This window comes from Eriocheir sinensis, chromosome 36, assembly GCF_024679095.1.
Source record: "Eriocheir sinensis breed Jianghai 21 chromosome 36, ASM2467909v1, whole genome shotgun sequence".
Lineage (NCBI taxonomy): Eukaryota > Metazoa > Arthropoda > Malacostraca > Decapoda > Varunidae > Eriocheir > Eriocheir sinensis.
The window spans coordinates 8,039,990-8,152,489 of NC_066544.1; the positions used below are offsets into that span (position 1 = coordinate 8,039,990).

General features: G+C 42.3%; 4 protein-coding genes and 3 long non-coding RNA genes across 28 annotated transcripts; 4 read left to right on the forward strand and 3 right to left on the reverse strand.

Annotated features, from left to right (window-relative positions):
- Positions 1-15,983: 15,983 nt before the first annotated feature.
- Positions 15,984-28,793, forward strand: LOC127007689 (vacuolar protein sorting-associated protein 33A-like). Of its 4 annotated transcripts, none has more exons than XR_007760384.1 (12): positions 15,984-16,148; positions 17,206-17,399; positions 18,095-18,284; positions 18,609-18,782; positions 19,283-19,400; positions 19,648-19,938; positions 20,240-20,394; positions 21,648-21,901; positions 22,405-22,541; positions 22,962-23,084; positions 23,659-23,804; positions 25,402-28,793. XR_007760384.1 is itself a non-coding variant. In XM_050878907.1 (11 exons), exons 1-11 carry the CDS (start codon positions 16,059-16,061, stop codon positions 23,742-23,744), a joined length of 1,812 nt encoding a protein of 603 aa, XP_050734864.1. In that variant the 5' UTR covers positions 15,984-16,058; the 3' UTR covers positions 23,745-24,246. The 4 variants fall into 4 exon arrangements, 1 of the variants encoding a protein (XP_050734864.1); XR_007760386.1 differs by lacking the exon at positions 25,402-28,793 and adding an exon at positions 24,923-25,346; XR_007760385.1 differs by lacking the exon at positions 25,402-28,793 and adding an exon at positions 23,934-24,246.
- A 4,135-nt stretch (positions 28,794-32,928) lies between these two features.
- Positions 32,929-70,300, reverse strand: LOC127007976 (nuclear pore complex protein Nup153-like). The gene is made up of 8 exons (XM_050879521.1): positions 70,061-70,300; positions 65,999-66,183; positions 58,034-58,771; positions 54,414-54,752; positions 45,241-45,599; positions 42,920-44,960; positions 41,831-41,913; positions 32,929-34,240 (listed from the first exon to the last, which is right to left on the reverse strand). The coding sequence occupies exons 2-8, from the start codon at positions 66,017-66,019 to the stop codon at positions 34,162-34,164; spliced, it is 3,660 nt and encodes a 1,219-aa protein (XP_050735478.1). The 5' UTR covers positions 66,020-66,183; positions 70,061-70,300; the 3' UTR covers positions 32,929-34,161.
- Positions 70,301-73,661: 3,361 nt separating this feature from the next.
- Positions 73,662-85,867, forward strand: LOC127007691 (uncharacterized). 14 transcript variants are annotated; one of them, XM_050878912.1, is made up of 9 exons: positions 73,715-73,744; positions 76,961-77,033; positions 78,080-78,127; positions 80,888-80,935; positions 82,050-82,097; positions 83,853-83,900; positions 84,458-84,503; positions 84,899-84,962; positions 85,641-85,867. In XM_050878912.1, exons 2-8 carry the CDS (start codon positions 76,971-76,973, stop codon positions 84,919-84,921), a joined length of 324 nt encoding a protein of 107 aa, XP_050734869.1. In that variant the 5' UTR covers positions 73,715-73,744; positions 76,961-76,970; the 3' UTR covers positions 84,922-84,962; positions 85,641-85,867. The 14 variants fall into 14 exon arrangements, with proteins under 14 accessions (XP_050734880.1, XP_050734867.1, XP_050734870.1 ...); XM_050878921.1 differs by lacking the exon at positions 83,853-83,900; XM_050878920.1 differs by lacking the exon at positions 82,050-82,097.
- LOC127007693 (uncharacterized) lies at positions 73,751-76,954 on the forward strand. Of its 6 annotated transcripts, none has more exons than XR_007760389.1 (3): positions 73,751-74,212; positions 74,341-74,500; positions 74,565-76,954. It is a non-coding gene; the product is annotated as an uncharacterized LOC127007693 (long non-coding RNA). The 6 variants fall into 6 exon arrangements; XR_007760390.1 differs by having other exon boundaries at positions 74,341-74,436; XR_007760387.1 differs by having other exon boundaries at positions 74,341-74,404; positions 74,501-76,954.
- A 4,252-nt stretch (positions 85,868-90,119) lies between the features above and the next one.
- On the reverse strand, positions 90,120-97,990 carry LOC127007690 (G patch domain-containing protein 4-like). The gene is made up of 6 exons (XM_050878908.1): positions 97,857-97,990; positions 95,086-95,239; positions 93,392-93,558; positions 92,507-92,608; positions 91,300-91,430; positions 90,120-90,573 (listed from the first exon to the last, which is right to left on the reverse strand). Exons 2-6 carry the CDS (start codon positions 95,144-95,146, stop codon positions 90,150-90,152), a joined length of 885 nt encoding a protein of 294 aa, XP_050734865.1. The 5' UTR covers positions 95,147-95,239; positions 97,857-97,990; the 3' UTR covers positions 90,120-90,149.
- An 11,839-nt stretch (positions 97,991-109,829) lies between these two features.
- Positions 109,830-111,546, reverse strand: LOC127007694 (uncharacterized). The gene is made up of 3 exons (XR_007760393.1): positions 111,406-111,546; positions 110,859-111,271; positions 109,830-110,542 (listed from the first exon to the last, which is right to left on the reverse strand). It is a non-coding gene; the product is annotated as an uncharacterized LOC127007694 (long non-coding RNA).
- On the forward strand, positions 110,541-111,652 carry LOC127007695 (uncharacterized). Its single transcript, XR_007760394.1, has 3 exons — positions 110,541-110,772; positions 110,837-111,440; positions 111,508-111,652. It is a non-coding gene; the product is annotated as an uncharacterized LOC127007695 (long non-coding RNA).
- The last annotated feature ends 848 nt before the right edge of the window (positions 111,653-112,500 follow it).

Below are 112,500 nucleotides of genomic sequence, written 5' to 3' on the forward strand. Positions count from 1 at the left end.
TTTGGGCTACGAGTGTTGGTTTTCAGAATCGAGGAGTAGGAAGTGGAGGAAGGGGAAGGAAGGAAGGGGAGGAAGGGGTAGACTGGAATGGGAGATAGGGGAAGGTTGGAAGAGGAGAGGATGGGGAAGGTTGGAAGGGGGGAGGAAGGGGAAGGAAGGAAGGGGAGGAAGGGGTAGAATGGAAGGGAAGGAAGGGGAAAGTTGGAAGGGGAGAAAGGGGAAGGTTGGAAGGGAGGAGGAAGGGGAAGGAAGGAAGAGGAGGAAGGGGTAGATTGGGATAGGAGAAAGGTAAGGTTGAAAGAGGAGAGGAAGGGAAAGGAAGGAAGGGGAAGTAGGGGTAGAATGGAAGAGGAGGAAGGGGAAAGTTGGAAGGGAGGAAGGGGTAGAATGGAAGGGAAGGAAGGGGAAAGTTGGAAGGGGAGAAGAAGGGGAAGGAAGGAAGAGGAGGGAGAGGTAGATTGGAATGGGAGAAAGGGGAAGATTGGAAGAGGAGAGGAAGGAGAATGTTGGAAGGGGAGGAAGGGGAAGGTTGGAAGGGGGGGAGGAAGGGGAAGGCTGAGAAGGCAGGAAGGGGAAGACCATGAAAGGAGAGGAAGAGGAGGGTTGGATGGAAAAGAAGGGGAAAATTGGAAGGGAAGACCATGGAAGGAGAGGAAGGGGAAGGGTGGGAAAGGAGAGGAAGGGGAGATAAACAAACGGAAGGGAGGAAGATATAGTAATGGGATAAAGAGGGGAGGAGAGGGACAGGGAAGAGAAAAAGTAAAGAGGAGGTGAAGTAGGAGGAAGAGGAGGAGGAGATACGAAGTGAAATGAGGAGAGGAAGGAAAGGGAAAGACAGGGAATGAAGTCAGGAGGGAAGAAAAGGGAAAGGAGAGGAAAGAAGGGAGATATGAGGTGGGATGGGCAGGGGAAGGAAATAGTGGAGATTGAAGGAGGAGGAGGAGGAGAAGGGGGTTTAGGAACAAGAAGAAGAACAAGAACAAGAAAAAAAGTAGAAGGGAAAGAACAAGAGAAACAAGAAGAGCAAGGAAAAAACCAAAATAACGAGAAAAAGAAAAAAAAGAAAAGGAAGAAGAGGAAAGACTTGTGGGAAGGAAGGAAGGAGAAGGAGGAGGAATAGGAAAGTAGAAAAGAAAAAGAGGAGGAGAATGAACAGGAAACATAGAAGAGGAGGAGGAGGAGGAGGAGGAGGAGGAGGAGGAGGAGGAGGAGAAGGAGGAGGAGAAGGAACAGGAAAAGTAGAAAGGAGAAAGAGAAGAAGAATGAATAGGAGAAGCAGAAAGGAAACATGGAAACATGGAAACATGGACTAGCAGGCAGCAGAAAGCCTGTTGGCTCATTACTAGGCTGCCTGCGTTCAGTGATTTAATCAATCCGTTTGCCACAGGAGTGGCTTGCAGGGAAGGATTAAAGCACTTGTGTACCTACTCTTGGGAACGTTCAGTTCACTCCTGTTGCAGCAAAGTGGCGATCAATGCGTTTCTTGAAGGAGTTGATGGTCTCTGCGCTAACCACTTCTGCAGGAAGGCTGTTCCAGTGGCGAACAACTCTATTCGAGAAATAACTCCTGCCGATGTCGGTATTGCATCGCTTTGCTTGAATTGTTTTTCCGTTGTTTCTTGTTCTCAGGTTAGTTTGTAGCGTGAAGAGTTTGGAGTGATCAACGTTGCTGAGCTTGTTCAGGTACTTAAAGACTTGTATCATGTCTCCCCGCAGTCGTCTCTTTTCCAACGTGAAGAGGTTGAGTCGCTCGAGTCGTTCTTCATAGGGTTTCGTCCTCAGTGATGGTATCATCTTCGTGGCGCGGCGCTGTACTCTCTCAAGTAATTCAATGTCTTTCCTGTAATTAGGAGACCAGAATTGCACGGCGTATTCCAGGTGGGGCCTTACCAGCGAATTATACAAGGATAACATAACTCCCGGCGTCTTGTATTCGAAGTTCCTCGATATGAACCCAAGCATTGTATTGGCTTTCTTACAGGCGGACTTGCAGTGTTTTGTGTGTTTCAAGGGAGGAGGAGGAGGAGGAGGAGGCGGAAAAGTACAGAGGAGGAGACGAGAGGAAGAAGATGAAGAAGAGGAGGAGGAGGAGGTCTAAGGCGGGCAGGAAGCAACATCCATAACAAGGACAAACTGTAGGACTTTCACGGTCGCTATTTCTGCCCCGCTGCAAACCCTGGCTGCCTTCAAAATAGATTACACGAAGGGCGGGAAAAACGGTAACGCTCGCTCCATCACAGCCAATAGATTTACCGGGGGAAGGGGGAGAGGGAGGGGAAGGGGGAGAGGGGAGAAGGAGGAGGAGAGAAGGTAAGGAGAGGAGAGGAAAGGGATTGGAAAAATGTAACTCTCCCTCCATCACAGCCAATGAATTTACAGGGGGAGAGGGAGGGGGAAGGGGAGAGGGAGGGGGAGAGAGGGGAGGAGGAGGGGAGGGGAAGGGGAGGAGGGGAGAGGTAAAGGAGTGAAAAACTGTAACTCTTACCCCATAACACTCGATGGATCTTGGAGTTGAAGGGGAGTGGAAGGGGAATGGAAAAGGGAGGGGAGGGGAGGGAGGAAAGGAAATGGAGAAGTACTATACATGCTTATTGGGGGGGGGGGAGTCCTTTTTTGTGATGTTCTTTTTTTCGTTTTTTTTATCTTCTTATTTTCTCTTTTTTGTGTGTATAAAATTAAGTCAAATAGTCAGCAGTCGAGTTAACATAGTCACCCTTTTTGTAACGTTCTTTTTTTTCTTTTTCTTTTTTCTTTTTTTTTTTAGCTTTTTACTTTATCGTTTTGTGTCATTCTCCTTTTCTTATCTTCCATGTCCATCATTTTCCTTTCCCCTCTTCCTTCATTCTTCATATCCTTTGTTTCTTTTTCCTTTCCTTCTTTCCCTTTCATCTCCTGTTCTTCTCCTCCTTTCCCTTCATTGCCCTTTCCTTCTTTCTGTTTCCTTCCCTACTCTCCACATCTCCCTCTCTTCTCTCCCCTTTCCATTCCTTCCATTTCTTTCATTCCTTTCCCTTTCCTTCTCATTCCTTGCCTTGCCTTACATTCCCTTCCTTTCTCTTTTTTCAGGTTCTTTCCCTTCCCTTTCATTTCATTTCGGTTTTCTTTCCCTTCATTTCACTTTCCTTTTCTTTCCTTCCCCTTCATCTCCATTCCCCACTTTATTCCCTTTTCCTAACTTCCCTTTCTTTCCCTTCCCTTACTTCATCCCCTATTGTTTCCTTTCCTTTCCTTCCTTCCTTTCTTATTTATCCTTTTTCTTTATTTTCCTCGTCTTCCCTTCCCTTTCATTGCCTTTCCTTCACTTTCCTTTTTTTTCTTTCCTTCCCTCTACTTTTCGTTCCCTACCGTTCCCTTCCCCTTTCCTTCTTCTCCTCTTTTATCTATTCCCTTCCCATTCATTCCTCTCCTTTCCCTTCCCTCCGTACCCTGTCGTTCCTTTCCCTTCCTCTCATTTTTATTCCTTTTTCTTTCCCTACCTTTCCCTTCCCTTCCCTTCTCCTCCTCCCTCGTTTATTCATTTTCCCTATCTTCCCTTAATTTCTCTTCCCTTTCCCTCCTCTCTTGTCTATTCCTTTTCCCTTATTTCCCCTCCTTCCCTTCCCTTTCTCTCTTGTCTATTTCTTTTCCTTTCCCTTCCCTTCCCTTCCTTTACCTTCCCTTTCTCTCTTTTCTATTCCTTTTCCCTTATTTCCCTTCCTTCCCTTCCTTTCCCTTCCCTTTCTCTCTTGTCTATTCCTTTTCCTTTCCCTTCCCTTCCCTTCCTTTCCCTTCCCTTTCTCTCTTGTCTATTCCTTTTCCTTTCCCTTCCCTTCCCTTCCTTTCCCTTTCCTTTCTCTCTTGTGTATTCCTTTTCCTTTATTTCCCTTCCCTTCCCTTCCCCTCCTCTCTTGTTCATTCATTTTCCCTTCCTTCCCTTCATTTCTCTTCCCTTTCCCTCCTCTCTTGTCTATCCCTTTTCCCTTATTTCCCTTCCCTTCCCTTCCTGTCCCTTCCCCTTCCTCTCTTGCTTATCCTTTTCCTTTCCCTTCATTCCCTTCCTTTCCCTTCCCTCCCTCTCTTGCTTATTCCTTTTCCTTCCCTTCCCTTCCTTTCCCTTCCCTTCCCTTCCCTTCCCTTTTATGGTCGGATAGATGGGAGATGCCCTTTAACGTAGACAAGTGCCAGGTCCTTCAAGTTGGAACGAGGAATAAGAAGTTCGAATACGAAATGCGCGGCGTTAAACTCAAAAGCGTTCAATGCGTCAAAGACTTGGGGGTCAAAATCGCGTCAAACCTCAAATTCTCACAGCAATGCATCGATGCAGCAAATAAAGCGAACAGAATGTTGGAATTAAAAGAAACTTTGCATTCAAGAATAAAGATGTAATACTCCCGCTCTACAACAGTTTAGTCAGACCCCACTTGGAATATGCGGTACAGTTTTGGTCCCCCCACCATGCAAAGGATATTGCTAAATTAGAAGGTGTTCAGCGTCGGGCAACGAAAATGATCCCTTCCTTGCGCAAAAATCAAACGACGAAGAAAGCTTTCTATCCTTAACATGTTCTCTCTTGAGAAACGTCGCCTCCGAGGAAAATTGATCGAATGTTTTAAAATACTTAATGGTTTCACGAATGTAGACAGATCAACATTGTTTATGATCGATGACAGTCTGCGCACGAGGAACAATGGCGTAAAACTCAGATGTAGACAAGTAAATTCAGATTGCACCAAATTTTTCTTCACCAACGTTGTAGTGCGAGAATGGAATAAGCTCCCACCATCAGTGGTCCGGTGTAACACGATTGACTCCTTCAAAAATAAGCTCGACCGTCACTTCCTTCAACTTAATATCAACTAGAGCAGAAATGCAACGTTTTGGAGTCTTCTGATTAATGTAAAATCACTTAGGTTTAAGGACAGACCACCAAGTCTGGACCATGGGGTCTGTGTGGTCTGATTTTCTATGTAAATCTATGTAAATCTCTTGTTTATTCCTTTTCCTTTCCCTTCCTTTCCTCCCTGTCCCTTTCCCTCCTCTCTTGTTTATCTCTTTTCCCTTCCCTTCCTTTCTCTCCCTTTCCCTCCCTTCCCTTCCCTTCCCTTCCCTTCCCGCCCCCCGTCAGGCCACGCACGCACCGCCGTCATTCTCAATTCAGACATTATTTTCTTCCTCATTTTTTCCTTCAATAACAAGATATATTCAGCCCCTTCTCTCTCTCTCTCTCTCTCTCTCTCTCTCTCTCTCTCTCTCTCTCTCTCTCTCTCTCTCTCTCTCTCTCTCTCTCTCTCTCTCTCTCTCTCTCTCTCTCTCTCTCTCTCTCTCTCTCTCTCTTTGAGTTTAATGACACCTACTACAGCCTCGCCGTGATTAAAGTGCGCAGGTGTGTGTGTGTGTGTGTGTGTGTGTGTGTGTGTGTGTTGCAGTATATACATCACCCTAATTAAAGTTGCCAGGTATACACGGGTCACTTTGTACATCTGTCTAGCTATGGATTCACTATTTCATTATTTTTTTTTGGGGGGGGGGGTATATGAAATTTGAAGATGGGTAAGACAAGAGGGAGAAAAAAAAATGCTCGTAGACAATGAAGAAAAGGGAAGGAGAGGAAGAAGGAAGAAAGGAGAAGAAAATGCAAGTAGACAAGAATCGAAGCAGAGAAAGGAAGAGAAAGGAAGGAGAGGAGGAAGGAAGAAAGAGAAGAAAAAATGCACGTAGACAAGGATCGAGGCAGAGGAAGGAAGAAAGGGGAAGGAGGAAGGAAAAAGGAAGATAGAGAAGAAAAAAAATCCACGTAGACAAGGATCGAGGCAGAGGAAGGAAGAAAAAGGAAGGAGGAAGGAAGAAAAGGGAAGGAGGAAGGAAGAAAAAGGAGAGGAAGAAGGAAGAAGGAGGAGGAAAAAAATAACGTATACAAGGATCGAGGCAGAGAAAGGAAGAAAAATTGAAGGAGGAAGGAAGAAGGAAGGAGGAGGAGGAAAAAAATAACGTAGACAAGGATCGAGGCAGAGAAAGGAAGAAAAGGGATGGAAAAGAAGAAGGAAGGAAGAAAAAAGGAAGGAAAAGAAGAAGGAAGGAAGAAAAAAGGAAGGAGAGGAAGAAGGAAGGAAGAAAAAAGGAAGGAAAGGAAGAAGGAAGGAAGAAAAAAGGAAGGAGAGGAAGAAGGAAGGAAGAAAAAAGGAAGGAGAGGAAGAAGGAAGAAAGAGAAAAAAATGCAAGTAGACAAGGATCGAGGCAGAGGAAGGAAGAAAAAGGAAGGAAAGGAAGAAGGAAGAAAGAGAAAAAATGCAAGTAGACAAGGATCGAGGCAGAGGAAGGAAGAAAAAAGGAAGGAAAGGAAGAAGGAAGGAAGAAAAAAGGAAGGAGAGGAAGAAGGAAGAAAGAGAAAAAAATGCAAGTAGACAAGGATCGAGGCAGAGGATGGAAGAAAAAGGGAAGGAAAGGAAGAAGGAAGGAAGAAAAAAGGAAGGAGAGGAAGAAGGAAGGAAGAAAAACGAAGAAGAGGAAGAAAGAAGACAGAAGGAAGTCGAAAATTTTGGATTGAATTTTTACTGATTACTTTTTGTTTTTTTTTTGTTTTTACCGTACACAAACACCATCATCATCATCACCATCATCACCATCTTTCATTTCAGTCGTGTACCTCAAGACCTGCACACCTTATCACTATCATCATCATCATCACCATCATCATCTTTCATTTCAGCCGTGTACCTCAAGACCTGCACACCTTATCACTATCATCATCATCATCACCATCACCATCATCATCTTTCGTTTCAGTTGTGTACCTCAAGACCTGCACACCTTATCACTATCATCATCATCATCACCATCATCATCTTTCGTTTCAGTCGTGTACCTCAAGACCTGCACACCTTATCTCACTATCATCATCATCATCACCATCATCATCTTTCGTTTCAGTTGTGTACCTCAAGACCTGCACACCTTATCTCACTATCATCATCATCATCATCATCTTTCGTTTCAGTCGTGTACCTCAAGACCTACACACCTTATCACTATCATCATCATCATCATCATCTTTCGTTTCAGTCGTGTATCTCAAGACCTACACACCTTATCACTATCATCATCATCATTACCATCATCATCTTTCGTTTCAGTCGTGTACTTCAAGAACTGCACACCTTATCTCGGTAGCATCATCATCATCACCATCATCATCTTTCGTTTCAGTCGTGTATCTCAAGACCTGCACACCTTATCTCACTATCATCATCACCATCATCATCTTTCGTTTCAGTTGTGTACCTCAAGACCTGCACACCTTATCACTATCATCATCATCATCACCATCATCATCTTTCGTTTCAGTCGTGTACCTCAAGACCTGCACACCTTATCTCACTATCATCATCATCATCACCATCATCATCTTTCGTTTCAGTTGTGTACCTCAAGACCTGCACACCTTATCTCACTATCATCATCATCATCATCATCTTTCGTTTCAGTCGTGTATCTCAAGACCTGCACACCTTATCTCACTATCATCATCATCATCACCATCATCATCTTTCGTTTCAGTCGTGTACCTCAAGACCTACAAACCTTATCTCACTATCATCATCATCATCATCATCATCATCTTTCGTTTCAGTCGTGTACCTCAAGACCTGCACACCTTATCTCACTATCATCATCATCATCATCATCACCTCAAGTTTCTTTTTCCAGTGTCTCGATGTAAGTCTTCCATTTCCTTATTAGCTTCATCTCACTAAGGGTATCCAAGGAACGGCTCTTTCTTCCTCTTTTCTTTTTTTTAATCCGATATTTTCCAGTCTTGTCATTTTTTTTTTTTTTTTTTTTTTTTTTTTACTTCCACTCCCTCCTTCCATCTCTTTGTTCTCTCGTCTATGCCCTGGCTATGTTATCCCATTAGTAATATCTAGTGAACCGTCTTCCCTTGAGTCTTCTTTTTGTATTGTCAGTTATTTCCTAGACTGTCACTCTTCTTTTTTTCCATCCACTTCCTCCTTCCATCTCCACCGCCTCTCTTCTGTATCTGTGCCCTAACCATTTCATCCCACTAGTAATATTTGGTAAACTGCCTTCCCTTGGGTCGTTTTCTTTATCAGTTATTTCCTAGACTGTCACTTCTTTTTTTTTTCCATCCACCTCCTCCTTCCTTCTCCACCTCCTCTCTTCTGTATCTGTTCCTTGATCATTTCTCTAGTAATATTTGGTGAACAGTCTTCCCTTTTGTCTATTTTCTATTATTATTTATTTTCTAGACTGTCACCTTTTTTTTCCTCACAATCCTTCCATCCCCATTTCCTCTCTTCTGTATCTGTGCCCTAACCATTTCATCCCACTAGTAATATTTGGTGAACTGCCTTCCCTAGACTGTCATTTTTTTTTCCTCCCATTCCTTCCATCCCCATGTCCTATCTCCTGTATCTGTGCCCTAACCATTTCATCCCACTAGTAATATTTGGTGAACTGCCTTCCCTAGACTGTCATTTTTTTTTTCTCCCACTCTTTCCATCTCCATGTCCTATATCCTAAATCTGTGCCCTAACCATTTCATCCCACTAGTCATCCATCCCACAAGAGTCATACATCACGGCAGCCACTATAAACAAAATCCGCCTGCACCACTACCGGGCTGGGTCGTCCAAGTGGGCCCTCAAACCAGAGTACCGGCGCTAACTGCAGCACGTAAAAAAAAAATAATAATAAAAGTAATAAAGTAGAAAGTAAAAGTAATAGTAAAAAGTAATGAAAGAGTAATATTTGGTGAACTGCCTTCGCTTGGATCTTTTTATATTCAATTATTTCTTAAGGGGCTATTACACCGGGCAAATTTTCCGTGGATCTTCAGTCAAACCACGATTTCTGCTAGCGTGGTTCTCATTTGTTTTTGTTATTGCTGATGATGATGATGGTGAGTAATACCGTCGTCCTTCGGTGAAATTTACCGTAGCCTTGGAAGATCGTGGACTCGTCAGAAAACCACGGAAATATAAGAACCACGCCAGCGGAAATCGTGGTTTGACTGAAGATCCACGGAAAATTTCCCCCGTGTAATAATCCCTTTAGTCTGTTACTTTTTTTTTTTTCCCTCTGTTGCCCTCTCTCCTCCATCTGTGCAGCGTGCCAGATTGTCGTACTCAGCCGCTTATATTTCCCGACGTCCTACCCCAAAACTGTCTTCTGGGCTCCAATAACGAAACTCATTTATCGTTATCGTTAAGAGAGTTAGAGCCTGATGTTTCTTGGCAATAGTTAAGCGTCAGAAACCGATAAATACTATGCTCTGAGTACGATGATCTGGCAACGGTGCATCTGTGTCCTGACCGCTTCATCCCAATAGTAGTAACAGGAAAACGGCCTTCCCTTTGATTTCTTTTATACTCAATTAATTCTTAGTCTGTTACTCTTAACCCTTTGACTGCGAATTTCCTACCAGAAGACCTCACCAAGTTACAGGAACGGAACAAAAAGTGGCTGCTACAATTCAATGAAGAAAAAATGTAAAGTCCTGCACCTTGTGAGGGGATATCCAGTATACCACTACCACATGGGAAACACTCCACTATCCACCACAGAGGCAGAGAAAGACCTGGGACTGTATGTGTTACCAGGCTACCAGAGAAGGCGAAATCCGTGCCAATCGCAGCGGAAGGGTTAAGGGGCTATTGCACTGGGCAAATTTTCCGTGGATCTTCAGTCAAACCATGATTTCCGCTGGCGTGGTTCTCCTTTTTCCGCGGTTTTCTGACGAGTCCACGATCTTCCAAGGCTACGGTAGATTTCACCAAAGGACGGTATTACTCACCATCATCAGCAGCAGCAATAACAAGAAACAAATGAAAACCACGCCAGCGGAAATCGTGGTTTGACTGAAGATCCACGGAAAATTTGCCCAGTGTAATAGCCCCTTTATTTTCTTCTCCCCTCTGCTGCCCTCTCTCCTACATCTACGTCCTGAGCAGTGCCGATTATTCACTTCAGTTGCCTTTACTATCGCCTCATTTTTCAAGCGTCGCATTTTCAGTCTTCATCAACAAGAATGTGGCTGACTTGTTTTGTCTTGTTTTTACCCGTTGTTCTTTTTTAAGGCGTGATTGGTTCCTTTCCCTTCTTGGTTTTGTCTTCCTTACCTGTCTTCGTCTTGTCTTCCTTTTGTCTTTCTCTTATCTGTCTTTTATGGCTTTCTAATCTGTCTTCATTTTTCTTCCTTATCTGCCTTTTGTTTTGTTTTTCCCTTATTTGTTTTATTTTTGTCTTCCTTATTTGTCTTCGTTTTGTCTTCCTCTTATCTGTCTTCTATGGCTTTCTAATCTGTCTTCGTTTTTCCTCCTTATTTGCCTTTTTTTTCCCTTATTTGTTTTATTATTGTCTTCCTTATTTGTCTTCCTTTTGTCTTCCTCTTATCTGTCTTTTATGACTTTCTAATCTGTCTTCATTTTTCCTCTTATCTGCCTTTGTTTTTGTCTCCCTTATTTGTTCTATTTTTGTCTTCCTTGTTTGTCTTCGTCTTGTCTTTCTCTTATCTGTCTTTTCTGGCTTTCTAATCTGTCTTCATTTTTCCTCGTTGTCTGTCTTTGTTTTTGTCTCCCTTATTTGTTTTATTTTTGTCTTCCTTATTTTTACATCACTTTCTTACGACTAAGTTTCTAATACGTCGACTTCACTGTGAAAATGCAACACTAATAACTAACTAAATCCGCCCCGAAAGTGGAATTGAAAAGCCAATCTATCCACATAACTTAATAAATACTACAATCCGACGTTAAAAATATCTGGCGTTAGTAACAGTGTTAGTATTGGTAACGGAATTAGTATTATCCTCCTCAGTGTTTGGGAGAGAAGGAATAAATAGATGATGATGATGATGATGATGAGAGAGAGAGAGAGAGAGAGAGAGAGAGAGAGAGAGAGAGAGAGAGAGAGAGAGAGAGAGAGAAACTAGAATAAAAAAGAAAGATGGCGTATATAATTATGTCCTTCACTTTCGCCTAATTTCCACTTCTATGCATTAGTTTAATCTAGTTTCCGAAGACTGTTTACGGCACTTTTGTTTTTTGTTATGTTTTGTTTCACTTTTGTTTTAATTGCAACTTTTTTTCGAATTTTTTGTGTTTTTTTTTCTTTCCTTAATTTCGAGATCATCTTCCTTAACCTCCCTTTCCTTACTCTCCCTTCCCTTCCCTACCTCACTTGTTTATCCTTTTTACCTTCCTACCCCTGCCTTCCCTTCCCTTTTCTTTCCTTCTTCTCGTGTTTGTTTATTTTCTCTTCCTTCCCTTCCCTTCCCTTCCATTCTCTTTCCTTCCTCTCTAATTTATTTCTTCTTCCTTCCCTTCCCTTCCCCTCCTCTCTTGTTTATTCCTTTTCCTTTCCTTCCCTTCCCTTATCTTCCCTTCCTCTCTAATTTATTCCCTTTCCCTTCCTTCCCTTCCCTTCCCCTTCTCTTTTGTTTACTCCTTCTTCCTTCTCTTCCCTTCCCTTCCCCAACTTTTATCTATTCCTTCTCCCTTCTTCCCTTCCCTTCACCTTCTCTTCTGTTTTCTCCTTCCCTCTTCCTTTCCATCCCTTTCCTTCCCTAACTCCTATTTATTCCTTCTCCCTTCTTCCCTTCCCTTCCCCTTTCCTTCTCATCCCTTTCCTTTCCTAACTCCTATTTATTCCTTCTTCCCTTCCCTTCCCCTCCTTTCTTCTTTTCTCCTTCCCCCTTCCTTCTCATCCCTTTCCTTTCCTAACTCCTATTTATTCCAACTCCTATTTATTCCTTCTTCCATTATTTCTTTTCTTTTTTAATTCTTTCTTCAGATTGACTTCAGGTTGTTGATATAGCAAAATTACCCTTCCTACCCCTGCCTTCCCTCCCCTTCTCTTCCCTTCTTCTCTTGTTCATTTATTTTATCTTCCCTTCCCTTCTCTTCCCTTTTCTTTCCTTCTTCTCTTGTTTATTTATTTTCCCTTCCCTTCCCTTTTCTTCCCTTGTTTATTTATTTTATCTTCCCTTCCCTTCTCTTCTCTTTCCTTCCTCTCTAATTTATTCCTTCTTCCTTCCCTTCCCTTCCCCTCCTCTGTTATTTATTTCTTTTCCTTTCCTCCCTTCCCTTCCCTTGCTTGCCTTCCCTCCCCTTTTCTTCCCTTCTTCTCTTGTTTATTTATTTTCTCTTCCCTTCCGTTTTCTTTCCTTCCTCTCTAATTTATTCCTTCTTCCTTCCCTTCCCTTCCCTTGCTTGCCTTCCCTTCCCCTCCTCTGTTATTTATTCCTTTTCCTTTCCTTCCTTCCTTTCCGTTCCTTTCCCTACACTTTACTCTTAACCTTTCCTTTCCTTTCCCTTACATTACCTTCCCTTCCCTTCCCTTCATTTCCCTTTCCTTTCATTCATCCCCCTTCACTATTTCCGTTTCTTTCCCTACACTTTACTCATAATCTTTCCTTTCCTTTCTACTCCCTTACGTTGCCTTCGCTTCCCTTCCCTTCTTTTCCCTTACCTTTCATTCATCTCCCTTCACTTCCCTTTCCATTTCTGCCCCTTTTCTTTTCTACGGCGCTGCTTTTCACAACACTACACTTTACCCAACTATTTATTTCCCTTCTCCACTACTCCCTTACACTGCTTTTGCTTCCCTTCCCTTCTTACCTTTACATTCGTCTCCTTTCACTTGCCTTTCCGTTCGTCCTTTTTCTTTTCTACTGCGCCGCTCTTCACAACACTACACTTTACCCTAATATTTATTTCTTTTCCTCACTATTCCCTTACATTATCTTCCCCTCCCTTCCCTTCTTTTCCCTTTCCTTTCATTCATCTCCCTTAACTTTCCATTCCCTTCCAGTCCCTATACACTTTATCCTACTACTCTTTTGCCATCCTCACTGTTCCTCTACATTACCTTCGCTTCCCTTCCCTTCTCCCTTTCCTTTCATTCATCTCCCTTAACTTTCCATTCCCTTCCAGTCCCTATACACTTTACCCTACTACTCTTTTCCCATCCTCACTGTTCCCCTACATTACCTTCACTTCCCTTCCCTTCTTTTCCTTCCATTCGTCTCCTTTCACTTGCCTTTCCGTTCCTGTCTCTTTTCTCCGGCGTTGTCCCACACCATAACCCACTACGTAAAAGTCCATGAAGCTACACATCGCTATATGATCACACCATTATTAATTACTTCCGCAGCCTTCCGATTCGTCAAAAGAGGCGTTCGGAGGAAATGGAGCGTAAAGGACAAAGACACTTTTTATCCTCTATTAGGGTAGGCGGTGGCTGAGTGGTTAGCGTGCGGGCCCCGCATTCACCGCGCCATGGACGACGTCGGTTCGAATCCGCCCGCTAACACCTGGGATTTTTCAGTCACCGCCGAGTGGCCTAAAAGACTACCCACATGCTGCCCTAAAGACCACCCATCAACCCGGACTCTACAAGAAACCGTCCAAGTGAATCAAAAATTATTTCCAAAGGGCAGCATGAGCCTAGCATAAATGGCGCCACTATAAAAATTGCCTGCGCCATGACGGGCTTGGGCCGACCACCAGGTCCCCGAAGAAAGCCTACCGGCGCTACAGGTGAAGACGTAAAAAAAAAAAAAAAAAAAAAAAAAGTTACCGTTAAGAAAGTCAGGCTACACATCCCAGGAAAACATGATATAAGTTTCAAGGGAAAAGCGACCCTCTGTCCACCAAATACAAGGTCGATTTTCCCTTGCATCTTGTTTCTTGCTCTACCTGCGATGTGTAGTCTACCTTCCTCAGTACTAACTAGAAAAAATGGCTCTGCCCCTTACGCCCCTTCTCCTCCGGACGGCTAATAAGTCAAATTATATGTGACGGAACTATGTATCATTGTACCTTGCAACACCGTCATCACTCTTACAGATCTTCCGTTCACCATAAATCATGAGAGCTGGTATTTCCGCGCACCATAATACCAGCACCACACGGCAATACATGCATGAATACATATGCATGCATACATATTCATGCGTACATACATACACACATAAGTACACACACATATATACATACATACATACATGCGTGCATAAATACTATCATCCTTATCCGCCTACATACGTCTATATCCCCCCTGTCCTGGAATGAATTTCCCCCTTAATAATGCATACACACACAAACAAATAAACAAACAAACAAACATAAACAGTGTATCCTCTCGCTATGACTGCTTATAGTACGTATCCTTAATAATATATACACATACAAATAAACAAGCATAAACATAAAGCATAAATAAACAATATATCTTCTCGCTATGATTGTTTATATTACGTATACTTAACACACACACACACACACACACACACACACACACACACGTATAATGAAACCAGGAGTAAAGACGCCGTAGAGAAACATTCATCAGCGTGAAATTAAATATTATCTCTTCATTAACGAGCTTCATTCACTCGTTTGCCTCTTCATTACGGAGTCTAGTCATATGAATACTCTCTCTCTCTCTCTCTCTCCCTCTCTCTCTCTCTCTCAATACACACACACACACACACACACACACACACATTTATATACATTACACGCTCTTATCAGTAATCCCTGTGATAAGCGTTACATGGCTGGTGCAGCTGTGAACGCTACGGTTATCTCGCGTCACAACATAACGACCAGTCCCGAGGTGTTACGTTACGGTGTACAGCCAGTGCAACCCCTGTGGCTTATCTACTCTCTCTCTCTCTCTCTCGCTCTCTCCCCCCCGTCAGGCACACGCACACCGCCACCCATATGTCTGCCCCCCGCGGCCCCTCGTCCCACTCACCTCCTTCTTCATGTTCCCGATGAGCTTCGCCTTGAACTCCTCCTCTGAAACAAATAATGAATGGCTGAATCAAGAGAATGGCTGCACGTGGAACACCATTAATTATTCACCGTTAACTTCCCGGCCAGCCAGGCACTGCAAGTTCCCCCGAGCACCCCAGCTACTCACCGTCGATGATGATGGACATGGTGGCGGCACTACACACGGCGTTCGCACCTCGAGTTCCTTAAGTTTAGCTCAAAAATATAGCTCTATGTTAGTTTACGCGTCAGTGGAGAAGGGCGGCACAGCTGTCTCCCTGCCACGGCCCGCTCATCACTACTGGAGGGTGGCCTGCCATATTTCACGGCTGGCCCGGCTCGCGCGCCTGCCCCAGCTGACTGCGCGGCGAGGCTGCCTCCGCCACACGGCTATCGATCGCAAGGACGACGAGAAACACTCCGTACGCGCTCACTCCATGGCAATGAATTTCAGCCTGACGGAGTGACGGGCGGCGGGGACAGGAGGACAGGCGGGCCGGGTGCTGTGCCCCCCGCTGTGCCTGTCAACACACTAAGCAATGAAGGAAAAGAGTAGCGTCTGGAAGCACTACATGATTTAGATGACGGGAGAAATACAACCAAAAGAAACATATATAGGACCAATTCTCTTAAAAGTGCCCATACAAGTTAATTTAATTTAACAACAGTAAAATCCGCGTGACCATAATCTGACAGTGACAGAAATATCGTACAACTTTAGCCAAAATTGTTGTATTTTGGCCATACTTAACTATATCACCTATATTTGCGATACATACATGTCAGTACAATTAACTGTGGCTATTTTCACATTTTTTATTACCTCTAAACTCTTTCCTGTGGTTTCTCAGAGGTTTGAAGGTAAGTAGAAGACATACAATAGCCTATGTGTTGGCATGTAAGTCTTACTTCGAAAGGCAGGAAGCGAGATATGAGCGCGATAATAAAATCAACCTTAACTGTCAAATACTTGTTTTAATGCTGTCAAGAAAGTATTATACATCGAATGTACGCTCTCGTAATCATACCAGGGACTATATATATTGTTATTCTATTCAAGAACTACCATCCCAAAACTTAAACCAGCACCGGGGCAGCTGAGTAACTTGTTGTATAGAAGGGTGGAAAATGTCCGGAGGGGAATGTGCCAAGGGGGAATATGTCCGGGGGTCTGGGGGAGGGCCGGATGGGAAGATGTTCTACAGTTAGTTATCGTACATCTGCCCACGCTTCCTCCCCGCCACGCCCCCTCCCCGCCACACTGTAAACAAACCCCCGGTGATGACGGGCGGCAAGGTGGATTTCGCCCTCATCAGGGAGGCCACACGGCTGGAGCTGGTGAAGCTGCTCGACACTGTCCACGGAACCAAGGTGCGCAGGTGTCTGTCTGCTTGGTGTGGTTATATTGTGTCGCTTTGACATTTGAGTGTCCATGGAACCGAGGTGCAGTGACGCCTGTCCCTTTGGTGTGGTTATATTGTCTCTGGTTACCAAGGGTGGTGTTGAGGGGTTATTTTCCACTTACTTATATTACTCACAGTAACTGTTCCAGGTGTTTATCAACAATAACACCCACCTCTGCAGAGGTTAACATTATTGTTCAGAATTACACCCGTCTTGCTGCTAACACCTTTTGTACTGTGAATTTCTCTGTTCCCTCACAGCACACTGCTATATTGCTTTGCCATCTCAAAGCACTCATTTGTGAGATACTGGTCTGGGGGAGGGATATATATTGTGGTATTTATTTTTGTTTATTGCATTTTAGCAGCAGAATACATGTCAGGTTAGATTAGGTTAGTTTTAGTTTATTTAGATTCAATTGCTTATGATCAATATGTGATACATTTTGCACTGCGGTTGGCTGTTATCACTGGCAGCCAATAGCCTGGTAGGTGTACTTCTGGAATTTTACTTTAATTTTCTCAGAAATTTTTTACATGCCATTTATCACATTGATAAGAGTTTCTGCAACAAACACTCATTTGAGATTTGGACAACTGATTAAATGATGATAGATTACTTTCTTATATAGGTGATTTCCAGTGCAGGGTCTCATGGAGGCTCCTCTCTACTGGACTTTTCAACTCTTGGTGTATTTATGGTGTCACAGAAGATTTTGGAAGTGAAGTCTTCATATACATAATACTTTTCAGCCTTCCCAAAATTTATCCAATCTTTTCTTGAAAATACTTATATTCTTGGATGAAATAATACCCTTTGTCAAACTATTCCATACATCTACAATTCTCAATTCAAACAATTTCTGTCTTATTGTGTTAGCCAACTTGGGTATAGTTTCTGGCTGTGTCCTGTTGGTTCAGTGTGTGTAGCAGCATCCTTCCACACTTGTACCAGATTAAAGGCCTCCAAATCAGTCTCCATTTACCATCTTGTTTATTTCAATCACTGTACTTATCCTGGACAGGCCATTGTGTGGGATGAAAAGCTTGCAGGCCCCTTCAGCCAGGTGGCAGACTATGCCTTCCTGCGCTCCCATGACGTGTGCAAAATGTACTACATCAACAAGAGCAAACTGCCGACCAACAATGTGGCCCACATAATCTTCCTCTCCAGGGCACACACGCAACTCATGGACCTTATCAACCAGCAGCTGAGAATGTGAGTCTCACCTGAGTATTCACTGTTGGGCCTCACAGATTAAAACAGCCAGGCAAGGAGCTCTATAGGCAGGGGAGAGGCATAAACTGGTTGTCGCATCAGCTGTTAATATAATATTCATGGTGGTAAAGAGGATAACAGTTAGAAGCTTTGTCATGTGCCACAGAGAGAAGTGTTTGCTTTATTTGTGATATTCAGAAAGTCTTGTACCAATATACTGTGTTAAGGCTGCTTTGAATGTTCAGCGAGAAAGGGCATCCATAGCTTCTGTGGGGAGGGGATTCCAGTCATTTATCACCCAAGGCTTGAAACGATGTTAAGCTTGGTGGTCACAATGCTGCTTATAGATATCTTCTTGCCCTTTTCCTTGACATTGTATTTCTAATGCAAACTTCTACTCATTCTGTGAAACATGGAAAATCACCTAAGCCAGGGGGAGGGGGGGGAGAATATACTTTTTCATTTCCAAAAGTCAAACCCACAACCAACGAGATGTGAAGCCTCTGCTCCAACAATCCAACCAATAAGGGAACCCCACAGCCAAGTGGGAAGTTGGTGGCTTTCTGCATCAGGCAGGTCACTACATATTATCTTAGTTGAAATTGAAGTCCTTTTCTGCTCTGATTATATTTTATTAATTTGTAATTCAAACCTTTACACCTCTTTGTGTCTTGTAACCTTGCAATACTCTACAGGGAGGAGGCCCTTGGATCAGGGAGGAAAGACTACCACCTGTGGCTGGTGCCCCGAGTCTCCCTTCTGTGTGAGCAGCGGCTGGAGGAGCATGGAGTCCATGGCTCCTTCGCCTCCATCAGGGAATTGCCACTTCTGCTGTACCGCCTCGACAGTGACCTTGCCTCCATGGAGCTGCCAATGTGCTACCGGGTGAGTCCTGTCAAGAAGGAGGAGAATTATAATTTTGCTTTGCATAACCAAAATCATTCTGCAATCTTTAGGCACTTGGCAGTGGTTATAAATAGTCATTTGGTAGCAGCACTTGAAATCAGGGCCTCCACATTTGCTCTTTCTGTGCTCTAACCACTCAGCCACCACTCTTTAAAATCCATTATACTCCAACACAGAGGCTCAGATTATTGAATACCTTGAGTTAACTTACTCTGACTGAAGGCAACACTGACCCATGAATCTTTCTAATAAATGTTGACCTGACGCAGCTCAGTGAATGTTGATTTGACTTGTTTCCAACAGGACCTTCAGCTGTATGGTGACCCGACTTGCCTCTTCTTGGTGGCCCAGGCACTCATGACCATCCAGGGCGTGTTTGGTCTTATCCCCAATATCTACGGCAAGGGGGCAGCAGCCAAGCAGGTGTACGAGCTGATGGTGAGGATGAGACGGGAGATGGGCGGCAATGAACCCCAGGTGAGCAACATCTGGGCTGAGGTGTGCAGTAGTTTATTAATTATTTTGCCTAATATATGCTGTTGATGATAGACTGGGCCTGCTAAAATGAGGACTGGTTCATCATTAGTTCATGCAAAGTGGAAGATGGCTGCCACTATGAATTTGTGACATTATAATCAAGACTCATCTATGCAGCTAGTTAATTGGTTTCTTGACCTCATAGGAAGTACATTACACAATATATTACAAAATAGATATGATAGAAGTTGGTCCAATACAAAGCAACATTTAAAACAGCAAAGTCAGTAAAAATCAATAGATCCTGCCAGGAGGTACTCAGGATGGGAAAGGGACCTGCATGGAGACTTGCTCGGAGGGACCCCGGACTTGGCAACGCACCCCCCAGCGTATGCCCCCATTGATCGACTGATTTAAAGTCAGTAACAGCACTTGAATTACAGAGCCGCTAGAGTTACAGTCACCTGCTGTGTATAAATGATTGCATCCTTGGCCAATAGGTGACGCCACAGATTGACCAGCTGATCCTCATCGACCGCTCAGTGGACCTCATCACACCTCTGGCAACACAGCTCACCTATGATGGGCTCATTGACCAGTTTTTTACCATAAATAGCTGTGAGTTCCATGATGCTTTCCTCATACTCAGTACTGATGGTAATGAGTGTAATGGCTGTAGTTACAATCAAAAGAATTACAAGGGAGTCAGTTATTGAGGGTAGGGGTGGGAGACTTATGACAAGGTTGAATAGCATTTGTTGTGAACAGAGAGGCTGCTAAAAACTGAGCAAGGGCAAGACCAGCAGATGTAAGCAAGTACTGAGCCTTCAAAACAAGTTAAATTTTATCATTATCACCCTCACAGGCACAGTCAAGCTGCCAGGTGAGAAGTTTGCGGCACAGTCCGGCTCTGACTCCACCCCAATGGACAGCTCCTTCTCCGAGATCAAGACAATACAGCTCAACCCCTCCGAGGAACTGTACGCCGAGATCAGGGACTGCAACTTCTCCGCCGTGGGTCCGAGGCTCTCCCACCACGCCAAGTCGGTGGTGACCCAGTACGAGGAGAGGCACGCTGCCAAGACCGTCGGGGAGCTGAAGGAGTTTGTGCAGAAGATCCCACAGATTGGAGTGTACAAGCAGAGTGTGGCAACCCGTAAGTGTGAACGAGTGTGTGTGAGTATGGTATGTGTTTGTGTGTTGTGGTTTTCTTGTGTTTTTGTATTTGGGTGTATGTTTTTTTTTTTTTTGTGTGTGTGTGTGTGTGTGTGTGTGTATGTGTGTTTTGATAGCTGATCTGTCATACACATTAGTGCTAAATGAAATGTTAGTGTTTATGTGTGTTTATTAATATTAGTTTATGTGTTTGTGAATGGGAGTTGTGGGTATGAATGTGTGTTTATGAATGTTTGTGTGTGTATGAAAAAATAACATTAATCCCTGACCTCGCTCGGCAGACACGGCCATCGCAGAGTTAATCCAGGAGAGGATCACCAAGGGGATCTTCTGGCCTGCTCTCCAGATGGAACAGGAATTCTTAAAAGGATTAGATACTGATAAAGTTAATCCCTTTGTGGAGCAGTGTATTGCGCAGAAGGAATCCCTTAATACCGTGAGTCTGGCTTTGTGCTCCCTGGTGATGAATGAATATGTGTCTGTGTGTGTGAATTTACAATGAGGAAAATAAACAGATGATTGTATTAGCTGTGTGAGGAGACTGAAGCTCATGACACATCACATTTTGCTCCTTCTACCTTGCGGCGGACAGCTTGCTCCTTTGCGGTGTGGATGTGAACATTTATACACCCTCCTTCCCTCGTCCTCCATCATCTGCTGTATACTCGCTAATCTCTTGGCACTAGAACTCTTATTTTTCTCTCCATCCATCCATTACTCACTAATCTCTTGGCACTAGAACTCATTTTTCTCTCAGTCCATTCACTTGTTTTTTTCTTCAGCTTAAACTAGCATTCCTTTTTTGCTTCCATCCATCCACTCGTCACTAAACTTTTGGCACTACCACTCATAATTTTTCTCTTAACCCCTTCACTACGGCCGGGCCAAAACAGCACCCCGCGCCATATCCGGGATCGCGCACCAAATTTCAAATGTCGCTATTGAATATAACAAGTTTTCAGCCATAAACTCAACATAATCATCATGCATTATATATGAAAACATGCAGAATTAAATGGTGCACATAAAGCTACATAAATCAATTGATAATTTTGAGGTGTAAGCATAAATATAGATAAAATAACTCGTATATTGGCTAAAGCGAGCCAGGACGCAGTATGCGTGTCCTCGGATATGGTACAGGGCACACAAGGACGCAGTATACGCGTCCTCATGTTGAAGGGGTTAATCCATCCACTTTCCTTTTTACTGTTGTACCACCTGTGATTTTTGTGTTATTGATGTGGTTATTTATTGTAATTTCTCTTGTACCAAAATGTCCAATATGTATAATATGGCCATTTTTCACTTGTACTGTTCCTGTGGGTCAGAACTAGATTGAGAGTAATAATCAATTGCTATGTTAACACTTTTTTTATTATTGTATTAGGCAGCAATGCCGCAGCATGCTACACTCCTCCCGATCACATGCTTAGTCATCATGTCACGAGTTCACCATTCCCCTTGAGGCTTGCAAATGTGTATTTAATAAGGAGCCATAAATACTGATTGTGAAAAAACTAGTGTCTTAAATCCAACCCCAGTGACATTATACATTTTACCCAATTGTATGAGATATTATTACCAGCTGAATTTCCTGAACTCATCCTTACAATTATTAGCACCATCAACATTAAGCTCCCTGTTTTGTGCCTCCTCTCTGTGCCTGGCCTGGGTGGTGGTGCTCAGGTGCTGCGGCTCATCTGCCTGCAGTGCACGGTCAACAACGGCCTCAAGCCCCGGGTGCTGGAGGCCTACAAGCGTGACATTATCCACACGTACGGCTACCAGCACTTCATCACCCTGGAGAACCTGGAGAAGGCCGGCCTGCTGTACGCCCACCAGGGACGTAGCACCTACGCCGTCGTGCGCAAGACCCTGCAGCTCACTGTGGACGACGTCAGTGAGCACAACCCCACCGACATCGCATACGTCCACTCGGGGTATGTCTGTAAGGCTGGCTGGCAGGCGGTGCTGTGCTGTGACCCTCCATGGTTGTGTGGTGTGGCAGGGAAGGACTTGTGGATTTTTTTACAGACTAATTTCCCACCTTCAACATTTTTGGACTCCAGTTTTCTAGAATTCATATTTTCTAGACAAATATCCTGGATAATCAAAATCCCACCATACACACACACACCATATTTTTTTTCATACCAGTTGCTGAAAGTGAATCACAGGAAGTCCATCAAGCAGCACACACAGCAGCTGTATTGTTTGTGGTGCATCTGGCCATGAGTGTGTGGGTTGTGCACTTTGTATTATTTATTCATTGTCATGCTAATCCCATATAATTTTTGTATGTACATTCAGCAAATGGCAGCCGTAATTCATGAATGTCTGCCTGTTAATATGGATGACAACCTTTTTTATGAGTTGGAAAGGTCCAAATCTCACTCTCAAATATTTACTGTAATATTGTCTTTCCTCCTTCCCCTGGCACCAGGTACGCACCCCTGAGTGCCCGGCTAGTGGAGTTCCTGCAGGTGCCGGGGTGGCGCGCCATCACGGGGGTGCTGCAGGTGTTGTCTGGCCCCACCCTCACCGAGACGCAGCAGCTGCCCAGCGCTCTCAGGCAGAGGAGTAAGCAGTGTTGAGTTTCATAATCAGGAGCTCCTCCTTCTTATGACTTAAATGCTTATAAAAGAGAAGCACCAGAACACCGCATACTGAATTTGAACAAAAAATTTTGGCTTTTCTCTCTGTTTCCTTTTTTTATGGAGTAACTTGTGGGCATTTTTTTTATTACTTTATTTTGTCCCTTGGGCTTCCTTTACCATAAAAAAATCTTACTGTAAAGCTTTCATAGGAGTTACAAAACTTTAGAGCCTTGATAACAAACTTTAGGCATCACACTGAAAACATAAAAGCATTGTCTCAGCCTTAGATGATAGACACTAGAATTGATTATTTCTGAAATTTAGCGAAAGGGCATGACAGTTATGATTAAATGAGCATCTCTAATTATGTACGATTTTTAAATCATGTCCCCCCGACACACAGGAGGGTCTGGGGGCTCGATGCACAGTGGGCTGGAGGGAGGCACGGCGCTGGTCTTCTTCATCGGCGGCTGCACCTACTCTGAGATTGCCGCCCTTCGCTTCCTCTCCTCCCGGGTGGACCAAGGTGGGCTGACAGGCAGGCTGGGCGGTGGTCTTTTATCATTACCAAGATAATCAAGACACCTCTCCACCTGAAATTCACCTCTCTTTTGGCCACTCATCTATACTTTCTTATATAGAATCCTTGATTTCTCATTTAATTTTGTCCTTAAGCTGTTCTTTGTATGGTTAGGTCTCTGTATTGTTCTTCATTAAATTCACAGTGCTGTTTTTTTCTCATATATTCATCATTAGCTCGCAGTACAGTTTAAGTTCATTGCCCACTCTATTTGTTCAGCATTGCCACTACATTGTTCTTTGTATGTTTGGTCTACTATATTTACTGTCCTTTTTCTTTGTCTTCTCGTTTAACGTTCTTACTATCTAAAGGCCACAGAGAAGATTAACCGGGTTTTCACAGGCGATCTTTCACATTCATGGTGCAGATATCCCATAAACCTATCATTAGAATCACAAACGGTCCATGAAAATCCCAGCAACTTCTACAAGAGGCTTTACAAACAGACGAACTGGGGTGCCCGGTAGGATTAAGAATGTAGGCTTCAGTGTTACTTCTCTCAATGTTACCTCTCTCTCAGGTGGGCCGGAATATATCATCGCCACCACCAAGATAATCAACGGCAACACCTTCCTCGAGTCCATCGCCGAGCCGCTGCCCACCTAGGCTTCCCTCGGGTGAATACAGGCGAGGTGCTGGCTGGATGGAAGCCTCAGGAAGACAATGGTAGGCCGATAGCATCTTGAAAATGTTGTATGTACTATGTATGTAATGTAAGCTTGGTCAGTCAACTCCTTATTCCATATCGTCACCTTCATAAACAAAGCGCCTAAGTCAATATTTTCTACTTTGCAGGAAATAGGAAAAGAAGTCATTTTCTCATTTGGCTTAATATTTAGGCAGAAATGAAAAGGCCAATTCTAGAACACTCAAACCCTGAATGACAAAGGCAACTATACAAAAACGGGCGTCACATGTTAAAAAAATTGATGTAGACAAAAACCTGGAAATCGCTGAAAAATGACTCACGTAATTATTTTGTGAGGGTGACGCTATAGTACGTATTGACCAATCTGTATGTCCTTGTGCGGATAAAACACATCACTTGAAAACTAATTTGAAGTTTGAAGATTAAAAATATGGTCAAAGTAAAGATGGATAAACTTTATATTTGTTTTGATCATAGTTCTTTCAACATACCTTAGCTCAATAATCCATTTTTTCTCTTTTTTTATATAATTTTCAAGTGTTAATGAACTCTAGTAAAGAATTAACGGTTTGCAAAAAATAAGTAACTTGATTATTATTGATACTTTTATTATTATTATTATTATTATTATTATTATTATTATTATTATTATTATTATTACTGGTTGAGAATCCTTTATCCGATATTTCAAAATCCAAAAAAATCCAAAATCTGCAACACTTTTGATCCCAGGAATATCAGATAAGGGATTCTCAACCTGTATTATTATTATTATCATTATTATTATTATTATTATTATTATTATTATTATTATTATTATTATTATTATTATTATTATTATGACTTTGCAAACATACCCTATCCTCTCTTTTATATGATGTTCCATTCCTCATTAAGATTTCACACAAAGGCCTGGCTACAGCATTAACCCAGTAGCAGCGACGGGCCAAATTTGTACCATGACTCTAAGACTCTAACCCGCTGTTACTGGGTTAGAGTCTTTGGCTGGATTTTTTGTACATTATGAGAGTCCTTTATCTGACATTTCTCAGTTTTCTAATCTTGGTTACTGAAGTTTTATTTATTTATTTATTTTATTTATTTTTTTTTTTTATTTATTTTTTTTTTTTTACAGTTGTGTGAGACAGGAGTGGAGGACGTGAACTGTGATACTCTTTCCTCTTGACTCTCCTCTAAGGGCTGCTCTTAACTACTGACTGGGTTCCATATTATAAGTTCTCCCTTCCCTTGGCATCAGTTCCAGTAGTATCATTAAGCCTGACCTGTTCTGTTCAAGATTTCAATGATCCTTTATTTTTTCAGGCTAATGGCTACACCTAACAATTTTATTTTATTTTTTGATTTACTTTTTATTTGTTTATTTTTTTATTTTTTTATTTATTTATTTATTTATTTTTTTTTTTTTTCGTGTTCGCCTATAGCACCAGTAGGCTTTCTTCAGGGGCCTGGTGGTCAGCCCAAGCTCGTCATGATGCAGGCCATTTTAATAGTGGCGCCATTTATTCTTGGCTCATTCTGCCTCATCCCCCCCCACCCACCCCACCCCCACTCCCCCGGAACTCATTCTTGATTCACTTGGACGGTTTCTTCTAGTGTCCGGGTTGATGGGTGGCCTTCAGGACAGCATGTGGGTAGTCTTAGGCCACTCGGCGGTGACTGAAAAATCCCAGGTCGCAGCGTGCAGATTTGAACCCGCGTCATCCAGCACGTAGTGAATGCGGGGCCTGCACGCTAACCACTCAGCCACCGCCTACCGTTGGAAGCTACCATTGATTTTTTGAGTCAGCAATAACCAATATCATTTCCAATAGTCCAATAGCCTGACCCTGTTCTGTACAAGATTTCAACTAACCACTCTTACGGGTTATTGGCTATACTATCTAATAATAGTTCATGGTTTAGAAGCTGTCATTGGGTTTTTGGGTTGTTAATAACTGGCATCTCTTAGTAATGGAGAGCTTGGCAAGGCATGATAGTGGAGGTACAGTGCATGGATGATCTAGACTTAAGATTTGTTACTGCATGTCTGTTGAAGGAAAGTTTAATAGACTAAGTAAATCGTAAATGATTAGAAGAGTAACCAAGAGTTGCCTGCTCTGTACATGTATGCAAGTAAGGCTTCAGATGTATATTCTTGTTAATAATTATCTATACGACTTAATATATTTTGTAATTTTATATACTCGGACACATGTATTACCTCCTTTCATACATCAATAATGCTTGCTGGCTTCTCTTAACCCGGTAGCAGCGAGGATCACATTTCTTAATGGTCCCTCTAAGCGAGAAAAATGAGAAAAAATCATCTCTCACACAAACCATTTCATAATATATATCAAAGCATTTGTGATCAGTTTATGCATCATCTATTTTGGGGGGGTTATATCATGGCACAAATTTGGTCCGTCGCTGCTACACGGTAAAGCCACAAATTTGGCCCGTCGCTGCTACCAGGTTAATTATGGTGAATCAAGCAATCAGGTGAAGGAGATTATATTGTGTAGGATCTGAGGGGGGTGGGGATGCCAGACTAAGGTATGTTTGCCAGCTTGAACACACCACTCCATTTAGTACTCACTAGCTTAGATTTCTGATGCTCTGTCCCCTTCACCACACAATTCAGGAAGATTTCTGATGCTCTGTCCCCTTCACCACACAATTCAGGAAGATTTCTGATGCTCTGTCCCCTTCACCACACAATTCAGGAAGATTTCTGATGCTCTGTCCCCTGCACCACACAATTCAGGAAGATTTCTGATGCTCTGTCCCCTGCACCACACAATTCAGGAAGATTTCTGATGCTCTGTCCCCTTCACCACACAATTCAGGAAGACTTTACACTAAGGTTGGTATTATAAGACACTTTCGGTTCTCACAACTATTTCGAAAGGTCAAAGAGGGGATCAACTGGGTTCTAATGAGTGTTTTTTGAGGTTCACGGTACAGAAGACGGGTCACTCTACCACCAAGATCATAAAACTACTCCTGAAAATTACCCAAACTCGTACGAAAGCCTTGTCAAATATGTGAACTTGGGCGACGAAATGTTTTGAAATACAACTCTAAATGCCTCATATATTCTCAGGATGTCTCATAAACCCTTCCTGACTGCCAACTTTGTCATAAACCTTCTCTGGGTCCGTAAAAGCAGCCAACAGCTTCTTGCTTTCCTCTAGGTACTTTTCATCCAGCATTTTCCGTGTAAAGATCTGTGACCATTTTCTCCAATGCTTCGCCGCTCACAAGTTCACATTTGATAGGGCTTTCGTATAAGTTTGGGGCATTTCCAGATGTAATTAAATGACCCTGGTGGTAGTTTGACCCTTCTCCTGTGCCCTGAACCTTAAAAAACACTCTTGAAAACCTGATTGATCTCCTTTTTGGCCTTTGGAAATAGTTGATGTGATAGGCGGAAGCGTCTGAGAACACCGACTCTGGTCCACACATCCCTATCCTAAACCCACTTTTTAGTACTTCTATCAGAAAAAAAAATACTGGTAAACTGAGCTTAACCCGGTAGCAGCAGGGATCATGTTTCTTAATGGTCCCTCCAAGCTAGAAAAATGAGAAAAAATCACCCCTCACACAAACCATTTCATAATATATATCAAAGCATTTGTGATCAGATTATGTATCATCTATTTTGGGGGGTAAATATCATGGCACAAATTTGGCCTGTCGCTGCTACATGGTGAAGCCACAAATTTGGCCCGTCGCTGCTACACGGTGAAGCCACAAATTTGGCCTGTCACTGCTACCGGGTTAATTTCCTCTTATAGTTTTCCTCTTTCCTTATTTTGGGATGACTTACCTGACTCTTTATTCCATTCCACTGTTTTTCTCCTTCCCTCTCCTCCTCGTTTTCAATTATTCTTTTGTTTTATACCACGTCTCGGCTACATAAATGGAATGGTGTACATGGAGGAATTGGCAGACAGACACATATTATAGTTGACTGATGGTGCAGTAAAGGTAGGATGAGTTGAGTCCATATTGTTAAACGTATTGGCACCTCATAATGACTGTTTGAAAAGACTCTCGTAGAAGTTGCAAGATTTTTCATGGCCTGTTTTGTGTTCCTAGCTACAGCTTTACGTAACTTCTGCATCTTGAGTGGAAAAATCGCCCATGAGAACCCGGTTAGTATACCATGTGGCCTTGGGAAATAGTTGTAGTGGAACACACACACACACACACACACACACACACACACACACACACACACACACACACACACACACACTAACTATCACTGTAAGGGATTGTCAATGAAAAAGAGGAACATTCTAGTGTAGGTTAGGTTAGGTTAGGTAAGGCAAAGTTAGCTAAGGTAAAGTTAGATTAGGTAAAGTAAGTGATTAACCCGATAGCACCGATGGGCCAAATTTGTGCCATGATATAAACCTCCCAAAATAAATGATACATAATCTGATCACAAATGCTTTGATATATATTATGAAATGGTTTGTGTGAGGGATGATTTTTTTCTCATTTTTTCGCCTGGAGGGAACATTAAGAAACATGATCCCCGCTGCTACCAGGTTAAGAATATGAAACTGGGTTGGTATTAGACACTTCTGGCTCTCACGTCAGTTATTTCCAAAGGCCAAATAAAAAGACTATACATATTCTCATGAGTGTTTTAACATTCATAGTACAGAAGCTTTGTCAAACTACCACCAGGGGCATAAAACTACCCATGGAAAGGCCCACAACTTCTAGAAAGGCCTTGTCAAATGTGTGCATGAGTGCCAAAATCTTTAAGAATATGTCCCCATAGCATATTGTGAGCTGGCAACACTTGAATCATCCTCAGCACTGTGCTATTAGTAAGTAAGGCTATTGAAGCAGTGTATTGTATAGTACTAATTTAAGATGATCACAATGTTAGGCAATTACAGAGAGAGAGAGAGAGAGAGAGAGAGAGAGAGAGAGAGTGTGTGTGTGTGTGTGTGTGTGTGTAAAAAATACATTCCATTATCACATGAAGTCCTGTCATTACACCTTCAGCCAAAACAATGTTGATTCATATGATATACTAAACAAATGTGTGAAAATATGTTCTGTCACTGAGGTTTAATTAATGTGTGTGAGGCGTGCAATATGAGGAGACAGGATGGAGGTAGTTGGTGGATACACGTCACAAATACATCATGCTTCGCCTGTTTGAATGTGTAAGTGGCTCATGAAGGTTTTGCCATCTCAGTCAAGAGTGTGTGAAACAATCTGTGCCAAAGCACCATGCTGATCCGAGTCATCGTTTGAGAGATAATTTGCGAAAAATGGTATGTCATAGGGTCTGATATGGATAGTAGATGTGCTAACCACTACATGATTATTCATTTTCCATGGTTCTTTGTCTCCCATCATATTCTCTCATCAGATACTGAACATCCATGTCTCAACTTATTCAAGTTTCATAATCCTGTTCTCTTACTCTGATCTATTATGAAATAAGTTCCTAATCTACAACCCTGCAAGGGGCTAGATGTTCAAAGGATCATAACTTTCCGCTACTAAGATCTTAGTAGCCCTCTCGTAGCCGCCATTTTTTATCGTGGGCTACGATCACCACTAAGATGTATTTTCAGAAGACCGTCCAGATGCTCGTAGCTCACGATGATGCGATCGTAAATCTTGGTCCGTTCCATCCCGCTGTCCAGGAATGGAACGCAGCTGACTGCCGTTTGGCACATCAGAAGAAGTGTATCATCAGCCTTTGAGAGTGTTAGCCAATAATGTTGCACCGTGTAAACGTAAACAAATGCATGCATTTTCATGTCCGAGGTGTCAGTGTTATAAGCAAGGCAAGAACTGCCCAGCTGAGAACAGTAAGAAGTGGTGGAAAGAAAAGTGGACATGGCAAGTGAGGAGCAGCCCACCAAACGCCTTCGTCGAGCCAACTTTTCAGATGAAGAAATGCTGACAATGATACAGGTAATGTGTAAAACAGGTCATACCTCCACTTAATATCTATAATTAACACTGAACACTGGGTGGGACGCTTTGTCACACAATGTTCTTAGGTAGAATTCCTTATTAGAATTTTCAGGGTAGTGCATGAATGCATTAAAACTGCATAGGTATTTATTTTTCGTCACATCGGCCGATAATGAATTTTCAGCCCTGTAATTACTTTATAGCTGATTTGCAGTTAACTATATTACAGGGAAACTGTGAAATCAGTCTCTACTTCCTCTCACGTCTCAAAGCCCTGTTTACTGCCACATCGTGGTGCAGTACTAGTTGTAACTTCATCTTCTCTGACGAGACAGCGCATAGGATAGCAAGAGAGGTAAATAAACAAACAAGACATCATACAGGTTATCTACGGTTTATATATTGAAGAAACATCCACTACATAACCCTACGATCAGTGTAAGGGTGCTCCTCGAAACCCTCAGCCCTATGAGCAAATATGGTGGTCCGAAAATCGTAAAGACAGCTGCGAGATCTTTCGAACATACACCTTAGGCGAGTTACGAGAGGGATAATCTTAGCGCTACGATGGTCGTAGTGGCCGCTGCGAGCATTTGAACATCTGCCCCTTGACCTTAACTTGCCAGTCTCTCCTTTGCAGTCCTCTCGATCTGTGTTGACAGGCAATACTTTCCTTCCAATTCCTTGTAGGTTTGAAACTGATGCAGCTCCAAACTGAATTACCCAATAGATCATAATCTCACACATGATTATAAACTGCAACTAAGGACTCTAACAAAGTGTGTATAACTCAAACACTTTTATAACTGAACCATCAGATGCAACATCTAGCACCCTGCGTCATACCATTGCTCTCCTCTGCAATTTCATAAACCAATGAGCAGGATGTGTACCTCATTTTTACGGTCGTCCATTATCTTCCATCCAAGGGTTATTAATAATGACAGCCCTTCACTTCATAAGGTTGGTTATACCTTACAGATCATCATTAACCCTTTCATGACTAAACACTCGCAGCGAGCGTTAGGCATATTTGCTGGTGGTGCTAAACGCTCGCTGTGAGCTCCAGCCACACTCAAATCTCCCGCGTATGAGAGTTTTCCAATAATATTTCTCACAACACAGCATTGCCAATTGAGTGGGCTCTCCACTAAATTTGGTGGAAAATCATGTCAGCCCAGTGCGGAAAATCTACGGACGAGCAACTGGTGGATGTTGTTGTCCAATATAGCGACATTTTTGCATAGCTTCACCTATCACATGACTGATATTTTAACCAAATAGTTGTAAATTTTGCAGTTGGCAATACTGCCCTGCTAGCACCCCATCATCAAGAGATCTACAGTAGTTGCCTTATGGGTGACCGGCGCGCACGTATAAATGTACGTCTTCACAGGCAACAAACACCCCCTGAACATGCCTGTACTTTCGCAGGAGAGGCTTATATTACCGAATCGTATAGATCTTGGCCTCCTCTTTCCAATGGTGTTTTTGTTTTTTAGCTGTGATGAATAGTTTTTGAGATACAGAGGTTAAAAGAGCGAGCACTTGCGTCACTTGCTGGTGGTGCTAAAAGCTCACTGCGAGCGCCAGTCGCACTCACAGCAAAAAACACCCCCTGAACGTGCCTGTACGTTCGCAGGAAAGGTTTACATAACCGAATCTTATAGATCTTGGCCTCCTCTTTCCAATGGTGTTTTTGTTTTGTAGCTGTGATGAATAGTTTTTGAGATACAGCAGTTAAAAGAGATCTCCTTCCCCGCTGGGGTGCCCGAGCGTGCCTGAGGGGATAGTCTCATTGCGAGCGCTTAGCAATGAAAGGGTTAACAAATGCAGTTGCTTCCATATGGAACTAAATAATTCAACTACATTACCTGTAGATATGATGAATGGTATCCCTCCACAAAGATGAAGAGTTTTGTAAAATATGGATCACCACTTAACTAAAAAAAGATATTTCACATATTACATACAAGTAACTGTGGAACACTTAATCTGGGTATACAATGCTCCTTTATTGAACATTTCACTCACACCGAGTAATGCAAAACCGAAGACACATACACTGAGCAGTCTAACTCCTTCACACACCCACACTTCACAGCTTTGTACATGTTAAAGTCAAGTTATTATAAAATATTAAGGATATGAGCTAATTACAATAATAAACCTCTCAGTAATCCAACAGAGGATAATACAAGGGGTGGTACACTCGGCATCCACACAGCACGTAATTCTGGCAGCAGCCTCCCAGTAACACAGCTTGTCCGTCAAATATATGAAGTGTCCGTGTACAACAGTAAGGAGTGAGCCTGCCTGGGTATACTATTTACATCACTTATTTATAGAAGTGCATTTTGCCGCATCATGAAGAGGCCTTGCTTATGGCATGAGCAACAGTACATAGGTACTCGTGCTGTAGAGGACTGATGTTCATTGGCAAAGCCGACCTAAAATGTTATCAAAATAGGGATATCACAAAAATAAAACAAGCAGAAGAAACTTTGCATCAAACGTCCACAGCGTGCACCAAACACAAATTACTATATTAGTTGTATGAAGTTACTAAATTATGAAAAAATAAATAAGTTGAAAATATAAAATTATTATCTATCTAGCACGATGGATAGTCAGGGATTCACACTCCACCAAAAAAAAAAAACTTCTGGTTCTTGTTCACAAATGGATCATACATCCTAAATTCCATATAAAATATTGCGAGTTCATGCTGTTTACAGACAGTAACTATGTACATTTGAAGAATTTATGCAATCCTAAAAAAAAAATTTTAAATAAAAAAACACTGAATTGATAAATTTTCAAGACAGATTCAGCATTGCATGGCCTCAGCTATTGGTCTGTAATACTTGTACTCCCAAGTGTAAATTTTCAACATAGTTAAGAAGACATAGAGGCTGGCAACACACTGCAATGTTGCTCTCACTCCTAAGTCCACTTGGCAAATTTATCTCTTACAATGATTATGCAAACAGACATTTTTAAACCACCTGTTCATTTAACCCTTTCCTTGCGCGCGGTGCGGATGCGACTATCCCCTCAGGCGCAGTTGGGGAGCCCAATGGGGGGTCTCTTTTAACCTCTGTATCTCAAAAACTATTCATCACAGCTTAAAAACAAAAACACCATTGGAAAGAGGAGGTCCAGATCTATAGGAGTCAGTTATGTATTTTTTTTTTTTTTTTTTTTACGTTGTTGCCTATTGCGCCGGTAGGCATCTTCCCGGTGGGGCCTGATGGTCGGCCCAGCCCGTTCTGGCGCAGGCGAGTGTTTATAGTGGGGCCATCTTGCATTGGCTCATGCTGCCCCCCGGAACTCGTTCTTGATTCGCTTGGACGGTTTCCTCTAGAGTCCGGGTTGATGGGTGGTCTTCAGGACAGCATGTGGGTAGTTTTAAGCCACTCGGCGGTGACTGAAAAATCCGAGTGGTAGCGTGAGGATTCGAACCCGCGTCGTCCATCACGCGGCGAATGTGGGTCCAGTACGCTATCACTTCGGCCACCGCCTACCTCTCTTGCGAACGTACACGCACGTTCAGGGAGTGTTGAATGTTAACACTTACGTCGGTGCGTGTGGGATGATCAGCCGTATTGAGGGAACTGCGGACATCTTTTCTTCAGATTCTGGCAAGGGAGTATTGCCAACTGCAATATTTACAACTGTTTGGTCAAAGAATCAGTCAGGTGATAGGTGAAGCTATGCAAAAATGCCACTATATTGGGCAAGAACATCCACCTGTTACTCGTCCGTACATTCGCCGCGCTGGGCTGATATGATTTTCCACCAAATTTAGTGAAGAATCCACTCAATTGGCAATCCTGTGTTGTGAGAATTAGTGTTGGAACACTCTCATACGTGGGAGATTTGAGTGCGGGTGGAGGTCGCAGCGAGCGTTTAGCGCCACCAGCAAATACGCCTAACGCCCGCTGCAAGCGTTTAGCAATGAAAGGGTTAAGTATTACAGAAAGCAAAAAAATATCAAAATTTTCTGTACTACTATATAGTATTTCTTTCTTCTATATAAATTTTAGAAGCACAAACGTTGTGTAATACGCACTGTAACTATTTGGTTGCATTATAGTTCACATCTTTATTTTTTTAGTAAGTAGCAGCATTTAAAAATAATCTAAGTAATTCCCTGGTAAAATATCAACAAAAGACCCATAACCCGTTAGCAGCTGGGATCATGTTTCTCAATGGTCCCTCTAGCGAGAAAAATGAGAAAAAATCATCACTCACACAAACCATTTCATAATATATATCAAAGCATTTGTGATCAGTTTATGTATCATCTATTTTGGGGGGTTTATATCATGGCACAAATTTGGCCCGTCGCTGCTACACGGTAAAGCCAAAAATTTGGCCCATCGCTGCTGCCGGGTTAAGAGAATAACATTACTCTCTGGACCTCCGGGATCCCTTCTTTATCACCCTGCCACTGGGAGGACCACGGGTGAGTGGGTTCTTACTGTTTCTGAAACAGTAAAGCAAAATGAGAAACAAAAAATATGAAAAGCTACACATCTACACCTACAAAGTATATCTGAGTTCATGTGGCAAGATATAGCAAATAAAATTTAAAAATGTACTAATACAAAAACATGGTGAACTTATTATTACATATCCACAAAATCACCAGGCAGTTTTTTCTTCTGAAAACTAATATATGGATGTCATCATCATCTTTAGGCATCAGAAGTTCAATGAAAGACAAAGACCATTCCTACTGTCCTCTGTCTGATGTTAGTACAGGTAACTCTCGATTTATGCGAGTATTGTGTCCTTGAAGAGGTCGCATAAATCAAAAACAATGTAAATCAAACAAGAGGTAGGTTTCTATCGAAAAATAAATATTCACTTCATTCAGTGGAGAGAGAGAGAGAGAGAATATCCATATCACCGAGATATCCACTCAGGCACTCAGTCTCAGCCTCACTCGTGTGAGGACGAAATGAGGGACACCATGAGCGACTGGCTAGTATTGGTACCGGTACTGAGCAGTCTGGTACTGGTACCGTACCATATAGCTGGTACCATTAGTACCGGTACTGGTACCGATACCTGCCTACCCCTATTGCTGAGTGCTGAGTAGCGTGGCAGCGTGGGTACTATATTATTATTCAAGTGGCGCGTGGGAAAAACTGAGCTCAGCGGTGTGGCCGCGGCGCCGTGTGAGTCCAGTTGCGCGAGACATCTGGTGGCCACTCCATAAAATATCGTGTATAAGTGAAAAAAACGTGTAAATTAAACATGTATTTGGATTTTTGACCCCGCGTTGTTTCAAAAACGCGTAAATCAAGCTCGCGTAAATCGAGTTACCTGTATTCTATCCTTCTCGGCAGACTCAGATTTAGTAATTCTCAACTGTTTTTGGTCCGAAGCCCACCTGACTTCTGGCCTAACACGTCATGGTCCACTAATGACAATAACAGAGCAATGATCTTTACGGGTGTCAAATTTCTGACAATATATTAGAACTGGCTTGATACACTGATTGTGCAATTTTCACTTTAAAGAGTGGCAGGTCATTATCCACAATATTACTGATTTCCAAAAGAGCTCAGTCTTATTGAAATACTTTAGCAGATTTCTTTTCCATTGGCTGAGTTTGCACAACCTGTTTCTTCTAGATATGTGTGCTCAAGGGCGGATCCAGCCTTGAGTTTTGGGGGGGGCCAACTGTTCATCGACGACGGACTGTACACATGGAATTAAGTCACATCGGATTGCATTGTGCTTTTCAGGGGCATAACTCAAGAATTAGATCCAGAATACTTTTGGTCTTTATTAAGCATATATTAATATATAACATATAAGAATCACAATCATCACATCGTAATATTTAAAAACATTGCTTTCATCAGCCTTGAACTTTTTTAATCTTGACAACCCCGTCTTCTTGCCTCCATATGTAAATTTTGACCTTTACCATATACACTTGTCATGCGATATAATAAATAATAATGAAATGCTCAGATGCAATTATGTTTGCTTGTGTCTGCTTTGCTCGTAGTATGGCTTATAGGCCTATTTCTATCATCATAACTGAAATCCCCACGTCTAAATGTCATACATGTACGAGCGTATTAAAGACAAAAACACGATGTTTATGCAGTTGTGCCTCTTTGAAAAATCGGACCTACTCTCGCAAGAGCCAAATGTCGTTGTCCAGTCCAGATGACACAGTAGTCTATCACTTCAGCTGCGCTCGGCGAGTGCCAGAGCCAGACTTCATAAAGAATTTTGTTTTATGTAGTAGAGCGATGCAGTATCGACTATCGAGTTCTACATGATATGTATATGATTGAGGGAGGCTGACAGTATCTGTAACGAATTTCTTTGGGGGGGGCCAAAACATACTCTCAGAGCGTTTGGGGGGGGCCATGGCCCCATGGCCCCATGGCCACAAATTTGGCCCGTCGCTGCTATCGGGTTAAAGATTTATGGTGTAGTAGGAAAACTGCTTAGTGCAATAAAGTCTTTCTATGAGGATGCATCTGCATGTGTCAAAATTACGGGGGGGAAACAAGTGAACATTTTGAGATAAAAGTGGGCTTAAGACAAGGATGTGTCATGTCACTATGGTTGTTCAATATTTATATGGATGGTGTTATCAGAGAAATGAAGGGCAAAGTTGGGGAAGTTGGAGTAAGAAAGTTTGATGAGGGAAGGAAATGGATACTGAATTCGATACTGTTTGCTGATGACACAGTGCTCATTGCAGAAAATGAACCTACAAAATTTGGTCTGTGTTTTTTATAGTGTCTGTAAAAGGAGAAAGCTGAAAGTAAATGTCAACAAAAGTAAAGTGATGGTTTGTGAGCAGAGTAGAAGTGAGGTTGTAGATTTTGTATGCCCATATAGAGTGGGAATTGAATGTGAAAAAGAATGCAAAATAATTTTGAATGGTGAAGAAATGGTGGAGGTCAATGAGTTTAAGTACCTTGGATCCGTTTTGTGTAAGCATGGTGGTACGGAGGGAAAGATAAGAGAAAGGGCATTGCAAGGAAGAAGGGTGGTAGGGTCTTTGGGACGAATCATGAATGGCAGAAGTGTGAGCATGGAGGTAAAGAGGGATTTGAGAAATACAATAATAGTACCAACCCTCACATATGCAAGTGAAACGTGGGCCTGGCATGAAAGTCAGAGGTCTAGAGTGCAGGCAGTGGAAATGAGTTATTAGAGGAGTGCTTGTGGTGGGAGTAGAATGGATGGAATGAGTAATGAAAGTGTGTACGAGCGTTTTGGAATGTGTCATGGGGGTGAAGGGAAGAAGTGTGGAGTGGTGGAAAAAGTGAAGCGACAGACTTTAAAGTGGTTTGGCCACATGGAGCGAATGGAGGAGAGTAAGATGACCAGAAGGGTGTATGTGAGTGAGATAGAGGGAGGGAATGCTAGAGGACGACCTCCAGTGAAATGGAGGGATAGGGTGCAGGAGTACGTTAGGGAGAGGGGGGAAAGATCTTTGAGAAACTTTGAGCAGGCAAGGAGGGAGTGTCTGGATAGAGAAAGTTGGAAACTCTTCTGCCGTGGCCATCCCCTGGTGGGAGCTCCTAGGAACAGACGTCGATGAAATGATGATGATGATGATTATGTTGGGTTAGCAAGTGGAGAGTTGATGAGTTGCTGTGAATGTTTATGTTTACAATAGGCATATCACCTTATTGTCTGATGGGAGGGGGGCAGAGTACAGTCATATTGATTATAATCATTGTTGATTTATGTATTGGAAATTAATCAGTGCCAGAAAACGGTGTCAGAGTTCAGCAAAATAATATAAAAAATATTATAAAATAATTAACATTAATGTTAATAATAACATTAATGTTACTTATATATTGGACAAATAATATAACAGTTACAATCTACACCTGAATACTTTCAATGTAAAGAAAATGAAGGTTCTAACTGAAAAATCAACAGAAACATGATGTAAAGAATATTGCTGGATTTTTAAGTCATTTTCTGGCGTTTTTTGATTTGACACGAGAACACCTTTGGACGCACGGCCCTTCAAATGTACTTTTAATTTTTTTCAAGATGTCCGGTGTCTTATCGTCTGTGCACCTTTAAAATGCTATCACATCCAGTATCTCTTCCAACACTTTTATGTGCAGTTTTTCACCCTGACTCCTGAATGCCTGCTATAGTTATACTTTCTTTGTGATCTAATATAACAGTATTTTTCCAGGTTCTTGGGACTCTGTCTTTGCAAGCATTTGGTATATATTTGAGCCAGATTAATTTTCACAAAATTGTCTGCATCTTTAAATAGATATTCATTAAGCCATCTTTATATTTACATCCATTTGTTTTTTTCCAAACCTTCCTGTGCTTCACCAAGGGCTTCACCCATACTTACACTCCAAGTCTTTAAGATCAGCACCTCCATTTCTTCACTACCACTACTCTTGCCCACCATGATTGTTGAACAATTCTCTAAAGTATTTATTCCTGCAACTCCACCTACTTTCTCGTTCGTGGTACTGCCATTTGCATCTTCTCAAGCAAAAACTTGCTTTGTAAAAAATACCCAGTTTTCTATTTTTGTTTCCTTGCCTGTTATCCTCTATTTTTTTTCCATTACTGATATCACTACTTTCCTACTGTTAGGTTTTGTCAGTTCTGCCAACTATCCATTCCTTTGTAGCAGCAGCCTAGGCCGCTACTATGGAAAGCCAAGCATTGCTGCTTGTGTGCTATCTGAGACAGATACCCAGTTGCTAGAACATGAGCCATATGAGTCCGCTAAGCTGTCTCTTTAGGTTGAAGGAAAAACCTTAAGCCTTGTGGTGACTCCATTAACGATTTTTTTTTTTTTTTTTTAGAGAGAGAGAGAGAGAGAGAGAGAGAGAGAGAGAGAGAGAGAGAGAGAGAGAGAGAGAGAGAGAGAGAGAGAGAGAGAGAGAGAGAGAGAGAGAGAGAGAGAGAGAGAGAGGGTGAAGTAAAAGAAGAGGGGGGGTGGAGAAGGTAAAGGGGGGAAGAGAAAGAAATACAGGAGGAGGTAGAAAGATGGTGGGCGTCCACCTGACAAAGGCATTTTATTTTTAGTTAATAGTTACAGAGTTTGCTAATTTTATCAAGTTCATGGTATTATTTGACAGTTTATATATGTTGTTGTTATTTATTTGGAGTGTGTTTACATATTGTTTGTGTGGCGTGTAGTGTAGGTGTTATGTTGTTTGGTAGGTAGCTAGCTAAGCGTCTTCGGGGAGGGATGTGGGGAGTGGGACTTTCAGTGAAAGAGTGGGGCAGGGACGGTATTGAGTGCAGTGAGGCTGCTGGGGAAGGATTGGTTGTAGCGGCGAATGTTGTGGCCATTGTCTTTGATGGTGGTGAGGTGGGGTATGTGTAGTGACTCGAGGTGGAGCCAGACCTTGACTGCTCGGTGGTGGAGTCGTATGTTAAGGGGGAGGGTTTTTGTGGCAGTGTGGATGTCTTCGGTGGTCATAGTATATGGGTAGGATTGGTTCATGGCGAACCTGAGTGCTTTGTTTTGTATTCTTTGCAGCTTCCCAAGCTGGGTATTGCTTAGGGTGTGTGTGGGGATGGGGGGGTAGTCCAGGATGGGAAGGATGAGGTTTTTGATAAGGTGATTTTTTTTTTTTTTTTGTGGCATCAGTTTGAATCGGTAGAGCTTCAAGAGTTGTTGCTTTGCATACTGCGCCCTGTGCTGGACATGCTTGTGGTAGCCATTTGTAGAAATGTGTAGCCCGAGGATCGATCCCCGTTGTTGTGTTTGATGTATGTCTGTTGCTGTTACGAGTCGTTCGTTGTGTCGGGAGCCAAGTCTCATAACTGTGAATTTATGAGTGTTTGTCTGTATGCGCCATTTTGACTCGTATGCATTCAGGGAGTCGATTTCCCGAACTGTTGGTGCTTGAGCCATTCTTATGGACCTCCCCGGATAGCCGACGATTTGTGTGACGTCGTCGGCATATGAGATGTTGATACCTCTTTGCGGGGGAGGGGCGTCTTTTGTGTACAGTGTAAAGAGCGTAGGGGACAGCACACTGCCCTGAGGGACACCGCAGCCAAGGTCAAAGCTGTCGCCTAGGTAGTTTCCAAGTCTTATCCTCGCCGACCTGTCATCTAGAAAGTCGCATAAAAGCCTTTCTAGAATGACAGGAAGCCCAAGGTGTAAGATTTTGTACTTCATGCTAAGGTGACATACTTTGTTGAAGGCCTTGGTGATGTCCTGCAGGACAAGATGGCATTGCCCCCCGTCCGCTTTTTGCTGAGCGACAGTCTCAGTCACCAGAGCGAGGGCATGCGTGGTACCTCGTCCTTGTCGAAACCCAAACTGTAAGTCATGGTGGATGTCAGTCTTCAAAAAAGGTCCTGAGTCGGTGGTTCAGCACACGCTCGAATATCTTCCCCGGGACTTCGAGGAGAGATATCGGGCGGTAGTTGGAGGGGTAGTGGGGGTTTTTACTCCCCTTGGGAATGAGTTTGAGAGTGGCCTTTTTTAATTTGTCAGGGAAGTACCCCGCTGAGAGGGCAGCATTGAATATCTGGGTTAGATAGTTGATGGCCTCAGGAGGGAGGTGGCGCATTATAGTTTTGTTAATGCCACTGTGGCCAGGGCATGTCTTTTTCATGTTTCTAATGATGGTAGTGACGTGGTCAGGCATGATGTCCAGTGTTAGAAAATTATTGTCAGCGTTAAGTCGGTTAGGGTCAGCATTATCGTAAGGGGTTAGTCTGTGGTGGTTGGTGGCTAAAAAGTCGCAGATTTCAGTCAGTATCGTCGTTGTCCCAGTCTCTGTCATCCTCTGTGAAAACGTCTGTCCAGTGGGCCCTGTGAAGAGCCTCCTTGTCTGCGGTGTCGTAAACCTTGTCGCGGGGGAGGAAATTTATTTTCAAGCATATACATGTTTTGAATATCATGAACGAGTATTTACAATGCAGTAAAGCAGTAATATTTACAATGTTAATGATATGGTGTTACTATGTACATTAGTGAGTTTGTTATAATGTTAGTGATGATATATGTGTATGTGTTTGGATGTAGTGACTTGATATGAAGGCAGACTGAAGAAAAAGGTTCAGGAAGAGGAGAAGCTTAAGGTTTTTGCTTCAACCAAAAGAGACAGCTTAGCAGACTCATACGGCTCATGTTCTAGAACTGGGTATTTGTCTCGGAGAGCACACAAGCAGCAAGGCTTGGCTTTCCATAGTAGCGGCCTAGGCTGCCAATTGTAAATTAGCATGGATGCTTGTTCAGGCTTGTTAAGCGAAGCTGAGAGCTTCACCGTGTTGAGTCCATTGAGATCGCCTCTAGGTTTAAAGTTGTATCTTTCAACCTAGAGAGGCGATCTTAACGGACTCAACACGGCAAAGCTCTCAGCTTCGTTTGGCAGCCTCAGAAACGCACAAGCATCCATGCTTGGTTTACACACAGTAGCGGCCTGGGCTGCCGTTACACCTTCTAGTTCCATATCTCCAGGTTTGCACTTCATAAGACGTATTTCATTTGTTAATTTACTGTCATTGTTCACTGGTGCTTTTCCTTTAACTTTCAGTGAGACTTCCATTACAATCTTAGCAAATCTGCTACTTTCTTTACTTTACTTTAGCCTCATCAAATTGATTTGAGACTTTGATCTCAACTTTGAGATTGATCATAGTATTATTTGAATCTATTGATGAGTTTACTACAAATCTGTAGACATTACCTATTTCACATGAACCTTACAGGGTTTGTAACTTGGTTTTGCAACACTGAACCCTTCAGCCCAATCGCTGCAACTGAATCTTCAACTATGATATCGCAGTCACACAGTGTCATAGATGAAGCTATCAATTCATCCATTTCTCCTCCTGCTTTCATGTCAAGGCTCTTATTCATGCCTTTATATCTGAATTATCCAAAACATTCATACTGTAAGGTTGCCCTAATACCTGCAAATTACCAAAGATTCTGGTCCCTGTCAGAATTAAGCAAACCTCATCTATGATTTCCATTTCATTTACACATTTAGCTACATCTTCCATTCCAGCTCTACACATTCAGGGCAAAAACTTCTAGCATAATGCAAGAAAGGCAGAAAAGGTTACTAACCCAAATGCAACTCCTGGAGCCTGAACTTCAGAATTTCTTGAACCAAACTGAAAGACTCCTGGAGAACTGTTGTTTGTTTGACTCTGAAAAGTGAAAATAAGAAATATCAAATATACAGTATACTTTTACTAGTGTCAAAATTCTTTTAAGCAATGACCTAAGCATTTTGACATAAGGATAATGTTAGAGATTCACCACAGCAATCACTACTGGTAAATGCTCTTAACCTAATGAGCTAAAAACTTCCAAGACATGTCATGATGTCAGTGTCTTACAAGGCTGGCAGGACGGTACGGTATGGATTTTTTAACCATACTCCGTACCTGAAAAAAAATACTGTACCGTAATTTCGTACTGTACTCCCAGCTATTTTTTCATACCGTACAGTATGGTAAAAATACTGTACCATAATTCCGTACCATTATCGTACCATCAGGAAAATATATTTACATATATAAAAAAATATTTGAAAAAATAATTAGGGTACGTCAATAAATTTGAAAAGGCACATATACATAGTGACTATACATGTATCAGACCTCCTAAATATAGCCTACCAGGCACTAATGGGCAAAAAAGTAAAAAAAAATCTTAGGATGATCACTTGTTTTAAGCCTGTGGTACGGTACAATTTGGAATTTTGCTAAATTTTCCATCCTTGTATCATACCGTACCGTACATTAGGAAAAATATCGTACCGTAATTCCGTACTGTACTTTTATCAAAATTTCAACCGTACCGTACCATATTGCGTACCGTACCGTACTGTAGTGCCAGCCTTGGTGTCCCAACAGTTTTCAAACTGGAAGCAAACTAAATCACAATCATAGTTTCCTGCCACAGACAGAGAAAACAAACAAAAAATAATAAATAATCATCTCATGCAACGATATTGGGGAGACCAAATATTTAAAGCTTTAAGATTGGAGAACACTGACTTTTTATCTGACACCAACAGACTATCCCCTCTAAACTAAATAATAATAATCACAATAATAATAAGAGGAATGACAGGACCAACAGTAAATGAATGTGCACCTGATTTAATAGGTACTTCATTGAGGATAAAGTGTGCTAAAAAATTATTACCTGTCCAAACTGTAAAAGTCCGGGATTTGATGGTGGTTGCACTGCAGCAAAGTTGAAGCTTGGGCCAGTACTACTTGCAGCTTTCCCAAAGTCAAATCCTGTTCTGGATTCCTTCTTTGATAGCTGCCCAAAGGCAAAACCAGAGTTGGAATTGACGCTGCTGCCAAACGCTGATGTGGGACATCCAAAGGTTGAGGGAGCTGTGGCAGTGCGGGCTGGAGGGTTGCTGTTGCCAAGCTGGAAGGCTGGTGTTGTGTTGGAGGAAGGGGCACAGGCTCCAAACACTGGTTTACTTGTGTTTTCTTCTACATCCCCGCCCTTTCCATCAAAAAGAGCCTCATTTCTTTTGAACCCCTTGACGTCTTCTGACATACCAGTTTTAGCCTCTCCACTGGAGGATGGATTTGCCTTCTGCTCTTCTTTGGCTTTTTCTTGGTTTCCAGAGTCAAAACTGATGGCAACATGAGTCTTGATACCTGTACCAAACTGAAAAGCTGGTATGGTTGATGTCACACTTTCCACACTATCTGCAGACTTGCCACCAAATAGCAAGAGCTTTTTAGTTCCCTCAATTTCAGCTTTTGTATCCACCTTTTGCATGCCAAAACTGAAACCTACACTTGAACTGGTAACTTTGTCCTTTGGTTGGTCACTTTCAGCACTAGAGCCAGAAGAGTGTACAGTCAAGGCATTAGATTTCTCTCCAGGCACTCCAAATTTGAATCCAGTGACTCCCTTACTCTCCTCTTGAGTAGTTTTGGCACCTCCCTTACTCTCCTCTTGAGTAGTTTTGCCACCTTCCTTACTCTCCTCTTCAGTAGTTTTGGCACCTTCCTTACTCTCCTCTTGAGTAGTTTTGGCACCTTCCTTACTCTCCTCTTCAGTAGTTTTGCCACCAACTCCAAAATTGAACCCACTGGAGACAGCTTTCTCCTTAAATGTAAAACCTAGTGGAGTTGAGTCACTGGTTGTAGTATTTACACCAAATTTGAAATTCCCAATAATGGCTTCAAAAATATTAGCAGCACCTGGTTTGGGGGTCTCACATGATATGCACTTGGTGGCATCACTTTTGTTTCGAACTAAGCAGGTGTCGCATTCCCACTCTCCTTTCTGTTTTGCAAATACTGACCCAAACCCTAAAGTGTTTGTCTTTTCCTTAGTGTCAACAGTTGTCTCTGGTACAGATTTTGTATCTGACTTAGCTCCAGGTCTTGGAGTCTCACATGCAACACACTTTGATACCGAGTCCTTATTACGCACCATACACATATCACAATCCCACTCACTGGCTGATTTTCTAAAGGTATACCCCCAAGCTGCCCCATTTCCTGCCCATGACCCACTTGACTTAGCAGCTCCCTCAGCATCCTTTGTGAGGGCTGATGCAACCTCTCCAGGTCTCTGTGTCTCACACGCAACACACTTAACAGACATATTCTGATTCCTTAACATACACACACTGCACTCCCATTCATCACTAGACTTTTTGAACATTGAGCCAAAGCCTTGCACACCTTTCAAAGTGTCTGATTTCTTAACTATACTGTTGACTGATTGTTCCAACAAAGACTTAGTACTGTCAGAATTTGTCATAGAAAATGGTTTACTTGAAACAACTGTCTTTTCATCATTATTTGGTGATGAGGCTAATGATTTTTCAGGAAGCTTTTCTTTTGGCTTCAGAATATCCAAGATGCTGCCTTCCTTCTTGGGGACCCACAAAGATGAGCTGCTACTTTTAAGCATCAAGGAAGGCTGAGAGGTGGGCATGGCTACCTCAGGGCTGGGTGTGCTACCCGGACCAGTAGGAGTTGGGTTCCTGAATGTAAAGTTGGGGGCATTATCCAAGGTCTCACTGGCTGACTGTACATCCACTATCTCAGGAATGGAGAACTTAAATCCTTCTGGTGAGGATTGCAAGCCTTGTCCTGGGGAAGCCATGAAGCTGTTTTTTGGCAGTGATTTAAGTGGCAGGGGGACAGGAGTCAAGTTGGGCTCCTTCATCTTGTCAACTTGCTTTGTTGACTGTGAAACATCACTGAAAGAAAGCAAAGAAAGCAGGAGTTGGTATTACTAACTTCTTACTTACGGTAACTTTTTTTCTTAAAATCCCCTTTGACTTACACACTGATTTCTATTTTTTATGATTTTGACACAAGGTAAATCTACAAGAAACTGGATATTTTATAGCTAATATTGCAGCTGAACATTTTTAAACAAAGGTACCTTATGTAACACTGCATTCTGAAGTGTTTTAGGGAACTAGGTCTATGCATATAAAAGCTGTGTGCTGCACTTTTAAATAAGTCTCCACTCACCCTGCAAGTGCTCTGCTGATGGGCTTGGGTGTGAATTCAAAGGTCGTAAAGGCACTGTTGCTGCTGGACACATCAAACTTGAAAGCATCCTGTGGTGAGGCCGTTGATGAGACTGACACTGCAGGTTGCAAGGATGGCAAAAATTTTGCTGTAGTTTCTGCTGTGGCTTTAGAAAATAGAAAGGCCACAGAATTTTCAGAGGAGCTCTTTTCTTCTTTTTGTTCTGTCATTCTGGTTTCTGAAACTGTTTGAGAAGCCTCCTCCCTCTTTGTCCCTGTCCCTGAACTCTTTTTATTGCGGGTAGAATCAGGTGGCTGTGGGGTGCTGGGGAACAAGTTTGATGAAAGGTTGTCTTGAACCTGAAAGAAAACATACTTCCTTGATGACAAAAATCAACAATACTATCTGCACCATCACTGATTACATACAGTTCTTCTCGGGACACATCATCACATTCACCCATCATTGAGGTAGCCATTTTGTACATTCTTTGACAACAGCAAATGCAACAAAGTGAGCCAGTATCTAGCAACAGCTAGTGATGCCCTTCATGTGCCTAAATGAAAAAGGAAGCAAAGAAACCTTGAGAAAAAAGTGAGGTTAGTGCTTTCTGGTCAGGGAAACAAAACTTGGCATACACATTACAAACTGCAAGTAAAAGATCATTTTGCACATCATACATGACATAACTAAAAAAAAATGCTGAATAAAAAAAAGTAATAATAATGTTCTGGTTATTTGGTACATCTTACTCACAAAATGCTTCAGCAGCTTTAAGTCTGCTGTTACGGGCAAAGGCAGTGCACAAGAGCCTCTATCTTGTGGTGGAATAACTGTACTGCACTCATGTAAGCAGTGTTGCATTGCTTTATTAGTGGTAATGTTGGATCATGTATGCTAAATACAGTTTGGAATTTTCATAAATTACACACATAAAACATGAGCAGCCTGGACGTAATTTAATCTTCTCCTTAGACTTAGAATTAACATCCACCAAAGCTGTCTTCTACATAAACTAATATAATGCTTGTCCTTCAATAGCATCTTGACCCTTTAATGATGGCTACTGTTTTCAAAGAATGTTCTTGAAGCATAAAAAAAAACAGCTAATATTTTTTCTATATCCATAAAGCAGCAAAATCCAAATAACAATAGGTCAGGTAATAGTTACATTAAAGTGCGTGTTAGGTATAGGTAGTTTTGTGAGCTGCTGATATGTAATGGTATTCCAAGCAGCTTCGAGGTGGCCTCACAGCACATACTTAAGTCAACAGGGGTGAGGGTGTTGGGGCAAATTGTCATATAAGATGCACTTTTCTTTATAAAAAAAAAAATAAATAAATAAATAAAATAAATAAATAATAATAATAAAAAATCACCCTGCGTCTTATACCCCGATGGTTAGGTTTTGGTAGGCCTAGGGGTTATTGTTACCAACAACCAAAACACCTCCATTTGACACAACAGTTCCCAAATCTCCTCGGAAAGAAATATACAGTATTTTTCGGCGTATAAAGTGCACTTTTTTTCACTCAGAAAAAAGTTACCCCTGCGCGGTATATGCTGAAGGTACAAATTTTGACTGATTTAAATAATGAATAGTGTGATGCAATGAAAAAGGAAAGTGTAAATAAGCAGAAGAGAGGAGGAGGACATGTGAAGCGATAAAACTGTACAGGTTACAAGAAGAAGATGCGCCACGTGTGATGCGGCGTAAACACATTAGACAACACCGCCATGGTGGGCCAGTCACCAGTGAGCCGGGTACCTCAGTGGTGATGGTTAAAGCAGCTATTACACGGGAACAATTTTAGTGGAGCAGGGTGCTGCCTGACGTGAAACCTAGGCGACCATGAGGCAGACTTGGGTGGATTAGTCTGGGGGTATTTCTGCTGTGCAGCGACCCGGTCAGCTGACATTTTCTGTGATACATGTCCGAAAGAACCGATATCCTGTTTCACATTGTAAGATAACTATATCAAAACATAATATGATTGACAGAAATTAATCAACATCTATTTCTAATTGAAAGTAGGTATACGGTCCCTGAAAGTCAAGATCAAGACCAATTACTTTCCCATCGAATGTAGCATCACCGTGTGATTAGTTCCCTCAGTAGCTCGGTGAAAGTTATTGTCTGTACACTGCATAGTGAGTGAATATACAAACCAACCCTTTCGTTTACCATTTCAAAGTCACAGCTGCTCAGGGTAAAAGCACTACTCGTCAAAGCAACAAACGGTATATTAGTAATAACTGTAAGGAAGGTGGTCAAATGTAATACTGCATATACATTAAGTTCAGGGAAATTTTTTTTTTTTTTTTTTTTTTTTTTTTTTTCTAAGCATGCCTTGCCAAATTATAGGTAGTCACGGCCGTTGTCACGTGAACACTTTTGGCTGGACAGGAGGGAGATTCCCACTTCCTCAGCCTTTCCCTTAAAAGTTTTGGGGCAGTTAAGATGGGGACGAGGAGGGGTGGGGAAGGGAGGTACGGGGAGAGTGAGGTGGCTATGGACAATGAATTGGTAAAAAAATGAAAAGATTAGAAAAACAGAGAGCCCAGCTCAGGTGTTCATGTGACAACGGCCATGTCTTATGCTCTGGTGCGTCTTATATGGCAGGAAATATGGTATATATTTCAAACTTTTTCTTTCTTCCTCTGACGATTGAATGTCAATAATATGAATAGCTCTTTGCACTGAAATACTCTAGACAGAATATACTGCACTCCTCATTCTTACGCCTCCTTGGAGCTGAATGGGGATGGTGGAAGGTTTTAATTAAAGGGATTGTGACACGAAAGCCCAGGCAATGGTGATGAGAGTGGATGATAAGGGGATGAAGGCAGGATGGGCAAGAGTGGGAGAGAAAAATCAAGACATGGCAAAACAGGATTGGAACAGGAAGGATCAGGTGAAGAGGTAGGAAAAGCTGGTGAAGGATGATCATGTGAGGGTGAGGAAGCAAGGTTTGGTGAAGAATTAGATAAATTTGAGCTGTGAAGAATTAGGGAAGGAAGGGTATAGTGGTGAGGCATGAGGAGAATGAGAATGGCATGACCACATGCTTCGCCCCTAAAACATGCCTGACGCAATCCCTTCTTACATGCATTTGTGGTGGAAGCCTTTGATGGCATAGAGTGCAGTACAGATGGAGAATTGACAATATCACTCATTGCTGCTGTCACTGCTCACAATGAATCAATCATTGCTGTCACTACTCAGATTAATCCTTTACTTTCTATCATGTCCTTTCCTCCTCAATGTGTTTTCCTAATCTTTCTCAAGGTGCTTGATATGGGTTCCATGGTGGCTCAGTAAGGACTAATGACATTTCTTAAATCCACAAGAGTCAGATAAATTGTCAAAGAACACATTAAATATCAACTCATGAAACTTGAGCCACACATTCAAAATCAGTGGCGTGCAGCGGCCAACTAGACTGGAGAGGATTTTATTAAATCAACCATGGCCATCATTTAAGAGTTAATACAGTTACTTGTCTACAATTTTCACATTACCTTGGAGGGTGTCAAAAGTTTACTGGAGGGAGGGGCAGAAGGCCTGAGAGGTGGTCAATGCCTGTGGAATGCATCAGTATAGGAAGAGTCCAGGAAGCTGCCCCTCTGGCCTGGTGTGGGTGTGGGAATACGCTTAGCATCTGATATCTGATATTTCAACAGGTAAAGGACAGACCATCGCTGCAGAAACCAAGTAACTGGGAAGACTCATGATCTGTGCTGAACCACCTCCCAAGCCCCTGAGGTTGTCTTTGGAAGCACTCATGGTCTGCCCTCAAAGCTTAGGTTTGCTTTTTCAATTCTCAACCTGATGGGCAATTTTTTAAGCTGAATGGGGTATATTCAGAGTTGCCAGCCAGCGGGTGTCACTGCCGCCTAAGTCTTTGGGCTCACGAAGTTTGAACTATTCTTTCAGTTATCATAAATTACCCATGTTTTTCTGGGACTTGTAACAATTACACTTCATTACAATAAGTGATACCTGATATTGTTGTTAAAATGTAGTTGATCATTCTTGTTGTTTAATTCATTGGTAAACGATAAAAAATAAATGACTGATGCTTGCAAGGTTCTCTCATTATAAATCTTTTTTGTGTAAAAGCCATGCAAAATCAACCAGAATTGGACCTTATAATTTTTTATTTATTTATATTACATTTGCTGAGTACCTTCTCTAGGTGTATCAGTCTCACCTTTGACAAAATTTATCAAAAACATTATTAGGGCATCAAGCAAGTGAGCAACCCCCCCCCCCCCCTCCTCGAGAGTCCCTTTATAGAGAGTCCCGACATAGGCGGTCCTGTGTATAAGGTTGCTGGGCGCCATTTTTGGCCCTTCGAGCACCGCGCCGACTTTGAACTGAGGTAATAAAGGCGTTATTTTACTATTTTGGAAGTGGATTCGGCTGCTTTTTAATGTAACAATGCCTTGCTGCCTAGCCTTCGGCTGTAGCAACATGCCACAGAGGGGATAAAAAGTGTATAGTATTTAACTGCAAGGCCGCTGAGAAGACAGGGGCGCTAACACTCAGTCATCTTGGGAGGAAACCATCGGTTATGACAGCAAGACACACACACTGCCATTGTGTGTGTCTTGCTGTCATAACCGCCCTCCCTTTGTACTGTCCATGTAAATCATTGTGAGAAAGACACAGCTACAATTAGGATTGAAACAATCATTCACCTCAGGTTCAGACATCAAAGCTGATGAGGGAAGCTGTGGCCCTTATGGCCAAAATTATTGGATGTGATCTCACCCACATACGTGTTACAAGAGTTTAATGAACAGAAGCTATCTTTACCTGTCTTGGTAAAACTCTAGAATCACACGCAACTCACTCTAAAAGTTAACACATTATTGTTTAGACTGTATTTGCTAATCACCACTCTGGTAACTGTTTTCATTATTATTACTCGTGTATGAGATTTTAAAATGCGGGGAAATATTACTATTTCAGCGGTGATAGGTTAGGTTACTATTTACTCATGTGAAGGGTCTTCAGCTAGAAACTCCTCTAGGTTGGGTTGTAATTGCATCTTTATTTAATAGCCTAATATATAAGGTTGCACAGTGTTCATTTTCATGGTACCAATGTCATTATATATGTTGAAGACATTTTCCTACAGTATTCTCTAAACCCAGCTATTTTGACACTCAAGCAAAATGAAACATGTTTACATGGCCTTAGTATTTTACTGTATTATTTGTTTTAATCAACAATAAGTATTTAAATTAAATTAAATGTTATTGAATTATAATCACTGATGACTTATCTTCACAACACCTTGGATGCACAGAACATTTATTGCAGCAATAGTGTGTGTGTGTGTGTGTGTGTGTGTGTGTGTGTGTGTGTGTGTGTGTGTGTGTGTGTGTGTGTGAAGTTGTTAACACAATAAAGAGAGCAGCACGGCGAGTAATGGAATCAGGGCCCCCTTCACCTCCAGATAATTAGTTTACACTAATTTTCTCTCCATATGCTAAATTTTACTGCAAGCAGGTAATGGAAAGGAAGCAAAGTGCCTTTGCATTGATGGAGCCTGGGTAGTGTGTCAGCCACATGACCCATGACAAGTATATCAAGGCTCATGACGTTCAGGAGGCAGCGTCCCTCCATGCAGGCAACGGTACGTCAGGCAATGAAGGGACATGTAGGTAATAGAAAGACTTCCCCAACTGCTACTGATACTGTTTTACAGCTATGAGTATTGTTAAATCCATCCATCACAGCAGCAACACTCAAAGAGAGGCACCCAAACTTGTTTGGTCTCTCTGTACCCTTTGAGCGCTGCCACCTCTCAAGGTCGTCAGCAGCCCGCCTTGACCCACCTATATCACAGGCTGCGTGGGATACTGAGTGCCTATACAGAGACAGTGGCTGATCATAAGGCTAGGTGACCAAATTATAGTAAAGTGTAAGGGCGTAATGGTGGGTTGGCGATACCTGTTGATGTAGACACAAACTGTCTCTTATTTACTTTCCCAGAGCTCATTGGCTGCTGGCTCCCAGCTGGCTGTTAGAGGAATGTGTGCAGGTCTGACACAAGTGTGCTCAGTTTCAGTGGACGACCCGTATGGCTGTGAAACAGAAATACAAAAGAGAGCGTGTGCTAGCGTTTGAAAAGCATGGCAAAAACAGGGCCAATAATGGCATCCAAATCGTAGGTTGTCAGGACTCTCTCTATCAAGGGACTCTACCCCCCCCTCCCCCCCCAAAAAAAATATATATAGGATTAGGTTTGTGTCTCAGCGAGGTCCCTGACTTACACTTCCAGAATGTTACACTCTGCCCTCAACTGACTGGTGGTTATTGTGTGGGGTGAACCAAGACCTTGGGTGGACCCCAACTGCTACCAGGAGGGTGGGCAGGGCAAAGGTGATGATTTTTCAGGCCAGAGGATGAGGGCAGAGTGTAGCACTGGAAGCAGATGCCATTGTACCCCATGGAGATCAAACAATGGATGCTACGCTTTCTGTCCAGTTTTTTGACGCCCTAATGTTTTTGATAAAGTTTGTCGAAAGCGAGACTGATAGGTACACCCAAAGCAGATACTCAGCAAATAGTGTTATATAAATAAAAAAAGATTATAAAGTCCAATGCTGCTTCATTTTGCATGGCTCGTGTGCAAGAAATATTTTTAATGACAGAGCCTTGTATCAATCATTTATTTTCTCTCGTTAACCAATAAATAAAATGAGAATGATCAACTACAATTTTATTAACATTAGTATAATTTATTGTATTTAGATGTAATTGTTAGAAGTCCCAGAGAAACAAGTTTCACTTTAAAATTGCCATTTCCAGTCTAATTTCCTGCCTGCTGTCTTCCTGGCTCATTCAATTCATTAGGTTAGTATATATTTTAATGAGCTGATAGGTTACTATGTATAGTGACTATAGGTTACTCTCCCCATTAGGTTTACATGGGATGATGTTTGGTTTAGTTGAGGGAGGACCATCGTCTTCATAGGTTAGGTTACGGTTGTAAGTTTTTTGATAAGTGCTTGCGACTAAAGTCAAAATAAGATAGTAAATATTTGTATGAAAACACTTCTAGGCCATAAATATAGAATAATAAAATGAAAAAGTAACAAAGAAAGTTCAGCACACGACCAATGTTCGTTGCCGTTTTTCCTGTTTCCAATCGCTTCACAATGTCTAATTTCACTTCCATTGTGATGGCTTTTGTTTTCTTTGGAGCACTGCAGTCAGAAGAGTCTGCCTTATGCTTGGGAGACATAATGAAGGCCAAAAGTTACTGAAAAAAGAACACAAACCAAAGAGAGCGGAATGAAAACAACGCGCCGGCCTCAAATGCTTGGTGATGACGTATTCTTCTGCCACGCTCAACAAACCAAGGTAAAAGGCTATTCTCTTTACCTTGCAACACACTAGTTCCCACACCAAGTTCATATTTACGAAGCAAACGTTGAAAGTTGAAACAAGAATTATTTAATCATTTATGGGGACCGTGTCACAATCACGAAACGTCATAGCCTGAGGACCCCCTGTATGCAGGATACTTAAGAGTGAAATTTGCCACCAGTTACAGAGGTAGAACACAATTTTGGCCATGACAAGAGTCATCCACTTACAAGCATGTTCGGAACAAACATCAATATAGTAAAGGGTTGAAACACAGAGAGTGAAGAAGAATTACCTCTCCAACCAAAGGCAAAGAGAGAAGAAAAGTAGATGACTCTGTAAGCAATGAGTATAAACCAGGCGAGTCTTGAAGATCAAACCTGGCAACAATGCATGACTTGGCGCATCAAGATACCCTACGTGATACCCTACGCCTAGAGTAATTAATACCTTTGAAAGGGGGAACCACGAGCCAGATCATTAGATAAATGCATTGATATGTGATTAATGAATCCTAAGGAGTCAAACAATAACAGGTCTGGGACATTATAAATGTATTTGTACTATGACATGAAAATGGAAAAAAAAAAATAATCGCCGTTTTCTCAAAACTAGGAGTAATACATGTATAAAATGCATCTCCTCCTTTAGTTTTCATGCAATTGACATAAAACTGAAGGTTTAGAAGCTAGGCATGTTAACCCTTTCATTGCTAAGCGCTCACAACGAGACTATCCCCTCAGGAGCGCTCGGGGAGCCCAATGGGGGGTCTCTTTTAACCTCTGTATCTCAAAAACTATTCATCACAGCTAAAAAACAACAACACCATTGGAAAGAGGAGGTCCAGATCTATAGGAGTCGGTTATGTATGCCTCTCTTGCGAAGGTACATGCACGTTCAGGGAGTGTTGAATGTTAACACTTACGTCGGTGCGTGTGGGATGATCAGCCATATTGAGGGAACTGCGGACATCTTTTCTTCAGATTCTGGCAAGGGAGTATTGCCAACTGCAATATTTACAACTATTTGGTCAAAGAATCAGTCAGGTGATAGGTGAAGCTATGCAAAAATGCCGCTATATTGGGCAAGAACATCCACCAGTTACTCGTCCGTACATTTGCCGCGCTGGGCTGATATGATTTTCCACCAAATTTAGTGAAGAATCCACTCAATTGGCAATCCTGTGTTGTGAGAATTAGTGTTGGAACACTCTCATACACGGGAGATTTGAGTGCAGGTGGAGGTCGCAGCGAGCATTTAGCGCCACCAGCAAATACGCCTAACGCCCGATGCAAGCGTTTAGCAATGAAAGGGTTAAAGAAAAAAGTTTGAAAAAAAACTATCAATGTCATTTCTTGTTTGCATAATACAGTAGTGATAGTCTGGACTGCAAATTACTCATATATATATTTTTTACGACTAAATGAAAAGGTTTTAACAATCTTTTTTTACTAACTCGTTGAGGAAGGTTATAAAGTATTTTGTGTGCAAAGGCCCCCCCTCAAAAATGGTGCAGAAATGAAGGAGGAGATAGAATTCATTTAAAAAATAACACGAAAAAAAAAAATATACAATTCACTGTATGTTTATGTAAGATGATCAGGATATTATTCTTCATAACATACATCAAAATCAAGACCCTCAGGCTATTTTTAAAAAGAGGTGGATCCTCCTGCAGTGCTGTGTTGAGGTGAGGATAACAGAAATCATACAGTGACAAGGTAAGGTAACACTGCAGGGACTGCTGCAACAAGAGTGGCACTCAGGGGGGGGGGGGGGTACTGACCTTCAAGCTTGGCTCTAAGATGAACTTCACTTTTTCCATGATGGTAAGGTTTGTGTCTGACTGGGAACTGGGCTCTTCTGGGTCTGACTGGGAACTGGGCTCTTCTGGGTCTGACTGGGAACTGGGCTCTTCTGGGTCTGACTGGGAACTGGGCTCTTCTGGGTCTGACTGGGAACTGGGCTCTTCTGGGTCTGACTGGGAACTGGGCTCTTCTGGGTCTGACTGGGAACTGGGCTCTTTTGGTTCTGATTGGGGCCTCGGCTCTTCTGTAGAAACAGTTTCCGGAGCTGCCTGGACAGCCTGGGCGGCCTCCAGGGCTGCACTAGATGCCTCTCTCACCTGAAACAACAATACTGGGTTAGGGAAAATGTTCACACCCCTTTCTATGCCCCCGATGTGTACTCCTGTGTATGCCTCCTGTGTTTACCCCTCTGAAAGCCTCCTGTGTGTGCCCCTGTGTACCTTATTCTGTGCCCCTTGTGTGTACCTTTGTGTTGTTGTGGTATTGTTGTGTCTTTTAGTTTTGTTCGGTTTTCTTTTTTCTTGTTCCATATTGTTACGATATAGGTTTTTCTATCTTCAATTTCTTCCAGAGTTAATGGTTGAAACACTATTATATCGGCTATTAACCTGGTAGCAGCGGGGATCATGTTTCTTAATAGTCCCTTCAAGTGAGAAAATGAGAAAAAATCACCCCTCACACAAACCATTTCATAATATATATCAAAGCAATTGTGATCAGATTATGTATCATCTATTTTGGGGGGTTTATATCATGGCACAAATTTGGCCCGTCGCTGCTACATGGTAAAGCCACAAATTTGGCCCGTCGCTGCTACACGGTAAAGCCACAAATTTGGCCCGTCGCCACTACTGGGTTAAGCAGTCTCTGCTTTGGATTTCTGTGTTCTGTATAAAGTTTTGGTTTTGTCTTATTTCTGTATATTTTTCACAGTCCAGCAGAAAATGTTCTAAGGTTTCTACTTCTGCTCCACAGACACTCCTCACTTTCTAGCTCACTAGCTTTTGTTAGTCTTTGTTTTTTTTGTCATTGCAGAAGTTTTTGTTGTTGGTTATTTTGACTCCCAGGTATGTTATACTTTGAGTTACTAGAATCTTTTCAATACTATTTTCTTGTTCTTTTTTGTTATACGTAAGGATATTGCTTTTCTCTATTTATTATTAATCCATATCTTTCTGCTATTTGCTGTATATTTTTTTTTAACTTTCAGCTGCTTCTTCTATTGAGTGTGATAAAAGTAAGCTGTCATCTGCATAATATAAAATAGGTATTTTGAAGTGTTCATTTTTAAAACCTATGTCCATCATTTCTAGTTCTGTAATTATTTCATAGGTTAAAATTGTAAACAGGAACATCGAGGTATTGCATCCTTGCCTTATACCATTTATATTTATTGTTGTCTGTTTAGTTCCGTTTAGAAATATGTTATTAGTGAGGTCATCTGAATATATGTTTGCTACAAGACTGATAATTTTGGGGTGGACTTTGTAATTCATCAGCGCTGTGATAGTCTTTTTCTGTTTATTGAATCAAAAGCTTTTTTAAAATCAAGTGAGGTCACAATCAGTTAACTCTGATTAATGCAATATTTTAGTATGTATAAATTATCTATCATTCTTCTGTCTTCTGTGAAGCCTGATTGCAGTTCACTGATATTGTCTGTGTCTTTCATGTGTTTTTCCAACTTTTGTCTGAGGATCCACATAAAAATTTGTATGAAGTATTTGTTAAGGCTATGGGCCTTAGGTCAGCTGCAGTAGGTTTGGGCTTTTTCTGGATTATTATATTGTTAGATGTTTTCCAATTATCACTTATCTCTCCTTTTTCTATTATATTATTGAAACAGTTTGAAAGTTGTGCCACATACAGGTCACCGTTTTCTAGAATTTTGTAAAGGTCTGTTTTTAGTCCGTCTGGTCCTGGAGCTTTTTTATATTTAGTTTTACCTAACTGTCGTTTAACTTCTTCTTTTGATATATAGATATCTGTCTCCTTCATAGGCGGGATGTCAATTTTTTTGCACTGTACAACCATGTCTAAATGTTCCCTTCACTTGATATCCACTTTCCACAAGGTCCACTTGTCTCCATTTTTAACTTTAATGTAATCATTTATTCTGTATTGTAACACTACCAGCTCGTTTTCATACTAGCACTGTCTTTCGTTATTCCATACCTCTTCAATCTTGTTTTCTCTGGCTCTGTATACAGTGTTCCAGAAGTCTTCTAATTTTTTTGGGTGTTCAGATATATCCAGTTTTCTTTCGTCAGGATCATATAGCAATATATCTTTTTTTTACAATGGTTTCTCCTTTTAGTTTCTTAATGTTATCCCATATCATGGTATCTTTGTTTTGTCCATTCCTGATCTCTTTGTAATTTTATTTTCCTTTACTGATATTGCATCCCACACCATATGCTCAACTTTAGTTTTTTGTGTTTGGTACAAGTTGTTGTATCTTTCTTTCTCTTCAGTGTTTTATGTTTTCTTGCTTGCTTATTATAGGTCCTCCTTTTACTTATTTCACTTTTTATCTCTTGAGTTATCCAGACTGGTTCTATATCTTTTGTATTTTGTTTTATTCTTCTTTGTATTTGTCTGTCCAAGAATTTATTGCATGCTTCTTTCATGGTATTTTCTAGTTCTTCCAGAGACTTTTTTTTTCTTTTTAATACATTTTCTATGTGTATTTTATAACTATTTATTGCTTGTCGTTAGTTTTTGGTATGTGATAATTTTCTTTTCATCACTTTATCCATTTTCTTTATTATGAGTCCATATATCAAAATACGCTATTAGTAAGTTGTGGTCTGATAGGTCAGATTTTTCTTTCTTTTCATCTATTATCATGTTAATGAATTTGCCATACATGCTTTGGCTCACTATTATAAAATCTATTGCACTTTGAAAACCTCTGCCTTCCCATGTAATTTCTCCTTCACAATTTTGGTCACCATTTAATGATATAAGGTTTTTATCTACTATCCAATGTAAGACTTTTTCCCCGTTGTTATCTAGTTGTTGTGGCCCAAAAAAACCCACATGGCCATTGAAGTCTACGAGGAGGATCATGGGTTCGTCTTCAGTCGAGTTTATTATACTGTCAATTTCTTTCCTTATAATGTTGTTTCTATTGGTATCATTCCTGTGTGTACCCCTGTATATCCCCCCCTGTGTGTACCTACCCTTGTGTATGCCTCTTGTGTGTACCTTTGTGTATGCCCGTGTGTACCCTTGTATATGCCCTGTGTGTATCTATGTATACCCCCTGTGTATATATACCCTTGTGCATGCCCCATGTTTACCCTTGTGTATGCCCTGTGTGTACCATACCATTGTGTATGCCCTCTGTGTGCACCACTGTGTGTGCCCCCTGTGTGTACCCTTGTGTATGCCCCTTGTGTGTGCCCGTGTGTATGCCCCCTGTGTGTACCCTTGTGTGTGCCCCCTGTATCATTGTGTATGCCCCGTGTGTACCCTTGTGCATACCCCCTCTGTGTATCCTTGTACACCATTGTGTATGCCCATGTGTGTTGCCTGCTGTGTTTACTCGAGTGGTTGAGGGCCCTGGGCACAGATGCAGTATTGGAACACTCACCTTCCTGGCGGTTGTGAGAATGCCGGCATCAGGGAAACACTGTTGGCACTCCTCCAACACCTGCTCCGCCTCACTGGTGCAGTTGAACACTTCACCCAAAACCTTGAATGCCTCTTGCTTTGTTGTAGGAGTGCGCAACGTTTCCAGCACAGCCTGCAGCTTCTGCTCCCTTTTCTTTGCCTCCTCCTTCTTGGCTGCCACACGGAACGTTTCCTGCTGCACAAGCTCCCTGGCACTCCTGCTCTGGTCCACCAGTCCCAGGAGGCCGTCCTCCAGCTGCTGCTGCTGCTTGCCCCAGCCTGTCAGGGTGGCCTCATACTGGCCCAACTGTGCCTGAGCCTCCTGGCAGGCGGTGATGGCGGCCACAACTGTGGCCTCCTGTTCCCGCAGAGAGGAGCGCATCTTTTTGGAGAGGCCCGCTGCTATCTTCTTGCCAGCTTCCCTTGCTTCTTCTTTCCCTTTACCGGCACTGGGTGGCGGTGAGGCTGCTGTTGCTGCTGCCACCTTAGCATTTCTCATCATTCTGATGACTGCCTCAAGAGCATAGCAGATAGGGAACTGTCCTGTCTTGGGTACGACATGGCTGATGCGGCACTCTGGACAGGTAACACAGCCCTGCTCCTTCAGTTTATCTATGCACAGTGTGCAGACACTGTGGCCACAGGGAAGAATGCGCAGCTGTTGTACTAAGTCATCAAAGCCTGTCAGGCACACTGGACAGTCCACGGGGTTGTCACCCTGAAACGGAGAGGCAGTGTAAGGGAGGCACTACAGCAGGAACACACTGGAGGTAGCACACTCACACACTGGTAACAGGCTGTCCAGCAAGGTTGATATCCTGAAACAGAGGCAGTGTGAGGGAGGCACTACAGCAGGAACACACTGGAGGCAGCACACAGTCACACACATGGTAACAGGCTGTCTGGCACACAGGACAGTCATCAGTGTTGTTATTCTGAAACAGAGGCAGTGTGAGGGAGGCACCACAGCAGGAACACACTGGAGGCAGCACACACTCACACACTGGTAACAGGCTGTCCAGCAGGGTTGGTATCCTGAAATAGAGAGGCAGTGTGAGGGAGGCACTACAGCAGGAGCACACTGGAGGCACCACACAGTCACACTGGTAACAGGCTGTCCGACACACTGGACAGTCCTACGGCTCTTGCTACAGTCTGTGTTCTAAGTGGACGAAGCCCCGCCCACCAGGAGGGTCAAGACGTGAGTGTCGTCTTCCCTGGAGCTGCTGGTTGACAGAAATCAGTGGAAAGAGGAAGTCTTCCTTATAGGGTTGCAAAAACTTGGTACGTTTCCAGGAAAATAGAAACTTTCCAGGAAAGAATCAGGTCCCTGGAAGTTTAATTGGTAACAATCGGGAATTTTCATATATTTCACAGGTGTATTTTTTTTTTTTTTTTACAGCTAAGGAAACAGCTCAAAGGCAACAGAAAAAAGGTGTAAAAAAAGCCCACTAATCGCTGTTCCCACAATAGTATTTGTATCAATAAATAAACCCATTTTGGATAATATAACTATAAATTAAAACTTTTCAAGCAGCAAAAAATTGTATTTTCATGCAATTACAATACCAACATTCATGTTTTTGTAGGTCTGCTTGGAGTTGTACAATTCTGGGAAGGGTTAACCTACAGACTTATTTCCCAGGTAAGCTGTAGTTTTATGATTGCTGCAGTACTACTTACCTTACCCCTTCTCTCTCTCTCTCTCTCTCTCTCTCTCTCTCTCTCTCTCTCTCTCTGTACGTGGTGTGTGTATTTACCTAGTTGTAATTTTACAGGGCCTGGGCTTACGCTCGTGTAGTCCCGTCTCCGTATCTATAATTATCCAACTTTTCCTTAAAGCTCTGCACGCTCTTCACTGATATTATTTCTTCACTTTGTCTGTTCCAAACCTCTATATTTCTTTGTGGGAAGCTATATTTCTTTATGTCTCTTGGGCATCTTCCCTTCCTCAACTTTTTACTATGTCCTCTAGTATTCCTGCTGGAAGGTTCTTCTCTTAGTAGGAATTTCTCGTTATCTACTTCTTCCATTTTACTCAATAGCCTATATATTTGTATTAGGTCTCCTCTTTCTCTTCTTTGTTCTAGTGTTGGCAAGTCCATTTCCTTTAGTCTCTCTTCATATGTCAGTCCCTCCAGTTCTGGAACCATTTTTGTTGCCATCCTCTGTATTCTTTCTAGTTTTTGTATGTGTTTCTTCATATGTGGAGACCACACTGTTTCCGTGTATTCTAGCTTAGGTCTGATCATAGTAGTAATTAATTTTTTCATCATTTCTTTATCCATGTAGTGAAATGCTATACCTATATTTCTCACCATGTTATATGTATCACCGAAGATCCGATTTATATGACTTTCTGGCTGCATATAATCTTGCATTATTACTCCCAGGTCTCTCTCTTCATTTACTTTCTTTAATATTTCACCATCTCCCATTTTGTGTCCATTTTGGTCTTTCTACACTTTTTCCCATTTCCATAACATGACATTTCTTCACGTTGAATTTCATCTCCTATTTCTGACTCCATTTCCAAATCTTGTTTAGGTCTTCTTGCAGCTCCTTGCAGTCTTCACCGTTTCTTATATGTCTTTGCAGTTTAGTATCATCTGCGAACAGGCTCATGTAGCTGTTTATTCCCTCTGGCATATCATTAATATAGACTAGGAAGAGTACTGGTGCTAAAACCGACCCCTGGGGCACTCCACTTTCCACCGTTCTCCATTCCGATCTAGTGTCCTTAACCACGGTTTTCATCTCTCTTCCTCTTAAGTAGCTTTCCATCCAGCACTTCATTTTCCCTCTCAATCCTCCTTTATTTTCTAGTTTCCACAGCAGTCTTGAATGTGGAACTTTGTCAAATGCCTTCATTAAGTCTAGGTAAATGCAATCCATCCTTTCCTGTAATTTGTCCGTCACTCTTGAGTAAAAGCTCAGCAAGTTTGTCACACATGAGCAGCCTTTCCTAAACCCATATTGATTGTTTGTGATTAGATTATGTTCTTCTAAAAATCTCATCCATTGTTCTTTTATTAATCTCTCACATATTTTACATACTACACTGGTCAGAGACACCGGTCTGTAAGTTAGGGGTTCTTCCTTTTTTCCACTTTTGTATATAGGTACCACTTCTGCCCTCTTCCACTCCCTAGGCACTGTGCCAGTTTTTATTGAGCACCTAATGATGTCATATATTGGGCCGACTAACTCATTTCTGTACTCTTTAAGTATAAAACCTGAAACTCCATCCGCCAAATTTTGATCTCACCTAGGGTGCCAAAATGGCTAGAACCGGCCCTGGATAATACTATATTTAAACAGGCAACATAATCTTCATTAAGGTGTGGAGAAAACAGTCTTGAACCTTAGTTAGCACAGCACTGTGCATGAATCATCTCTACTGAACGTGTCAGTTAAGTGACTCCAGTTTCCATTGCCGGTCCTGTCCTGATCGCATCAGCTCAGACTCACCGCGGGATCAGTGTGACTCTCATTAGCCTCATGAGCCTCAATAGGCACCACTTAAAAAATCCTGCCCCTGTGCCACCAGCGGGCTAAGGAATATTCACCAACAGTCCCCTAAAACTGAAGCTGAAAAATAAAAAAATAAAAAGTAAAAAATTAAAAAAGCCAAACCAAAAAGGCAAACTTTTTTTAATTCTCAAAGTTAATGAAAATTCCTGAATATTCCTGAAAATTCCCGTGGAAAGTTTCCCAGTTTAAAATTCCTGGGAATTTTACAATCTTACTTCCTTATAGCACAACAGAGTGGAAAATACTGACGTTAAGCTGACGGGAATAATCAATTTATCATCTAGAATGTTTTATGTACTTTCTTTGCCAGAAAAAGAAACATATCTATAAGGAAGGTGCAAATAATCAGTGGTGGGCATTGTTGATCAGAATCTTAACATCGTTAACCATTATATAGTTAACCTAAATGTTAACACTGATACTGTTAAGCAGCGAATTCGAACCCACAGCATCCAGGACGAGGCAAAACGCAGGACCGGCACACTAACCACTCAGCCATAGCCTCACCAATACAATAGAACTCCTATAGAATTGTTAATAAAGAAAATACATCCTATCCTACCAAATAGCAGGCCCAATGGTCCAATAGTAATGGTGAAAGGCAGGTCTCAGTGCGGCGCCACAACACACTGGTCTGTGGCGTGGTGAAGAACACGTGCTCTTGTTTACAAACAAACGAAGACTATCGCCTTGTGCCGATGATAAACGTAACCTTTATAATTATAATTGCTACCTTACAATGCCCATGTTTCTTGACTAGATCATCATTTAACATTTATAAAGTAATGTAACAACACATTCAGTTATTTGAACTTTAAGTGAATCTTCAGATTAAGTGGAACTCTGGGGAGGCAGTGGCCGAGTGGTTAGCGTGAGGGCGTGGTGACCCTGAGGGCTGAGCATGGATCATTAGGTTCGAGCCCCCACCAAAACACGTTCATTTTTCAAGTCATCGTTGAGTGGAGCAAGATCACCCACATGCTGTCCAGTGTGGCGGACTGATAAATTAAACCAATTTAAGAAAACTGAAAGCGTCCACAAACTATAGAATGTATAAGAGACAAGCTTAGGAGGCAAGGTTTAAGAGCACCAAGCTCGATAGGCTGGGTTCACACGAGACACTTTTTGTGGTCAGTGGCCACCACAAAAAATGGTCGCCACGAAAAGTGGTGAGTATATAGGTGCACCCTGCTAGGATCAAAGGACACAGGGTCTACCGGAAAGAGAGTCAAATTTTGAATCAACTGGCGCATGACGTCATCAGGCGGAAGGTTGGTGGGTTCAGCCAAGGATTATATACTATAAGGATAGCTCACTGAAACGTCATCGATGATGTCATGACTGCGGTGCGTCATCTGGTTAACACTCACCCTGTCCTCACGGTATAAAATGTACTAGAAAACCCTTATTTATTCTTATTCATGGTCAGATTTTGCGCTTTTTTGATTGCTAAGGATAAGTAATTAAATTAGGCAGCTGTTGTGTTGGCTAATAGTATACAATAATATAAATAATGTGAGAAACATGGTAAACAAGCTGCATAAATATTGCTCTGTTTACCGTCGATGCTTTCGTTTTCTTAACTTTTATTAACATAAGTTTTCTGCAACTTAATTTGCAGGGGTAACTAATCCTGTCATATATAATGAAAGTATTTTTTTTTATGCATATATATATATATATATATATATATATATATATATATATATATATATATATATATATATATATATATATATATATATATATATAAAAATATATATATATATATATATATATATATATATATATATATATTATATAATATTTATGCAAATTATTAACTAAATGAATTTACCTTTACCAAACTTTCACTACAGAGCTTTATTGGCTTTTCTTTAATGTTATCACTTTCTTGAAAAATGTTTGGACCTCACCCGCGCAGACTTCACCTTCACTGTATCTTTTCGTTTGCAGGCCAAAATCCACTTCTTCAAGGTGTGTTTGTCTCTAGGAAACCTAATGAATTTAACACCATGACGACTTTCCGCAGCTGAGCTACTGTAATACCCATATACACCAATCACCATTTTCACTGAGCACGCTACGGTGAGAACATAGTGAAGTGAACCAGTTTGCCGCCGAGCACTATTTGTTTACATGTGTGACGTCATCCGCAGTGCATTGTGGGTAAAACAAAAGCTTGGTGAGCTATCCTTATAGTATATAATCCTTGGGTTCAGCTATGGTTTACGGCTTTACACCAGCCAGCTGGAAGCGGTGCCCTGCGGTAGTGTATGAGTTGCTTGTTCTTGTTAATCACAATGCCTTGCAGTAGTTCAGTATCTGGCTGCAAGTCTGTAAGTAGGCTATTTAACGCTCTAGAGAAAGCACCTTAGTCTGTCTAGGTCAGGGGTGTCCAAACTTTTTTTTAAGAGGGCCACATGCGGAAAATATACGAAGGGTCGGGCCACTCAGTATATTTATGGATGGATATAGATTTTAGAGTTTATAGTTTTACAGGAACTACCGCGTGTAGGTCAACTGGCCTCTTGCAGAGTCCTTATTTTCTTATGAATGTTTTTTTTTTTTTAAGGAATGTAATTAAGTAGATATAGGCAAGTGTACCTTTATAGGAATATTTTCTATAATGTTTTATTTATGCATACAGGATAAACTAGTGAATCCTATTATAAGAGGATCGAGTAGCATCATGCTCGTTAGAGAGGATTTGAATGTAAGCTTATAATTTTCATTGTACTTATTATTATTACACAGCAAGATGTGAGCCGTTACAAAGGTAATCCCACGCTTACTACTGTGAGCCATAACATAGGGACGGGCAGTCATTATTCTTAGATTTAAGGGTTAGGCTCTCCCATTGTGGCCAAAAAGGTATTTAGCGTGTTTTGTATTTTTATACTGTGTCTAAAATATGCTTATATAGACAGTCAAGTGAATTATAGTGTGTATAAGTATGAAACATTACCGAAAGATGTGTGTACGTAATTTCTTTGTGTGTTAAATTCACTACAGAAACCTATAGAAGATTCGATATTTGTCAATCAAAGACAAAGACAATGAAAGCCTGTTTAGATTTTATTTGAGTTACCGTTCGACGTGAATACTTTCGTTTTCTATTTCAACTCTCCTCACTCCACCTGCTGACGTCATTTTCTGCGCGCCAGTTGACCCTGTGTCCTTTGATCCTGCACCCTGCACACGAGCCACTCGGTGGCGGCCACTAATGAGATCAGTACGTGGCGTTATGGATCTCGTAGAGGTAGCAGCTGTCTGTGTTTTCTTGGTAAAAAGCGCAGAGGAAAGTACTGAGTTCACCCCATAGTTAGCAACAGACTACTGCATTCCACACATCATTAACAGAGCTAAAAAAGCACCCTGATAATTTTTTTGACTACTTCAGAAAGTCACAGGATAGCTTCGATCATCTTATGACTGTAATTGGTCTGCGTATAACACGGCAAGACATCAACATGAGGAAGTGTGTGCCAGTAGAAGAGAGACTTGTGATAATCGTAATGTAAGGCTGAACATGAAGAAAACAGTCACATTATATGTAATCTATTGACATAATTCAGCAGTCTTTGTGGTTACATAACATTTCCACTTTCTACTTCCAGGTAAATAAAACTACCACACTCAGTAATTAATCCACACCAGAATCCAATAATATGCAAAACTGTGAAATGAAATGAAACCTTAATTATGAAAGCATATAAGAGCTTATTCATCATATCCTGAACACGAGTTATGCGTGAAGGTCATACTTATACATTATTATGAGTTAAAATTCAAACAGGTCAGTGTCAAGGCAGAGGGAAAGCGGCGGGTAGCAGGGTGGTGGCCACCGATAGAGGCTCGTGTGCACGCTGCCATTTGAAACAACGGTATCTATCGCTGGCCACTGTGGCGTGGTCGGAAAAATGGCTCCGCCCGCCACAACTCACCACTGTTTCGTGGCGACCACAAAAAAGTGGCCCGGGTGCATGCACCCATAGAGATGTGTGTGTTCTATTTTGACCATTATTTTGTGGCGGCCACTGACCACTAAAAAGTGGCTCGTGTGAATCCACCAGCCTAACAAATATCAGATTAGAATGCAGCTCGTCAAAAACTATCAGAAGAGAATAGTTTGGTCACCGCGATTGAAAGATGACTATGCCGACACCCCAAAACATCACTTGTGAGTTGTGGATGCAGCTTGGACAAGGGGCAAGAGGAGAGTATCAAGACAGCTCCCCAGCCTAAAGTGACCTCTCTTTAGGCCTCCCGTTCATTTTTCATCCTGGCGGAGCAGCGGCGGGCTTTTTTGTTGCTGACTTTGTATTTTGCCCTTGAGCTGCCTCCCTTGTTGTTAAAAAAAGGCATTATATGAGATTTTAATACGGTAATGTTCTGACTGAAGACTCACCCACTTCCCTGCAGATGCCATGCGCTTGGTGGTGGTGGTGCTGGCCTCACAACCTTCTCGCCCCGGTGGTGGCCTTACAACCTCCTAGCCGCGGTGGTGGTGGTGGTGGTGGCCTTACAACCTCCTACCCGCGGTGGTGGTGGTGGTGGGTGGTGACCAAGCTGCTGGAGTCGGTCACTGGTGGGCTGTTAAAGTTATGAGTAATATTTCTGAAATAAATTTAATTAAAATATAAGATGTTTTATATAAAATAATATTTTATTACAATAGTTGGTGAAAAATTAGAAAACAAAATACAATTTCAAATGTTTTTTTTCAGCCAAAATGCACTAATAAAGTAAGTCAGTATATATATATATATATATATATATATATATATATATATATATATATATATATATATATATATATATATATATATATATATATATATATATTGTTACGCCAGGGGGTATATTTCATGTGTTATTTATGTATTTGTGTTATTTGTGTGTGGGGTGCTAGTTTGGGGCGCGGAATGCTGGTGATGGCCGGCGGCGTGGGGTGTATCGCGGCGGCCCGGCCGGGGAGCGGCCGGCCGCGCCGGGGAGAGAGAGTTGAGCTGCGAGGGACGAGAGATGTGCGCTGCCCGCTAGTGTGTGTCCTGCCCGCTTTTGTGAGCCCTGTACAGTGTCCCCCCCCCCCCCCCCCCCACACACACACACACACACTGTGTACTGGAAGTTAATGTGCCTTGTAAACCAGTGTCTACGTGTCGGAGCTGTTCAGTAAAGTAGAAAACCTGCACTTTGAGCCTCTTTGCCCTGCCTTGCCCGCTCCTACTAAAGGCTTCAGGGGCCGTGTTCCCCTGTTTTTCGCAAATAAAACTTTAACAAAGCGTCGGACAAGGATGTTATTTCGGCAGTGGATGATTGAGACCCCGACCTAATGGGCAAAAATATGATTTGGTGTCACATGTGGATAATGAAGCACTTATAAGTTATAAGAGTAAATTTAGGGTAAACTTGGCTAAAAGTTAAAGGCACTGTGAGCGAGGCTAGCCCCGCCAACGACAAAGTTGTTGTTGGGTAGTTGGGTGGGGATGATTGTTTGAGGAAGGAAAGGTTGGGTATGGGGGAGGTTGGTGAACCAACATAGGATAAAACCAGAAACTACTGCTCGCTTACATATTACATGCAGCATGTACAGTCGACGATAGAGAGTATATAGTGTCACGGTTTTCAGAATGTTTAGCCTGGTGGCGGTATCTGGCAACTATACCACGGTGACGCATTCACTGGCGATGTTAGTGACGCGTTTCAGTGTGTACCGTGTGTGTGTGACCGTGAAATTATAATATTGTATAATGTATTATATTATAATATAATGTAGTTAGAAATATACCAGATTACATGACTTCAATTTAGAAATGCGATAATGAATGTCTTCTACATGATGATGATGATGATGATGATGATGGCGAGGTAAAACATCACGAACAGTCTGAAACACTTTTTCTTATTAAACTTTGAAAATACCATGTGCAATGCTGTCCTTCACAGAGGCAGGCAGTGACTAATGCTCCTTACCATCAAACAGCAAATAGGCTTGAGGGTCTGTTTAACTCGCAGCCTTAATTCCCGTCACTATAAAGCCTCAAAGACAATTCAGATCATCAAAAATCTACAATTATTTCTCCGCGAAGATTACGTAATATCGAAGTATAAATACGTGTGTGTGTGTGTGTGTGTGTGTGTGTGTGTGTGTGTGTGTTGATCGAGTGCGAGCGCGGAAAAGCCCGCGGTCGACGACGCCATCATGTGAACGTTTATAGCCTATTATTACGTATAAATTTTTTTTTTATAAAGAACAAGATCTCGGCTGTCAGGAATTTTTTGTTTTTAGTTAAAAGGCATAACAATCTCTCCTAATAAGTGCAGTATATTTTTAAATGTATCATAGTTTGATAAACAACTTAGAATTGCTCTTGACTAAATTTGAACGAAACTAAAATCTCGTGTCAAAATGTAGCGACAGAGCCTAAAGAAAAAATATTTATCAAGCGTTAGCGACGGGCACTTTTCATAAATATCTATCTTAAAATTATGTAGAGTGCACCTGTGACCACCAATCACCACAACAGTACGATTTCGATAGGATATAATATTTTTCATGTCGCGTGGAGGGGTTGCCAGATGTCGCTCTCTGAACGAAACTTACTGGACAGTGTGTCACTACTCTCTATAGCCGACTGTACGACCAATAGTCACATTTTCCATGTAAAGGATAAGAAATTTCCTTCGAGTAAAACTGTTTCTCCCCAACTGATAGTTCATACGGGAACATCCATATTTACAGTAGATTAAATATTGCTACGGTGTGTGTGTGTGTGTGTGTGTGTGTGTGAAGCAGTAAGACATAATTGCTGGTTGGATGGATGATTACTCATACGTCAGAGCTTAACGTCACATCGACGTCACGAGAAAATGAGCGGGGCGGGGCTAGCCTCGCCCAGGTGTGTTGGCGGCCCTAGGGAGTGTCGGCGTAGTGTGTGGTGGTCTGGGGTTGAGGCACACCGCCTGCCCGTGCTGTGGAGTGTGGTGTGCTGGCCGGTGGTGTAACTATATATATATATATATATATATATATATATATATATATATATATATATATATATATATATATATATATATATATATATATATATATTAGGTCCGTGCCAGTATCTCATAATCTACTTTATGAAACATCAGTATCTCTTCATATATCTTTTCTACAAACCTTCAACAGTCATGGAAACGCTTTGAAAATCCAATTCAAGGACTTTTTTTTTACTCTTGAAAATATGGGATAATGTTTACGAAAGCGCGTCGCCTCCTCTGCTGGCCGCGGCGACGCTGCAGCCGCCGCAGCCGCAAAATAGCTCGCAGAGGGCTTAGGGTCGGGGAGCATATTTAAACTACTCCAACCGAACTTTACGACCTACTAACGGGGGGGCTGCGCCCCCCTCGACCCCCCCTTCTAACCAGGGGGGGCTACGCCCCCCCCTCATGTATATGTGACTTATTTCAGCGAGGAGGTATTTCTCGCAACACCCGCCGCGGCCAGCACCAGAGGAGGCGACGCGCTTTCGTAAACATTATCCCATATTTTCAAGAGTAAAAAAAAAAGTCCTTGAATTGGATTTTCAAAGGGTTTCCATGACTGTTGAAGGTTTGTAGAAAAGATATATGAAGATATACTGATGTTTCATAAGGTAGGTAATACTGACACGGACCTAAAACGAATCTTAACCATATATATATATATATATATATATATATATATATATATATATATATATATATATATATATATATATATATATATATATATATATATATATATATATATATATATATATATATATATATATATATATATATATATATATATATATATATATATATATATATATATATATATATATATATATACGTAGGCCATCACTTATTTAAAAAAAAAATCAAAACATATTTATCTATAAAGTGGCGTAGCTACGGAGGGCATGGGTGGGCACGTGCCCCCCCGTGAGAACCCTGTGCCCCCCAGATGCCCCACCACTGGCTACAGCTGCCGTGTCACCCAGTGTGGTATGGGAACCGTGTTCCACTGGGTAGCACTGGGGAAGCATGCGCGAATAATTACCGATGACTGACCCCCGACCTCAAAAACAATAAATATTTTTCCTCTGCTTGAGACATGCCTCTGTCTCGGTTAAATCCACATATATTATACTTTCTACTGATCACTTTTAACACCAATGAACATAACTAAAGGACACCAGTTACCCTTGCAAATTTTGATACCGTACGTACAGCTAGTGCTCAACACACACCCCAATAATAAAATCTAATAACCTTCCATAGTCCATACATTAGATTTATTCTTGATATTGGTCAGAATGCAAAATATGCAGCTGTAATTAAGGCCTTGTTCGGGTCATCTATTGCCCCCCTCGTAGTCATTTAATTGTGACCCCCCAGCCCGGTGCCCTACAATGATAAATACCTAGCTACGCCATTGTCTATAATAACTTCTTACCTTTCAATTATGGCGAGGCACAACTGGGTACTATACTCGTAAGCTTTGTTCCAGTACTTTCCGTCTATTATAGATGCTCAGGCAGCAGCCTGCACCGCCCTGGCACCTTAGTGTATCCGCCAAGTTCCAACAGACAACTGGCCCGGCCGGTGGTGGGGTGGCACTGGCTGGCAGTGGTACACGTACAGCACACGTAGGAAACGCGTTCAAGACCGACCAGTTGGTGGCCGTCCTCCCTCACCCCTCCTCTGTACCTCCCTCTCTCTCTCTCTCTCTCGTTTAGTTTTTATGGATTTTCAACTACCGGGAAGCATAATTTTTGTATATTTTTTGGAGAACCTATCAAACTTCAGTAGATTACGGCAATACTTCGGGATTTTTTTTTCATTTATCAGAATTTCAGTAATCTCATGAAATTTCGGTAGATGTGACAACACTGGGATGTGGGATCAGAGAGGCAGCTGATTGGGCGAAAGCCTTCATGACGTCATCAGGCTCGCCAGCGAATCCAAATCACTTAGGCAACGCGTGCCAGCCAATCACAAGGCAGCCGCGCCATCAGCTGTGTGCTTGGAGAAAAGAATACAGCAGTAAAAGATAAATGAAAAGAACAAATATAATAGTAGAAAACAAACAAAAGGATAGAAAAGGGAAAAGCAGAAAGACCAATTAAAGAAAAAGGAAAATAAAATAGAAAAGCAAGATCGACATCGTACGTGTAGGCAAAGTGAACGGAAAAACAGAGCTCAGAGAAGAGTGAAATATCTAAGTGTGTTAAGTATTTGAGTCTGAATTACTAAGGACCTAAAAAGCGATCCAAAGCTGTACAGGTCAAAAGAAGAAGAAGAATACCAGTCTTCCTCTTCTTCTTCTTCAGTCGTTGGCGGACCTGACGAAATATAGTGATTGATTGATTGATAGTTTATTGTTGCAGGTAAACAACAAGGGAGAAGGGAGGAACATGCCATCCCTACCCCCAGGCAGGACAGAGTGAGATTATACAAATATTAATACATGTGAAGGGAGCACCAGGAAATTAAAAAGATACAATGGTAGGAAGGAAAGCACAACAAGGGAGGGGGCAGTACCTCCCCCTGGACAATAAGACAATAAAATGTGGGGACGGAGAACATTGCCCAAGCACTAGATGGGAATGAATACAGAGATAGTGAACTCTACAAGATATATTCCATCCCCGCTGTAGCATATCGCTTTTTAAGGAAGAATTTTGCTCTATTGACGCATATACTCTTATTCCTAATCGGGAAACATTACATATAAAGCATTTCATTAAAGATTGAAGAAATGATGCAAGACTTACTCCTTCTCCGGGCTGGCGCACAACAATAAACTATCAATCAATCAATCAATCATTTCCGAGTTACATCCTCGGCTACATCCTTTTTCTGTTCTTTGAATCCCGATGGAAGTGCGGAGGGATGTATCTCGGAGGTACATCGATGTAAGTGCTTTCTGAATCTGCCCCCAGCAGGTGATCATGTTTAGGCTGATAAGACACATCACTTTTTGATCCCTCAGATTAGATTAGATGAACGGCAACAGGAAGATACTGGAGAGACATAGTCCAACAGGGGGCAGAGATTCAGGATCGATGTAACTCCAAGATACATCCCTCCGCACTTCCATCGGGATTCAGAACAAAAATTGGATGTAGCCGATCGAGGATGTTACTCGGGTGTAAGGTACGCCAGCCTCGGAGGTGTAACTCTTAATTTGCATCCTTTCTTCAATTTTCAATGAAATGCTTTATATATAATGTTTCCCGATAAGAAATAAGAGTATATGAAACAATAAAGCAAAATCTTTCCTTAAAGGCGATATGGTACAGCGGGGATGGAATATATCTTAATTGTAGAGTTCACTATTAGACCAGTGCCAACATCTGTAGAGAGGCTTAGAAATCACAAGGGAGTACAGAATGTTAGGAGCTGGCATCCATGTCAGGTGGTTTATAAGGCTCCTACTGAACATAGTATTAATAGTTGTATAATCACACTCTGTCCTGCCTGGGGGTTGGGATGGCATGTTCCTCCCTTCTCCCTTGTTGTTTACCTGCAACAATAAACTATCAATCAATCAATCAATCATATTTCAGGTGGATGCCCATTGATTTAGGCTTTTTTTTAATGTTTTATACGCAAAACAATATGGCCGCCATTATCGAAAACGCCCATTTATAATAAAATGACACAACTTCTTATTTTTTCGAGATAAATTCATGAAATTTGCTGTCAATATGTTATGTTAAGACTCTGAAGCTAAATGGGGGCTATAACATTGCGGTCGCCTAGCACACACGTTTGACAAGGATTTCGTAGAAGTTTGGGGCAATTCCAGAGGTTATTTTATGACCCTGGCGGTAGTTTGATCCTTCTTCTGTACCAAGAATGTGAAAAAACACTCATGAAAACCCATTTAATCTCCTTTCTGGCCTTTGAAAATAGTTGATCTGAGAGGTGGAAGTGTATATATGCACTCAAAGATTGCAGCCTCCCTAGCTCACATAATTATTTGACAAGGATTTCGTAGGCGTTTGGGGCATTTCCAAAGGTTCTTTTATGACCCTGGTGGTAGTTTGATCCTTCTACTATATCATGAACGTAAAAAAACACTCATGGAAACCCGATTAATCTCCTTTTCCGGCCTTTGGAAATACCTGACACGAAGGGTGGTTGGTTTTCATGGGTTCTTCACCCATCCACATATAACAAGATATCCTGCATTCTTTAGAGCGGAAGTTGTTCTTAGCGGTTCATGGTTCTTAAAGTGCATGTTTTCAGTTAAATATAGTGCCACATATGGTAATGGTGTGCAGTGCTGTGTGGCCGAGGAGATATGCATTCAAATTTCCCGCTCTTTCGTCTGCCTCTGTGCGCAAAAAATAAAAGAAATACGTAAATTTTGAGTTCGCGTAGGCTGATAATCATATCATGGCTTTCATTGTGTAGGTAGGTGTTACTGTTTATGTTTTTTGCCATTGAGCTGCCTCCTTTGCCGTAATATATATTTTTTTTTATAGTGATAGTGGTATATTTGTTAGGCTTCGGTAACGGTAAGGACTAATAGCATATAGATAAAAAGGGAAATGCAAAAAAAAAAAAAAAAAAGTAGGCCAAAGTGAAGAAAATAAAGAAGAGGAAGAGGAGGAGGAAGAAGCCCCGGCAGCGTTGTAAAATTATCGTACTCATCGCATTGCATACTCGTAGTTTCTGCCCGATAACCATAGCATAAAACAACGAAGAAACATCAATAAATAACAGTTTGAACGATAAATATAATTTACTATCGTTATTTGTGTAGGTACGAGAATCTGAGGCTTAGAAATGATAAGTACAATGTTCGGAGTACGACAGTTTGACATCGCTGACCCCCCGCCATCATCATCATCATCATCATGCAACGGTGACAGATTGTTGTACTCTGCCTCTTATGTGTGCCGATTTCAGACACCAAAACTGCTTTCTTCACAAAAATAACTGCCTTCATATATGGTTATCGTTCAAATGGATAATGATTGGTGCTTCTTGGCAACAGTTATGGGCTAGAAACCGGTAAATACGCGCTCTGAGTACGATAATCTGGCAGCGGTGCCCCCGCCATGGCTCATGGCCATGTGTTCATCTCGGTCTTCTCCCGCGAGGCGCCGACGAGGGTGCACGGCAGGTGAGCGCTCCGTGTGATACTTGCTTTCTTACTCCTATATCTTGTTCCTGTGACTATATACGTGTGACGACTAATATACATCAGGTGGTTGACGGAATACAGGTGACAAGGACAGGTGTTTTATCCCATTTTACTAACATTTTGAGATTTGGTATTAGATACCGCATGGCTGCGTTTTTTTTTTTTTTTTTTTAGGTAATAGAAACAATATCTATTACTACAAAGCTTCTAGCCAATTTGGAATCATTGTTTGCCTCTTTAAATGTCCAGTTCAGGCCTACTATCTTTAATTGGGTGTGATTGTAGAGGTCGCTATCTTGAACTGGGTGTGATTCTAGAGGTCGCTTTCTTGAACTGGGTGTGATTCTAGAGGTCGCTGTCTTGAACTGGGTGTGATTCTAGAGGTCGCTGTCTTGAACTGGGTGTGATTCTAGAGGTCGCTGTCTTGAACTGGGTGTGATTCTAGAGGTCGCTTTCTTGAACTGGGTGTGATTCTAGAGGTCGCTTTCTTGAACTGGGTGTGATTCTAGAGGTCGCTTTCTTGAACTGGGTGTGATTCTAGAGGTCGCTTTCTTGAACTGGGTGTGATTCTAGAGGTTGCTGTCTTGAACTGGGTGTGATTCCAGAGGTTGCTGTCTTGAACTGGGTGTGATTCTAGAGGTCGCTTTCTTGAACTGGGTGTGATTCTAGAGGTCGCTATCTTGAACTGGGTGTGATTCTAGAGGTCGCTTTCTTGAACTGGGTGTGATTCTAGAGGTCGCTTTCTTGAACTGGGTGTGATTCTAGAGGTCGCTGTCTTGAACTGGGTGTGATTCTAGAGGTCGCTGTCTTGAACTGGGTGTGATTCTAGAGGTCGCTTTCTTGAACTGGGTGTGATTCTAGTTTTACCAACCTTGCGGGGTGTGCCGAATGAGAAAATAAAGAAAGCTACGAGTCTTCTCGTGTTCTCGATGTGGTGGCCGGTTCCAAACCTTTAATCATGTAGGATATCCAAAATTATGCCTGTTAGCATTCTTTTTAAGTATGTGGTTACTGAGATCATAATAATTAAAGTAATCACTTTACGCTCCCATAATGACCCAAACTGTCATCTACATAACATAGCCTTGCCAGGGATAGTAACCTGTTGCTGCCATGGGTGATCCAGCCCCAGGGGCGTATTTAGGACCTTGAAACATTGGGGGCTCAGCCCAGCATAAAATGTTGGGTGGTTGGAGGCAAGAAAAACGCGGAGTTTTTAGGGTAATTCTGAGGCCACTGACGTACATTAGGGCCAATTTGTGTGTTATTTTATTTACCAGTAACACCGAAAATATGGCACATGTCATAATAAAACTTTCAAGGTCATTATCAAATTATGGTAAAATGAATTCTTTCAGGTACGTTTACTGCAGAGAACAAGGCACTAAAAACTGATGAAACAATTTATTATAGTAAAATAAGGAACACCTGAATAAGTGAGCATCAAATAATTAGCAATCAGAAACTTCCATTTTTCACAAATTCATCTAGTTATTAAATTTATTCTGTTACTTAGGAGATTGAAAACTACAACTCGGCACCCTTACACTCAACTCTTATTTCTTGCCTTGAATTTTTTTTTGTCCATGTCTGGAAATTAAGCCACTAACACGTTCAATATAATACCCCGTTTTTTCATTAGGAAGATAAACAATTTGTAAACAATATTAATATTAATGGTAGCCACAACTTAAGCCTGAAGAAGAAATAACCTCACTCCAGCGGCAACAGTGATCAATTTATTTTTTTGCTCTTTTCACCTTTAAAAAAAAAGGAAGAAAAAAACTCAGCCTTTAGCCTTATAATAGATGTATTGTTTATCCCGTTATCATAGTCTAGGTAATCATAGCACGAAAGTAAATAATATAGCTTGTCAGGTTTCATCTCATGCTGCCTACTACTCTACTACTACCTTTTATAAATTTAGATGCTGGTTTTTACTCCTGCTATGTCATCATTTCATGCAGGCTGCAAGTTTATTTAACCCTTTCACTACGGCTAGGCCAAAATAGCGCCCTGCGCCATATCTGTGATCGCCGCGTGCACCAAATTTAGAATGTCGCCATTGAATAGAACAAGTTTTCAGCCATAACTCAACATAATCATGTATTATATATGAAAACATGCAGAATTAAATGGTGCACATAAAGAAACAAGTTAATTGATAATTTTGAGATGTAAGTATAAATATACAGAGATGAAATAACTCATACTGGCTAAAGCGAGCCAGGATACAGTATGCGCGTCCTCGGATATGATACGGTGCATGTAAGGACGCAGTATACATGTTCTTGTGTTGAAGGGGTTAATACAGAGTTAAAGATGCATTAAAAGCTTCTTTAACTGTTATGCTTTTAACTTATTTTTATATCAACGAAGTTCGATCTCACATAATTGTCAAGTAACTATATAATGACCACAGGATTCGGTAAATAATAACTGAATCCCTTGAAAATTGGAAAAATTACGGTCCCTCATCCCACTTTGAACTGCTGAATGCTTGAGCAATTCGGTGCAGTGTGCACATTTCCCATCATTACAGTATACATAACTACCATATTTTTTTAAGGAGTTAGTATGCCTTGTGTGACAAACACATTTGAGAACCACTCAGCTAGACTATGGCTGCTTGCTAGCTGGCTAAAGAGCCTTCTGCTTCACAAACCTGAGCTAACAGACAATGTAAAGGCAGCGGCAGTCTCCCGTCATGACTCATCTGCAGTTACAGCAACAGCAGGAAGTAACTCTTCCCCCGCCTGCTCTTGCCTTGCAGGCTGCAACTCATTGCCTTGGTCCCCTTTCTATTTGAATAAAGCTGCTTATATCCATAGCCTCACTCGGGTCTTGCTCGCCACTACCAAGATCAACAAGCTCTCGCTCACATGTGTGCGCAGGCCAGGATACTCACCTTGGCGGGCACCTAGCACCACTGCCTGACTGAAGGCTGGCAGGCGAGTGGCTGTGAACCGGACAGGAACAAACCGTATGATCTCCGTATGAGATCTATGAAATTAATTTCTGTTACTAACAGCTTAACAAGAATTAACATTTTGTATTGGCCTGGCTGGGGCTAAAAAAAAAAAAAAAAAAAAAAAAAAAAAAAAAAAAAAAGAGGAGATCCAGGGCTATACTTAAAACATTCGGGGCTATAGCCCTGAAAGCCCAGGCCTAACTACGCCACTGTCCCACCCCCAGGTGATGGTGCATGGTCCTCAGCGAACCACCTGTGCCTCAGATAACTGGTCACCACCCATTCAAATATTGCACAGTGAGTTGAGGCCCCCTTGTGGAGTAGTGGTGTAAGAAATTTCCTGATATTGAAATATTGCAAGTAGCACTTTTTTTTTACCCTTTTCTGCATGCTAGGATGTCACCCAAAACATGGTGTGGTTGCACTGACCCCAGCTCTAGTCAGCCAGTGTGCAAAATTGTGGAGGAATGTATTGACATATTTCAGTAGTGAAGCATCTTTATTGTCATGCTGCTTTTGTTACATTTATCAGGACCACCAGTGCCGTAAGAATTTCTAATTATTGTTGAAGAATCTGCCCGTTAGTAGCAGAGTTGACGTAGGCCTTTGCTGAGTCTGTTTGCTGGTGTAACTTCTGGGTCACTGGGACCAACTGTTTAATTGGTGTAACTCAATGGAACTTTTGCTTTTTTTTATATATATATATATATATATATATATATATATATATATATATATATATATATATATATATATATATATATATATATATATACACATTATGCCTATTAGCGGTAGGCTTCTTCCCGGTGGATCCTGATGGTTGGTCCAAGGCTTCTTTCCGGTGAGTCCTGATGGTCGGCCCAGCCCGTCCTGGCGCAGGCGAGTGTTTATAGTGGCGCCATCTTGCATTGGCTCATGCTGCCCTCCCAGAGCTCATCTTTGATCCTAGAATCTAGAGTCCGGGTTGATAGGTGGTCTTCTGGACAGCATGTGGGTAGTTTTAAGCCACTCGGCGGCAGCTGAAAAATCCCAGCTTGGTGGCACCGGGCGGGGATTGAACTCGCGTCCTCCTGAACACGGAGCCGTTACTCTGACGACTCAGCCACCGCTAATTAGGTGGGAAATGTGATAATCCATTGTGACTGCTGCCCATCAGCTCCGGCTTGAGCCTTTGTATCAAGTTTGGCGTTCCCTTAGGTGCAGAGAGCAACATGGAGACGCTATGTTTGGCCTCTTGTGGGGCTGTGAACACGACTCTCCATGACATGTTATTGAAGAGGATCATTGTCTGGTGTGGTGAAGACTGGTGAACAAAACTAATGTTGGCATTGTTGTTGCAGGTGCTGCCTCAGGACCAGGTCAGGGAGTGGCAGAACAAGTCCTTTCTTGTAAGTGGAAATTTGTTATGTTTCTTAATTTTCTAAAAGTAGAGCATATATAGGTTGAAAAAGAAATGGTTCAATTTTTTTGTTTCATTTGTTTCCATTGATATAATAGTAATTTAGGCCTTTTTTATGTACACCAGATGTTAGGAAGGTACAAAAATCTGACTTGTGAAAACTGAGTGCAGATTATAAATGATGATATGCGGGATACAGATAACCCTTCCCGACTAGACCTAGTATTTACAAAAACCGACACTGAAATCCATGACCTATGCTTCCTACCACCCATCGGCTTGAGTAAACATGCAGTTTTAACTTTTACCCTCACAACAGACCACAAAGTAAATGAACCTGATGGAAATGAATGGAAGCTGAACTATCACAAAGCTGACATACCTAAATTGCGGGAGGAATTTGCCAACACCGACTGGGCGAGCCTGTTTGCTGCCGAGCCAGTGAGTGAAAAATGGGAGATTTTTATGAAACACTACGCCAAGACTGTTCAGGCTTGTGTCCCACACTATAAAAGAAGCCAAGGAACCACCAGGCCCAAATGGATGACCAGAAGGTTACAGGCACTTATAGCCAAGAAGGAAGAAGCATGGCAGCAATACAGAACAAGGAGGACCGACACCCACAGAGAACAGTACATCAGACACAGAAACATAGTGACGAGAGAGGTGAGGACAGCCAAGTGGAACTACGAGAGACAGGTGGCTCTGGATTCTACAGAGAACCCAAAGCACTTCTGGGCCTATGTTCGTTCTAAGACTGGAACCAAAGAAAAACTTACAGCACTAAAGGATGACACCGGGAAACTAACAGAAAACGACAAAGAAACAGCGCAAGTCATGAACCGAGCCTTCAATACAGTGTTTATTAGGGAGAACATGGGTATTCCTATACCACCCCCAGATAATGTGCACCAGGGCCCCAAGATATCTACTGTATCTCTGACTAGAGGGGAATTAAAGTCAAGGCTGTCAGCACTCAATGCCTCCAAAGCCCCAGGTCCTGACGGAATTTCCCCCCTTGTGCTGAAGGAATGTGCCGACATTTTATGTGACCCCCTCCTTGACATCTTTAGATCATCCTTGAGCACTGGGGAAGTCCCGGAGGATTGGAGAAAGGCCAACATCTCTCCTATCTACAAAAAAGGATCGAAGACTGACCCACTCAATTACCGCCCTGTGTCCCTTACAAGTGTTGTGTCCAAGGTCTTAGAAGGGGTGATCCGTGAGGGTTTAGTACACTATTTGGCCACTCACGACCTTATAACGGACAGCCAACACGGCTTCCGGAAAAATAGAAGCTGCCTCACCAACCTCCTCTGCTACATTGACGACCTCGTCAATGCTGTGGACAGAGGAGACTGTGTCGATGTCAACTACCTGGACTGCGAGAAGGCATTTGACAGAGTTCCCCATGAGAGACTTGGCACTAAACTTAAGGCAATGGGTGTCGATGGGCTTCTCCTGAAATGGATCAAGAGCTTCCTGTCAGGACGGTACCACAGGGTCACTATCAGGACCTTCCACTCTGAATGGCTTCCTGTGCACAGCGGCGTTCCCCAAGGGACAGTTCTGGGCCCAGTGCTGTTCATCGTGTACATCAATGACCTGACCAGTCATCTGGAATCCAGCGTGAGCCTCTTTGCTGATGACGCCAAGATATACCGCACCATCCAGACACCTGAGGACCTTGCAATTCTGCAGAGGGACATGGCACGGCTGGATGATTGGAGCGCAAAGTGGCTGTTAACTTTAACTCCGAGAAATGCAAAACAATGCACGCTCGACTCAATCCTCAACAACACTACCAGCTCGGCAACAAGACCCTTCAAAAGTCATCCAAAGAAAAAGATCTCGGAGTCACAATTTCCAACGACCTCAAACCAGCCACTCACATAGCCACTATAGCGGCCAAAGCAAACAGCCGCCTTTGGCGTCATCAACAGGAACATTGTGGTTCTCAGCAGAAAGATCCTCCTCCCACTCTACCTAGCCCTGGTCCTCCCGATCCTTGATTACGGCGCCAAAGTGTGGTACCCACACCAGATAGGAGACATTCAGACCCTAGAAAAGGTGCAGAGGAGGGCGACAAAGCTGGTCCCGGAACTGTCCCACCTTCCATATGAAGAAAGGTGCAGCCAACTCGGTATCCAGACACTCAAGGACAGAAGAACGCGGGGGGACATGATAGAGACCTATAAGCTCCTGCACGGCTTTGAAGATGTCCCCTACACCAAATTCTTCCACCTTAACACCAATAACCTCAGGGGACACAGCCTTAAATTAGTGAGACCCGACCACTGGACAACCACCACCAAGGGAAATTGGTTTGCGATTAGAACCATCGACCACTGGAACGCCCTCCCTGAGAGCGTAGTAACAGCCCCCACGATAGCCACTTTTAAAGCACGATATGACAGACACATAAACAGACCATAACACTGGCTGACTTGACATAGAGGTGGGGATCACTACAAGAAGTTCTCTTCTTATTTCCCCACTACCATTTCATAGGTAAGCATTCATAGGTAAGCGAATAAACTTAAAACTAATGTAACTGCCCATCAGCTCCGGCTTGAGCCTTTATATCAAGTTTGGCGTTCCCTTAGGTGCAGAGAGCAACATGGAGACGCTATGTTTGGCCTCTTGTGGGGCTGTGAACACGACTCTCCATGACATGTTATTGAAGAGGATCATTGTCTGGTGTGGTAAAGACTGGTGAACAAAACTAATGGTGGCATTGTTGTTGCAGGTGCTGCCTCAGGACCAGGTCAGGGAGTGGCAGAACAAGTCCTTTCTTGTAAGTGGAAATTTGTGGTTTCTTAATTTACTAAAATTAGAGATTATAGGCTGAAGAAACGGTTCAATTTTTTTTGTTTCGTTTGTTTTAATTGATATAATGTAATTTAGGCGGTAAAGGTTCAGTACAACCCCGGCGCCTTAATTTTGGTCTATATTCTTCCAAACCTTCACAAAACCCTTCGCATACATTTAATACATTAGTAGAAAGTGGCGGACAAATACCGCCACCTGTTTTAGGGTGGTTAGTGATGGTCGTGAAAAGGCATATATCTACATGTTCTGGCGGCGGCGGTGGCCATTGGTAGGTGAGCAGTGTTGCCAATGATCCAACGCTTGGTTAGTGATTAGCCCACGCATGTGAGACCAGGTCCACCATGTGTTTATTTATTTTATTTTTTTATTATTATATTTTTTTTTTAGAACATGCACCTTTACCCAAGGGGTTTAGTGAAGGTTTGGACCGGGTATACTATTAGGTAAAGGTGTGTGTTCTAAAAAAAAAAAATATATATAATGATTACCACGTGTGGTGGACCTGGTCTCACACGTGTGGGCTAGTCGCTAACCTAGCGTACCATCGCTAATTGGATAGTTGACAACACTGCTCACCTCCCAATGGCTGCCGCCACTGCCAAAACATGTAGGTATATGCCTTTTCACTACCTACTGCCATAGCTAACCACCCTAAAACAGGTGGCGGTATTTGTTCGCCACTTTTTACTAATGTATTATATGTATGTAAAGGGTTTTGTGAAGGTTTGGAAGAAAATAGACCAATATTAAGGTGCTGGAGCTATTCTGAACCTTTACCATTTAGGCCTTTTTTATGTACACCAGATGTGAGGAAGGTACAAAAATCTGACTTGTGAAAACTGAGTGCAGATTATAAATGATGAATAAACTTAAAACTAACATAACTGCCCATCAGCTCCAGCTTGAGCCTTTGTATCAAGTTTGGCGTTCCCTTAGGTGCAGAGAGCAACATGGAGACGCTATGTTTGGCCTCTTGTGGGGCTGTGAACACGACTCTCCATGACATGTTATTGAAGAGGATCATTGTCTGGTGTGGTAAAGACTGGTGAACAAAACTAATGTTGGCATTGTTGTTGCAGGTGCTGCCTCAGGACCAGGTCAGGGAGTGGCAGAACAAGTCCTTTCTTGTAAGTGGAAATTTGTTATGTTTAAGTTACTAAAATTAAAGCATATAGGCTGAAGAAGAAACTGTTCATTTTTTTGTTTTGTTTGTTTTAATTGATATAATAGTAATTTACTATCTATATCAGACCCTTTGACATACTGTTTTTTGCAAAAATCTTTCAAACGATGACTGGGTTCAGCATGGTGCTTGGCACAGATTGTTTCACATACTCCGCTAATTTTTGACGCTATTGTGCATTGCCAGATGCGGTTAATTATGTCATTTACTTTTGACTGTGATGGCAAAACCTACGTGAGCCACTTACACATTTGAACAGGTAAGGCGTGACGTATTTGTGACGTGTATCCACCAACTATCTCCACCCCTGGCTTCCCCTACTCCCATCCCTCCCTTTCCCTACCTCCTACCCTCCTCCTCCCCTGCACTCTCTCCCCCCGCCCTCTTACTCCCCCATACCTCCTCTCTCTCCCACTTGCGCTGTACACGAGATATGAATCCATGCACACGTATGGCTTGAATTAATGACAGATAAATATAAATTATATGACGTCTGCATCAGCATCAACAGTGATGACGAGGATGACCGTTTGTCGATGGTGATGAATATTAGTAACATGTGGTCAGTTATTTACATTATTAATCCACCCATCATATACTCACTGTATTTTTGTATGTTATGATTTTTTAACATATCCACATGAACCCATATCGTATGGCAGTCTTTTCCTAACCTCAGAATAAATGATTCATATATTTCTCCAATTTCGTTTCACGTTTTTACTCTGCAATGAATTCCCACTTCAATTCCACCCTTATTCCTTTGTCTCTTATGCCACTTCCCATAGCTACCTACATCATCCCATAATACGCTCAACGCAACCTGTGGGAAGGAGGGTCATATTCTATATTCGTATAACTTTCAATGGTTGTTTAATTGCTAAACAAACCTTATACATCACTTAAGCAACATCCAGTGACGCTGGAACAGGAATCAGGGTCGTGTGCATAAAACACCCTACCATACTTAGCATATACTTTCGAGTTTCCATTATAGACAAGTCATATGTGTGCATAGCTTCACATCTCATGTACACCGAGAGAGAGAGAGAGAGAGAGAGAGAAGGGACGTATGGGGAAAAAGAGGGCGGGAGAGGAGGAGGGTAGGAGGGAGATAAAGGGAGGGATGGGAGTAGGTGAAGCCAGGGGTGGAGGTAGTTGGTGGATACACTTCACAAATACATCACGCCTCACCTGTTCGAATGTGTAAGTGGCTCATGCAGGTTTTGCCATCACAGTCAAGAGTAAATGCCATAATTAACCGCATCTGGCAATGCACAATAGCATCAAAAATTAGTGGAGTGTATGAAACAATCTGTGTCAAAGCACCGTGCTGAACTGAGTCTTCATTTGAAAGATAATTTGCAAAAAACGGTATGTCATAGGGTCTGATATGGATAGTAGGCCTTTTTTATGTACACCAGATGTGAGGAAGGTACAAAAATCTGACTTGTGAAAACTGAGTGCAGATTATAAATGATGAATAAACTTAAAACTAACATAACTGCCCATCAGCTCCAGCTTGAGCCTTTGTATCAAGTTTGGCGTTCCCTTAGGTGCAGAGAGCAACATGGAGACGCTATGTTTGGCCTCTTGTGGGGCTGTGAACACGACTCTCCATGACATGTTATTGAAGAGGATCATTGTCTGGTGTGGTAAAGACTGGTGAACAAAACTAATGTTGGCATTGTTGTTGCAGGTGCTGCCTCAGGACCAGGTCAGGGAGTGGCAGAACAAGTCCTTTCTTGTAAGTGGAAATTTGTTGTTTCTTAATTTACTATAACAGTAATAGGTTGAAAGAACAGTTTTTCAATTCTTTGTTTCCTTTTAATTGATATAGAAATTTAGGCCCTGAATTTTTTTTTTTTTTTTTTTTTTTTTTTTGTAAATTTATGTACACCGGATGTGAGGAAGGTGCAAAAATCTGATTTGAGAAAACTGACTGCAGATTATATCATTATAAATGGTGAATAAACTTAAAACTATCAACATTTAGTGGTCTTTTTTTTATGCCCTTGAGCTGCTTCCCTTCCTGTAAAAAAAAAAAAAAAAAAAAAAAAAATCATCTGAGATGGTGGACTACACATTAATACGCATGCCTTTACAACAACTGCCCATCAGCTCCGGCTTGAGCCTTTGTACCAAGCTTGGCGTTCCCTTAGGTGCAGAGAGCAACATGGAGACGCTATGTTTTTTCCCCTTGTGGGGCTGTGAACACGACTCCATGACATGCTTCTGAACGAGAGCATTGTCTGGTGTGGTGAAGAATAGTGAACACAACTAATGGTGGCTTTGTTGTTGCAGGTGCTGCCTCAGGACCAGGTCAGGGAGTCAGGATTAGACTTTTTCTGTAAGTGGATGGATATGTTTTAATGTTTCATAATTTTACTAAGAACCACAGATGAGTAGAGGAAGGAATGAATAGTTCAATTTACTGATAATGTTTGTCTTTTCTGTTTATAATGCAAATAGCAATTTAGGTCCTAACAGTTAAATTTGTTATTTCACTTGGCATCATGTGACTACCCAAGTACGCATGCCTTTATTATATAATTATCTGCCCATCAGCTCCGGCTTGAGCCTTTGTATCAAGCTTGGCGTTCCCTTTAGTGCAGAGAGCAACATGGAGACAGTGTTTTGGCCTCTTGTGTGGCTCTGAATAAAACTCTCCATGACATGTTTGGCCAGATAGGCAGTGTGGGGGAGGCTGGCAGACACAGACTAATGGTGCTGGTCTTCTTGCAGGTGCTGGCTTGGTGAGGGCGTGAAGGTGGTCCACTGAGGATACTCTGGAGCAGTGTTACTTTAGGTGGGCATGGTAATTGGGGTCCAGACAAAACCCCAGCTGTTATATTTCTTCGGTTTTCATACTTTATTTCATTTACACTAATTAGAAGAAAACATAATTAATATAATACTGAAGTTGATAATTAAAAATATTTGCTTGAATGATTTACTCAACCTGGTCATCATTTTTTCTACTTGATTAAAAGAGGTGGTTATTGGTTTGGTTAAAGGTTGGGTTGAGCAGCTCACCCCCCGAAGGAGATATGTTAGGATTGGTTAGATTTCAAGTTATTATTTTCAGTAAATAGTTTATTTGCCTCACTTCTCAGTTTTGTCCTACACATGCTCACACACACCTATGATTCGTTGTGAAGTACGTGGCATGTATATTAATTGACTTCAGAACATGGAAACATTCTGGCTATTTGATTGGAACCCAGTCACATCATTTTCAAGAAATATAAAAGGTTACTTGGTAACTAAATATTTCAATCTGTAGCATAAAATATCTGCCCATCAGCTCCGGCTTGAGCCTTTGTATCAAGTTTGGCGTTCCCTTAGGTGCAGAGAGCAACATGGAGACGCTATGTTTGGCCTCTTGTGGGGCTGTGAACACGACTCTCCATGACATATTTAGCTAGCAAGCACCAGCAGTGTAGTGTGTGGCTGATGAGCCAGGCTGACTGTGAGCTTGTTCCAGGTGGCAGTGCAGACGCAGGATCCGGAATGGCGCTGTTTTTCTGAGCCTCCCTTCATCAGCAGCATGGTGTAGTACCGGTAAGTCTGTAGCTAGACATTTAGATGTTTTGATTTCAATGGAATATTCTGTGTATTAGTGGAGTAATTTGTTTCTAGTATTATTATTTATATTTTACAGCATCATTATAGAATTATTGTGAATGCTGATCAATTAAAAAGAGAAATCTATGCTGTATATTATTTTCCTTCTCATAACCTTTAATGGCTGGGTGAGTCTGATGCTAACTGCACCGTCTAGGTATTTTGCTCACGCTGACACTTATTCTCTCAAATTTTATGAAAACTGCTGAAGCACTACAAATAAGACTATGACTAAGAATGTAAGGAGTCTGCAAAAGGCTGGTTGGCCCATACAAGGCAACTCCTGTAAGCCTTATCTCACTATCCCTGAATTTGTCCAACATCATCTTTAATGCATCTATGGTATTGGCACCCACAACATGACTGCCTAGCCTGTTGCACTCATCCACCACTTTACTGGTAAACCAATTCTTGCTTATGTCTTCAGTGAATCTGAATTTAACTTAAAACTGTTGCTAAGTGTTCTTCCCATGGAGATAGAATTGGAGGAGTCAACATCAGCTGCCAAAATGTCATTTTTAGGGCCGCAAGGTTGTGGACACCTGCCGGCGTTGGGTGTTGTCAGGTCAGGCTCCCCCTTAATGGGCTTGGCCAGGCTGTCAGGTGTTGTCAGGTCAGCAGGTATTTATGAAATACTCTTAGATCTACCGCATCAATAAATGTTCAGTACTCAAAAACACCACCATCATAATGAATGCGACAGGGTCTGAGGTAATGGATGTGAGCTCTCACCTGGATATCTCATCTTGCGCCCTGAAATTACCTCAATTTACCTCAATGAATGGGATTAGCGGGCTGTGTCGACTCCTCCAATTCTACCTCCATGGTTCTACCTGCCTCTTGCAACCAAAACTTTTATTAACCCGGTAGCTACGGCGATCATGTTTCTTAAAGACCCCTCTAAGCGAATTAATGAGAAAATCACTCGCACCAACCAATATGTATCGATGCATTTGTGGCCCATCGCTGGTACGCGGTACAGACACATTTAGCCTGTCGTGGCTACTATTTAAGCCCTTCATCCATTTGTAAACCTCCATCAAGTCTTCGTAACCTTCGCTTTTCTAGAGTTTAGATTTAACGAAGTGTAGGATAAAGGAAGAGGTGACCGAGTTTAAATGTTCAGGGATTTATATGTAAGCATGGCAGTATGGAAGGTGAGGTGAGGGAAAAGAAAAGTGAAGGGCAGACAGATGGTGGGTGCATTGGAGAGAGTTATGAAAGGAAGTATGAGGATGGAGGTAATGAGGGGAATAAGGAATTGTATTATCCTGCCAGCTCTGTCATGCTTCAGAGACGTGGACATGGAATGCAGCACAGCAATTGAGAATACGTGTAGTGGGGATAAGCCTGCTACCTGCTTCGGCAAGCTCTTATCATGGAAGGTCACTCATATGCCACAACCCATGCATTTTCTGCATACTTTTTGCGGGTACTGTAAGAAGTGCATGTGGTGTGTCAGGATGGGATGGAGAAAGTAATGAAAGCATGTATGAGTGGTTTGGTATGGGTGTGACAGTGAATGGAGTGGAGTGGGTGAAGCGTGGTGCATTGAGATGGTTTGGACACGTGATGAGAACGGGGGAGAATGAATTCGTGAAGAGAATGTATGAGGGAGGGGGTGTCAGGAGAAGACCACCTGTAAAGTGGATCAATAGGGTGAGAGTTGGATGTAGCAGAATAATGTGCTGAGAGGGAGTGCCAGAACAGGGAGATGGAGACACTTCTGCCACAGCCACCCCCTGGAGGGAAGTCCCTGCGAGGGAGCAAGGCATCAGAGTTGTAGACAGATAAATAGATTTAATTTCTTTAGACTAATCTCATAAGGCAAGTTTCTCACCTTTTGACTCTTATTTTTCGTAGTTCTCTGTCCAGATTCTAACATCTTGATATCCATTCTATAGTAGGGTGACCAGAACTGAACTGCTATTCAAGATGAGGGCTAACTGGTAAGTAAAGTTTGAGGACATTGACAATTAGATAGCTGCTGAGCTCAAGATAAGGGCAAAGTGCACAGCGCTCAGCCTTATGCCAAGAGATTGAGTTAAGAATTCGAGGGGTTTTCTGACACTGGTGTCATCCTGTTTCTCCCCTGAAGAATATGCTGCTGGAGGAATCTGTTTTCTCAACTTGCCTTTAAAAGCAGAAGAGCTGCAGCACCATTAGCATTCTTTGGAGTTTCTGTGTTCCTGAAAGATAGAACAGCTGGTCAGGGTTTGATTTTATTAAGAGAGATAGGATGCAGGAGTATGTTAGGGAGAGGGGTGAACGATCCTTGGGAAACTTTGAGCAGGCAAGGTGGGAGTGTCTGGATAGAGAAAGATGGAAACTTCTGCCGTGATGATGATGATGATATCAAAATGTTAGAATTGATACAGAGGAGGATGACTAAGATGATTCACGGGTTAAGAAACTTGCCATATGAGAAAAGACTTAAGCAATTAGACTTTCATTCTCTAGAAAGGCAAAGGGTGTGAGAAGACTTGATTGAAGTTTATAAATGAATGAAGGGCTTAGTAAGGGGATATTAATAAGGTTCTGATTGTAAGAGAATGGGGTAGGACACTTGGTAATGGGTTTAAACTTGATAAATTCAGATTCAACAAGGACATAGGCAAGAAGTGATTTACCAACAGAGTGGTGGATGAGTGAAATGGGCTTGACAGTCATGTAAGTGCCAATACGATAGTCTATCCATCTATCTATACCTCCGACACCTTACTCCCTTGCGGGAACTTCCCTTCAGGGGGTGGTTGTGGCAGAAGTTTCTCCATCTCTCCCTGTTCTGGCACTCCCTCTCAGCACATTCAATCCTGCTACTTCCAACTCTCTCGCTCCAATACTCACCCTATTGATCCATTTCACAGGTGGTCTTCCCCTAACACCCCCTCCCTCAATCCTTCCCTCATACACTCTCTTCACAAATTCATTCTCCCCTGTTTTCATCACATCTCCAAACCATCTCAATGCACCACGCTTCACCCACTCCACCACTCCACACTCCACCCCTTTCACTGTCACACCCATACCAAACAACTCATACACACTTTCATGACTTTCTCCATCCCATCCTGACACACCACATGCACCTCTTATGTAACTCATTTCCACTGCACATATTCTTGATTGCTGTGCTGCATTCCATCATCCACGTCTCTGATGCATGACAGAGTTGGCAGGATAATACTATTCCTTATTCCATTCTACCTCCATGCTCACACTTCTTCCTTTCATAACTCTCTCCAAAGCACCCACCACCTGTCTGCCCTTCACTTCTCTTTTCCCTCACCTCACCCTCCATACTGCCATGCTTACGTATAAATCCCTAAATATTTAAACTCGGTCACCTCCTCCTTTCTCTCCTCCCCTAACCTTATCCTACACTTCGTTGTACCCTGTGCTCTAATTCTGTACGGCTTTGCAAAATCAATGACCTGTCCTCTCGCCCTCTCAAATACCATAACTTTACTCTTTCCAGCATTCTCTCTTAGCTTTCTCCTCTTACACACCCTGTCAAACTCATCCACTATCCTCTGCAGCATACCCTCATTCTCTGCCAACAACACTCATCTGCAAACAGGCTTGCAACAAATGACTCCTCTGTACCTTTCACTTTGGGTGCTGTCAGTGCTGATGACAAAAATGAAGATATATATGAGTCATACAGTGAGCTCTTTGATTACATCAGAATGGAACTTTTCGGTACCCCAAAGGTCCTGATAAAGACTGATGTTACCTCTAGACTTGTGACATCCATGAAGAGCTTGGGTGTAGACCAAGTGCAGGACTCCACCAAAAAGCACCTGCAGCGAAGGATTGAAAAGGAGTTTGGCGGATCTCTTCACATCATCCCAGATCATAATGGCAAAGTTCTCATCTATCCAGACAGCTTAACTGTGCAGGAACTTGTCAGGGAAAACCACTCTAAAGAAACAGTTGAAGACCCTGTCCAGAGGTGATGCCCAGGAACTCCCTATTTTCCACCACAGGCTCAAGGGCCAATGTGACAAGGGATGAGCACCAGGCCATGCACAGCATCAGTGTATGCCACCAACTTTGCCTTACCTGTTCCCTAATAGTAGGAAAGTGTGGGACACCCGGAAACTTTTGAGAGCAAGCTAAGCTACAATATGAATGTTTCAATAGAAGTCTAATATACACCCATACATGAAGAGTGGTTAGTATTTTAATCAGTGAAAATATTCAGAAAGTAAATTGTAAGCAGGATTCAAGAGAATAGTAATATGTTCTGGGGCATGTGACACCAGGATTTACAGAGAAATAAGTGGATATACTGCCAGCACTTGGCAGACAAGGAAACTATTATGTAAAAACAAAGTTGATGTTTCTTTATTTTATTTTTTGTCAATCATACTTTTTTTTTCTTTTTCTTTTTCTTTTGTATTGTGTGCAATTCTGGTTCACACTCAGACATCACCTTTGTTTTATCACGTTTCTTTTTTTTCTTAAGAGGATTAACTGCTTCATGAACCTGGACTCCCTCATGCTCCACTAACAAAGTGTTCATTCTTCCCTCACTCTGGTCGGAGACACCATCTTTCTTACTTTTCTTCTTTTTCTTAGGTTTAGCAGCATTCTTCTGTTCTGTTTCAACACATATTTCTGCAACCACATCCACATGTTTGTTCTTCTTGGCCTTTTTTTTCTTGGACTGTGACTTGTCTGAGTCGTTCTGCCCCTGTTCTGTCCCGCCCCACTCCTGCAGTAACAGCAGCTCCTGTTCCCTCACACGTGCCAACTTGGCCGTCATATTCAGCCCATGGCGAGCACCCCTGAGAGAAAAGACAATAATGCAGTGAGGGAATTGTTCCTGTTTTGTATTTGGTTAAAACAGGAAAAAAAACAGGATTTGCATAACCACTCTTAAACCACAAGATATGTAAAAGCACGGGTAGGGATGCAGTTTCCCCTTAATTCAACGCATGTCCGGTTTGGGCAGCCCCCTGCTTCTGATGTGGAAAGCTGATGGGGAGGGGGAAGGTACAGCATTATTTGTGAGATGAGAAAATGAGACAATGAAGGAATGTATAGAAATATACATGGGTGTGGTAATGTAAGGTGTGAAAATTAAAATTCTATGCAAAGAATGTGTTGGTAGTAGTTCCCTATGACTATGACATTGGTAAGGTTCTGGAAATGTTCAATATCATTATAGAGAACATGCAAAGAATGATACAATAATGATGAGAATTAAGACAGGAAGGTGAGGGATCAATGGACACCAAGGTATAGGAATGGTGTGTCATTGCTGTGAACAACACCAGGCTCAGTTCAGAAGACTTGTGCCAGGAGAGGGATACATGGATCACCAACTCTTTCAAGTATATGAATGTCATTGATACAGGACTTTTTCTGATTTGCTTATAGAAATATCATTATCATACCTTGAATGTGAGATGTTCCATCTACCTTCATCATCTACTACCTATCTCTGCACCTCTGCAAATTTAAGGTAAAACAATTTAAGTATTTGTCATTACAATACAAGTTGTTCTTACTTGTGAGCAGTACGACCTTTACAAATCTTGAATAGCTCCTCATCAGAGAGTTTTAGAGACCTGTCCCTTTCAGCCTCTTCATCACTGGTGTCAGTCTCGGCTCTCTCACCCTCTCCCACCAGTGTTCCTCCCTAGTGAGGTAAAAAAATATTCCATCATGTAATGTATAGCACAGACTGTCCGCTAAATTTATAATTGTGATATTAGAAATATGAAGATGAACTTTACATGAGAAAAGTGATATTCTGTTGCAGCTAATTTTATATAAAGAACAGCTCCCCTTCACAAATAAGAGGTTTTGATTCAGAGCACCTTCATTTTCAAGCCTGTTGTCATCGTGGGGGCTTTGGGACCGCGAATGGTGCCCAGTGCTAGGGTGGAGACCTCAGCTCTATCCTCTATTCCTTCATCCTCAAACTCTACTCCTCTCTCACATCATACTTGTACACACACACCCAAATGTCCAAACCCTACAACTAATCCTGCCTGGTCCCTGTTTTCTTGGGCCTCTTGGACTTCCTTTCCTCCTTCCATTAACCTGTACAGCGTCAGATACTATTTTTTTAATACCATTGAGCGTCAGATACGTACGTCGTACATATTTAATGTATTATTTTTCCCCGTTACTGGAGTGTGTCGAGGGTGATTTCTGTGGTGGTGCCCTAGTAGACTGATCCTTTGGGAATACTAAGCACCCAGTTACAAAAAAAATGCTGTACGGGTTAAGGAAGCTTTGCTCTCCATGACTCCTCTCCTGATGAGACTATCTTTGCTATTACAGATTTTATAGCACAATCTCACTCTTGGCCTCTACCTAGCCACCTCCAAAATCTTGACCTATCCTGCATGTTTCTGCGGCTGCTCAATCCCCCTAGCCTTACCCCTTCCCTCCCCTATCTCTCTTGCAGTGCTCTACTCCTTCCCCTCTCTTCTCTGTCCCATCCTCCTGGTACCACTTCATCCTTTCATACATCATCACTGTGTCTCTCTCCTTTACCTTACTTCTGCCTAACCAAAGTGCCACATGACCTCTGTCTGGCACATTTAATTTTCCATTAACTCACTATGATTAAAATGTATAAATGTCAATAGCAATTCAATGTTTATTATAATTATCTCCTGAATCAACAATTATGACATTGCTCATACAACACAACACAAAGGAAGGGGCGTTAACCAAGCTTACACAGAACATCAACACATTTACCTTTACAAAGCCTCCATAGAACTTGGACTTGCTGTTGCTGAGCGAAGGTCTTTTGGTGCTCACTTCCAGGCTCTCTGTCTGCTCAAGCTGCACTGAGCCATCCTGTAAAAAATGACTGGTATGGGGCAACTGACCAATGGGAGATGTAAGCTTTTATACTGAACACCCAACATGGATGTCACAGGAGTGAACCAAAGACCACATAGATTATAGGGTGCACATCATCTAATGGTCTACAAAACAACTTTAAAGAATTGAAGTGCATATAAAGAAAGTACATTTCATTAACATGTGCATGTTAAGAGATGGAGGTCAGGACAAACCTTGAGAATGCTGTTCAAGTTTGGTCTCCTTATTACAGAAATGAAATAGAGTCCATTGAATCAGCAGTTATTTACAAAATGAAAATTGCAATTTTAAATTCTGCTTCCCTGACTCCCATTACCATAACCATACTGGCCACTTGACCACTGATGCTGAGGCGAGTGCTGACTCATGTCCGTGGCCTCAAACACAAAAATACATCAAGATTGGAAGTGTTTGGTACGATGTGACTGCCCGGGCATTAATGATAAATCCAGGCATTACACAACTGCAACCCCGTCATGAATATACTGTCATTTATATATTCTTACAACAGATAACTATCCTCATTCTCCAGTCACTAAGGGAGGTATCAGTGAAGAAAACAGCATGACTGAATGACTAGTTTCCCAGTGAATTATGATAAAAAATTATCTCTTAACAAAATATACTTAGCATGTTACTTGACCAGATGGAGACCTGAGCTAAGCCACCTGCACTTAGGTTATTGACCAAGGCTGTTAATGCCAGTGCTCTCTTAAAGTTAGAGCATTAGTGTTCTCTTCCGAAATGAAGACCCACCTGATCCTTCTTGACGCTAAGGTTGTCGGCTGCCTTGTTGAAGACATGGTCCCACCAGTGAAACTTGAACTGCTCACCGATATCGTACCCAAGGCCAGTACTGTTGAACTTCAGCTTGGGCTTGAGGGCCTCTGTGATGCCTCCCTCCTCCCGCCCCAAACCTTTACCTGTGAACCAAATGCTACAATAAGTCACAATTCATCATGCTTCCAACCTTAGTCTTTACTAACAAGGATCAATTTGGCTTGAGCAATGTTTAGGTGACAATACCATTAGGAAGTCAAGTAATTTTTATGCAAATATATGAAACCAATTGCAAGGCCTCATTATCATATTCAATGGAGATTTTAATCATGATAATTGGTTACCTCACTTCCTGCACGGCCCGGATGTGTTAGAAAGTAAAGAATATATTTGAAACTTGCAAAAAAAGTTGAGACTAATCATCTTACTGAGAATGTTAGTCCTGAATAGCAACCAAAGCTCTAAAATTTATGATACAATAATCAATTTCTAATTAAACATTGTGCATTTTCAATTATTCTGACCTTAGAAATCTCATTAGAAATTAATATTTCTAAAGTTTTAAACTGCTCAAACTATGGAGTGTGTGGTTTTGGTCCTGTCATCAATATTTTATGACAACAGGTTACATATCCATTAGGATTAAGTGGGGTTTAGCTTGTAAATAATTTTTAATATAAGTGATACATTATGATTTTTACTGATTTTGCCAATTTGCTTGGTAAATACCTGGACGACACTGATTTAGTTGCTGAGCTGCCAGGTAAATAACCGCACGACATCAAGCCTGTTCACTGAGTACTACTCGATAATGGCTTCACCCATCTTACTAACCAAACATCTGACATTCCTCTTCCGTAAAAACTAATGCAAGCCCACGAGTTGAAGGTTCCCTGAATCTATTTCAATGGAAAGAATGCAGGTAGAGCACCATGCTTGGGAAAAACTTATGAGATGGTGTTCTGCAGGTTAATTATTTGGCTTTGTGGAACTTGAGGGCAGTGCTATATATATAATAATAATAATAATAACAATAATAATAATAATAATGATAATGATAATAATAGTTTTACTTAGCCCAGCATCATATATAAAAAACGTCAAGAAAACGAACGAAATCGAACGAGACATTATATAAGTGTGCATGTCTTGGTTCTTGGTTCTTATCCTCCCTGCTAATATTATAATGGACAAACTATTTACATCTGTAACACCTCTGTGGTGTAGTGGCTAGTATGGCAAGTGCAGGTACAGTGGATGCCTCCAACTTTTACTTTACCTTTAAAAGCAGCTAATATTGGTGGGGAAGCTGTTGCATTCTTGCTTCCTCATTCAGTTGACCTAATTATAATTTAGCCCGATGTAACCTCAAGTAATTTTGCAGGGTTCTTTAGCTTCTACATTTTCTCCCTTTACTTTCCACTCCTTCCCAAACCCTTCATTACTCTTAACAACCCTTTTCAGCCTCAAGTGTATGACTATATAATACTATATAATGCTAACCTAACAAATGACTATATAGAGTAAAGCCAACCATCCTTGCCTTGATTATATAGAGCAGAGCCAACCATCCTCACCTTGACTAATTATAGAGGAGACAACCATCCTTATCTTGACTAAAAGCACCACCCATCTTTGCCTTGACTAAATAAAGAGCCACCCATCCTCACCTTGACTCCATCCATACTTTTCCAGCTGTGCCCGAGCGAAATTCTGCCCGCCGCTGGACATGGCTGGGATGCAGAGACGAGGACGGAGCTGCCTCACCTCATCACTGCCACAGGTAAGGACACTAAGGGAGGAGAATCACAGCAGGTAACGAGGCTGAGGGAGGAGAGGATAACTTTAGGTAATTAGACTATGGGAGGAAAGGAGAATTTTAGGTAAGGATGCAGAGGGAGAGGAGAATTTTAGGTAAGGATGCTGAAGGGGAGGAGAATTTTAGGTAAGGATGCTGAGGGGGAGGAGAATTTTAGGTAAGAATGCTGAAGGGGAGGAGAATTTTAGGTAAGGATGCTGAAGGGGAAGAGAATTTTAGGTAAGGATGCTGAAGGGGAGGAGAATTTTAGGTAAGGATGCTGAAGGGGAAGAGAATTTTAGGTAAGGATGCTGAGGGGGAGGAGAATTTTAGGTAAGGATGCTGAAGGGGAGGAGAATTTTAGGTAAGGATGCTGAAGGGGAAGAGAATTTTAGGTAAGGATCCTGAAGGGAGGAGAATTTTAGGTAAGGATGCTGAAGGAGGAGAATTTTAGGTAAGGATGCTGAAGGGAGGAGAATTTTAGGTAAGGATGCTGAAGGGAGGAGAATTTTAGGTAAGGATGCTGAAGGGGAGGAGAATTTTAGGTAAGGATGCTGAAGGGGAGGAGAATTTTAGGTAAGGATGCTGAAGGGGAGGAGAATTTTAGGTAAGGATGCTGAAGGGGAGGAGAATTTTAGGTAAGGATGCTGAAGGGGAGGAGAATTTTAGGTAAGGATGCTGAAGGGGAGAATTTTAGGTAAGGATGCTGAAGGGGAGGAGAATTTTAGGCAAGGATGCTGAAGGGGAGGAGAATTTTAGGTAAGGATGCTGAAGGGAGGAGGTTTTAGGTAAGGATGCTGAAGGGAGAATTTTAGGTAATGATGCTGAAGGGAGGAGAATTTTAGGTAAGGATGCTGAAGGAGAATTTTAGTGAACGATGCTGAAGGGGAGAATTTTAGGCAAGGATGCTGAAGGGGAGAATTTTAGGTAAGGATGCTGAAGGGGAGAATTTTAGGTAAGGATGCTGAAGGGGAGAATTTTAGGCAAGGATGCTGAAGGGGAGAATTTTAGGCAAGGATGCTGAAGGGGAGAATTTTAGGTAAGGATGCTGAAGGGGAGGAGAATTTTAGGTAATGATGCTGAGGGGGAGGAGAATTTTAGGTAATGATGCTGAAGGGGAGAATTTTAGGTAAGGATGCTGAAGGGGAGGAGAATTTTAGGTAAGGATGCTGAAGGGGAGGAGAATTTTAGGTAAGGATGCTGAAGGAGAGGAAAATTTTAGGCAAGGATGCTGAAGGGGAGAATTTTAGGCAAGGATGCTGAAGGGGAGGACAATTTTAGGTAAGGATGCTGAAGGGGAGGAGAATTTTAGGTAAGGATGCTGAAGGAGAGGAGAATTTTAGGTAAGGATGCTGAAGGGGAGGAGAATTTTAGGTAAGGATGCTGAAGGGGTAGAATTTTAGGCAAGGATGCTGAAGGGGAGAATTTTAGGCAAGGATGCTGAAGGGGAGAATTTTAGGTAAGGATGCTGAAGGGGAGAATTTTAGGTAAGGATGCTGAAGGGGAGAATTTTAGGCAAGGATGCTGAAGGGGAGGAAAATTTTAAGTAAGGACACTGAAGGAGAGAGGAATATTATCTGTTATTTCTTATCATCACTTGTAGACGCAGTATATGTTTGATGTGCCGGTAAAACTAGAGAAGTACGACAGTATGTGATACCTTGGAAAAGTGATTATTCTCGTGGGGGCAATATTGGAGACGCATAGTGATTCTCCATATTTACCAGAATAACTTACGGTAATGAGACAAATAGTAACTTTGAAGACTGGTTTCCTACTTAACTGATTGCTTTTGTATTATCACGCTCTTGTTGTCATATATACATTCCACTAACCTTTAAACCTCCCAGATAACCATAGGAAAAACTAGAGGTTAAAATAGAGTAAAATTAGCCATGAAATACATATGTGTCTGTGTGTGTGTGTGTGTGTGTGTTAATGTGTGTTTATCTCGTTTCCTATTCAACCATCTACTATTCTGTTGTCATATATACATTCCACTAACATTTAAACCTCCCAGATAACCGCACGAAAAACTAGAGGTTAAAATAGAGGAAAATTAGCCATGAAATACATATGTGTGTGTGTGTGTGTGTGTGTGTGTAACTGTGTGTTTATCTCGTTTCCTATGCAACCATCTGCTATTCTGTTGTCATATATACATTCCACTAACATTTAAACCTCCCAGATAACCACAGGAAAAACTAGAGGTTAAGATAGAGTAAAATTAGCCATGAAATATATATATATGTGTGTGTGTGTGTGTGTGACTGTGTGTTTATCTCGTTTCCTATTCAACCATCTGCTATTCTGTTGTCATATATGCATTCCAATATCCTTTAAACCTCGCAGAAAACCATAGGAAAGACTGCAGAGGTTAAAATAGAGTAAAATTAGCCATGAAATATATATATATATATATATGTGTGTGTGTGTGTGTTTATCTCGTTTCCTATTCAACCATCTGCTATTCTGTTGTCATATATGCATTCCAATATCCTTTAAACCTCGCAGAAAACCATAGGAAAGACTGCATAGGTTAAAATAGAGTAAAATTAGCCATGAAATATATATGTGTGTGTGTGTATCTCGTTTCCTATTCAACCATCTGCGCCCCTGTTCTTATATATGCATTCCACTAACCTTTAAGCCTTCATGAAGACCGTAGGAAAGAATGTAGAGGTTAAAATAAGCGTGGAAGTAGCCATGAAATGTGTGTGGGGGAGACCGCTGCCGCAGCCACAAGGCGACCGATCAGCTGTTCAGTGTTTACATATCTATCCCCCCCGTCCCCCTCCTCCCCCCCCTAAGCTATCTTGTGTTTATATTAACCCTATTTGTTGACGATGAAGTATTTTTAGCACATGGAGGGCAATGAGTGATTATAAAGTATTGATATGGCTTGATTGATGGACCATTTCAAGCCATAAAATATTGATTGATTGATTGATTGATAGTGGGGGGGGGCAGGATTTCGTTGGGGATATATAGTTTATTGTTGCAAGTAAACAACAAAGGAGAAGGGAGGAGCATGCCATCCCAACCCCCAGGCAGTACAGAGTGTGATAAATATTTATAAAGAAAAAAAATCCCTTGGGGTATATACCGAACGAAATACTACTAAATAAAAAAAAAAAATGTAACACTCTGGGGCACTGTTTCTTTCTTTATTGATTGATTGATAGTTTATTGTTGCAGTATTTTTGTGTTGTTTAGTTTCGCTGCTCGTGTACTTCCCTTTAACCTCAGCACGCACTGGACTCTTTATTAATGGACAAGTTGCCACGACGGGCTGTTAAATTGCAGTGTTCTCCCTTTCTGGAGGTGGAAAAAAACTGTCTCGAATACATCATCATCAACACCATTATAACTGACTGCCCTTCAAACTCAGGGCAAGTATTAGTAAAGACCACGTAACCACTGACGAGTGTAATGTACAGTTGAGTCTGTACGCTATAGTTGCGCCTGGCCTCGGTGCTCATCTCCGTCTCACTGACCCTTGAGTGTGTGGTGCCTGATAGCCTTACTCCGGGCTGCAGGGCAGTGGGCCATCCGGGCGTGTACTGTTAAAACTTTGATGTATCTTACTTTTCTTCCCCATCTATTTTCTCCATTAGCACTTTATTATAAAAGGGCATTAGAATGAAGATGAAGGATTTTAAATTGCTTGAGAACGACTCACCGTTTGTGAACCATAACACAAGTCATTAATTGATATATGCCTCTCTAGGTGATCTCGAAACTCTTGGCAAGTATGGACATCAAATTTTTTACAATTACTGATGTTAAACTATTCAGATGATCATCAGACATATAAGGCCGTGTGTCATAGTAGCCTACTGCAAAAGGAACTCGGATAGATAAATCAATTTTGATATTATATTGTCGTATTTACTATCTTAATGAGCATGCATGCGAATGTCGCTTTGATATGAAACCCTATTTACTCGTTAACTCATTATGTCAACCACAGTTTTGCATAAAATTGAAAAAAAAAAGTGGCCCTATGTAGATTCACCCAATATCTACATTTTCGTGGATTGCGCTTACGAGGTGGAGACAGTCTCTCGGTGCTCAACCCACACAGCTGTCCACCTTGGCCTGGGGGCTGGTCGACAAACAAGGCCACCTGGGAATTAAGGCGCTTGCTTGTCATAACTCTCCGGTATTACTTTAGCCCAATAGAAAATCTCTTAGAACAACCCATAACGCAAGGCAGGATGGGTGCACGTGTGGGGGGAGGCCGTTGCAAAGGCTACCTCCCCGACCTTCAACTGAACTGATCTGGGTGGTGGGTTCCATGGGTTTCATGCCATTTGTAAACCCAGGAAGGACGGTCACGTGTATACAAATAAAGTGCGCGAAAAACGAGTACATCAGGACAATTAACGAACCTACACAGTACAAATACAAATAAGGTGCCCGATAAACAACTATACATCAGGACGATCAACGAAGCTACACCATACAACTGTGAATAAGGTGCCCGATAAACAACTATACATCAGGACAATCAACGAAGCTACACCATACAACTGCGAATAAGGTGCCCGATAAACAACTATACATCAGGACAATCAACGAAGCTACACCATACAACTGTGAATAAGGTGCCCGATAAACAACTATACATCAGGACAATCAACGAAGCTACACCATACAACTGCGAATAAGGTGCCCGATAAACAACTATACATCACTACAATCAACGAAGCTACACCATACAACTGTGAACAAGGTGCCCGATAAACAACTATACATCAGGACAATCAACGAAGCTACACCATACAACTGTGAATAAGGTGCCCGATAAACAACTATACATCACTACAATCAACGAAGCTACACCATACAACTGTGAATAAGGTGCCCGATAAACAACTATACATCAGGACAATCAACGAAGCTACACCATACAACTGTGAATAAGGTGCCCGATAAACAACTATACATCACTACAATCAACGAAGCTACACCATACAACTGTGAACAAGGTGCCCGATAAACAACTATACATCACTACAATCAACGAAGCTACACCATACAACTGCGAACAAGGTGCCCGATAAACAACTATACATCACTACAATCAACGAAGCTACACCATACAACTGTGAACAAGGTGCCCGATAAACAACTATACATCAGGACAATCAACGAAGCTACACCATACAACTGTGAACAAGGTGCCCGATAAACAAATATACTCTACACTCTTATTACGAACCTTCTCCATTTACCAACTTTCTCTTCTTGCTATAAAACTGTTACATAGATAAATAAATAAATACAAAAAATAAAATGCTGTAAAATGGATAAAAAAAAAGGCCAAAATTCCTCTAGTACTCCATTTACCAACTTCCCCTTCTTGCTATAAAAATGTTACATAGATAAATAAATAAAAATGATAAATAAAAAATAAAATAAAATGCTGTAAAATGGATCAAAAAAGCTAAAATTGCTCTAGTACTGTACAACATCGTTCTTTATTTTATCTCAGTTATCGCCTTATTTATTTGCTTGTCTCGATAGCTGAAGGGGAGTGAGTATTTTTGTTGTTGTTGTTTTACCGTTTTTACTCATTAATTTCTCTCTTTATTTATTTCCTTATTTAGATAGTTGCAGGGGAGTGGCAGTCATATATAGTAAAGGGGATACGAGTATATATTTTACCTTTAATCAGGGGTTACCTGCTCACACATTATAATACGCTACAGCTTGTCTCGTTATTATTATTATTATTATTATTATTATTATTATTATTGTTATTATTATTATTATTTATTTTATTTCTCTACGGGGGCAATGGTGCTCTTAACATGATAGGCTATAGTGAGTGTTCGCCCCGTCAAACTTTATGCGTGGTTAGCAGTCTCTCTCTCTCTCTCTCTCTCTCTCTCTCTCTCTCTCTCTCTCTCTCTCTCTCTCTCTCTCTCTCTCTCTCCGTTTCTTTCTCTCTCTCTGTTTCTTTCTCTCTCTCTCTCTCTCTCTCTCTCTCTCTCTCTCTCTCTCTCTCTCTCTCTCTCTCTCTCTCTCTCTCTCTCTCTCTCTCTCTCTCTCTCTCTCTCTCTCTCTCTCCGTTTCTCTCTCTCTCTCTCTCTCTCTCTCTCTCTCTCTCTCTCTCTCTCTCTCTCTCTCTCTCTCTCTCTCTCTCTCTCTCTCTCTCTCTCTCTCTCTCTCTCTCTCTCTCTCTCTCTCTCTCTCCTCACACACACACACACACACACACACGCACACAGGGTGGTGGTGATGGTGGTGGTGGTATAATTGACAACGAAGCGAAGGAAATTAAATTCAATCTAGAAGTTATAAACAGTTTTGGACACATTGTTTGCCCATTAAATATTCACGTAACCAAACCGTGGATGTTAGGTACAATCACATTTTACGATAATTTGAGTTCACGCCCGCTCTGCCTGATGACATAAATAATACATAACATCCTGAACTTGTGCGAACGTAGCTGATCAAACAGTAATATGACAACAGTTTATATTTCGTTTTTATGTAGGCTATTAATGACGGCGTGTTGTTTAGAGTCGACTTTTGTTAATTGTAGAAGAATGTATAATACCTCAGGGTCCATTTATTTATTTATTTAGAGATAAAAATATATACTACCTCAAACAGTTATACGACAGTCATTTATTTCGTTTTTATACCTATTAATGATGGCGTGTTTAGAGGCTACTTTTATTAATCGTAGAAGAATGTATAATACCTCAGGGTCCATTTTTTATTTTTTTTTATTTAGAGAGAAAAATATATACGACCTCAAACAGTTATACGATAGCCATTTAATTCGTTCTAAACCTATTAATGATGGCGTGTTGTTTAGAGTCGACTTTTGTTAATCGTTCGAACCACGACGCGCAGACCACCCAATTGTTCATCCCTCCTTTCGGGCAGGTCAGTTAATGGGTACCTGGGGAAACCTAGGGAACGTAACTGTGGTAGCCCGGATGTTGCACTTGCCCTGTGTCCCGGGGAATGGGTTCTCTTCCACAAGCTCCAGGGTCGATGGTACGGAGATGAGCAACGAGGCCACGCGTAGTTATAGCGTAGGCGTATGATCGTCAAGCATTACAATAGGGTATCAGGACACTCTCCTCCCGAAACTGACCTGTCTTTCGGCCACTCCTCTAACTCTTTATAGGAGCAGTGAGTAGCGGGCTTTTTTTCACATTTGTTACCTTTTTTTATGCCCTTGAAATGACTCCTCTGCTGTAATAAAAAAGAAAAAAAAAATCCCAATCTTTGTCCTCTTCGCATTATTGTTGTAGGTTCCTTTTCCATCCTTCTTTTCCATCCTTTCGTCCCATAATTAGGTGCGTCTCCGCCCCCGCCCTTCCCTCTTCAGGAGCTCCGTGGAAACACTGTCCTCATCAAATAATCACAGTGGACACAATCATTATTAGCATTATAGATACAAATATTTTTCTAAGGCGAAGGCTAAGTAAACGCAAAATGTACCTTAATCGTCATTGCACAAACATTTCGATGAGTGTGTGTGCGGGGGAAGGGAGGGCTTAGGAAAACAGCATATTTGGGGTGCTGACCCACTCACTCGCCTCCTTCCTGGTCGGGGGAGTGCACGAGCGAAGCAAAACAGATGGCTCCCTCCCCTGCCGGGCCCTGCTAGTAGACGCCCTGGCCTTCCTCACCTTTCTCTCCGCAGCGGGTAGGCGACAAGACAGACAAGTTAGAGAAGCAGACAGGTTAGCAGCAAAATAGATCGTCTCCTTCCACTGCTGGGCCCTGCTTGTAGACGCCCTGGCCTTCCTCACTTTCCTCTCCGCAGCGGGTAGGCGACAAGATAGACAAGTTAGAAGCAAAACAGATCGTCGCTTTCCACTGCTGGGTCCTGCTAGTTCTTCACCTTCCAGCGGTTTAGAAGACACGACAGACAAATTAGGCAAGCAAAGTTAGAAGCAAAATAGATCATCCCCCTTTTCTTCTGGGCCTTGTTAGTAGATCCCCTGCTTAATTAGACGGCTTAAGGGAGTGATAGTCATGTAATATAGTCAAGGGCCTCGTCTATTACCAGGTTGAAGTTACTCCTGACAAGATATAAGCAAATTAGTTGGTCTCCCTTACCTGCTGGGCCCTTCTATTGGTCGGGCTCCCCCTCCCCCTCTCCCTGCTTACTCCCACCCAATCATACGGTCTCTCTTTCTCTCCCCTCCTGCTTACCCTCACCCTTCACATGGTCTCCCGTCTCCCCCTCTCCCTTCCCTGCTGGACCCTGCCTTCCCCTCATGCTTGCTCTCCCTGCTTCCTCCTTCCTCCCATGGTCTGCCTCCCTTCACCTCCTGCTTGCTCTCCCTGCTTCCTCCTTCCTCCCATGGTCTGCCTCCCCTCCCCTCCTGCTTGCTCTCCTTGCTTCCTCCTTCCTCCCTCCTAAGGTTAAAGCAGGGAGTCCTTGGGTTGGAGTCACGGCAGGAGGCAGGTGAGCAGCTCTTCTCCTCCTCCTCCTCCTTCGCCGTGATTTCCTCCACTCCAGAGAGAAAAGAAAACGGTCAAAAATCTCGGTGTTTTTTCCCCACTTTACGCCGATGAGGCCCAAGTTTGCGTGCAGTCCAAACACGGGAGCGGCCAGTGTTACCAAGCCCGGGGTGATGTCCGGGAGAGAGAGATTTACATAGATTCACATAGATATCCAAACCACACAGCCCTTTCGACACCCAAACACACACATTTACCAAGGCTTTCGTAGGATTTGTGGGCATTTCCAGGGGTAGTTTTATGACCCTGGTGGTAGTTTGGCATAGTTTCTGCGCCATGAACGTAAAGAACCACTCATGAGGACGCGTTTTATTTGTTTTTTGACTTTATAAATTATTGATGTAAGAGAGGAAGAATTTTAGAGTATCGACCTATATCCCGAGCTAAAACAAAACACGATCATTCCTATATACCACTCTCTCTCTCTACTATCTCCCTCCCTCTCTCCCTCTCTCTTATATACAGATGGTCCGTCCTTAAACCTTAGTGAAATTGTGTTAAATCAAATGCCATCACGATTTTGCATTTCTACTTCAGTGAATAGCAAGTTGAAGGAAGTGGAGAGAGAGAGAGAGAGAGAGAGAGAGAGAGAGAGAGAGAGAGAGAGAGAGAGAGAGAGAGAGAGAGAGACTACTTTTCCTTTTTCCTCTTCCCTCTTTTCTTCTCTTCCTTCCTTACCTTTATTAGTCCCTCCCTTCCTTCCTCCTGCCCTCTCCATCTTTCTCTCCTTCGTTCTCTCCCTTCCTTCCTCTGCCCTTTCCTTCCTCCTTTCTTCCCATCAAAACAACACACACACACACACACACACACACACAATCCCCACCCCCCAAAAAATAAAAGGATACGAGAAAATGAAATGGAGAGAGAATCCAGCAAAATTTCTCTTCATTCCTGCTCCTCTTTGCGTCTGTAGAGGAGGTCTGACGTGAGAGTAAGGGTTATCCATCCACCAGGCGGTCAGACTTGCTTGCTGAGTGGCCTGTGGTGGCGTAGGTGAATGATTGTATTAGTAGTGGAGTCTAAGCAACGGAACTGCCCTACCCAACCTGTTTTCCCAGCCTGCCTTACCCAACCTGCCTTACCTATCCTGCCTTACCCAACCTGCCCACCTAACCTGCCTTACCCAACCTGCCTACCCAGCCTGCCTTACCCAACCTGCCCTACCCAACCTGCCTACCCAACCTGCCTTACCTATCCTGCCTTACCCAACCTGCCCACCTAACCTGCCTTACCCAACCTGCCTACCCAGCCTGCCTTACCCAACCTGCCTACCTAACCTGCCTTACCCAACCTGCCTACCTAATCTGCCTACCCAACTTGCCTTACCCAACCTGCCTTACCCAACCTGCCTACCTAACCTGCCTTACCCAACCTGCCTACCTAATCTGCCTACCCAACTTGCCTTACCCAACCTGCCTTACCCAACCTGCCTTACCCAACCTCCCTTACCCAACCTGCCTTACCCAGCCTGCCTTACTCATCCCCGTACTCCTACCCTTCCTCATACAACGGAATTCCCCTACCCAACCTCCCTTTCCCTGCCTGACTTACCCATCCCTATCCACCAATCCTCCCTCCCTCCTCTCCTCTCCTCTCCTCGTCTCTCCTCCTCTTTCTCTCCGTTTTCCATGGCATAGCTGAATGATCGTATTAACAATGGAGGCTTTGCAACGGGACTCCACTACCTAACTAACCTGCCTTACCCAGCCTACCTTACCCAACTAGCCTTCCTTACCCATCCACCACCTCTTACCCTCCTTCTCTCCTCTCCTCGTCTCTCCTCCTCTTTCTCTCCTGTTTTCCGAGGCTTGTTGTTCGTGGAGAGATCTTGAATGTAAAGTGGCGACTGCCGTGGCCTCAAACTTTGCCTGCTCGGAGGGGGGACTGAAGAGGAAAAATCGGGGAGGGAGGGGGATGGGGGGAGGTGAAAAGAACGCATCTTCCCCGGACATGTCCCCCCTACTCCGCCCATGTGTGTGTGTGTGTGTGTGTGTGTGTGTGTGTGTGTGTGTGTGTGTGTGTGTGTGTGTGTGCCCTCTTCTCGCCACTGCTCTGAGGAAGAAAGGGAAAAAATACAGCCTAAAAATATTTGCCTCTCTCTCTCTCTCTCTCTCTCTCTCTCTCTCTCTCTCTCTCTCTCTCTCTCTCTCTCTCTCTCTCTCTCTCTCTCTCTCTCTCTCTCTCTCTCTCTCTTGTGTATACGTGTTGTTTTGGTGGTGGGTCAAGTATGATTCTCTCTCTCTCTCTCTCTCTCTCTCTCTCTCTCTCTCTCTCTCTCTCTCTCTCTCTCTCTCTCTCTCTCTCTCTCTCTCTCTCTCTCTCTCTCTCTCTCTCTCTGCTTTTCGTTATCCGTGTTTAGGTTTGCTGTGATAAGAAACGACACGAAACAAAAGGAATCAAAACGAAACAAAAAAAAAAAAAAACGAAAGATAAACGAAATATAAACGAAACGAAACTTAATATTAAAGAAACGAAACGAGTCAAAACGAAACAAAACGGAAGATAAACGAAATATAAACGAAACGAAACTTAATATTAAAGAAACGAAACGAGTCAAAACGAAACAAAACGGAAGATAAACGAAATATAAACGAAACGAAACTTAATATTAAAGAAACGAAACGATACGAAACGGAAAGTCAGCGTTTGGGGGTCCGCTTCGAGCCACAAGATTATGCAGCCCCAAGATTTTAACGAAACTTTGGCAACGCTCACGGAAAGCAAACACACACACACACACACACACACACACACACACACACACACACACACACACACACACACTAATACAACTACTCCAGTGCTTTTAAATGCCTCCCTCCCTTCCTTCCTCTCATTCTTCCATCCTTCCATTGCCTCATCTTCCTCCTCCTCCTCCTCCTCCTCCTCCTCATCCTCCTTTTCTTCCTCCTCCTTCTCCTCTTGTGGTCTTCTTCCTCCTCCTCCTCTCTTTTACTTTCTCCTCCTCCTTCTCTTCCTCCTCCTCCTCCTCCTTTTCTTCCTCCTTCTCCTCCTTTACTTCCTCCTCCTCTTGTGGTCTTCTTCCTCCTCCTCTCTTTTACTTCCTCCTCTTCCTCCTCCTCCTTCTCCTCCTCCTCCTCCGCAACATCAACATGAAATTTGCCTTAATGAGATGGCACACCTGTGAGGTTATCATTCTCTCTCTCTCTCTCTCTCTCTCTCTCTCTCTCTCTCTCTCTCTCTCTCTCTCTCTCTCTCTCTCTGATGTTGTTACTGTTGTTGCTGTTGTTGTTGTTGTTGTTGTTGTTGTTGTTGTTGTTTCCTTTTGACTTAAGTTTCGTCCGTCTTCATGATGAGGGAGTTGAATAGCAAGGAAGAAAGGAAGGAAGGAAATAAGGAAAGAAGGAAGGAAGAAAGGAAGGCAGAAAGAAATGAAGGAAGACAGGAAGGAAGAAAAGAAGGAATGAAGGAAGACAGGAAGAAAGGAAGGAAGGAAGAAAGGAAAAGAAAGAAAGAAAGAAAACAAGGAAGGAAAGTGCATGAAGGGGGGGCGATGGGGGAAACTAATGAAATTGGGGAAAGTGTTCGTAATAAAATGAGAGAGGGACAAGAAAAGAAAAAAAAGGAAAAATAAAAAGTGAAGATGAAAAGAGTGAGCACTTCTATTAGTAAGGTTTTGAAGTGTTATGAAGAGCGAAAGGATAATGGAACGTAGTTAGTGAAAGCCAGGAGGAGGAGGGGGAGGAGGAGGAGGAGGAGGAAAACGTAAAGGAGACAAATAGGTAGATAGGTAGAGAGAGAGAGAGAGAGAGAGAGAGAGAGAGAGAGAGAGAGAGAGAGGTGATAGAAGTAGTAGAAAGGAAGGGAGGGAAAGAGGTAAGGATGGAAGGAAGGGACGGGATGAGGGAGGTATGGAGGAAAGTAAGAGAGGGAGAGAAACTGGAGGGAGGGAGGGAGGAGAATGAGGGAAGAAAGAGCAGTTGGGACATGGGGGGGGGGGGAAGGGGGGGCCACATAACAGTAATTGGTGAGGCAGAACGGACTGACACGAACTTGGGGTGTTGGGACGAGATGGGAGTAGCCTAAATCAGCTTATAACCTTCCCCCTTTACCACCCTTCCCTCCCTTCCCTTCCCTTTCCCTTTCCTTTCCCTGGTGACGCGTTTCCCTCCAGCTGCTCCCTCCCTCTCTCCCTCTCTTTCTCTCTCTCTCCCTCTCTCTCTCCCCGTCCGTCACTCCTTTTAGCAAATAAGCAGGTTGGAACGTAACACCAAATTTTGAGAAGGTGATGATTGGTGATGATTGGTAGTAGTGGTGGTGGTGGTGGTGGTGGTGGTGGTACTTATTGTTTTTTCTTCTACTCTAGCTATAATTGTTACTGTTGTTGTTGTTGTTGTTGTTTTTGTCGTCCTTGTTATTGCTCCTGTTGTTCAGTGCGATGAGGAAAGTTAACATAAGAACGTAAGGAGTCTGCAAGAGGACGGTTGCTCTATACAAGGCAGCTCCTGTAACTCTAACCCCACCTTACCTCACTATCCATGAATTTATCCAACCTCTTCTTGAATGTATCTATAGTATTGGCACCCACAACCCTGTTCAATTCATTCACAACCCTATTGGTAAACCAGTTCTTGCCTATGTCTTTGTTGAATCTGAACTTATCTAACTTAAAACCATTGCTACGTGTCCTACCTGGTTCTTTACAACCAAAACCCTAGTGACATTCCCATAGATTTATTAAAGCCCTTCATCCATTTATAGACTTCGATCAGGTCTCCTCGCAACCTTCGCCATTCTCGAGAGTGTAGATTTAGCTGCTTCAGTCTGTCCTCATAAGGCAAGTTCTCACCCTCTGAATCATTTTTGTCATCCTTCTCTGTACAGATTCTAGGATCTTGACATCCATTCTATAGTAGGGGGACCAGAACTGAACCGCATAATCGAGATGAGGTCTAACTAGTGATAAGTAAAGTTTGAGGATGACTTCAGCGCTCCTATTGCTTAGTTAGTTAAATAGTTAATGGATCAGTCTCCTTCTAGTACTTTGTGTTTATATCATTCCTTGCTGTTGTGTTGATCCGGTCTCTTCATATTGTATATCCATTTTTGGTGTTTTACTTACATTTTATCCTTTTTTTCGACTTTTTTATATGACCCATTTTGTGGTGTTCTGCCGTGGTCTGGATGAGCCTCTCTCTCACCATAAAACCCATAATTTGGTTGATGTTGATGTTGGGGCGAAAAGTGGATGATGAGTGTTTGTATTTTATTATATTTATATTTAATCTTACTATATTTTACTTATTTATTTATTAATTAATTGTTATATTTGTTTATTTTATTTTATCTTTTTATTAATTTTATTTTGTCTATTTTATTTCTTATTGGTGTTTTTCTTTTCTTTTTCGTTTTCGTTTTCGTTTTTCTGTCCTTTTTACTTTTTTGTATAATTTTATTGCTATTTTTTTCTTGCTGTTGGTTTTCTTTTTTCGATGTTTTTTTTATATTTTCTACATCATCCTTTGCTGGTGTTCCTCGCCGGTCCGGGTGAGCCTCTTTCCTCCCAGAAGAGACCCGCCCATGATTTTGGCAATGTTGATTTTAGGGTCGAAAGGTGGATGATGTTTTTTTTATATTGTTACCGCCAGAATGCGGAACGAATGATTGGTGGAAGGGGAAAGGGAAATTATGAGGAATAAGATAAGATAAATAAGGCGAGGAGTAAACGATGGTGTAGCGAACGAGAACAGGGAACCTTGGCTGTGGTGCGTCATGGTGTGTCACGGCTGCTCGGTGTTGAAGGCGCCAAGCCAGCATTGTGACATCGTCTCGATAGCAAATGGAGAACAGATGAAGGCTCTCGCTGGCTCTGGGGGCAGGGTTGACGCATCCACACACGTGCACTTTTGATGATTCGACACGTATGATGGGGTGCTCGGGGCGCTGTAGGAGGCGAGGAAGAGGGAGACAGCCAACAGTAACGGTGAAGGGAAGACGTCCCTTCTCGGCCTCGCTGTCTGCCTCTGTACAGCCCCACCCAGAGGAACACAAGGAACGGAAAGACGGAGACATTTTAGTAGGCCCAGAATACGTAAGTGCCTGGCGTAGTATAATTCTATCTTTGCTTATTTACTGATTATACACTGTCTGTTGTTATAGATTAATAAGTGACATAGTAAGTGAAATACAATGCTGAACGTTAGGTGCTAAGTGAAGTGTTCAGCTGCCCGGCTTAGTGCTCAGAGACGCGGGCGTTTTCGAGCGTCGTGATTGTGGTCCTGGCGGTAAATGTTATTGTTGACAGCTTGACCACATTATACTGTGCGTCTACGAAAAGGGTCATTTCATTCTCCTACCGCCCACGGAGCGGCGGTATCAATGATGTTGTTTCTATATTTTCCTTATTTTCCTTTTCGTGGTGTTTCATTTCTACGTTATTTTCTGTGCGTTCTTATTACGTTATCTTTTTCCGTCATTTTTATACCATCCATTTTCTGGTCTTCTGTTTCAGTCTGGATGATCCGCGAGTGTCTTATGCTTTTCTCGATGTTGTTTTCTTAACTATCTTTTATTCGGTGTTCCATCTTATATTATCCTTTTTTGTCCGGTTCTAATTTCATATTCTTCTTCTCGTGTGTTCGCTTTTATTATCCTTTTATTGTTGATTCCCCTTGGTGGATTGTCTACGACGCCTATAACGAGCCCCACCTGCCCGGCTGGTGTGTGTGTGTGTGTGTGTGTTGGTTTGAATTCGGAGTTTTCCTTCTCCTAGGAGGACTGCCTACCACGGCTAACGACCCCCTCCTGCCCGGGTTTGTGATCGGAGTTTGCTCTCCTAGGTGAACTGCCTCGCGGCTAACGACCTCCACCTGCCCGGGTTTGTAATCGGAGTTTGCTCTCCTAGGTGAACTGCTCACGCTAACGACCTCCACCTGCCCGGGTTTGTAATCGGAGTTTGCTCTCCTAGGTGAACTGCTCACGCTAACGACCTCCACCTGGCCGGGTTTGTAATCGGAGTTTGCTCTCCTAGGTGAACTGCTCACGCTAACGACCTCCACCTGGCCGGGTTTGTAATCGGAGTTTGCTCTCCTAGGTGAACTGCTCACGCTAACGACCTCCACCTGGCCGGGTGTTTTATTCGGAGTTTGCTCTCCTAGGTGAACTGCTCACGCTAACGACCTCCACCTGGCCGGGTTTGTAATCGGAGTTTGCTCTCCTAGGTGAACTGCTCACGCTAACGACCTCCACCTGGCCGGGTTTTTTATTCGGAGTTTGCTCTCCTAGGTGAACTGCTCACGCTAACGACCTCCACCTGGCCGTGTTTGATGTTCGGAGTTGTCCTTCTCCTAGGCGAATTGCCTACCACGGCTAACGAGCTCCACCTGCCCGTGTTTGATGTTCGGAGTTGTCCCTCTCCTAGGCGAATTGCCTACCACGGCTAACGAGCTCCACCTGCCCGTGTTTGATGTTCGGAGTTGTCCTTCTCCTAGGCGAATTGCCTACCACGGCTAACGACCTCCACCTGCCCGTGTTTGTTGTTCGGAGTTGTCTCTCTCCTAGGCGAATTGCCTACCACGGCTAACGACCTCCACCTGTCCGGGTTTTTATTTGGAGTTTGCTCTCCTAGGTGTATTGCCTATGACGGCTCACGAGCCCAACCTGCCCGGGTTTTTATTCGGAGTTTGCTCTCCTAGGTGTATTGCCTATGACGGCTCACGAGCCCAACCTGTCCGGGTTTTTATTCGGAGTTTGCTCTCCTAGGTGTATTGCCTATGACGGCTCACGAGCCCAACCTGCCCGGGTTTTTATTCGGAGTTTGCTCTCCTAGGTGTATTGCCTATGACGGCTCACGAGCCCAACCTGCCCGTGTTTGTTGTTCGGAGTTGTCCCTCTCCTAGGCAGATTGCCTACCACGGCTAACGACCTCCACCTGCCCGTGTTTGTGGTCAGAGTTTTCCCTCTCCTAGGTGAACTGCTCACGCTAACGACCTCCACCTGCCCGGGTTTGTAATCGGAGTTTGCTCTCCTAGGTGAACTGCTCACGCTAACGACCTCCACCTGCCCGGGTTTATTGTTCGGAGTTTGCTCTCCTAGACGAATTGCCTACCACGGCTAACGAGCCTCACCTGCCCGGGTTTATTGTTCGGAGTTTGCTCTCCTAGACGAATTGCCTACCACGGCTAACGAGCCTCACCTGCCCGGTATATTGTTCGGAGTTTGCTCTCCTAGATGGACTGCCTACCACGGCTAACGAGCCCCATCTACCCGTGCAGATCTCCGGTACCTCCGCGGACGCCCCGGGGAACACCAAGATGCCCTTCGGGGAGCCCTCCAGTACTGCCACGCTCGCCAGCGAGACCTTGGGCTCGCTGGCGCCCCTTATCCCTTCCGAGGCTCGTGGAGGGCGAATGCAAGAACTCGCTTCTTAAAACTACCAGACTGGATTATGAAATTAATCGTAAGTACTGTGAATGTGCTGCTCACCGCGTTTATCGTTTCTGGGATGGAAAGTCGAAGGGCCTCGGGAACGCGCACAGAACATCCGAAAACTTCCTCTGTTTCCCTCTTTCTTTCTTACTTCTCATATTTCTTTTTTTATTATATGTTCTTGATCTTTAATAGTCTGTTTTACTATTCATTTATTTATTATTTTGCTCTGATTAAATAGGTAATTGAGTAGAAAATGTCCGGAGGGGAAATGTCCAGGGGGGAACATGTTCGCCACCTACTGCTGCTGCTGCCATTACTTCTTCTACTACTACTACTACTACTACTACTATTACTACTACTGCTATTACTACTACTACTACTGCTACTACTA

Bases quoted from the DNA above. Each gene is read 5' to 3' on its own strand.
- LOC127007690 (XM_050878908.1), bottom strand. From the start codon at position 95,146: ATGTCCAGCGGCGGGCAGAATTTCGCTCGGGCACAGCTGGAAAAGTAT. The intron at 93,559-95,085 runs GTGAGGATGGGT...TTTGGTTCACAG, and splicing joins AAAGTATGGATGGAGTCAAG to GTAAAGGTTTGGGGCGGGAG. The intron at 92,609-93,391 runs GTGGGTCTTCAT...CATTTTTTACAG, and splicing joins TTAGCGTCAAGAAGGATCAG to GATGGCTCAGTGCAGCTTGA.
- LOC127007976 (XM_050879521.1), bottom strand. From the start codon at position 66,019: ATGGCATCTGCAGGGAAGTGG. The intron at 54,753-58,033 runs GTGAGTGTTCCA...TTGTTGTTTCAG, and splicing joins TTCTCACAACCGCCAGGAAG to GTGAGAGAGGCATCTAGTGC. The intron at 34,241-41,830 runs GTTAGTAACCTT...TTACTGTTTCAG, and splicing joins GCTCCAGGAGTTGCATTTGG to AAACAGTAAGAACCCACTCA.
- LOC127007689 (XM_050878907.1), top strand. From the start codon at position 16,059: ATGACGGGCGGCAAGGTGGATTTCGCCCTCATCAGGGAGGCCACACGG. The intron at 18,783-19,282 runs GTGAGCAACATC...CTTGGCCAATAG, and splicing joins TGGGCGGCAATGAACCCCAG to GTGACGCCACAGATTGACCA. The intron at 19,939-20,239 runs GTAAGTGTGAAC...CTCGCTCGGCAG, and splicing joins CAAGCAGAGTGTGGCAACCC to ACACGGCCATCGCAGAGTTA.
- LOC127007691 (XM_050878910.1), top strand. From the start codon at position 73,680: ATGGCTCATGGCCATGTGTTCATCTCGGTCTTCTCCCGCGAGGCGCCG. The intron at 78,128-80,887 runs GTAAGTGGAAAT...TTGTTGTTGCAG, and splicing joins GGCAGAACAAGTCCTTTCTT to GTGCTGCCTCAGGACCAGGT. The intron at 83,901-85,640 runs GTAAGTGGAAAT...AGCTTGTTCCAG, and splicing joins GGCAGAACAAGTCCTTTCTT to GTGGCAGTGCAGACGCAGGA.